The sequence below is a fragment of the Haemaphysalis longicornis genome, unplaced genomic scaffold (assembly GCF_048455015.1).
Source record: "Haemaphysalis longicornis isolate Haplotype H1 unplaced genomic scaffold, Haemaphysalis longicornis Haplotype H1 scaffold_12, whole genome shotgun sequence".
Lineage (NCBI taxonomy): Eukaryota > Metazoa > Arthropoda > Arachnida > Ixodida > Ixodidae > Haemaphysalis > Haemaphysalis longicornis.
Window position 1 is genome coordinate 85,040,138 of NW_027526225.1, and position 143,623 is coordinate 85,183,760.

Genomic DNA, 143,623 nt, shown 5'->3' on the forward strand with positions numbered 1-143,623 from the left:
ATCCTGTTGAATGCCCTACCCGATCCAAGCGAGATACCCCCCACGACACTCAGCGACCCCGATTTCCTTGCTGCCCTTGGGCGCTTCGTTCTCGAGAGTGGCCTCGCAAAAGTAGTTTAGCCAGGGTCTACCACCCCTATCTGTGCATTCAGGAACTGACTATTCCTCTCAGGACCTTCAAATGAACATCACCTCGTGACCACCTCTCCCTTCCCAACGTTGCCCCCTTCCTGTCTCCTCCTCTCCCCTTCCGGCCCCCGGGCCCTCCTCGAGGTAATAAAAGACTTTCACTCACTCACTTTTTATCATTTTTTCCTTACGCTGAAGGTGTGGCACAGAGTTTTTCGATCAGACGGATTTGAGTGGGCGCCGCAATATAGCACTACGCTCGCGTGCTATCCTTGTCTACACTACAGAGCTCTGCTGTCGGACACTGTCTGCAGAATCCTAGCGATAGACAGCTTCGCTGTAAAAACGAGTTTGACAGGCGGGGTAAGGGCCTTGTCAGCAGTTCCCACAGGGCGCTGAATGAGGTAAGCTCGGCCCTGCGAGAGTTACACAAGTTTCACAACCACCCCAACGGAATATAGAGCAAAAACCCTCACGCGTTATATATGCAGTCATTTTATGTCTGAAGTGAAATGAAGACAGAAGGACCATCCACAGCAGACATATTTCATTTAAATAAGTAAAGATGAAGCCTTAACTCGCAGAACTATTCTCTTTCCAAACAATGAAGGCTAACTATTTAGGTCAGTCTATGATTATTCACTAGTAGTAGCTGCGCCGTTTACATCTGTAAAATGGCTTCGATACTGAGACTTATTACGACAAATGGTTATAGTAATTGCATCGTGCAGCCATCATTATATTTATTTTCAGCAATTCGAATGCTCAAAAGTTTTCTGAATAACTTAGTTACTCTAACAATGGGAAATCCACGAGCCTATTTTTTTTTTGTTTTTTTTCCCCGAGACACCTCTGCATTTGCACGAAACAGGCTTGATGACATTGCCCGTTTTTAGCTGTACACCTCGCCCTGATAGCGGAATGGCTTGGCAATAGTTCGGGAATCCATCCACCTCAGCCCATGTCGTGGCCTGTAAGATAATCTGAAATTACTGCAAACAAGCAGGGAAATGCAAACCAACCCTTTTCATTCAGCAGAGTATAGTTTCCCATGAATGCCTAAAATGATGTCAACTTTGAAGTGTCAGTCCTGGGACAGCAGAAACAACTGTCAAGTGTAGAAACGGAATTTTCTTGCATGTTATTCTAAATCAACACAACCAATGAGCTTATTACAGACTGGCAATTAATCGGGTCCTTATATTTCATTTCCACCCATCCTGTAATACAAGATGGAGCGATTAAAAGAAGCAAGAAATGACCGACAGTCGGTGCGATCAACAGAATGGGATCTACGCTACCAGTGCGATTTCGGTAGTGTGACAGATCTAAGATGATGAACTTGAGTTCACATCCACTCCCTGTCCAGCTCCATGCAACTGTGAGACCCTGTTGACTTTCAGCGAGGCTTCAAAATGCAGATGGACAACGAATTCTCACATAAACACATCCGCAAATTCCATCTTATGAGCATCGCTCGCAATGTACTTTGAGCTGGTGTGACTGCTGCCAAAAACGCGACAAATGCTTCCCCGCAATACACTTACGCTATCAGGGCAAAACTAACTGCAGCTTACGCGGAAGAAATAAAAGGACTAACTTTTTTTTTTAAGGAAAATGAGAGGAAGGGAGAGGAAGGCAGGCAGAAAGAATTGCAGTACTGCACACCAGCAACGTAGTGTTGGCCCTCCTGAATGTTTCCCTTGACACAAAACCATGTCACCAAATGACCATGCAATATAGACCCCACATACACAGCACAGACCCCACACTGCGCGAGCGATGGTGTTTCTGCATCCTTGATGGCCATCACAACAAAACCAAGTCCAGCAAGCAAAAATGCTGTCAAACAAAACTGCTCTGTCTCTCGCAGAAAACGGCCATGTGATTTCACCGTCACCAGTTTTAATAAACGAAAAAGAGAAAAATATGGTAAAGCTAAACAATTAAATCTTTATTGGAAGACTTCATACACAAACGTTTGAAATCAAAAACCTGTTTGGTTTATGTGGAACGTGTACGAGAATTAAGTATGCACCTGGATGCTGGGAATGTTGTTCCCCTAAAAAAAAAACTAGCAAGTACAAAATACCGCAAATGCATGTGCTGCAGATAAAAAGGTCCCCCCCTGCTTAGGAAAGAGTACCTACCACAACAGGTAAAGCCTCTTGTCAAAAAGGAATGCTGGGAAAGTAAAAATGCGACAATAGGTATCATGATATTACCCTTCTTGCCCTGTTCTCAAACTCACTTCCTTTTGCTCTACCCTGTGAAGCTTTTGCATTGGAATGGTCTCAAAAATATATACATAAATGCACAAGTTTCCTCTATAGGAGAGCAAGACCCAGTTTCTGTTGACACGCCGACAATACAAACAGGAAGTTGAAGTAAAAGTTAACCGGGAAGAAGAGCCTGCCCTGAAAGAGTGCGGCCTTTGAATGTGTTTCCCTCTGCCCGTTTGAGGACTGGCATGATTGTCAACACGCGCCTTCACATATCGCTTTTACTTCAGCTCGTATTGTTCGGCCCTTTTATCCCTTGACATGTGTCCAACACTGGATTCGCTGACTTTGATGATGATTTCACTCAACAGTGTCATGAAGAGAGAGAGAAAAAAAAACCGATGACGAGTCTTGTCCCTTGACAGCTCAGAAATCACAGCAGTAGGGAATAGCAGGGAATGAAAAACAAATGACTAAGATATTGTCTCCTCACAACTAGAAACTTGTCAGGGCAAATTATGACATTATAAGACTAGTCAGTGTTACGAGAGAGGAACAATGAGCTGGGTACAGTAAGCAAGCTCCTGGTTCTCATACATTCACTCTAATTGGACTGTGTGTGGGCAATGGTTTTTGTACGTGACGAAATTCCGCAGCGTCCTTGTGACTTTTGCTAGTAGGTACAACACGAAGCTTCTGTTGACCGCTCGCATTCATCCCATTCAGGCTGGCTGCCAAGATGTATGAAGGCCCAGACGCAAAGCAGATTTGCGAGCCAAAGGCACCCCAGATAGGAAACCAATGCAATGACCAGCCTTCGGAGCAGTTCGTGCGAGCAACTAAAAGAACGAAGATGACGACAGGTTGCAGCTCATTGCAGTACACAGAACGCCAGCGGACTAGAGAACTAATAAATCAAATCACCCATATTCGCATGAGTGTACGCCCTTTAGCTTACTTCCAATCAAGAGTGTTTCCATTTTTTTTTACTAAGACCGAAAATGGCCAACTTTTTTCCTCATTTTTCTATACGAATCAACTTTCTGGTTTCATCAGTTGGCAGACACCTAGTTGTGTAGTTAGATAAGACAGCGAAACATTTCGCCTATGCAGTTGGCCCATTTCACACCTCAAGACGATCTTACACTACAAGATGTGCTGTGGTCGAGAGCTACACATTTGCCTCGAATGTTTAAACATGCACCAAAATTCCACGCCCCCGTGCAGTCAAATCTGCCGCTTTCATTGGAAAAAGATACCCTTTGTTCCCAAATCAAGCTCGCAGTTTCACGCCATGTCCGGCACCAAAACATCTCAGCCCCTGAATCAAAGTAGAAAGTCAGCAAAGACACTTCTGCATTGTTTTGTTGTTGCTGTTGTTGTTGTTGTGTGTGGAAGTGAGTAGCACTGTAAAATATGGAATCAAACTTAAACTATTTTAGGAAATTGTGCAAGAAAACTTCTTCCCCATTGTTTCTGCAACATTGCACACAAAAACAGGCAAGCCATAAGAAATGAACTCTCTATACATTCTCTACATCAATTTCAATGAGTAAAAAAAGCCTGCTTGGCTTGAACAACGCAACAATAGATAAATTAACTATGATTCTTGGCAGTATGAACATTGCTTCGGTGATAAAACTGATTAACAGTGTATCAAACGCCTGAACATAGGCGTCAACATGAGAAAGGCCCACGAAGCCGACAAAACTTTGGCCCTTTCGTTACACCACTTCAGTTTAGTGGCTTTGAGCTTCCATTAAAAACAAGTCGCCAACACCAACTTCAATTTTTTTGTGTTGTCCCCTCAAGCCACCCAAAAGTGCCACAAGTCGGAACAGCAGCCAATGCCTCGGCTTTCACGAACTCAAGTTGTTGTCCAAGTAAAAGCAGCCGAGGCCAGTGGCGCATCTACAGTGACGCATTGCCGAAATCAAATGCTTCTCACAAATCACCCGTTGAATCATCACCTTCATCATCATCACCAAAAGTGACACTTCCGTCGCACAAATTTGTCCCTGCTCAACGCATTTGCATCACCACAGAGTAAATGACGCATTGCTGAAATCAAATTCTGATCACAAATCATCCGTCAAATCATCACCTTCATCACCTTCATCACCTTCACCAAAAGTGACACTTCTGTCCCACAATTCGTCTCCACTCAAAGCATTCGCATCACCACAGAGTAAATGACGCATTGCTGAAATCAAATGCCGATCACAAATCATCCGTCAAATCATCACCTTCATCACCTTCACCAAAAGTGACACTTCTGTCCCACAATTCGTCTCCACTCAAAGCATTCGCATCACCACAGAGTAAATGACGCATTGCTGAAATCAAATGCCGATCACAAATCATCCGTCGAACCATCACCTTCATCATCTTCACCAAAAGTGACACTTCCGTCCCACAATTCGTCTCCACTCAACGCATTCGCATCACCACACAGTAAATCATCTCCGCTGGATTCATCTGGGTCGCCTGACGGATCACCGTCGAAGTCATCGTCGAAGGAAATCTCAAAGTCCTCTTCCGGGTACATCGTATTCAACAGTGTATCGTATGACCCATCTCCGCTGGAATCATCCGGCGAATCTAACGGATCATCGTCGAAGTCATAGTCGAAGAGAACCTCGGATTCCTCCGTCGGCTCTTTTTCCGGAGGCGGACCGGGGACGCTGCCGGGCTTCTCGGTGATGATGGCGTTCTCCAGCCACGGCTGCGAGACGAGTTCCTCGAAGGCGCAAAGCTGCCAGAGGCGGCCCACGGCTGACACCACCAGGTAGTGGTACTTCTTGGAGCGGTAACTGTGGCACCGGATGTTCACCTCCTGAACACCGGTCCAGCGGCACAGCAGGCCCCGCACCGTGTCTGGCTGGCCCCGAACCTTTTCCAGGAAGCGGGTGTTGTGACTCTGGGGGAAACGGCAACAAAAAGTTGCGAGATTAGGACAGCGCGTGTCTTCAGAGGCCATGAAAAAAAAAATGCAATTTTGTTCAATTTGAACGAACTGGTCTCTGATAAATGAGTCAGTTCCATTCCAGCCGCAAACACCGTTTTTTCAACTGATAAAATGGAACTAATATTGAAAAACTTGCACGTTTCGCGCTGCTGTGACATAATATGGGAGGGAATGACGTACAGTCTTGTCTCATTAATATGGGCACCCCGCAATGTGGACGGAATTTTCGGCGACCGGTCTCTCGCCATGCAATTCTGCCTTGTTGATATAGAAACTTGCAGTTCGGACTATGGATGGCAATTCTGGGGACGAAATCGGCAAATACAGACATTATTGCCTCGTTATTACGGAGACAGGTCCACAAAGCAAAAAATAAAAAAAGTGTATGGTGATACTAAGAGGCCCTAGCGCGTGTAGCAAGTCGACAGACCACCACAGTATGTATATGATATGCGGATTTGTCACATAAGTAGTCTTGATTCTGTGCTATAAAAAAGAAACGTATGAGCGGGCTACCTGCTTATAGGACACCACATTACTCTTCACAATGGGTGCATTTTAAATTAAAATTACAGTTGAATCTCGCTACAACGAAATTGACGGGACGTGCAAAAAATTTCGCTAGAATTCGTTGAGGCAAAATCTGCCCCGACAAAGCACGGAAGGGGAAGAAAAATAGCCCCGGATATTTCCGCATCATTGGCAGCGTAACTGAATGTTTAGAAAAAGGAGTGACGCGCAGTAACGTCGGGTTTATTCAGACAACAAACATACCAATGATTACCTGTTTTTTTACCAGCACGCAAAGAGCGTGATACTGAGGAGGAGGGGAGAGGTGAAGAAATGCAGGCACAAAGACTATTGCTGTACAACAAGGCGTGTCCACCGAGCTGATTACTTGCAGATAGCTGATAGGCGGTTGGAAGAACCCCTCTCGCTTGTGGCAGGAACTGCGCCATTATCTTATCCTCTGACTAGGCACGACAGCAACTGACCTTGGCGGGCAAGCCACGTGCGGTGTCATTTAAAGCGACCGCGCGCTTTCGACTAAGATAGGATGATGCGGGATAAAGACTAAACACGAAAACATTATTTTTGCTTTTAACTTTGCTGAATTGTAGAAGGAAAACTGCAAGGACAGCTGCTCACAGCAGCAGAGCACATTTGCGCAATTTCAACTGGATACGGATTGGCTATAGCTCTGGCTTGGCGAACCGGTGCTGTGCCTCGTGCAGATATAGCCAGCCACATCGTTATCACCAGCAAACAATGGCGTCCACCTATGAGTTTGTTCATGGAGGAAAGAAAAGGTTCTTTCCTCCATGGTTTTTGCTTTGGGTGGCAGTGTGGGCGCACCACGCATGTTTTCGGTGAAACGAAGCATCCTGAATGTATAAGAAGTTACAGATAGCTGGCGCTATGCTTTTTTATTGTAAAATAATTGTTCAAACGCAGCCAAAATCGTCAAAAATTTCGCTGAAGCGAAAGCAAGCCAGACAAATGGTTCGTTGTGGCAAGCACTTTGTTGCATTGACTTCTATGGCTGGCTGACGGGGAATTGGAAATATTTCGTTGAGGCGAAAATTTCGTTGAAGCGGACTTCGTTGTAGCGGGATGAGACTGTACTCGGTTGTGCTCTCTATTGATAATTACTTCATGGGTGTTTGGAAGAGTCAAAATTGTTTTGACTCTTCCGTTCCTGGCATAGCACGAGGCATAGCACGTCCCTCGTTCCTGCTGCTGTACGAGGGTTCCTCTCACTGCCGGCAAGCCAGCGCAAGCCTCTGCCCCGTGGCAGAGAGGAATCCTTAGAGTTGTGTCGCTCGTATGCACGCCCCCTTCTGTCAAGTGCCCCCTAGTCTCCTCCACGCCCCGCCATGTACTATAAGTCTATATTATTCTCCGTGTGTCCTTGCGTGTTCTCTTCCTGCGTTTCGTGTATGTTCCTACAATCTCTCTGCTGTCATTTTTTTGTCTCTGTTGTCGTCTTTTCGTTTGTTTGTTTTCTTTCCAATCCCTGTCTATTTATTCAACGCGTTTTCGCTCCCTCCACCCACTCAGTGGCGGGCTAGCAGGCGCACCTGCGTAAGGGTCTCTACCTTTCTGCCTAGCCGTGCACGCCCCTGGGTGGGCACACTGACTTTGCAAATAAAATTATTATTATTATTATTATTATTATTATTGTTTGTTCAGTTACCCTATTTTCAGATGCACAAAACACAGATTGCAATGTTTGGTTCAGTTTTCTGCCAGGAAAGGAAATGCGGAGGTAATGACGCCCCGTTTGTACAGAAGCACCATCAAAAAGGCGTTTCAGATTGGCAAGACCATTCAAAAATGGTCTTTCATCCTATAGCTGTGGAGCCGGAACATCTGAAAACTCGAATGCATCCGCCAACGATGTGCAGAACAACTAAATGACAATAAAAACTGGCACCGACCAAGGATGTTTAAATTCCAAAAAAAAGCCGTTTCGGCTCCCGTATGGGTGCCTTGTTCACAATAAAAAGTGGCGCCGAAAGTGATCCGGTTACGTTTGCTTCGAGATGTGACGTAGGCACCGTGCGTACACGTGGGGGAAGTTGCTGTCATTGCGATTAAGTGTGTGCTCCGTGGTCGGGATGGTCAGGGATTCAAGATAAAGCCGAGAGGTGCAATTCTTCTCTTTTCCGATTATTTTTGCATTGGCCCAATCTATTTCATGGTGAGTTGCTTCTGCGTGCTCGGCTAGAGCGTAAGAAGACACGTTCTTCTTTCTTACGTCGTACATGTGCTGCTTGAGCCTTTGTTGAAAATTTCCTGTCTCGCCGACATAGCTTCGGTCGCAATCTGCACAGGGAATGCTGTAGACAACGCCTGGGAACTTTTCCTCTGTGAGCTTGTCCTTCACGTTCACCAGGGAGTGCTGTAACTTTTGAGTTGGCACATGCGCTACCTGTACACTGTAGGACAGTAGGAGCGCAGAACACGCACCAAGTGCTCGCTAATGCCAGGAACATACGGTATCGGAGCACGACGATTGGGACGCATGTTGCCGGACAGCGCAGGACGTTCTAGCTGACGTTCCACGGAGCACACAAATGACTCAGGGTAGCCACTTGCAAAGAGGTCCCGATGCACGTGCTGTATGTCGGTGGCGACATCTTCTGGTTTCTTGCAAACCCTGTTCGCACGGCTTACAAGCGAGGTGATTACAGACCGTTTGTGGGAGGCAGGGTTCACAGACTTAAAAAGCAGGTAGCGACCCGTATGGGTGCTCTTTCTGTACACGCTGAACGTCAAGGATTTTTCTTCGCGCTTTACCAGGACGTCCAGAAACGGAAGCTCGCCGTGCTGCTCCTCCTCTACGGTAAACCTGATTGCGTCATCCATGCTGTTCAGGTGCGCTGTGAATGCAGTCAGTGCCTCCTCTTTGATCACGCTGAAGCAATCGTCTACGTAACGTAGAAAGGTTTTAGGCGCAGGACGGAACGAATTCAGTGCACGTTGCTCAAGCGCCTCCATCATAAAATTTGCGGCTGTGACTGACACGGCTGCACCCATCGCTGTCCCGTGTATCTGCTTGTAGAACGTGCGCTCAAAAGTGAAGTACGTGTTCTCGAGGCAGAAACTCAGGAGCCGCCGCAAATCCGGGACTTCAATAGGCGTGCGCTCTGGCAGAGCTGCGTCTCTTTCGAGGGCTGCGACGCATGCGTCAACTGCCAAGTCCGTTGGTATACTCGTGAACAGGGACTGGATGTCAAAAGACACCAGAATGTCGCCATCTTCCAGGGCGATGTCCCGTACCTTGTCTATGAAGTCTCCAGAGTGAAGAACGTGCGTTGCGCTGTTCCCTACAAGTGGTCGCAGACCGCGATGCAGGTACCCGGACAGCTTGTGGAGGTGGGATAGAGTGTAATCCACGATGGGGCACATTGGTACTTCTGGCTTATGGATCTTGGGTAATCCGTAAAGGGCCGCCGCAGAACCGTTATGACACAGCAGGCGGTAGTAGAGAGACTTGTGGTGTGGCGGTACGCAACGAAATACGTCAGAGAGGAGCTTTTGGAAGTCCCGTTGCAGCAACTCACCATGAAATAGATTGGGCCAATGCAAAAATAATCGGAAAAGGGAAGAATTGCACCTCTCGGCTTTATCTTGAATCCCTGACAATCCAGACCACGGAGCACACACTTAATCGCAATGACGGCAACTTCCCCCACGTGTACGCACGTTGCCTACGTCACATCTTGAAGCAAACATCACCGGATCACTTTCACCCTACTTTTCATTGTGAACAAGGCACCCGTACGGGAGCCGAAACGTCTTTTTTGGATTTTAGACATTCTTGGTCGGTGCCAGTTTTTATTGTAATGTGTTTTCCTGACCAGACGGGTTTCCGTCCAACCCTCGATTTCAGAACAACTAAATGCTTTTGAGAGCAGTGCACATTGGATCTGTTGTATGGAAAACAACTGATGCATGTCGTTGGTTGCAACTGATTTGCTTGCTTTATGCAATACAAGGCTGCGACTTGAAAACACTCACACAAAGGTATTTATGCCTGGAGCGGTTAAATTCTCTCTCTCTCTCTTTCACATTCACTTCTTATCCACCTCGAACAACGATGACATCCGCGCCTTAAGCAATAAATGCTAAGCCTGCAGCAAAAAACTGGGCACTTTTAAAAAAGCTATCAAACAATCCCAGCAGTACTCACATTGATGCGGATGGGATCAGACTCCTGGACCTCCTGAGCCCAGTCATGATCAGCATCGCACGGCAGGCCAAAGCAGCAGACGTCCCGGGAGATGACCAGTTGGGAGTAGCAGTGCAGGGCAGCCAGTGTAAGTGTGTGCGCCTGACGGGAGTCCGAGCTGCACCCAGTGCACACTGAGAGCTCTGTGGGGGCAGCAGCGAGGTGGCGCAGAAACCCCGCCACATGGCAGCCCGCCGTCTTTTCAGCCAACTCGACACCGGAAGACGTCTCGTCTCTCGAAGACGCAGGCTCCTCTTCCAAACTTTTCCCGCCCAATGCGAATTCCTCAAATGTGCGTTTCAGACAAGATTTGCACACCCGAGAATCCCCCTTAGCGCCGTCTTGTAGCAGCTCTTCGCTCTGTGCCCATTTGCACAGCATGTCGAAAGCAACGTCCCCTGCCGAACCATCAGAGCAGTGGGTGTCGATCTTGGCAACCAACAGGCTGTGCGCGGGCGGCCTTTGCACCAACGAACCGTCACCCCGCTCCCTCAGGAGAAGCAACAGGTTCTCCGGGATGCACCACGGGAGACCCAAGCTGTTTTCCTCTCTCCACACGCTTGTAGAAGTCACAACATACCAGGCCGATGCCATCTCAAGCAGCGTGCTTTTTTTATCGCCCGAGCCCTGGTCAACTTGGCAAGCGGCCTCAACGTCGGCGAGGAACTGCTGCCGCATCGTTGCGACGAGCGCGCGGTATTGCTTTGCGACGAGCGTCTCCACGCTACTTTTGTCTTGCTTGCTCTTGTTGTACCGAGACACGCTGTTGATGACGCCCGTGACGACCTCCGCTTCGCTCTCGATGCCGTGCTGGTTCAAGATCTGCGACATCAGCCAGGTGTACGTGGACTTGGCCTTCTCCGCGGCTTCCTGGTGCTTCTGCCAGCCCGGGTACTCGAACAGTGCGCTGTGGAAGTCAGAGTTGGTGTACGTTACCGTACCGCTGCCGATGAGGGTCTTGTTCAGGCGGTACAGCTCGCCCAGGACCCTCGAAGACCGGTACATCGGTTTCACTCCCCGCTTGTTCATGAAGTCGGGGTACCAGTGCACCCTCTCAGACCGGCAGAGCGCTTCGGAGATGCCGGTCTTGGCGAAGTCTAGGCAGACCGAGATCTTCCGCGCGAGGGTGAGGCAGAAGGGGTCAAAGATGCCTCGAGCAAGCTGGTCGGCCCAGGCCAGGTGCGCATTTGACATGACACCGACGCTGTCGTTGAGGATGTACTTGCACAGAAACTGGATGATGTCCTCGTTCTGCGTAGATTCAGTGGCCAGAACAGCTCCGTGTTAGAAATTAACGCCGTTCAGAGGCTGACATCAAGCTGAGTGCAAGCAAGTGCGCCTTGACTTCTGAAGCTTAAAGGGGCCATGCAGACAAAGCACAAGTTTGGTTCGTTCGATAGATTGCCTCGTTAGAATCACACTGACACCACTTTTAATGCACACTTTGCTCAGATAAGCTGCATAATTAGGAAAAAAGGAGCCACTAGCTCACTTCCCGCAACATAATCTATGATGTCATATGCTTAGCTGTGCGATTGGCTGAGGCTGGCAAAAGAAAACGCAAATTAGGCAGGGCTTATAAGCTTGCCGAAGGAGCTATCTGCGCTTAAATGTGATGCATATTCATTTTAGAGCCATAAGAATGGCGGGGTAAACAATGAAGGTTACGAAAACACACGTAAACGTAAAAGCACCGATGCGCACTGCTGTTGGTACTGGGCGCACTATGCTTGCTTTAGCTGCACAGCAGCCTGCCGCTTTGGAGTTGTCTTACACGACACTGGCCAATTGGCGTAAGCGACGTTGTCTGTTTGTCGACCCTGTTTGTCGAGCCAACGCCGCCTGTATAAACATTGCCTGACGCGGTGCCCGCTTTCCAATGGGAAGGGTAGGGACACTTAGTTCAGCCACTCCACCGCTATGTGCCGCACGCCGGCGGACGCGCGGCACATAAAACCACATAGAACCACACTTCACTGCTCGCGAGTCACGAACACTGCACCCACTTCTACAGTGTGTATCTGTCAGCTTGCCTCGAAGGCGTCGGAGCGCCGCCTGGGGAACGCTAGACAAACTAAACTATTTTGCATAGTTTCCGAGAAGCGGCGCTGGCTGGCGCACATGAAAGCACGCAGGAAGGCTATGGAGCGGGAAAGGGTGGGAGAGAGCAACAGGAGAGTGGCTGTTTGGCCATTTTTTGCTCACGCGTTAGGCAATGTTTATACAGGCGGCGTTGGTCGAGCATACCCTATGTTTCACAAGGCGATCACTTTCTACCGTAACAAAAACAAGCCAGAAGCAAATACGGTCAAGAACAAAGCAACAGCGGACAACGGTCTGCGGCTGACTATCGTAGCGCCATCTGGGAGGACTGACAGTAAGCAAGGATGCAGAGCCTAATGATACACTGGAAGTTCGTTTGAATACCCGCCCTCATGACTTCATGGCAGATGTCACGAAAACACATGATTTGGGAGGAGAATTAAAATTTTAACGTAAGACTGAATAATTTCTCAGCAAAATGCGGCATCGTTTGCTGCCGGACAAGCGCTGGGGGCACTATAAAGCACGAAATCTTTCGAATAAAACAAACGTGTATTTTGTCTGCATGGCCTTAAGAAACCGAAAATGGTCAAGTCTGTTGCCATTTCTCAGCACCCTTATCACCAAGCTATTAAGGCAAAGCGTAAAGCGAATAGCACTACGCATTTTCACATTTCATAAAGTTTCGTGTTTCCAACACAGCAATGTGCCCTGATTTGTTGGCAGCACAGAAGACGAAAAGAAGCCATACTCAAAACCTTTCTAAAGTATGTGCGTGCTACAGCATGAAGAACACGACCGATATGTTACATATTCCAGCAGGATAGATTATGCCACTCCTTTCAAAGCTGCATGGTGTCGCCAGAAGAAGATGCTTCTTGGAAAATTAATTTGCTTCATAATATAAGTAGCTGAATGAAACGTTGGCCACTTGTAGGGTCTAACCTCTTCCTCCTAGATCTGTTTCTAGTTTTGCGGATGCTTCTTGGAAAATTAATTTGCTTCATAATATAAGTAGCTGAATGAAACGTTGGCCACTTGTAGGGTCTAACCTCTTCCTCCTAGATCTGTTCCTAGTTTTGCGGTATCTTGCCCGGGTACTGTACTGCAAGCCATACAAATGGAAAAATACACTCGCCCGTGCAAGCCCCTTCAAGGGCATTCAGCCAAGAACAGTGTGTCCCAACAAATTAGCCCTCTTGTGCCCTGTTACGAGTCGACTGTGTTCATTCCTGTCTTTTTTTATTTCCTGTCTTTTATTTCCGAAGTGTTCTGCAGAAAAAGCACTGACCAGGTCTCCGGTTGAAGGAGCCCCCACTGAAGTGTCGCTGAACGTCATGGGCTCCCTGTTTTCTCCCGGGAAGAAGAGGTCTTTCTCCCAGATCACAATGTACTCGTCTCCGTCGAGGTCCGACCCTGGACACCAGTGTTTGAAAGATGGACCAATTAAAAGCCATCGTTGCATGACTGCAGATTCTGAACAGAAGTGATTGCATAGGCACCGTGTTTTAAAGCTAGTTTCAAGAGAAATATTACAAAGAGAAACGGCGTTGACGCTTAAGAATAATGTGCATTAAGCAAAAGTGTCCAACCAATGTAAATGTTGTATAAAAGGGGCAGTGATGATAAAATACAACTTTGTTCAGTTTGAAAAAACTAGGCTTCGGTAGCTCACTCAGCTGCAGTCCAGCCATGTAAATAGTTTTTTAACCGAAAAAAAAAAAAAAAAAAAAACGCAATGAGTACCCTATTTTCGCACGTATAACCCACCCCTGCATATAATCCGCACCCCCACTTTTAGGCTGCCGGGAAAGAAAAAAAATTATCCTCGTGTATTGCCCGCACATTGATGCAGTAAAGGCTGCACCAAAGCTACTGCTCAAGCAACACATCGCATACTATGTAGACAGAAAAAGCGCATATTTAGCCAGTAGAATACCGTATTTATTCAAATCTAGGCCGGTAGTTTTTTTTTAAATAATGATATATCAAACTCCAGGGTCGGCTTGGATTCGAGGATTTTGAAACACGCGCCAATTTCCAAGTGAAATTGAGGGAAGTGGCGCACAGCTAGCACCACCCAGAAAAGAAAGCATTGTAGCCGTTACTAGACGAGCCAGTAGCCACTTAAGGGGCCATAGCTGGGGGCGATGCCGCCATTTTGAACTGTGCGGATAGTGGCCTGCGTGTGGTGTGGCATTTGGTTTTGACAGCGCAATGGCACCAAACAAGCGGTGCCATTATAGTGCCGCTTTTAAAAGAAAAGTTGTTTTAGCCGCGGAGTTGTCGTCGAACATTCAAGCCAGGTGGGACTTCGGCGTGGATGAAAAAAATGCCCGTCGTTGGAGGACGCAACGGGAGAGGATATTTGTGTGCGCCGCAACGAGGATGGCTAGCAGCGATGATGACTCAGAATGAGAACTGCATCTTCATGTTCAACAATAAATGTGTTTTATTTTTGTGAATGCTGACCTCGCCTTTTTGTTCGGCCTACACCGAGGTGAGTTTTTTTTTTTTTTTTTTTTTTGGCTTTGGACACTTGGGGGTCGGCTTAGAAACGGGGTTGGCCTAGATTCGAATAAATACGGTACACTGCTTGCAAGGTGAAAGTCACAATTCACTAATAAAATTCAGATGTTAGAGTGCACTTGTCCTGCTTTTTCTTGTCCATCCATGTATGTTTTGCGCAATCACTGCCATGGAAGGCTTAGTCAGTGTTACTGCGTAGGAGCCTCACGGCACAACGTGCATTGCCATGGCCATGAAGCTGCACAAAAGAAAACACCCCGCGTATTATCCACACTCCTACTTTGCCACTGAAATTTCAGCATTTTTGGTGCGGGTTATACGTGCAAAAATATGGTATTGAAAAACTTTCATATTTCGCGCTACATTGACGCGTTATGGGCTTGAGCGACATCATATGAGGCAACATTAAAAACAATTTTCAGTGTGTAAACTGCCATTAGCATTCAAGTGCTGCAGTCAAACTAATTCGTGACCCACGGGCTTAAAGAGCATTGTGTACCGATAAAGAAGGCTTTACAAATCCACAGAAATGTTCCTAACGGTTTGTTTGCTTGTTTTAGAAATATATTACTTGTTCCTAACGGTTTGTTTGCTTGTTTTAGAAATATATTACTTCTTTACTGAGATAAGAAATCAACCAGTTATGAATTTCGGTTTATCCAGTTTTCACTATAGATGGCGCTAGCCGTCCAGCAAGCAAGCATCAAATTCCTTTATTTCAGTACCGAAGTGACATATCTCCAGAATAAGCAAACTAGGCCATTTGGAACATTGATACGCATTAGTAAAGCTTTTCGTATTGGTGCACGATGATTTTTCGGCCCGTGGGTCCTGAGGTAGTACTTTCCATGGGAACATTAACTGGTGAGTCCCCCTAATCAAAACCACGACAACACTACTGTACAAGGACTACCAAACCACAGCTGTACCCTATGCCAGCAGTTACCTCTACAGCATCCATCCCTATATGAGCGCACTTGAAAAGCTGAACTAATGCTAGCTGTCAGCAAAATTTTTCCAAGTCCGTAATGTGTGGATCAAGGAAACTGGCGTGTCCTGTGCACTGGGCATTGGACTAGAGCAATAGTCAAGGTACTATCAACACATCTTTAGGACACAGTTCAAGCAAACACTGTTAGGTGCTTAGCTAGGTTGTCCCCAACTGTAGAGCACACAAGGCAACACAAGAAGCAATACAAATGGAGAATGCCATTGGCCTATCTGGGACAGGTTTCTGGGGGGGGGGGGACAAAGCAGCACTGAGTAGCACTACTATGTTTTGGCACACCGTTTAACCGTTCTAGCAGCAAGTGCAGGATCAATGCGATCCAAACAAAACAGGCTTTTTTGCCAGTCAGGTCGAATGCACATCTTTAGGATGCAAGGTTCCACTGAACCGGTGTCTTTGACACAAAATTAGTAGTGGCTTAACTCTGCTATGCCAGGATATACGTAGCGTGAGCTAAGGTTCAGCAATCCAGTCCAAGCCAGTCCAATCCAGTCCAGTCCAGTCCTGCATTTTTTTTTAACCTCCTTGGTCCAGTCACTGCTCCTCGCGCATGCTCAGCACAGCTCTTTACGAGCCACGCGAAATGGCTATCAAGCGGCTCCGGCGCAGCATCAGAGTTGGCTACTGCGCAATTGAGGCACACACCTAGGCACGCGCTGGCGCCAGTGTGTCTGCTGCGGCTATGACAGAACACAATCCACTTTAATCCAATCCAATCCAAACCAAGCCAAGCCAATATAATCCAATGCCCCTCGCGCTTGCTCAGAACAGCCCTTCACGGCACATGCGAAACTGCTCAACCTCCGCCAGTGTAGCTTATGCTACAAAAAACAAGAACCCTTTCACTAGTGACAATTAAATTCCCATCGCAGGGAAGAAATCCAGCAGGCATACCGGCCATCTCGTTGGGGTGTGGCCGGGGCCCCTTGGCCGGGAAGGCGATGCAGTCCCGTATGTGGCGCAGGGCTGGCACGTCCACTGCCTCAAACTTGCGCACGTCGCCGGGGTGGAGGCAGGGGCACTTGGTCACCAGCACTGTACCTGCATAACAGGGCGGAGGGGGGCTCTTAAAGGGGCCACGAAAAAAAAAAAAAAAACAATACAATTTTGGCTCATAAAAAGACTGCTTTGCCTTATAACGGGGAAAATGGTTAAATGACTATGCAAGTTCTTAAAGGAGCCATGAAGACAAAATACAAGTTGGGTTTATTAGAAAGAGTGCTTAGTCCCGATAACAATGATACCAATATCATCGCAATCTTCGAACAAATAACGGAGATATTAAAGAAAACGTGTGAAGCAATCGCGACCCTCTAGCCAATTACCCGAAACTTTTCTATGACGTCACGGAACCTTGTTTGTGCGATTGGCGGCCGCCTAACGGACCTGTCACAACGACACATGGCTGGACGTCTGTAATGGGGCCTCCAGTTCCATTTGACCGCATCACTTGAATGCTAACGTGCAGTTAACGCACTGAAAATTATGTTTTATTGTTGGCCCGTATGACGTCATTCTTGCTCATAACACGGCACTGTGGCGCAATATTTGCAAGTTTTTAAATACTTGTTGCTTTTTTTTCGTTAAAAAAACATCTTTTGTGGCTGTAATGGCGCTGAGTGAGATACTGAATCCTAGTTCTTTCAAAGTAAACGAAGTTGTATTTTCTCTTCATGGCTCCTTTAAACTAGTGCCCCACTAAACAATATATATCATTACTTTCATGGGTCTCGTAACTCAGATGGTAAGGAGTACGCGAGAAATTTGATGCCCCGTGGGATATTTTTTTTCTGTTCTATAAAACCAATCAATGAGTACCTCCATGATTTTTTAATGACAGTGTGATCACGTCGTCTCGGAAACTCCCTGACCAACTGTAATGCGGCCAAATAGATGTACAGTTAAACCTCGTTATAACGAGACGGGCTATAACGAAATAATGGATATAACGAGCAAATCGTAATTCCCCTTGAAAGTCCCCATAGAAACCAATGTATTTAAAACCTCGTTTTAACGAGGTAAAATTTGCCCTTTACGGGATATAACGAACAAATTTCGTTGAGAAATCAAATTTTGAGCTAATTTTTAAACAGTGCGCCACGCGGATTTGAGACAGCGCGCGACGCGGCAACTGTATTAGCAGTTCAAAACTCCCGCCACGCGCGCGAAGCTGGATGGCGCGCCATGCGGACGCTGCGCCCGCGAAGCCATTCCCACCCTTCTCTCGCTGCGCACGGCATGCAGACAATGGGGCCCTTCGATTTACAGTCTTGGACTCACCGCGGGCTCCCCGAGAAGCAGTCCGACGTTCGATTTTCACATGCATCCCTATGGCTTCGGGGAATCCTCGGACTACCCGCGGACTATCCGCGGTGAGTCCGAGAAGAGCCCCAATGCGTCGCCTTCCTCTCCCCCCCTGCCCCCTCCTCCCCTGTTCGTATCGCCGACGTCGCTGCGTAGTTGCGTGTGTTTTGGCAGTCTACAGCCTTATCTTTTATCGTACTGCTCGCGTGATTCCAACAACGCGAGTGCGACAGGCGGGAAGCGAAAGCTAAGGGCTATCAGGCTTTAACAGAAGACGGCTATGATAAAAGCCGTCGCCTCGGGCGCGAAGGAAGGTAAGGTGCACTCCGTGGTAAGGTGGCAAGAGACTGACGTGTGGACGAGTACGCTGTCCACCATCATGAGCAACCGAGAGTCCATCGTCAGCGCTGTTGCACGTGGCGTGAAAGGAAGCGCTAAGGACGCTAAGGACGGCGTCGGAGGCACTAGATGCGGTGGACGTGCTGCGCCGCTACTTCGGCGCGCACGAGGGCGGCGAAGATGGCGTGAACATAGCGGCCGCAGCTGAGCGAGCCATCGCTCGCATCAGGAAGGTGCATCAACGTCCAATTACGGACTTCTTCGAGCCAAGTCTGTTTGAAATACGAGTTTTGAACTGCAATAAAGTAGGTTCGTGACTTTTCCTTTTTACCACCGGAATGTGTTTATTTTGCTGACTACCGCCGTGCGGCAAGATGCTATTTCGCCCGCTTTTTGTTTTAGGTAACTACAATGCAAATATTTGCAGTAAATGTCGGCTACGGCTATAACGAAATATTGGCTATAACGAGCAAATCGCGGTGCCCCTTCAATTTCGTTATAACGAGGTTTAACTGTAATAGGCCAATACCCATTGCATCGTAGAAATGATGGAATTCCAGCTAGATATTGCCAGGGTTGCCAGGTCCTCAGGAGAAAAAGTCGCAGAAAATTGCCGAAAGTAGCTGAAAAAGTTTCCGCCTCAAAGTGAATGTTTCAAAAGGAGCCAGGAAAGTCACTTTTTTTCAGCAAGGCAATGCTAGCAAGTACTTTTTGATTACCTTTGCAGAAAAATGAACAAATTACAAGAAGTAGAAAACCGTATTATAACAAACTTAATTCGTTCACTGCGGTGCGAGAAAGCAACAGCGGTTGACTAGTCTACAAAAAAGCTAAAATATGCAAGTTTAGGTAAAGAAATCAAAGAATAAGAAGGACTTAAAATGGGCATTCACTGCACACCATGTTTTACCACTTTTGCTGCCTCTTTACATTCCCGTGCCTAGTATATACATTGTCAAACACACTTCCTACCGCTCTGCATAAAATCTCAAGCTCTCGTAAATAACCGAAGAGCATTTCTTGAACGCATTGACTCTATTCATATGCCATCAAGTGCTGTATATTAAAACAAGCAAGCTAAATTTCGATTTGTGCAAGTAAGTAGCGTTGTACAGTGGTGTGTGTTAGTGACCGATTCGTCTAGACTTTTCTAGATCGCTGTCATATTCCTGAAAGTTTGTTCTGTTCCATTTGTACAGTTTGTCCCAACGGCTGAAGTGCTCTGAAAGTTCATATACTGTATTTTCACATGTATAACCAGCACCAAAAATGTGAAAATTTCAGTGGCAACATGGGGGTGCAGATAATACGCGTGGTTTTTCGTTTAGTGGAGCTTTACGGCAATGCGCGTTGTGCCGTGAAGCTGCACTGTGCGTTGTGCTGTGAAGGTGACCTTGTGTACAACAGTGAGGACTGCGGCTCAAGTGATAGCTCTAGCAAGAGCAGTGACACTGAGTGAATAGTGACTTTCACCTTGCAGTCAGAGTATTATACTTGCCGAATATACGCTTTTTCTGTCTACATAGTATATGATGTGTTGCTTGAGCAGTAGCTTTGGTGCAGCCTTTCCTGTATCAAATGTGCGGGCAATACGCGAGGATTTTCTTTTTCTTAAGTGGGAGTGCGGATTATATGCAGGGGCGGGTTATAGGCGAGAAAATATGGTAAGGAACGTGAAAGTGGGGCGTCGGAAGGGCCTAGAAATATATGAAATCACCAATGCTCAAAGGAGACAGAAAGTAGCCAAGTCGCCACACTTAAATTTTCGTCGCCACAAGGCTCGAAAAGTCGCCAGTTTGGCGACAAATCGCCACCCCTGGCAACCCTGGATATTGCAGTGAATCAAGCTATAAAACCACTTTCCAGCTGAAAAGAATGATGGAAAGTAAAATTTACTAGCATGAAGTTAAAGAATTCCAGCTGGTAATGATGCCTGTTCCGCATGATGCCAGTTCCGCAAAAAAAGACCAGTTTTGTAGCTAGATATGCAGCTGGAAATTTCAGCAATCCAGACTAAGTTGCAAATTGCTCCCGCCAAGAAGTAGCTACTACTACTTCAGCTAAAAAAATTCTAGTTGGAAATACTTTTAGCCCAACCAACTTTCTGGTGCTATAATTGAACTAGAAATAGAATTGTTTTCACCTGGGTGCAGACACATTGATGCTCTATTTACACCAGTAAGGCCTTAAATGCACTTGCTTTATACTTGCTACCTTTAGCAAAAGTAGAAAGCAGCTCAGCCCCAAAACAGTGGCTGGAAGCACTGGTAAGCAGCAGCCTTTTTTCGCATACAAACACGGGCCTGTTGATGCTTTCCTCTTTCTTTCTTTACAGACAGTGACCCGCTGAGCAGCAAGAACCAGTGTTCGTGAAGGACACCGTGCACACCATCTTTACTATTATTAGAAGGAAATGCGCATCTCGCGGGGTGAACTGCGATGTCTGGTGTACCATTTCTTTCTGTTTGTCCTGTTGTTAGTAGTACATTTCCTCCTAATCGTGTCAGACCAACTAGCCCTTCAGATCGCTTTTGATTTCATGTCCCAGAAAATTCAGGACTTACCAGAAAGCGTGACGTGCAAGTTGTAATTTCTGATTGGGTGCCTAAAATAAATCGTGTCAACCTGGAAGCAAAACTGTGATTTTGTTCCCACCGAAGGTCTGCAGTGTGCCACTATCAAGTGGTCCCACTTCCAAAGTGGTCCCACTTCCAAAGTGGTCCCACTTCCAAAGTGGTCCCACTTCCAAAGTGGTCCCACTTCCAAAGTGGTCCCACTTCCAAAGTGGTCCCACTTCCAGAGCGGTTCCACTTTCAAAATGGCCACACTTGTGAAGTGGTGCCTGTTCGATAACCCACTTCAAAGTGGTCCCATTCAAATTTTCGTCTGGGCAGGCACTTATCAAGTCAAACCCTTAGTATCGTTGTGCACCACGCTTTGTATTCAGCACAATACAGCCCAGCATGTGTACCCTGGCCAACAACAAGCGCCCAACACTTACCGTATTTGCAATATTCTAATGCACCCCCTTTGGAACACACAGGTAAGTTTAGTGACGGAAATTTGAAAAAATTGTTTGGTGCCAATTCTACCACGCAGATGCAAAAACCAGGGTACCACATACCTGACGGACGACATTTTATTTGACGCATGCAATTGTGGCAGCAAATATCCCTTAGGCTTGATAACCTTGTTTGTTTAGTTCCTGGTGGCCTCGAAACAACCGGAGTGGGGCACATCGAAAGCATCTGCTAGTCCAAGCGCCTTTATAGTCACGATTTCAAGTGTGATGGGCTGTTGGTTCATTTGCTACTGCCTTATAATTTTGCCAAGAAGCCTTCCGCTTCCCAAATATCCAAAAACGTCTTTACTCGTAGCTGGTGAAGCCTTGAATGAAAATATGGTTCTGCTTTGTTTATGCCTACTACACACACTTGTCTCCTGGACACCCAATGTCCGTGAAGCTGCTTGGTTCCTCTCGCTATTGGCGAGTAAAATTACCTTCAAAGACGCTTCATAACGGTACCGCTTGAAAGCCTCCACGAATGACACGAGGGGCTAACTGCAGCAGCAGAAATACCGTATTTTCACGCTCACAACCCGCACCAAAAATGGCAAAATTTCAGGGGTGAAGTAGAGGTATGGATTATATGCGAGGCATTTCCATTGGTGCAGCTTCACCACAATGCGCATCAGGTTGTGATGCCCCTACAGCAGTAATAGCGACTAAGCCACAGTTATCCCATTGACAGCACTTATTTTGCGCACGCAGGTCAACAATATACCAGCCTGAAAAAATGTATGCGGCAAGTCATCTAGTCAGCTAGGTAAGTTCTTTTGCATAAACAAATGTGTAATTTGCTTGAGTAGTAGCTTTGGTCCATCCTTTTTTGTATCAAATATTCGGGCAATACGCGGGACCGGATATATTTTTTTTTTATTCATCGATGGGAAGGGGGGGGGGGGGGGGGGGTGCAGGTTATATGCAGGGGCGCGTTATACGCATGAAAATACAGCATGTGCAACAGCTGGCTGAGGTACAGCGAACTTCTGGTGCCCCGTAGCACCCACCAGAGAATGGGTATGCCTAAATTTACTCACGCAATGCTGACAGATTGGTTCTGACTGGATTGAGTTGGATTTCGGGACGAGTTAAAGCCCAATTGAAATGCTGTTGGCTGTTTTGAAGCCAATTTCGGTTTTGAGCCCAACTGTAATGCGCACACAAATCTGAAGGCTATTTTTAGCCAAAGAAAAGGTGCGCGTTATAACCGTGCAAATATGGTATTGCTATAAATCACTCCGGTCACCGGCTCAACTCTTCAACACAGTGGTCACACTAACAGCAGCCACAAGAAGGCGTCAAATTTCTTTCGAGGTCTATACAGTGTCACCCACTTATAGCAAACCTGGTTTTAGAGAAATTGAGACTGTAAAAAGCAAAACTTCGTTTCCCATTTCCATTTGTACACCTATGTTTTATGTTCAGATGTAGCGAGAAACGGATATGACGAACTGATTTCCGTTTACCGATGTGTTCGTAATAAGCGGGCGGGACTGTACTGTGACACTAAAAGCATACCTGTGAGGACCTTGGCATTGGATGTGGGGGCGTCACCGCCACCGTTCTGATCAGTGTCGCCATGTCGAACGCCGATCGCCGTGTACTGCACAAACACCTGGCCGTACTCAAGGGTGCCCGTTTCATCCAGGACGCCCAGCATGTTGCGACCTCTTTCTGGGGGAATGGCTATGCGGCCCTTCTCTTGCAGCCCAGCTGGAAGGAGAGGGACAGAGAACACTTTCTGACACTTCCCCATGAGGGAAAGAAAAGACACATCCCTCACAAAAGTTATACAGTGAAAGCTTGTTAATTCGAACTTCAATCACTCAAATTTGTGGATACTTCGAGCTGTACGATTTGGTCCGGGCAATTCTTCACAGAAGCATTTGTATAAAGAAGCGAGTTAATTTGAACCCGAGCAGCTTCCGCCACGGATCGTTGGAAGTACAAGGGCATCAAATCACAAGTCAGAAGCGCAGAACCTGTCACTGCCAATGATGACAAGGAAGACGAGGATGAGGCGTAGCACGGCTGTCTGCTCAGAAGTCACAACCAACTGAAATGCTGCCCGTTTCTTTGGTTTTCAAGAAGGCGGAGATGAGGCTTTCCGCTGCATTCATTTCTAAGAGCAAAGAGTGCTGGATGTCGCCTTTAGGGACAAAAGGCAAGATGCAATCACAGGCTCTCTCAAGCATCGGCGCGGCGGCTCAGTGGCTAAGGCGTTGCGCTGCTGAGCGCGAGGTCGAGGATTCGATTCCCGGCCGCGGCGGCCGCTTTTCTGATGGAGGCGAAAAGCAAAAACGCCCGTGTGTACGAGATTTCGGCGCACATTAAAGATTCCCAGGTGGTCAAAATTAATCCGGAGCCCTCCACTACGGCGCGCCTAATCGCCTGCATTGCGTCGGCGCGTTAAACCCTACAATCAATCAATCTCAAGCATCGGCATGTTGACACACCCTAAGGCTTCCCAATCGCAGTGTACTGTTGTTATTGTTTGCTTTTGGTACTTCAAACTCAGGTGCCGTGCCCTTGGGGTTCGCATTAACAGGCTTTTACTGTATCAGCACGTAATCCAAAGACAACCAATAAATTTCGCCTTTCCAGTGTTCATGCTTCCAACAAACTAAACCGTAATCGTTTACCTCTTTTGTTACCGCACCTGTTCAAATCGATCGCAGGTGATAGATTCTCTATTCTGCCAATTTCGACGTGCTGTAGTTGTTTCTCGTATACCTAATGCGCCCCAGTGGTTAGTCTAGGCACTTCGCTTTTAGAATCAGTTTAAATTTTCCCGCTCTGGTGACACTGAGATTTTTGACGGCGTTCTTTGCCAGCTTAGGTGCACGTGTTTTCACGAAAGGAGGCGTGGCTACTGCACTCGACAAAAAAGCATGCCACTAGTGGTTATGCACCTTTGACCTCAATATTTTTTTATCAAAGGGCTCCTAGCTTGCAAAATGCCAAATTATGTAGTCAGCTTTGTAATCCGACAGCGTTGGGAGGTGATAATTACTTGAAAATGACACCAGCTATTCACTTCTTTGGTTCAGAGAAAGGGTAGCTTTATTCTGCCACAGCTTATTTCTGAAGGTCCCTCGCGTGTCTAACAATTGTATTAGGCATTTTCAGTCAGTTTCCAGCAGTTTCGGTTTTGTTTTTGCATTGCAAAATTTATATTTGGCGCTACTACGCAGTTACCCAACTGCAAGCCGATTTGCCATGGCACCTCCGTCGCCCGCTACTGTTCGTCAAAAAAAGCACGCTGCTCGTGATTCCACTTCCCCTACACCTTACTTCTGTGATATTACCTTCAGCTGAAAGTTGAAAGATAACACCAAGTCGTCGGATATTAGTTCAGACAAGGAGAGTGGTTCAATCGGCCTTGAACACCGTCCGCTGTTCACCGGCCAGTTTCGTTTCGGTACAAGGTTATTTCTGGAGGACTAGTTTTGCTGCTTAGTAGAACTGCCTATTTTCACAAGGTCTCCAAGAGGCTTGATACTCCTTCTTTTCGAAAATGTCAGGTGGTGCTGCAATCAGGAGGCTGATAGTGCTGAACTCTCTTCATAACGTGACAGCTGCTTGGTAGAAGCTTGCTGGGCATGATTCTAGTGCATCGCACCTTATTCTTGCAAGCAGGGATACCATAGTGAGTCAGTAGATGATATTAAACTTCAAATGAAAGTTCTGACAGATAAGCGACGATCAGAACGTCAACAAGCATCCACCACTAATTTTTGTTTTCAACTCCAACTGGATTTTTTCGCATCACTTGCTGGCCTTGAATCTTGTGCTGGCCGTAATCATTGACTAGGTGTTTTTACATCCTGTGTGGACTAATTGGTATCTTTAATAATGTCAAAACACCCAATTTCTTTCAGAAAAGCATCCTAAATTGAAAAATTTGAAATAGAGGTTCGGCTTCACCACAAGGCACGGGCACCACGCGTGCTATCTGGCAAATTGTACCGAGCAAATCAATTTTTTTTTCTAGGATGGGTTTTTGAAATGTTTACCTACAACATGTATATTCTAAATTTTTTCTACTACTCGTGGTTTGCTATATACAACTTCTTTTTTTTCTATTTTCTTCGACGGCTAGACAAAAATTTTGAATTTGATTATTTTTTTCGCAATCATTATTTACGAAAAAATTAAAACTTGTGTCGTTAGAAAGGACATTGAATCATCTGCATTTTATGTCACTGCAATATGTGCCTAACCAATATGTTTAGCGCAGAAAACATGTTATCTCAGATCCCTAAAAATCAGTCAATTTTCAGCGGTAACAAAGGAGTTAAATAAAACCATTCACAAAGCAGGTGAAAGTAAATCAGCTATACAAAATTAAAGACACTACTGTGTCTTACCACAGTCACGTTAACTGATATGTTTAGTGAACTAAAGTTTGAATTGTCCAACTACATTCCAGTCCCACAACTGAGCAGAACTGGAATATTGCAGTGCGCAATCCAAATACCACAGTCGGAAAAAACTCCGTCACTTCACCAAAGAAACACCCAGCCTACAATGCCTCACAGATACAGAACACAGAAATGATGGTTTTCGAATTCAGCGCTTCCGGGAATACCAGAGCTACAAAAAAACTGTGGTTGATTCCTCTGTCATAGGAATCAGTAAAACACGAAAGTGCAGCGAAATCTGCAGCAGAGCCTGATTTGTGGGTCGGCAGCTGTCTTGTGGGTGTGCTTGGCGAGCGACGTCCTACTGGCGGGTCGCTTCGGCAAAGGTGTACTGGCATCATTTCTGTGATGGATATGATGTCAGTGAAATCTTGGTGTATTGCGGCATAAAACACGTCCGTGTTATAATATAAAACCCAAAAACGAACAAACCTGAGTATAACGTACTCTTTAGTACTAAAGGTTGCTTCCCCGCGGTTGCCTGTGTGCAGGGGTGCAACCTTTACAGCCCGCTTGCTTCGTTGTACTGGTGTCACTTCCGTGACGAATATGATGTCAGAGAAATCCTAATGTATCAGGGAATAAAACACTTTCGTGTTAAAATACCAGGGCAAAAGCACACGGGGTAGGGGTTACTTTCCAGAAACATCGAAAATGACGGTGGAAAGTCCCCTGCAATGCCAAGACCCGGACACAGTGCATTCTGGGTGACAGGGCCAGATGTGCCACCTGCTCTGTTGGGGCAGCATTTTACAAAACTCCTAGGGTTTCAGTGGGTTCTCGGTCAGTTCCGCTGCTGACACCGGACTTTCTGCACCATAGGACCCTACCCTTAATGCTCCGCCATAAAAGTGGTTAGGGTCCAGCCAGTGTGTTCTGTAGTGGCCCAAGCAAGGTACCGCTCCACTTACCTATCATGCTCTTGTAGACAACCAGCAGAAGGGACCGGGTAAACGGTTCTCGACTGAGTGCCAGCCCGCGAAGGTGCATCTTGAAGAAGGGAAGGCTGGCGTTGGTGTAGGTGCAGAGGATGTTCAGCGCCGTCTCGTTGCTGACAAAGGCGTCGCACAGCTGAAGCACCATGTTCTGCTGCAGGCCCAGGAACACTCGGCCGGGAACACCCAGCTGCTCCAGGATGGTAATCAGGGGCCGGTTCAGGAACACCGGCGCTGCATCGTTGGGAAGCACGGTCAAGGAACTCTTTGGTCACCCCTCAGAGAATATAACATGAGCAACGAGTAGAGTTTGGTAACTGTTTATACCTCTTAGGCAACTCAGATCTCCCCAAACGGAATGCAGCAAGGGATGTTGTCGCTTGACGTACCTACCGACTGCAAGAAATGCTACCTACAAAGTCTTGGACGGAACACATTTCGGCTGCAATGAACACTCCTTGCCACACGGCTGTGCTTGTTACACTTTATTGCGTCGGACGTAGCGATTAACCAAGTTGAAGAAGAGGACCAATCATGAGTGCAGCCATGATTGATTGTAAGGTTTACCGCACCAACACAATGCAGGCGCGCTGTAGTGAAGGGCTCCGGAGTAATTTTGACCGCCTGGGGTCTTTAACGTGTGCCGAAATCTCAAACCTACGGGTGTGTTTGCTTTTCGCCTCAATCAGAAAAGCGGCCGCCACTGGCGGGAATCGAACACGCATCCCCGTGCTCAGCAGCACAACGCCTTGATCGACAAAGGAAGAGAAGGAAGGCGAGGTCTTTCAGACCTCCACGTTCATTAGTATAGAAGGACTTTACCCCATGTAAATACAGTTATCTTTCTTTTTCTGTAGCTTTGCGCTCATTTCTTGAACAGGGCTAGATGAAAAATTCCTTGCAAACATGCATAGCATAAGTTCGGCACGAATGTGCCTGCCAGTTTATGCCTCCAACTCAAATGCCTCCCCCTGAAGTGCTAAAAATTCAAGGAAAATGCAGACAGCATGCTGCAAGATTGGAATCTTGAACCATTATTATACCCCTGCCCCACGGGCACTTGCAATCCGGATTGAAGCAAAGTGTTATTGACTTTTTGAGCATGCTTGACGCACTGCCGCTGCTACACGGCACGTTTCAATCCCGATCGAGAAGTTGCACCAGTTGCACTCATGTATGTACACCAGATGGCGCTAAAAAAGTACTCCGTGGCCAGCGTCTGGTAACTTCGCGCAGTCGTAGGTATATGTAACTATGTAAATGTTACCACACGCTTATTTGGGTCAAGTTATTTGACACGTGGAGTTAGTTGAAGTTGTCACCTTCTGTGCCGTTACTCAGCGGGGACGAGAGTATCGCCGCTTTCATTCGATCGTACTTGGACGCCTCAATCGCACTTAGGGAACCAGGATTGAGTTCGAGCAGGGTCGGGCTTGATCGCAATTGAAACTGTTATGTAGAAGCACCCGATCTGGACTGAGCTTCGCATTGAACTCAATCCCGATAGACTCAATCGCGATTGAAACTGCTGTGTAGCAGCGCCCGATCCAGATTGAGCTCTGTACTAGCTCAATCCAGATCAACTCAATCGTGATTGAAACTGCCGTGTAGCAGCGCCCGATCCGGATTGAGCTCTGTATTGAGCTCAATCCGGATCGACTCAATCACGATTGAAAGTGCCCGTGTGACAGGGGTATTATTAGTCCCAACGACAGCAACTTAATCCAAGCAGCAAAACATGATATGCTAGTACAGTACTTGGCAGATATTTGCGTCTTCTCAAGCAATGTGCCACAGTTGAGTGCCGTAAGCATCACTGCTGTATGAGTCACACACCTCTGTCAATTCTTTTTTAAAACACAGCATACACAAGTTGCACCTTTATGCGAGAGACAATTTTTTTTAATGGTGGCTGGAACAATGCTCACCACAAATTCTATACGCATGTTTATGCATGTTGCATGCTTTATTTGTGCAATAAATGTGCCCACATGCACACACTTATAAAGTTCCTTATGTTTTGAGAGGGGTATGCATTCAACACAGCTGAGGAGCTCCCCGAATGTCACACGTATCATAACAGCCTTTGCCAGTCGCAGGCAGCAATTAAAGGTGCATCTCTGCTAATGCCAAGCAGCCTCCCACGCAACGTTTGCACGGCACTTGGGCAACAGGGTAGTGCTGGCTAACAGTGGAAAACATCTACAAGAGCTACCAGCACATGTGGTATGCCAACTTCCAGCGGAAAGATGCAAAACAACGGTTGCTTTCCTTTCGACTGCAAGATGTTCGTGAGAGTGTTTACGGGACTCCATGGCTAGAATGTGTTGGCGTAGTTAATTGTGTTCATTCAAAACTCTGGCTCGATTTGTTCTCTGGTTGTGGTAATCGTATACCACTATCCTTCTTCCCCTGTTGACAGTAGCACAAAAGCAGCATTAGACATCACCAATCAATACTTGTCACAGAAGGCGGAGCTTATCGTGACTGCCCAGAAACTGTGTGCTAGTGAGTAGGGTTCGATGTTTGCCGCTCTGTAAGATAGAAAAGGGGGCACTACATGTTCCCAGAACACACGTTGTCCCTGTACTTTGCTTGCATGATGTGTGTCAGTGGCATTTGTCAAGAGCCTTTTAGGGGCCAAGCCGCTTAGAGGCTGGGGCTGTTGGCGTCTCCTGTCGTCGTCGTAATCGTCTCATGTAGTCACGGTACTAAAGCACCGGGAAACTCATTTGCGCCTCGCGCTAGAATGTAACGCGTACTGAAAAAACACCGGGACACTCGTTTATCCCTCGCACTAGAACATAAAGCATGCTGAAAAAACACCGGGACACTTGTTTACGCCCCACGCTAGAGAGCTTCGTGCTTCAAAGACAAGAGACTTTTACAGCAAAGCTGTATACCTCTACCCCTCAACGGTTTCACCTCCATTGGCAAAAATGCCAAGGCGCCAAGAATACACTTATAAACTGCATGCTTTGCCCCTACCCAGGTTTCATGTTAGTGGAGATGGTTTTTTTTTTATTATTTCTCACATTTCCAAAATCAAATAATTAAGTTATGAACATTCTAATAATAAATAAGTTCTGTAGGCTATGAACATTCTAATAATAAATAAGTTCTGTAGGCATCCACTTAAATTCAAAAACTAAATTTCTCTAGTCTCCTACGCCTCTGTGGCATCACATCCCGACGTCTGTCTGCACTTCATACTCACAGGGTGATGAAACCTTGATGACCTCCAGGCTGTCCGATGTGGAGCAGGCAAACTTGTTCATGCTTTTGCGCAGAATAAGCTTGTCGCCCTCGAGGGTGTTGTTCATGCACAGCATGCCCTTGTAGCCCGCATAGCGGATCTGAATCGCGGACGGCACTTCCGTGAGATCCAGCTTTGAACACACCTGAAAGCGGACGACAGCAAGTTAATCTTCTGACCTCTCTCCTTCCCCCCCGTGGTGTGGTGCTGCATGCAAATTCTACGACCATTTTCTTAAACTTATACCCCCGTCAAACGGCAAATCTAATGACACTTAGAGTAAATGTCATTCGCCCTAAATGTCATTAATTCGGCGCTACACCAGAATACCGAATGACATTTGAGGCGAATGGCATTTAGCGGTTAACTGACGTTCGGGAGCTCATTCAGCAGTCAAATGAGTAACCTCGACAGCAGTGGCCTTTCACTAGAGAAGAAAGTTCAGTAATAAACAAAAGAATACTGTTGCTAAAAGCTGTTAGCAATTTTATTTTCCCCTTCATGTTGTTTTTCAAATAAAGAAAGACAAACAAGAAATAGCAAAAAAAATCTCGTCCCCAATGCACACGCTACCCTAATACGGATTTTTTGCGGACTTGTCTCGGCTTGTGATGTCTACTGATGGCACCTAAACCAGTTATTTTCCTTATTTTTTATTTCAAAAAAATAACCTTTCATTATCTTTTAAAAATATTCTGTATGAAAACACTCTAGATGTACTTGAAATGCAATTTTGGGATTTTGCGAGCTCACTAATCGTCACCTCGCTATGTAAATCCACACTGTCAAACCGAATGTCATTAACAGCTAATGCCATTCACTTTGAATGACATTAGATTTGCCGTATGACAAGGATACTATGCACCTTATAAATTATTAGACGTGAAAAGTCAAGGGGAATTTCCTTCGGAAATTATTAAAAACACAGGATGATGGCAGGTGCTCTCACATTTAATAGACATCGTGTATGGCAATTCTGCTTAACTGTTTCCTGCAAGCCGAACAAGTTCCCTCCAAAAAACTGTATGTATTAGCGCATGATATTCCCAAGAAACTCATACATTTGGCAGCAGGACGGCTGCTCAACAGCACGCAAAGCTATTTGGCACTCAGCCGGAGCCCACGTCGAGCAGGATGAAGTTGCAGTAGAGGAACTTCTTGATGTACAGTCGCCCACAAACTTAACAAGAACGACGGAACGCATGGCTGGGACTACTACTGCCAGTGCTACGAAGCAGTAATCATCTGCTGTGAGATAACGCTCTGTGTATGCTCACAGCCCCTGGTGATAGATGGTGCACAAACCACTCCGCCTGCTTTTTCGCTTACACCTAATCGCCTCGGTGACACTGCACGGTTTACAGCAGTGGTTCTACGCTTGTTGGTCTATACTTGCATCGCCTCATGCGCCCCTGTAGACCGTTTAAGGATTCCTTATTGCGGCAACACAAAACTGCTCGCATGCCTCGCGAGGTCGGTAGACTGCCGATTGAACAAAATAAATGGTACGTGCACTGTTCTTTACGTGCAAGCTAACCCATATGTGCCGAAATTTCACGCAATGCTAACAATTCGGATACTTTGAGAAAAAATGTTTAATCCGAGTTAGTTTCGGGTTAAAAATACTGCAAAGCATTGCCAAAGTGCATGCACTCACATCCGCCAGCTAAAATTGCTGAAATGCCCTCGTCGAAAAAGCAGCTAAAACGATCTGTGCACCAGCTATCACTGGCCGTTGTAAACATACTGGAGGCATTACCTTGCGTGTGATGACCATAGCTCTGTTGCACCGACGGCAGTCCACCACGCATTCCATCATTCAGGCACAGTTTGTGGGCTACTGTACGTGCAGTGCCTAATTCTCCCTTGGGCCAGGAGACATCACGTTCTGTAATAACAAACAGCCTGAGCAGCCTGCTTGTTCTTCCTTCTTACCTCAGCGACCATAGTCAGTGGTGGTGGTGGTAAAAAACATTTTTTTTATTGAGCAGCCAAGGGAGCTGGAAAGGGACGTGGTCAGCCTCCTACGTCCATAGTCGAGCATAATTTATTACAGCCAGATGAGTGCTCAACAAATTCTATGATGCATTAGCCCTTTGATGCCCAAAACTTTAAAGGAGCGCTGACACCAATTTTCGGCGCTAATATTATTGCACAGTTCGCTTCCTTCACTCAACAGAATACCCTGGCTGAAATATGAGCGGCCTGCGACTCGAAGAACATAGTTCAATTGGATCTCATTTATCACGCCGACGGAGCAGCGCGCGGAGCGGCACTCAGCAAATGGACATCAGCGTGACATCACTCCATGAGCGGAAAAAGAAGTGACGCGACACCACTCGTCAAAAACTCATGACGTCACTTCATGCGCGCGGCCCCACGAGCGGCGAGCGGGCGCAACACCCTCTCAAGCGGGCGCCGGTGACGTTCGCACAAAGCGGTGAGGTCAAGCCAGGAGTCTGTAATATGCGCCATTCGGGATGAAAGCGCGGGAATTTGAAAAAAAACGATTTTCAGGCCGTTCAATGTAATGAACTATCGCGCGCTGAATTATTGAAGTGCTGTTTCAGGTTCGCCAGACCATTAAGCATCGATTGAAGCAATAAAAGTGTAACATAAAATTTTCGTGTTAGTTCTTTAATTTTCCACTTACAAGTGCGAAAACATTTTTACGGTCTAAAAGAACTTCCGACATCACAAATATGAAATCAGAAAAAAACTTTGGTTCATTAGGACAGACACAATGACCCACTGGTCACTTGGAAACACTGGGCACTTGCTGCCCATAAATCACTTGACCAAGAGAGCTACCTTGATAAGCATGATTTATGGTTCAAGTGAAGACAATAACACAAAGTATGTATCGCTATCATTTGTAATTATAAAGAAATTGCACAATTTCGCTAGCCTGTCACTATCCTATTGAGCCGCTGGGCTCGATGCGAGTTGACATGCCTAAGCAAGACAATTTTTTAGCTCACGAAGGTACACGCTGCCCTCTCGTTTTCTATTTTTGAAGGTTCGGGAACATTTGTCCGTCAACAGATGGTGTTAAATGTTAAAAAAGCCACAAAGTGCAAGAGGAAAAAATATTGTTTGAGTTGTTGCTCCTGAGCAACATTGGGTATCAAAGGGTTAGAATTTAGAACCAGGTGAGTGCAATGGTTACCATGTCGTCTTTCCGCAAACACAAACGCATACCTTTTCCATGAGAGACTCGGAGATCATGCCAATGCCGTCGGAGAAGACGTAGGGCTTCCCCGACTCCGGGTGGGTGCCCCCCTCGATGTCAGCCGCGTCCTCCATGGTCTCGCCGTGCAGGGGGACCGTCACCGACTCCTCGGTCGTGGAGAAGCACTGGCCCATGCGGGCGATCTTCTTGGCCACGTTGGGCAGCGTGCTGAAGTCGCCCATCCACTCCCGAATGGACTCCACCGTGTTGCCCTGGGGATCCTGAAACGGATCATGGAGCATGTGCGCAGAGCTCGAAACACACTACCAAGGTGTCGCAAATAATTGTAATCAATCTCTATTTAATTGCTATGTCTTTGAAATGAGCGCAGACCGAGCCACTGCATCCAGAACTAATCCATTATGAACATATGAAAGCCTACCTCAAGTGCTATTACTAATAGACCTCTCACGGATCAAGTTGCCAAACCATCATGCTGAAATCTCCTACAGCACAAGGGTTTTGCGTAGACAAAATAGCGGAGAAGTAGAGCAAAATACAAAGGCACAGACCTATTAATGCTTATTCACTGATTGATTGTAGGGTTTAACGCGCCGACGCAATGCAGGCGATGAGGCGTGTCGTAGTGGAGGGCTCCGGATTAATTTTGACCACCTGGGGATATTTAATGTGTGCCGAAATCTCGCACACATGGGCGTTTTTGTTTTTCGCCTCCATTAGAAAAGCGGCTTCTGTGGCCGGGAATCAAACTCGCATCCTCGTGCTCAGCAGCAGAACGCCTTAGCCACTGAGCCACTGTGGCGGGTATGCTTCTACACTGAACACACACAAAGCTATCACAGTACTTATATTTCTGTCTCACCACACGCTGTAGACTAGGCGATGTTTGTGACTCCGTGAGGCATGTCAGATCGCATGCTGCGTGCAATCATGCTTACGACGCAACACGCTGCCCTGAAAACAGACAGGAAGCTCAACTTACATCCGCATACAACCAAACTCCGTGGTCTCGTAGCTGGCTGACCGAGCTGGCCAGTAGCTTGAAATGTCGGTCTCCAATCTTCACGCCCTCTCTCAAGAAGCTTCCGACAACCTTGTCCATCATCTCCTGCTTCTGCGGGTGGTACCCCAGGCTGTACGACAGGAACTCAAAGTGGTCGTCGCGGAACGACACCCGGAGCGCATAGCCGGCGTCAAACTTGCGAAGCACCCTGTTCTCAGAGTGGACGGCCGGAGGCAAGTAGAAAATGCGTGACGGAGTCACAAACAGTCGCCGGATGAGACACGAGCCACGCGGCACTTGGCAGGGAACGTGCGTCTTACAAGACTGCGCAAACAAAGCCGGCAGAGCTGTGGCGAAAGTTACGATGCTGTGGTTTTCGAGGGCTGTTCCGACACCAAACAGCGCTTCCTCAAGGGCACCCTCGTTGCGGGCAGCAAACAACTCGAGGTTTCTCAATACTGAGTTGAACTCCTCGCTAGACAGAAGCATCAGTTGCACAGCAATGTCGTCGCTCCGCTGGAGGAGAGCGTTGAGGGCATAGCAGCAGGGGAACTTGAGCTTGGGCATGAGTCTCGAACACAGCTGCTCCTTCAAAGTGTCCACTTTCGTGCCAACGCGATCGGTCGTTACTTGCGCAAACTGAAACCAGGCCCTCCGGCATTTACGGCTCAGACGGCCCACAGTGCGTCGCGCGTTGTGGCTGTCAGAGAAGCCCAGCTTCATGACAAAGCAGCCGCCAATGTTTCTGCTCTCCAGGACGGAAGAGCACGGGCAGCCGATCGTAAGCGTCCGCTGGAAGTTCATTTGGTCCATTGTTGCCTGCCTGTTGCCACGAACAGAAGGGTGGACGTTTCCCGTCGCTTTGTGAAACAGGGGAAGCGTGTATACGTGGAGGAAAATATCCGTGGGCCCGCCGACGGGGTCGCACACGACCACTCGGAAGATGTTGCTGTAATGCATGCTGAGCTGATAGAGGCCCTCGGCGGCCGAACAACGGCCGCACTCCAGGAAAACCTGGAGGACCCTTTCATCGTGCTTGAAGGTGCAGTCAACGGTGTAGCCGTCCCCGTCGAACTTGCTCTCGATGGTGTGGCGTTCGGCAAAGAAAGTGAGGTCTCCGGGGAGCGTGCCAAAGGAAACACAGCGCATCTTAACGTTTGCTTCCATGGCCAACCAGCCGTGCCAGAACCCATGCCTGCGGTCAGGCTGCAACCACTTCAGCGGCCCAGACGACCCGTGGAGCGTTCTGACGCCGCCCGCACACCACTGCCGAGCAATGTCCGTGCTCAGTGACTCAAGCTGATTCGGATTCAGCGATGAGTGCAGACTGAGCCTGCAGTGAAGCTGCCACAGGGGGTCTTCGCAGCTGTGTCGGGGGAGCTTCTGTTGGACGCGCTCGATGCTGACAGTTGCTCGTCCCTTGAGGGCTTCTTCAAAGAACCGCTTGTGCGCGGCCACAAATGATTCCCGGTCGTCACGAGGCTTCTGTGTCCACAGACACACGAAGGAGAGGCTGTTCCTTGATGCGGTCCCCATCTACAGGCCGTGCTTGACACGATCCCTGCGAATGAAAATGAACAATCATCATCACCGTCGTCACTCGAGGCAGCAGCTTGTCAATGTCTGCTGTTGGGCGCAGCCCCCCCCCCCCCATAGATGTCTACTCACTCCCCCATCTTGCACTATCTGAACACAAGCTCAAGCTCCAAATTTTTGCACCTCATCGCTCCATTGCGTCCTTTTTTCTCCCATCCTGTCCTTCTCATCATGTTTTTCGGTAGCCATTCTGTTACTGATGGGTTCTAAAATGCCATGAAGTTTCATGTTAAAAAAACGGTGTGACCTCTGAAGGTACAAATGTGTGAACTGGCAAGACAAGTTTCTTACGTGGATCCTTTTCTAGCAATGTTCTATTGTTTCATTCATGCCGCATTTTTGCTCTCAAATAAGCAAGATAAGCAAGACAAATTTCTTAATATTGCGATGCTTAAAGTGAGTACCATGAAAGCTCTTCCACTTCAGTTTTCAGTCGCCCTTTTGGTACGGCGTCACTGTACACAGCACTCTTTCATGTCATTTAATTTCAAATAAAAAGTTAGCTCATGCTGAAAATTCTTATTGCAAATGCATGCAGCAAGCTGGCTGCATTCACATCCTGGCGGCTTTCAAAATCCCACTTCTAGGCCATAAGGCATTTCAGAGAGGGTGAATAAGATACGGTCAAACCCGGATATATCGAACTCCAAGGGGATCGGGAAAGAATTCGATATATCGATAATTTGATATATAAAATACGCCCATTTGAAGATTATCTGACAACTCCGCACATCACTGAGAGTTTTCTGAAGTCGTGGAAAATGGTAGTTTACCGTTTTGACCCTCAAAGCACGGAAAATCCGAACCGCAGCATGATGACCACCGCACTTTATTTATCATTAAAGTGTCTTTCAGCTTCGCTTGTTTTTTCTTCTGCGTCGTAAAGTTCGCCAAATTGTCTTCAAGTTTACAAACACGCACAAATGAGAAAATCAACGCTGTACACTGTGCCACAACAGAGGCGAATAACGCTGACGTAACCTCTGCTGCAGAAGGCGATTGGGAACGTTGTCAGGCAACGAGTGCCGTTATCTTCAGTATCCGAACCGAACACCTTCCCCATCTGGAGGCGTGCAACGAAGTCGCTTTGCACGTGACACGCTCCGGAATAGCCGGGGCGGATTGTGCTGCATTCGCCTTTACGTCAACGTTTATGCGTGCATGCCCTCAAAACTACTGCGAGGAATTCCGAACGCCTTTTCAACCAACATCTTTTCAGCTGCCTGCACCCGACGAATTCCCGCCTTCGTTGCTCCGAAATGAATGCCTTGGACAAAACAAACCTACAACGCCACATCGGTCCCCCTGCACGAGCCACCAAACAGCTTAATCACAGAAAAAGAGTGCCTCTGGTCAATTTCTTTTGCTCCTTTATGTCCTTTTGCCCCAACCACTATCCGCGTTCTAACTATCATGGAGCTGCCCCTAGTGCTAGCGTGAAAACAGCTGTTGAAGGTCATCGAAGTGACATAATGCCGCGGACGCCGCCTCTGTCTCACCAAGCCAGGCAGCTCGTGCGATGAGTCAACATTATCATCAACTCCACCCCATCAGATTGAGCAAACTTTCAGGGGCACGTGACAGCGCGGAATTCGATATATCGAATTTCCCCGTGATCAGGAGTTCGATACACGCGCACAACAGCCCTATACTTTTGCATGGGATTTTCAAGGGGATGTTTGCACTGTTCGATATAGACAATAATTCGATATATCCGTGTTCGATATATCCGTGTTCAACTGTATCTCTTTACGACTGCATGAATACTTTCCCAGTCTGTCACGGATATTTATAAGCTTTCTTTTGTCACAAAAAACTGTGATAGAAGAACCCTTTAATTTTTTGTGCTACATAGGCAGCGCCATTAAAGTAACTTAAAAATAGCATGGCCTTCAGATAAATAAAACTACATATAGTTGATACAATGAAAATTCTGTTGGCAAAGCTAGCCCACCAAATTCGCTTAGAGCTTCAGCAGGGCACTGAACCAGAGACAGCATACCGATCGAAGGACACATGATACAGATAATACACCCCAAACGGTCTGGGCCAAAATTTTTTTGTCCTATTGAGGTTTCAAGCAAAGCACAAGAGTGCGAACATAAAAGGGTCACATGTTCCATTCCAGCTGCAAGCACACCTTCAGGTACGTACCTAGCGGTGGTGAATAAAGCAGCATAAAACAAGTCATCAGGAAATACTCCTTTGTTCAGCAGTTCAGCGGAAACCTCAATTACTGTTTAGTGCGTTGACATGACGAGACTATAAATTACAGCAACAATCACAAGTTTCTAAGCACAGAAGGCAAGCAAAGAAACGACTGAGACCACTGGCAACAGGAACTAATGCAGGTACAGCTAGCTGTTCCTCTTCAACTGCTTGCGAATGTATTCAACAGAACGACTATCACGCTCAACGGCTTCACAGGCCAGGCCACATTTTCACCTGAAGGTTGTTTTACTCATCCGAAATAGACGTATTTTCACGGGAATAAAATGCCACAACGCTCATTGCCGCAGAACTATACTCACACTGCTCAATGCTGAGTTCCTACTCAACGCAACGTCCAATATTATTAGGTAATGAAGTCGTGCTGCTTCTGTATACATTTCTAGCATCGGAAATATTTTGTTTGCAGCCAAAATGTCCCACCTTTCTCTCTCTCAAATCCGAAAACAACTTATGTGTGCCGGGGTGTCACTGTTTTGTGACATCCGACAACTTTGCTTCGATGAACCAGCTAAAGAAGGTTTTGACAGCGGTCTGCTCAGCTCATATACACTTCGTGAAAATGCAGTATTCATCCGCATGCGTGCTGGAACCGCACTTCTCGCTTTATTAGGCATCTCTGTACGTATACATATCGCTGTGACAACACTGAATTAATGGACACAAAATATACTGCCTCACTCTTGAGTAACACGAAATCAGAGGCGACGACGCCGGCTTCATTACCAATGAAAACCATGCGCGTAGCACACATGATCAACTTCCTAGTGTCCTGATTTAGCAAACTAAGCTCGATCAAAGATACTAAAGTTACTTTCAATTTTCGCGCGTTACGTCGTGCGAAAACTCGAACCGCGAATGACCGCTGCGGCGGGATGTCGAGGCGAGTAGTGCTGCAGTCATGGATGCTGATAACGTCGGTAAAAGCTTAAAAGTGATACGATATCCACACGTTATCAGCTCGCGGCGGCATAGTTCCGCTTTCACATTTCAGCTGTCAAGACATCACGTGCGCCAGCAGCACTCAGCAGCGCGATTCGCACCGCTCGAAGCCCAACGAAGCACACTGCGAACACGCTTGTCACTTACCGTGTCGTGAAGATGCGCATGAGTGAACGAAAACCCGAACACTGCAAACGGGGGCGATAAAAATTCCGGATAAACCAGCGGTGCCAGAAACACGAGTGCCAACAACTTGCCGGCATTCCGGAGGAGGCTTTGTTGATGTTAGGGCGACGGCGAATCAGCGTGCGCCAAGCTAGCCAATGCGAGCGCGTGGTTATCGGGCTACCAAGCCGTTTCGGATTGCTTGCGCTTTCGGCCCGCGAATTTTAAAGGGGTCTAAACAAAGTTCTAACAGTTTGCACTAGTTGTGCAAGGCTGGAGAAACGGTGGAGCTGGAGGTGACCCAGCTTATTCCGGTTTTGCGAAGTTTTGCTAGGTTTTGCCAGGCTTTGCAGAGTTTTGTTAGCTTTCGCGATATTCTTGCTAGGCAAGGGTGAGGGCAAGTTTAGACGGATTTTACAAGGCCGTTCCGCTCGGTCCCCCAAATAATGATCCCAGGGGTGAAGAAATCGGCTCCGCTGTTTCTCCAGCCTTGCACCAACCACCAGTGCAAACTGATCGAATTTTCTTGAGCGCACGGGCGACCGCTGGCTGAGCCCCGCGATATCTCTCCTTGCGCGAGTCTACTTTCTCTAAAGACGAAAGTCTTTCTTGGGCTACTCAAACGCGGAAATTTTGATCTGTCTGTATGTCTGCCTGTCTGTCTGTCACTCGATTCAGCCGCTCGGCTAAAGTGAAACATAATATGCACAATAGTTATATTTACCCTAGCTCCGCCAAATTTAAAAGTCCAAGTCCGGTGGCAATGTTATACTTGTCAACATTGGGGCTCTTCGATTTACATTCTCGGGCTCACCGCGGATAGCCCGCGGGTAGTCCGAGGATTCCCCGAATCCATACGGATACATTGGAAAATCGAATGCCTGACTGCTTCTCGGGGAGTCCGCGGTGAGCCCGAGACTGTAAATCGAAGAGCCCCATTGTTGAACAAGAACAAAATAGTACGCCAACATGAGGTAGAAAATCAATGCATAAGTTAATTTGCACGCGTTTCTAACTCAAATGCCACAACGCAGTCACTATGTGTGAGGCCGTTAGTCAGCTAAATGCTCTCAGGTATAGTGGTTTTGGAGATGCGGGGCATTCTCGCATTCCGGGGTCTGTGGTTCGAATCTCGCGCATACTGAAATTAATTCGTCTTTCTTTACAACTCAATATTTTATTATTATTCGAGCTGTGGGCCGTTTCGTGTGTCAAGGACGTTGGATTCTTCACCTACGGCATTAAACAAGTTTTGGCATTCCCGTTCCCGATAACGGGCCAACCCGTTCCCGATAAGTGCCTAGGGTTAGAAATTCGCGCTGTACATACGCGACCGAAAATTCTGCTGCTCGATCAGGTCAATTCAAAAATGCCGTCACGCGTTCACCCTCAGCGGCAGCATTTGATCTTTCTGCCGAACAAGAGCGCTTACCCGGGCAAGCCAGCACTAAATGTATTCCCCCCCCCTCTCTCTCTCTCTCTCTCTCTCTCTCTCTCTCTCTCTCTCTCTCTCTCTCTCTCTCTCTCTCTCTCTCTCTCTCTCTGTGTATATATATATATATATATATATATATATATATATATATATATATATATATATATATATATATATATATATATATATATATATATATATATATATTAAATTAGAGTCACCACGAAAAACATAACAATATTTAATACGACGCTTCGGCTGGAAACCAGCCTTTTTCAAGTGAAGAACATAGGTCGAATAGAGGGTATATGTAGGCTCGCAAGGAGCGCTGTGAGCACGTGGGCACATTATTTCAAAAGTGTACAAGAAGGAAATACAGCAAGAAACAAGTGGAAAAAAAAAAAAAACGTACTGCACGACTGGGCGCGCAGGTAATACATCTCAATATACAACGCGGCGAAAAGCAAAAGCGAGGCACTTAGGAAGCGTGTTTCCGTCAGCCACCGCCCACCCACGCACAGCAATATTAAGAAAAGTAAACAAATAAGGAAGGGGTACTGGGCATCTTACTCCAAAGGAGCGGAAACAACCTGCCGCATAAGGCGGAAGCGTAGAATCGACAATTAGTCATCCAGACACTGGGGAACGCAAAATGGCAGAAGGCGACGTTCAATTTCAAGAATGCAGGTGGGAGGATTAGCGAGGGGGCCGCGTCCTCAAAGGAAAGTGCCGCCGCTTTGGGAGGAGACCAGATAATAGCCACAAATGGCTTATCCGCGGCCCGCGTCCGGGGCACAAGGCGGACAATGACGACTCCTCGAAGGGCGCCGACGCGCACAGAGCTGTGCGTGAGCCACCCAAGAAGAGCGCAGGCTGTGCGAGGATTTTGAGAAATGACACACAAGGCAGGAAATATACAAAGAAAACAGCACACAGAAAAAAGCAGTTGAACGAGCCCCCGGCTCATGACATGAAGTGGATAGATACAACAAATTGTCAGCTTACATTTGATATTTTTGCAAGTAACATGGGTTTGCACATTATGAAAAAAGTAAAAGAAAGATGTGGCGCACGTACGAGAACAAATCGCCAATGATCTAAGGAAAAAAGAAAGAAAAAAAAAAGAGACACTTTGTAGCTAGTCATCAATGACAGTATAAATTCGCACACAGCATTCTTTAAACAAACTGACAAACGAAAGAATACAAAGAATACACGTGTACAAATCGTAGAACATGGGGAACCATAGCAGTGAACAAAAATAGCTTACAAAGTGACATTTCGGGCAAAAGAGCAATGAAGCATACGGATAAAATAAGTTATTTACAACACTAGACCGAATAGTGCTTGGAAAGTGTAATGATGGGATACAGCAAGATTTCGTGCAGGAGAAGCATTAAAGCATACGGAAAAGTAACCTGCTGACAACGATGAATCATCCAACGGTTGAGAACTTTGGTAACGTGCGATACGTGCCGCTACAAGGTCTAGGTTTGAAGGCACGACAGCCTTCCCTGAGACTCATTGATACCTTTTGTGAGAGTGTTATATTTGTGGATCAGATAAGATTCGCAGGCTTCCCTGTCGAAATGGGTTTTAAATCCTGATTGGAGCACTGTGGCCTTAAATTGATCGAACGGGTGTTTCAAAGAGTTGATATGTTTTGAAAGGGGGAGATAAGGTTTTGTTTTTGCATCGGATCTGTGATTATTGATGCGAGTTCTAAAAGAATTTTCAGTCTGTCCGATATATTGCGCACCACAATCACCACATTCTAGGAGGTAAACTATATTTGCAGTGTCACAATTAAAATTGCCCCTGATCTGCATGGAAAAGTCAGATTCCCTGCTCTGAGCGCTTGTTGTTGGTGTCATCATTAGACACAATTTGCACCGGGGTTTTCCACATGGTGTGGAACCTGTGAAACTAGTTTCTCTTGATCGAGATGATGTTACAATGTCTCTGATGTTTCTTGCCCGGCGATACACCACGCGTGGTGGGTCTGGAATGACGTGCTTCATTTTTTCACTCTGGAGCAAGATGTTGTGGTGTCTTCTTAAAATTTCATTCACGTTTGGGCCAGATGCCGAATATGTCAGAATCAGATTGGTTTGTGACCTCGAAGCGGAGGTTTTATTGCCACTAATAAGGCTAGAACGCTCCTGTTCTGATGCCTTCCTGATTGAATCGTCAATGAGTGGTAGTGGGTATTTTTGTCGTGCGAGGTCAATGCGGAGCTGATCACAATTAGAAGCGAAGTCATTTTGGTTAGAGCAAATTCTGCGGAAGCGTAGGGCTTGGCTGTATGGAATGGCCGTTTTGCAGTGTCTCACATGGCTGCTATGAAAATTCAAATATTGGTGTCGGTCGGTGGGTTTTCTGTACACAGAAGTATCCAGTCTGTGTCCGTTAGTTGTTATCTGCACGTCAAGGAAATTTATTGTAGAGGTTGAATACTCATGTGAGAATGAGATATCACTGTGAGCACTGTTGAAATCGGATATGAATTGTTTCAGGGCTTCCTCACCATGAGACCAAACCAAGAAAATGTCGTTGATGTACCGCTTGTAAAACAGTGGTTTTAAAGGGAAGTTCTCCAAGAACTGTGTCTCAAGGGTTCCCATGAATATGTTTGCATAATTTGGGCCTATTTTTGTCCCCATAGATGTGCCACTTATTTGGACGTAGTGCTGGTTATTGAATTCAAAATTGTTTAATTCAAGTATTAAAGTTAACAGTTGGGCCAAAGTGTTGCTGTCAATAGGTTTGTCCTCTTGTGAAGTTTCGTAGGCTCTTATGACGGATTCTATTCCACCGGCGTGAGGTATGTTTGTATACAAAGAGGCGACATCTAATGTTACAAGGAAGGAGCCATCCGGTACCGTGAGGTCTTTTATTTCACTTAGAAAATGAGTAGTATCCTTTATGTACGAATTGAATGTGGGCGGAATTTCCCTTATAATGTTGTCGACATAGCTAGAAATGTTCTCGGTCACGGTTCCTATGCCAGAGACTATGGGCCTGCCCGGATTGTTGAATTTGTGAATTTTGGGAAGAAGGTAAAAACGTCCTTCTTGTACACTTTCGAAATAATGTGCCCACGTGCTCACAGCGCTCCTTGCGAGCCTACATATACCCTGTATTCGACCTATGTTCTTCACTTGAAAAAGGCTGGTTTCCAGCCGAAACGTCGTATTAAATATTGTTATGTTTTTCGTGGTGACTCTAATTTAATATACTATTCAGCTGCCAAGCCCTGCACTGTTCTATATATATATATATATATATATATATATATATATATATATATATATATATATATATATATATATATATATATATATATATATATATATATATATATATATATATATATATATATATATATATATATATATATATATATATATATATATATATATATATAGATCTATCTCACTCACTCTCTCTCTCTTCCGCTCTCAGTGTGCTAACCCTGGTTGACGTTTTACTCGTTTGCATAGTAATGAAACCCTTCCTGCGAAAGTTGGCTTGGTTTATTTCCCTCCTTATTTTCCGTTACGTCGCCCCAACCTCGGAAACCATCACTAGTTGATTCGTCCACAGGCGACCATGTGCTGGTCCAGAGTCCGGCAACCGTCGCTTGCTTCGCGTGTAGACACCTCCACCCCTGTTTACCCGTCGCTGGGAGGGGCGCAGTCTGGTTCCTGCGACGGCGACGGCGACGGCTCGGGGGCGGCGTGCATGGCCTTCTCGTGTTGGCGGAGGCTGGTCGCGTAGCTGAACCTCTTAAAGCACGTGGCGCACTCGAAACGGCGCTCGCCCGTGTGGATCACCTGGTGGCGGGCCAGGCTGTCGGCGCGGGAGAAGTGCTTGCCGCAGACTCCGCACTCGTTCCCCTTGGCCTCGTCGTCGTAGCCGGCGGTGACGCCGTGCTGAGACTTCAGGTGGCGGTTCAGGTTGGAGCGCTTGCTGAAGCTGAGCCCGCAGTCCGAGCACAGCAGGGGCTGCTCCTCGCTGCTGTGGGTCTTCAGGTGGTTGTCCAGGTACTCTCGGCGCCGGAACGACCTCTGGCACTCTTCGCACGAGTACGACTTTCGAGTGGTGTGGCCGACCACGTGACGCAGGTAGGTGGGCCTGGAGCGAGTGTGGAGAAGAAGATAAACAGGTGCAGTCTTTGGCAAAAGTTTCTGGGCCACAAAGATGACAAATCAAAAGCCTGAGGTTTCATTGAGACGGCATTATTTAATGGTAGTACGAAAGCAACATGCTGGTGCCAGGTTGCAGGCAATAAAAATTATTCGTGCCAAACTTTTGGCGTAGACTAGAAACGCTTGGTGAAGACTGCAGGACAAGTTTTGCATCCAATATATAAATTAGGTTACGGGTTTGACTAAATAACGTCATCAGCAAAGGAGGACAAATAAGGGACAGGAATAATGCTGTTATTTCGTTTATGTCAGCCAGGACAGGAAGTAGAAATATGGGTGCAAAAAATGCGCTTCAGTTCGGCATGAACTTACAGCGTCTGAACTTCCCTCCAATGGAAAAGAAGGGCTCAACTCTGCCATGTTTCGGCATTTCGTGAGCGTTTGTGCGTGTGTAACTGCCATAGCCTTTAGGGCAATAACCGACACTGCTCTCGTCAGTGATTTAATATTTATATTCATTTTACCAATAACAATCAAATTAATATTAAAAATCGCATGTTTCCTTTCGGGTGTTGCATCTGTATTCTGTAGCCACGCTTTCCAGTTCTTTACTTCATTTTGGTTCTTTGACTTTCTTTCCTTCATTTCCTTCAGGGGGACTTCAGGCGTCTGTACTGCGCCCTATCCTCCTCCAGGGCATCTATCCAACCCAATATCAAGACACCTGTAACTACCCATCACCCTCCACCCTGTGTATCATCAGATATGGCAGTGACAGCAAACACTGGACCGGTAACCCATCCACAGCCCCTCCTTGCAACACTGGACGGTAACGTTAACCAGCAAGAACCCTATATATGATCCAACTTGACCCGGTAAAGAGGGTCACGCACCCAGCCACAGCCTGGGGATCCCGGACAAGGGATCCTCTCCGCGGGGCGGATGCCCTAACAGCAACACCTGTTGTTCATTAAGAATTTCGTTAAATATTTTGTACCTTTGTATGTATGCTCTGTGCGTGTGACAGATGTACAGTCTTTGTCAAAATTTTGTGGGATACGGCGACCCACGGCGACCACGCGGAGCAGCCGCCTGGTCGAGCACGGGCGCTGCGCTTGCCGCTGTCGGCTGGTTGCGCGGCTAAAGAGAGCGAGGGGAACTTTTTCTTTTGCTTTTGTAGTGTATCCGGCGCGACAAGTGCTGCGCAAAGTACCTGCGTTGAAGCGAAGTGCGCCTGCTCTGAGAAACCGGCCCCGCTGCTACAGTACCGCTGCACTTATCACGCCAGCCATATATGGCTGGCGTGATATATGGAAGCGCGAAAGTTCCCCTCCATGGAGGAAAGAAAAGGTTTCTTTCCTCCATGTTCCCCTCACTCTCGTCGGCCGCGTAGCCAGCGGACAGCGGCAAGCGCAGCGCCCCTGCTCGCCGCGCGCCTGATCTGGCCACGGTCGCCGTGACTCACAAAATTTTGACAAAGACTGTACGTGTTAAAGACTGGTAGTATAAATAATAATTTAGTAAGCGGCCAGGGCGGGCACAATGTTTGTTCTCATGCTCCAGCGCTCAACCCCAGCATGACAAAAGAAATAACCGTACGAACCACTTAAATGTGACGAAGTCGCAATGTAGGCACCAGTAGACTTTCTGCGGCTTCTCCTGGCGAATTTCTCGCAGATGCCGCCGCAAAAGCTTCGGCGGCATCTTGGAGGTGCCCGCGCATATGTCCCAGGACACTTCTACGGACTGACTGGCAGCGTCCATCGCCACCTCTTTAGGGAAAAGAATGCACAGAAGAAGGAGATGTTAAAAAAAGTCTGACCGCACTCCTCGTCCCACCCATCATTTCTTCACCATGCCACTGCATTCCAAGCATTCCGCTGTGCACGAGCAGGGGGCGGCTTTGTAGCAGCGCCGGAAGGGGAGGGCTGTACTCCTGCTTACCACATTCGCACACCGCCAACCTCATCTTTTTTCGAACGAATGGACCTCAAAATAGGACAAAGTACCTGTTTGTGGCCGCACAAAATGAGCACCAGATCGTGGCATGTGTCTTTAAATGCTAGTAAACGCCCAGATCGCGGTTTGACTCAATCAGAACACCTCCGGAGCAAAGAGATGTTTTCGAGCCACTAAAGGGGTCACAATTCGCGTTCACTTTCATGGGATGAACTTGGGCGGGCAAACGCGCCTATGCCCTCCGTACATATGGTTAACCAGAGAAGCTGTCACTTGCGGAAGGTGTTTTATACGTAAGACTCACAGCACGCCCATTTCGGATTGACGTGCGGCCGGTGCTTGCCATTGCTATGTCACTAGATAATATACAGAGACCCGTCACTGAGGCACGCAAATGAGCAGCGGCGGCCATTTTGTTTTTTATCAGTGTTGCAAGACTGCCGCGTCTGCGGCCTCGCCGCTAACTTGGACGAGGTCATTTGTAAACAACACTGCCGAAGACGCAGCGACAAGGCATCTTCGGACACACTTCTGCAGCCGAAATGCTGCGAAATGCGTTATTTTTGATTCGCACTCGGAACGACGTCAGTCGCGCGCAGCCGCAAGGCAGGGAGGACAAGCTGGGGACACCACAGTTCACCGACAGAAACGCATAAACAACAAAATGGCGGCGCCCATGAACCGTCACAGATGTGAATGATCTGTCACGTGACGTGAACTGACCAATGATCGCGACGGCGGCACGGAACAAAAGGAGAAAATAGTGACGATACTCTAAGCCTATGTAGTGACCATAACCATTGCCACGTTGAGATGACGTTGAGGACACGCTGCCTCGCCCGTACCACCCGCCGTTTCGCTTGAACGCTTGAATTGTCATTTGTGCAGCAGCTCGCTGCTCGCGCGCTCCGCTACGATAGCATCTCTTTCCTCACTTCCAACTCTTCTCCGACTTTTTTTTTTTTTTTGCGCATGCTTATCGGGTGTCGCCGGACGAGTTTTCTGCGCACACAGGACCGCCGAATTGTCCTTTCGCCTAGCCATACAGAGCTTCGCTTTAAAAAGTCTCTTTGGAGCAGTAACTTCAATCCAGGGCCAATTAATACGGCTCAGGAGATCCTAACTGTGGATATTTGAGGACCGTGAACCACGTGTGGTGGCCTAGTTTAGTTTTTAAAAAACAACGGAGGACACCGTGGGGACCCCACGGGTCGACTCAACAAGAAGGCCCTATGAAAAATGTAATTTCGGTGAGGTGCTCGTTTTTTTTGTTTTTTTTTTTGTTTGTTTTCTTGGAAGGGCGGGGGGGGGGGGTACCGCGAAATGGTGCCCTGGAAGCTACACGTCATGGCAACGATCGAAGACAAGGAAAATGACAACAGCGAAAGGCATACAAGAGGGATGCCGAACGGAAGCCCGTCTTCCCAATATGCAGTCAGGCGCTGTACAGTGCCGTATTTATTCGATTATAAGGGGGGGGGGGGGCAGCATTATGAAGCCGTCGCCATGGCTATAAAGACATCGTCAGCCCCAAGCATGGTGTGAGCGTTAGCCTGGAGTAACAGTCTTAATTCCCAGCTTCACGTCTAGAACATGGGGTTCTGGGCGTAACATCGACATCGTAACGTAACCCGCACTACACGCATATATACTTACTGATGGCATCCTGTTCTTCGACAGACATGACTGCGCTCGTCATATCCTCCATGGATGGTGAGTCAACACAGGCGCCGTTGACGCTGAGGAACACTGCATCAAAATGGGTGACGCAGGAAGCATATAAGATCATAGTTATTTTTCCAAGTTAGTTCTTCAAACGCGTCATTATTTTTCCGCCACTATTGTAAGCCATCCCCTGTCCGATCCTCCCCTCCCCAACAACATCTCGGCTTCTTCGGAAAGCGAGTTTGGGCCTTTGAAGAGAATGAATGCGGATGTATGCCATCCGAAGATGGGATTTGATGCACCAGCAATCATGCCCACCGTGGCATCAGCGGCCGTCCGCACGCCCTCACTGGCAGGAACCAGACGACGTGTTTCGAAACTATTGTATTGTGCATTGTTCTCAACGGCTGGCACCAGCGCTGACTGCCGTTAGTAAAACGCAGTTCGACTCTACGGTACATGGGGCAAATGCAGTTCTTGAAGAACCCCTAATTCCTGCTCCGCAATGCGCGCAGGCGCTGAGCACGACCATTAAGATTCTGCGGCAATATGTGGGGCAACTGCGGCCGATTCATTCGTCAGGTTAGCATATTAAGTTTGGTTCTAAACGCAGTTCCCCGAAGGCGTAGGGTTCGTCAAGCCCTTCTAGCCCGTGCATGAATGCGACGGAGGGCCGGTAAAGACTGCTTAAACAAAAACAACAGCATGCAGCGGGTCGTTTGCGTGCACTTACAGGTCAAGGTGGGTGGACTTCGCTCTGCAGTGCCTCGTCTCCTCCTCGACAAGAGCCTTCGTTTTCTTCCTTTTCGCATCCAGCAGCGACTGGCACGTGTGTGCGAGGGATTGGCCGGTGCTGGATACACGAATCACTTGTTCGCACATGTGCATATCATCATCAACAACGACTGTATTGTGAAAATACAGGTGCCGTCAGGAGTAATTGGAGCACGGGAGCTGTGGCCGAACCGCATGGGAATGCCGTGTAGCTGCACCGGCGGTAAACTAAAGGAACAAAACGCGCATGCGCGCATGCCGACGGTGATAACCCATTTGTTCTTCTCTTTCGGCTTCCAGCATTTTTCGCAGCATACTGGTCTCGGCGATGGCGCTGATAGCAGACACTCGTAAAATATTCGAAAATAAAAATTGTCATTTTAGATCCCTGCGATTGCGACACTTCTCCAGCAGCTCGCGTGCGCTGAATGTGGGAGCAACGCTGCCAGATACCGCCTTTGCTATCTGCGCCATCGATTTTTGAGAGAGAGAGAGAGAGAGAGAATCCACTTTATTGAAACTCTGGTTTTAGGGTGGGGGAGTGGCGGTGGCCCATAGGGCCGCCGCGACGTCGAGGGCACGACCGGTGACCAGTTCTTGGAGGTCGCGGTCCGAGCACCCCAGAGCCTGTTCCCAGAGGGTGGGGGAGGGTAGAGGTGGGAAAGGATCGCGCGGACATTCGCAGAGCGAGTGATAGAGCGTGTCCGGTGCGTCACACAAGGGGCAGTTGGGAGAGGAAAAGAGGTGAGGGTGCGTATGCATTAATAGAGTGCGGTGAGGAAACGAGTGAGTCTGAAGAAGGCGCCACATGTGGGCAGCCTCGGCGGTGAGGGAGGGGTGGGGAGGGGGAAGTTGTCTGCGAAGGAGGCGGTAATGTTGGGTGATGTCCCGGTATGTGAGCAGTACCGAATGGGACATCTCGGGAACGCCGGGTGTAGGTGTAAAAGAAGCGCCTGCCCGGTGTGTCAAAGCTCGGGCTTGGTGGTGGGCAGCCTCATTACCACCTATGCCGGTGTGGGCCGGGGTCCACAGCAGCGTCACGGGTTCGGAAGGGGGTCGAGTGCGAAGAATTTGGAGGGCCAGTGATGAAATGGTGCCCTTGAGGTAATTTCGGATGGCGGGTTGCGAATCTGATAATATAATGAGAGGATCGATTTTTGAAGATCGCCTTTCTCAGCCGAGCAGCGCGACGCCGCAGCGAGCCGACCGCGGCTGACGTAACGCCGGTCGCGGCTGACGCAACGGTGAGCCGCCCCCCTGATTCGCCCAATCGCCGGTGAGGTCGGCTGCCGGCAACGTCACTTTCGGCTGCTCTTCCTCCTTCCTGCGCGGTCCCGAGGCAAAGGCGGGTCTGCAGCGATTGACGCGTGCCTAGGCGGAGGACTAGGCGGAGGAATGCAGCTGGTAAAGAACGGAAGTCGAGCGTCGCGATGTCACATGGCTATCCCCAGTGTTTCCAGCTGCTTTGAAAGAAGCAGAGAGGGAGGAGGAATCGATCGGCAAGGGGGGAGAGGTGCACTTAATTGCTTCTCGCGCAGCCAATACTGAATGTAGATCAATAATTCCAACGGCATTGTATCGCTATATTGGTGCTGCGCGACAATGCAGGCCTTTTGTAACGTTTACAAAAGGCTTTTCTAGGTCCCTTTAATATGCTTATAAACTACTGCAGAGACGAAAAACAAACTACGTTAGAAAGGGCAGCCGATATCACGCATTCATAGCATAGCTAGAGTGAACTAGAATAATATATCTCTAGCATAGCTAATGTCACGGCTGATGTTTCAGAGAGTTTATTCTGTGAGGGCCGTCGGGGGAAGGGTAAGTGGGTGGGGAAGGGCAGGCCGAGTGACTGCCCAGGACGCCATGAGGCACTCGATTTTTAAATGTATTATACCAATGAAACAGCAGCCCCAGAACTTCCAAGTCCCAGCGGACTATCTGCAGGAACTCTAGACTCGGGAAATTAGTGAACTGGCAAAAGATTTGCTGGATTTAATTTATAAATAGGGCTCATTTTAGTACGTTTCCACTGGTTCTCGAAGGTTAACTTTTCGCTACTTTCTTCAGTTACATGAGATAATGTTGGTGTCAGTTCTGGTAAAAGGGGCACTCGCGACAATCATGCTGTCCCCTACAAACTTACCCGTAAAATAGTTCTGCTAAGTTATTCCATTGTCCTTCTGTAACAATAAAAGCAACACTTGATTAAAATAATAAGAAGTGCCGCGAATATTTTTAGAAAAAAGATTGTGTGAAAGCCATAAATTGCTTCTAAAATGATTTCATTAGAGTAAGTGTCGGTGAAGCCACCGGCGCACCCGTCTGGGCTTCAGCTGGTGGCGCCAAAATGGCGAAGGAGTAATGGCATACTTACCTGGTGTCGGAGTTGCGCTGATCCGGACGGGCGCGCTCCCAGGGCGAGGCACGTGCATTGCACTCCGCCCGTGTTGACCCCTGCCACTTCCCCAAACTGGGGTAGATGGGGCATGCAATTTTTGGTAGTGGGGGCACTGCGTGCGCGCTCTCCCCCCTTCCCTGTGCAAATCCAAAATCAGAAGTGATGGTAGCGTTTTGCATAACATTAGGTACAGACAGACGTTGCTTTGAGCGGAGAACTGTACCTCATTTTAGAAGCTCCGTGCAGCACGGTAGAGTCACTGTTAACAGTCAGTGCATTGAAGGTGTTGAAGGCGCCTATTTCACCGCGAGGGAAAGTGCCGACACAGGGCGCACAAAACCTTACAAGGGGCGTGGGATAGCAATGCAGGCATGCGAAGAGGCAAGCGACGTTCGCCCGGTCACTGATGCCTATCCGAAACATGGGATTTCTTGCGACGGCGGTCGTCACCACCATCGATAGACTGGTCACCAGCGCGTCGATCAGGGCGACGAAGCCGAAGAACTGGCCGTGGCCCATGCCCTCGCAAAGCCGGAAAGACCGTGGTCACGAGCTCCAAGATGGCCCACGCAACTACCGCAAGGGAAGGGTCTCCCCCGCGGCACTAGCGCTAGGGTTACCAACCGTCCCGGATTTCGCGGGACTGTCCAGACTTTTCATACTGTGTCCCGAGTCCCGCGCTGTCCCTGTCGAGACAGCTATGCCCCGGATTTGTTCCGGACTGTCAAGTTAGAAATTTTAGAATGAAGTTCCCTGAGGTTCCTGTAGTGTAACAGTTGACCCCTCACAGTTATTTCCATGACACAAAACTGTGCCAAAAAATAACCATGAAATACTCGCACATAGCACAGACCACACACTGTGCGAGTGATAGCCCTTCTGTGTCCTTGACGGCCATCGCAACAAAAATGAGTCCCACTAGGAAAAAAAAAAAAAAAAAAGTGGTACAGAGCTGGCAGCCCCTCTCCCTTCGTCAGAGACACGGCTGTTTAAAGCCAATGCCACGAATAACCCAAAGGAAAAAATTAAGGAACCCTACACTAACACACAAGACTTGAAGGTAGCGAAAGCTGTATGCAACCGTCACGACCATCACGAAGGTTCAAGTCCAAGATTGCAGCCAATTTGCTGTTTCTTCACTGCCACAATGACCTTTACTCCATCGTTGTTGCTATAAGTGTGAGCTTATTTAATTTTTTTTTTGGAAGGGTTAATCATTGGACATCACATTGGGGGGGCGTATGCTGCGACGGGTCTTTCGCGTTCTGAGCAAGTCTTGCCAGGAATACGGTGAGCGCTGGAGCTTTCTTTTTGGTAGTGCCTATTATCCCGGCAATCATAAGAATTATCGTCAGAAATTTTCTCATTGCAGTCGCCTCTCATTGGCTAAGCACGCTGCGCGGACATTCTATGGGATAAATATTCCCTACAAAGCCGTGTTTGCTTGTCCCTGTACTTGGTTCTAAATGAGAATGCGCAGGTTCGAACTCGACGAGCAGGTCTTTTTTTAGCTTTCATTTATTTTTCGGTCACCGTAATTTTGTTAATACTTTCTTTACTCTGGTTTTTACTATACCGAGAGATCGATGATGCACAGGACTTCTAGAATGGGTTGAATTACGTTTAATATAGGTTGTGTTAAGTGTCGTTCAGCTGGACTTGGATTAGGTTTGTTGCAGTTGGGCTGGATTTGGGTATAGGTTATGACGCGTTCGGTTAGGTTAGGCTAGGTTTGGTGAGGTTATGTTACGTTAGGTAACGTTGGGACGTAATATTATTCAGCAAATTTTAGGCCAGCCAGCCTTTATGGAAACTGCCGTGAGAATTTCCTGGGGGTAATTCTCACGGCAGCATTAGACGCAGCCCTTTTTTTTTTTTTTTTTTTTTGCCATACTCGGCCAATCTCTCGAAGTGGGTATGCTTGGCACGAAAAATGTGTGCCGAGGATGCTGGGAGCTCACCACAAGGCATGCACCTTCGAGCACTGGGCATTTTCTTTCTTTTTAACTGCCGCGCGGTCGCTGCAACCTTGGCCAACCTTCCGAAGTAAATATGCTTGTCTTGAAAAACGTGTGCAGGGGACGCTGGGCGGTCGTCGCAAGGCGTTTTCTTTGTCTTGTTAACTGCCGGGCGGCCGCCGCGAGCCTGCGCTCACGTGTGTGCATTCATAAATTTCTTGATCTTTTTAACTGCGGAGATGAAAACTTGCGATTAGCTAAGCAGCTGCTCAATCGTATACACGCCATTTTCATAACGCGAGGAATCCAGGTTCAATTCCCACCCCGGGAAGTGTTTTTTTTTTCTTTACAATTAGAGGCGGTTTTTCCGTTTGCATTGGACAACTCAAGCCAAGTCAAACAGACAGCTCCACTGTTAAAATGCTGAAAATGAAAATTACTCTTCACCTCTTGTGCCAGACGACCGTGAGGTTTCACCGCCACCCATTAAAAAAACGGTAAAGCAGAACAATCAACACTTTATTAGCAAAATTTATACATAAACGTTCACGAAGTACAAAAACCTCTTTGGTTTACGCTGTACGTGTATAAGGGAATTATTAAGTAAAGTGTGCAGCTGGACACTGGGAATGTTGTTTCGGTAGAAAAAGGAAAACAGCATGTACACAGTGCAACGCACGCATGTGTAGAAGATAAAAAAACCTCAGCGCAGGAAAATATATATCAAAATAGAATTCTCAGAAGGTAAAAATGCTATAAAAAGTGTGTAACATCACTCTTTTTTTAATCCTCCTCCTACACCCTTCCTTTTGATCTATGCTCTAGTAATTGGCCATTGTTCCAAAGTGTTCAAAAAAGAAAGCAACACTGACGACAGAGTTCACAAGTTTCCTGTCTCGGACAGCAAGACCCTGTTTGTGTTTACACGCAAAAACAGCTAGTTGAAGAAAATGATAATCGAAGGGGCATGCCCAAAAATTGTGCAGACAATGAACGTATTTCAATCTGCCGATCTTAAGGTTGGCCTTACTGATGACATCTGCCTTTACATATTACTTTCACATCAGCCCCTATCGCTTGGGCTTATCCTTGACGAGTCTCTATCACTGGGTTCATTTCACTTTTCCAACAATCATACAAAGCTACCCAACAGCAGTTTCAAGAGTTTCTAACGGTTCTGCCCATATATACTTCCTCTTTATGAATTGTTTCAACTGTTAGTTGAAGGCTGAATTGAGAAACAGACAGACACACCAAAATTTTTGCGTTTTAAACGCCCAAGATTATTTTCCTTAACAAAAAAAAATGTGATGACAAGTGTTTTGTCTCTAGATAACTTTGAACTCACAGCAGGAGGTTACGGCAGTGACTGTCAAAAGAAAAACAAAAATGTGTCTCGTCCCTTGAGATCTCAGAATTCCCACCAGAAAATTATGGTGATGAGTATCATGTCACAACGATAAAAAATGACAAGTGTCTTGTCTTTTCGAAACTCAGGATTCATATTAGGAGGCTATGGTAGTGACTGTCACAAGAAAAACAAAAATGTGTCTGCTCCTTTGAAATCTCAGAATTCCCACCAGAAAATTATGGCTATGAGTATCGTGTCACAACTATAAAAAAATGACAAGTGTCTTGTCTTTTCGAAACTCAGGATTCATATTAGGAGGCTATGGTAGTGACTGTCACAAGAAAAACAAAAATGTGTCTGGTCCCTTGAGATCTCAGAATTCCGACCAGGAAATTATGGCGATGAGTATCATGTCACAACGATAAAAAATGACAAGTGTCTTGTCTTTTCGAAACTCAGGATTCATATTAGGAGGCTATGGTAGTGATTGTCACGAGAAAAACAAAAATGTGTCTGCTCCTTTGAAATCTCAGAATTCCCACCAGAAAATTATGGCTATGAGTATCGTGTCACAACTATAAAAAAATGACAAGTGTCTTGTCTTTTTGAAACTCAGGATTCATATTAGGAGGCTATGGTAGTGACTGTCACAAGAAAAACAAAAATGTGTCTGGTCCCTTGAGATCTCAGAATTCCGACCAGGAAATTATGGCGATGAGTATCATGTCACAACGATAAAAAATGACAAGTGTCTTGTCTTTTCGAAACTCAGGATTCATATTAGGAGGCTATGGTAGTGATTGTCACGAGAAAAACAAAAATGTGTCTGGTCCCTTGAAATCTCAGAATTCCCACCAGGAAATCGCCTCAATGAGTGCCATGACACAAGGATAAAAAATGACAAGCGTCTCGTCTTTTCAAACCTCAGAATTCACACCAGATGGTTACGGCAGTGTCTGTCATGTCTTGCAGGTTAAAAAAAATAAGTCTCTGGTCCACTGACAACAGAAAATTCACACCAGGGTGTTATAACAGTGTGTGTCTTGTCATAAGGGAAAAAAAAGAAACACAATAATGATTGTTTTGTCTTTTGACACATCAAAATTCACACCAGAAGATTGCGGCAGTGAGTGCCACAAGAAAAAAAGAAATGACAAGCGCCGCGTTTGCTGTCAATCTGTCTTTTTTGACGCAATAGTCGTGGCAGTGTTACAAGGAAATTAAATTACAAATATGTCATCCTGCGACGAAGCAGAATCTTGGCAGTCACAGTTTGCAGGAACAGGTCACGGCAGTTAAGGCAACTTGAGAACAATATCTGACTAGTGCACTGTCCCCTGACAACTCAGATTCTGACAGTCAATGCTGGCTACATCGGCTAACAAACATCATTGAAAACTTACGACAACTCAGATTCTGGCATTCAATGATGGTTACATCGGTTAACAAACCCCATTGAAAACGTATGACAACTCAGATTCTGGCAGTCAATGCTGGTTACATCGTTTAACAAACCTCATTGAAAATCTACGTAAACAGATAATGAAAATGATGCACTTTGCATACAGCGAGAGACTCAGCCTATCACAGCCAGAGTCCTACGCATCTGGAAGCCGTTCCGTTGGAAGAGGAGTGCGATCCATCTTCCCTCCTTCCCCTCCTCCTCAGCAGAGACTCTTCCTCACAATGGCGTTCTCCAGCCCTGATTGAGTGACGAGTTCCTCGAAACAGCAGAGCTGCCAGAGGCGACCCACGGCAGACAGGAGAAGGTACCGGTGCCTTCGAGACCGGTAGCTGTACACACGGATGTTGACCTCCTGGACTCCAGTCCACCGGCACAACAGTTCTTGCACCAAGTCCGGCTGCTTCTGTACCATGTCCAGAAAGGTGCCAGTCTGAGTCTGCGTGCAAGAAAGACAGAAAGGGGACACTTACAGTGACACCAAAATGCCAGTCTCCCCGGCGCTGAGAAAAACAGTACAATTATTACGTAAGGCAAGTCCATCTCATTTGCACAGGTCATTGGAGTTCACACTCAGCGAATGCCTTTCCAGGGTCCACAACACGTGCATTTTCCGACGAAACGCTACACGAGGGGCGCATCTTTTAATGCTTTCTTTTTTGTGTGTGTGTCAATTCTGTTGCCCGAAGTGCCAAGCTGTCATTACAGCACATCGGGAAGCAGGTAATTTACTTCCAATTTAAGGGGCGATGTGGGGATCGGAGCAAACTTTCTTACTTCCTGGCGTAGTGCAACAAAATTTGGTAGGCACCTTGGAAAGCACTCCAGATGGTGATAGTAAAAGTTTAATAATGATACCTTCACCAGTTTTTGCACTATGGAGATTTACATGTTGCCTGTCCGTGGAAAACCTGGTGAAGTGATGAAACGGTAGGAAGTTCTGAATACATTTAAATTGTAGTCAAAAGAATGACAAAAGAACAGGGTATGACATTAGAATTTTTTTAACCTGCGTTTTTTTACATACGGCATTATTTTCACCTGTAACCACTTGGACACAACAGGCATTGGCAGAAGTACTAAATAAAAAAATAACAAGGCCCTAAATTGAAAATCAGGAAATGTCATAACCCTGCAACACTCTTCATTAAAAAAAAAAAAAACTAACAGAAAAATTAACAGGAACAAAGTCTGTCCAGTGGTTGGGGTGGCAGGGTGTCTAGCAAATTGCCTAATTCAATTTCCCCGACTTTTCCAGGTTTTCATGACCACTTTAGTCGAAATTCCCTAACCTATACAACAGGTGCCATTCTATGAAAATGGTCCATGAAGAATATAAACAGCGTGGAGAAAACACATTCTATCGAAGGGAAAAACATTTGTTGCAACTGCCCTCATTCTCAAAATGCACTTTGATTAACTTCAGTTTGTTTGCTCAGTTCCAGGTTTCCTTGCCTTCAGTTACGGCTTGAAAGAGTTTATTTCATCTTGCAGGATAGAAGCTTCAAGTTGCGCTTCAGCGAGCACCTTCTGCTTTTTTTCTTGCTTTTTATCTTGATTGTCCTGGCTCGACAAGCAATGTGACCCTAAGGTATGTCTGACATGGTGACGTCTAAACTATGTCATGTTCCTTTTTGATTACGTAATACTGGCTCCTGATGTCATAAGAAAGAAGTGCTTTCGAAATTAGCCCCCAAAAAGCACTGCCTTTTAAAATTTGATAGAAAAAAAAAAAAAAAAAGGCGTGTTGTGCGTGCGATTTGGGCACCATCTACCCCGTCCCTCTGCGCAAGTGCACCCAGCAACCTAATCCAGCGTGAACCACATGGCGAGTTTTTGCACGCGATTTGTGCGCGGTATTTTCACGGCTGCGGCAACGATTTCGTGCCTGCTGTGGCTCCTTTCCTGCACAAGCAAGTGCGTTTGTGCCTTGAGTAGCATTTTAAAGAGCGGTCAGAAGCGGCCATTGGAGCTACCGCACTAGTCCGCGGCCGGTCCCGCGGCCATGTGCTGGTGCCTGCCGCTCAGCACGCACCCTGCGGGTGGTTTCCGCGGCAGCGTCAGTGCGCCTCTGGCGTGCGCGGCGCGTTTTCGCTTGCAGAAAAACCAGAAAACATTTCATGTGGTTCACGCTTTCATCGCAGGCGAACATGTTGCATTCGGTAACTTCTTGGGGGGCCTCCAACACTGGTTTCCCCTATTCTAAAACTGTGTGGGCAGGCCCCGAAGTGGTTTTCCCTGACTGGTACAAGTTGATTGAAAAATGTCCTGACAATTCCCTGACTTTTCCCTGATTTCTCGGTCGCTAGACACCCAGAGCAACAGGGAATGCCTAAAACGCACTTTTGAGAAAACGGCTCTCAAAGTTTAGGAGCACTTGATGTCCCTCAAAGGCACGAGATGCGCATAGTCCTTGCCGTTCTTGCTAGAGAATGACCTCTTGGGCTTTTGTCCCGTAATCTGATGTGGCGTCGCGAAAATGGGTGTTTTTAGGTCATCGCGATCGGTTTCACTTCCGCCTCCGCTGACAAAATAATTTTTTTAGCCCATTTACAAGCCGCCTTTTTTTCCGGCACAATATTTTTATACAGCATAGAATAAGAGTTCTGCAAGCAAAAGCAGACAGTTTCCAAAAATTGATTTTTTGGCGATTTTCGCTACCCAATCCTTGCGTCCCACCTTAAAGGAGCCATGAAGAGAAAACAAAAGTTTGTTTTATTCGAAAGATTAGGTGTTTCATAGTACCCCAAGCGCTTTCCCGGAAGCAAATGATGCTTTATTCACTGAGAAATAAGGCAATTTAAGCCAAAATTTTAAATCTCCCGCTAAAATTGCACATTTGGTGACGTGAGCAATGGTGTCACACGGGCCGGTCCATGAAACAGATACTTAGTATGTCGACTCCATATAGCACCCACACGCGGGAGTCGACCGAGATGGCGGCCATTTTAAAAATGCTAGTAAAACCTTGCACCCGCAGCCCTAGTCATGGAATCGCCTGATCCGGAGAACAAAACTCTCGCCGAGGAGCTCCGGCTTGCATTTAACAACCTCACACCACTTGAACGCTCAACGCTTCTAAGTGCACGAGCGGCAAGAGTTGTGGGATACGCGGTGGACGGGAAAGCGACCATTCCGCGATAGCCACAACAGACGAACGCCCTGCCGTCGGCACCGCTGCCTCGTCAGCGCCGTCACCACGGACGAATACAGACTGGTACGTATGTGCCGTATTTTTATTACGGTTAATAATAGTTCAACTTCAGTAGCAGTATCGCTTATGCCAGTTGGCCGGTGTAGTGTATGGAAAGCCGTTCGCGCGAGCTCTCTGCTTCGACCAGAAAGATACGAGCGTCAATGCGCGGTGTTTACGGCATTTTTCCTCCAAGGTCAGAGCGCCTCGAACCCGAAAATTCGTCTGCGCGACGGCGAGATGTCGAGCTCGGCCAGGCGGTTGTTTCGTACGCATTGGCGCACACGCTTGCAAGTTCGTTCGGAACTTCAACCGTTTACTCCACCGTTCTTTGTCATAAAAAGAATGTGCAGTATGTTTCACGGGCATTTAGCTCGCTATGCAAACTGTAAGCCCTGCCTAACATGCGTTTGCTTTTGCCGGCCTCCGCCAATCGCAGAGCTTAGCCCATGTGACGGCATAGGTTCTGTTGCGGGAAATGAGCTGGTGGGTCGCATGACCATTCCCGTTTTTCCTAATTATGTAGCTTATTTGAGCGAAGTTTGCGTTATAAGTGGTGTCGTTATGGTTCTAACGAGGCAATCTTTCGAATGAACCAAACTTGTGTTTTCTCTTCATGGCTCCTTTAAACGTCAAGCAGAATAACATACCTGCCAGGTTTGCCGGGATGGCATTAGGGAGATCTTACTCGGGGAAGGAGGGGGGGGGGGGGGGTAGTAGCTACAACAGAATTAGCTACAACAGTAGCTACAACAGAAAGTAGCTACAACTTTACACACATTTTTTTTATTTGCTTAACACATAGCAGGAAATGAACTGTTTCTTCGTACAAACTACCAAGAAGCTAGACCACTCAAATGTTCGACGTGGCTGACAATGCCCTTTTCAGAAAGTCCTGGAAATAGTACTGCAAGTGCAAACAAAACAGCAGGAACTGAACGGTTTTGTTGTTTCATCTAAGCTAACAACAAGCTACACCACTGGAGACTTGCTAAATCTTCAGAACCGCCATCCAGAACAACCGTGCTCGTGTGTAAATGGAAGCGGCGGCAGCGGCGCTGCGTTTCTATAAACAGTAAACTAACAATGGGTCGAACAGGTTCACCATCTACACATGGCCGACTACGCTTTTTAAGCACTTCACTGATAACGATGCCAATTGGTGTCGCGTTGTATTGTCAGGTATACCTCCCTCACATTGTGGCCACACTGGGAAAAAGATTTGGCCAAAGATGGGTGCGTTTTCGGGAGATTTTTGTGTCGGTCGTACAATCGTACAAAACCATGAAAATTCGGGAGTCTTCCGGAAAATTCGGGAAACCTGGCAGGTATGGAATAATATGAGAATGCTCCAGTGCACAAACAATACATTCATACTGACCCTGCTGAGAATCCCTTTTGTTTTCGGCCCGCATTCCAAAGCTTAGGCGCTGGTCAAAAAAGGCTTCAGTGGCACTGAATCAAGTAACCCAAGACGAGTATCAAAAAGGAAACCCTTTCATCTTTGGCGGCCTCTGTTGTTCATGTACAGCGATCGAGTGTCAGAGCATCCAGCTACTTGTGTGCCACACACGGAGAGGCATGGGCGCACGACGTGTGTTTGTGTGTGCGTGCATGTGCAGACGAACTGCCACCAACTATCGTATTTTCGCGCGTATAACCTACCCATGCATATAATCCGCACCCCCACTTTCAGCCCGCCGGAAAAAAAAAAAAAAAGATATCGTGTATAGCCCGCACATTTGATACAGGAAAGGCTGCACCAAAGCCACTGCTCAAACAAGACATCACATACTATGCAGACAGAAAAAGCGTATAGCATTTAGCAAGTAGAATACACTGACTGCAAGGCGGAAATCACAATTCACTCATAAAATGCAGTTGTTAGAGTTCGCTCGTCCTTGTTTTTTGTTCCTTGCCCTTGTATGTTTGTGCAAACGCTGCCATGGAAGGCTTAGTCAGTGTTACAGTAAAACCTCGTTACAAGAGACAGTGTTACAAGAGACACTTGGTTATAAGAGACATTTGAATGAAGACGATTTGGTTGATTTTGCTATGTTTGCCATGTTAGCAACATTGCATACAAGAGACACGATTCTTGGGTCCCTTGAGTGTCTCTGTAATGAGGTTTTACTGTACTGTGCAAGAGCTCCACAGCACAACGCGCATTGCCGTGAAGCTGCACCGCAACTTTACCATTGAAACTTTCGCATTTTTGGTGTGGGTTGTATGCGCGAAAATACGGTATCACCCTTTGAGGCACCAAGACTCCCTTTTCTGGATGTTTGTGCCCTTACCCACTTGCTGCACTCTATACCTATGCGTGCAATAAATCAGTCTTCAATTGAACCCCTCGATGTTCAGATCGTTCATTGCAGAGCTCCTCCGTGCGTGGCTTTGCCGCCCCCTTAGAGATTCGCGCAGTCAAGTGGGAACTTGTTAACATCTAAAAGCAAGTTAACGCACACAGTTTTTTTTGCCATGTTCAACTAAGAAAATACTACAGCCTCTGCAAGTGCCTCATTCACAAGAAGTACTTCTCAATATCTACCAACCAACCAATCAGTGCATCGTATTGAATCGAGGTAATGTGATACGTAGGGGCCACACTTTAGGCAAATGTCTATTTTTTCCTATGTGTCAAAGCCGTAACATCCTTTATATATGAGCATAAATTAGAAGTTGACAGTACATTTAATAGTGTTCTTATAGGGCCTATATACGCCAACTGTTAATATTACTGCGTAAGAATGTTATAGAGCAAAACCTCGTAACAAAAGGCATTTGGTTATAAAAGACATTTGAGTGAAAACAGTTTGGTTGGGTTTCATATGTTCGCTATGTCAGCAGCATCGCTACAAGAGACGCTGGTTACAACAGACATGTTTCTAGGGTCCTTGTAATGAGGTTTTACTGTATTTTGCATTGTGTATTTCTGAAAATACAGCACCATTTTGCTTTTGGATCAATTTCAGTTTTGAGCGCCCAATACATAGCAGCATTTGATGATATGCCGAGGTGCGTAACCATTGGCAGCTTTTGAATACACAGTCGAACCTCATTATAACGAACATCAATATAGCGAATTATAGGCTATAGAGAACTAAATACAAACTTTGGTTGGCCACGCTTCATTTCAATGACACTTATTCTTTTATAACGAAACTGAAACCGTGATAGCCACACGCGATGTCGGATATAACGAAGAAATATTTAACCAGGAGTGTTAGAAGCTACATGAAAAAAAAAAAAAAAAAACCCGTCATCCAAAACTGCAGAAGTATAAAGGCCCTTTTGTTCGTGGACACTGTGGAAAACTTCATCCTACTCAAGTGCTGTCAGGAGCCACCAGACGAAGATCACATCCTTCATCAAATAAATACAGACGCAGGCTTGTTTTGTCAAGTGAACTCTGTTCTGTTGTGATTTCACGTACTCATGTCCCGGTTCATTGAGGTTGAAATGCAACAAGGAGAAAGGTAAGGGTTGCAATGTTTATAGTGGATTCAAGGCTTAAACAAAAATGCATTTTTGTATGAATTATTTTTGTGCGAGCCAGATCTTCAATACGTTCGAGCCGATTTTTACCTCTACTGTTAGAACGAATAACGGATATAACGAACTAATTTGCTGTCGCGATACTACTTCATTAAAACGGGGTTCGGCTGTAGCTCCTGATCCAAAAAACGCGTGAACACAAAGCTCGGTGCACTTTCACAAACCACGGTCACAGCACAGCCAACTATGGTCACCCAAAAAAACACGCAAAGCGTCACCACCAACTTACATTGATGCGGATTGGCTCGGACTCCTGGATCTCCTGCGCCCAGTCGTGGTCCACGTCGCACGGCAGGCCGAAGCAGCAGACATCCCGGGAGATGACCAGCCGCGAGTAGCAGTGCAGGGCGGCCAGCGTCAGCACGTGCACCTGGCGGGACGCCGAGCTGCACCCAGGGCACACTGGGAGCGCCGTCGGGACGGTGGTGAGGTACCTCAGGAAGCCCGACACATACCCTCCCGCTGACTCTGCACACTCGTTGGAGACGTACTGCTCGAAAGCACGCCTGAAGCACGACTCGCACACCTGGGACTCCCTCAAGACGCTCGCCCGCAGCAACTCTTCATTCTGAGCCCACTGGCACAGAAGGTCGAAGGCAACGTCCTGCGACGAACCGTTGGCGCAGTGCGAGTCTATCTTCTCGACCAACAGACTCTGCGTTGGCGGCCTCTCCAACAGCAAGCCACCACTCCGCTCCCTCAGGAGGAGCAGCAGGTTGTCCGGGATGCACCAGGGCAGACCCAGGCTGTTCTCCTCGCGCCACACGTCGTTGCAGGTCACCATGTACCAGGCCGATGCCATCTCGAGGAGTGTCCTCTTTGTGTCCCCCTGGGATGCAGCGTTGACATCGGCGAGGAACTGATCCTGCATCGTGGCAACCAGTGCGCGGTACTGCTTGGCGACGAGCGTTTCAACGCTGGTCTTGTCCTGCTTGCTCTTGTTGTACCGGGAGACGCTGTTGATGATGCCCGTGACGACCTCCGCTTCGCTCTCGATGCCATGCTGGTTTAGGATCTGCGACATCAGCCAGGCATACATATCCTTTGCCTTCTCCGCGACGCCCTCATGCCTCTGCCAGCCGGGGTACTCGAACAGCGCCTGGTGGAAATCGCCCGCGGTGTACACAACAGAACCGCTGCCGAAGAGAGTCTTGTTGAGCCGGTACAACTCCCCCAGAACTTTCAAGGACCGGTAGTTGACCTTGACCCCCCGCTTGTTCATGAAGTCGGGGTACTGCTGCGGCCTTTCCGTTTTGGACAGAGCCTCGGAGATGCCGGTCTTTGCGAAGTCGAGGCAGACTGAGATCTTGCGGGCGAGGCTGAGGCAGACGTCGCTGAAGATGCCCCAACTGTGCTGGTCGGCCCAGGCCAGGTGTGCGTTAGACATGATACCTACGCTGTCGTTGAGTATGTACTTGCAGAGGAACTGGATAATGTCCTCGTTCTTAAAAAAAAAAAAAAAAAAGCACAACGGCTTAGTGTTGACATTTCATCCTTGCCACAAGATGGAGTCAAATTCATTTCCGGGTAGCGCATTAAACACCAAATTCAGGCTTTTAAGCAATTCTACGCAGGAATCGGTTGGATATTTCAAACTTACACTTGAGACAGATTGCTGTCAAAACCTAGCATCTTCTGGGACAATGTCAGAGTGAATAAACCCAGACATTGCTAGGAACTAAGCCATTGTAAACCACCTTGGCACTAGTCATGGTCACACTACCAAGAAAAGTCTCTGAGCTACAGTTGCAAGTACTAACACTGTTTCTTTGCCTTCCTTCAAAAAATTGTGATCAATATTAAAGCTAAATGATAGAACAGTTTGATTAAATGTTAGAAAGGCATGCTGGCACTTAAATAATCAAATTCAAAGAGCACGCACGTTTGCTCCATCACCCTTGTTTAGCATATTGCTAACATGTGTGCTAACCTGCAGAAATTTAAACCTGTAGTTATCTTTCCATGCCTTCACTACTTAATAATCACATGCCTGCAATGGGAAGTACCGTTAGCTAGCAATTGTTATGCGCCATCATGTATACTCCCAAAATGTGGGGTTTGTTCCGTTTTATATCCGACAGCTTCTCCAGAGAACTTGTCGGCACATTCACTTACCGTACTCACCCGATTCTAACACGCACTTTTTTTCCGGAAAAAATAGGCGGAAAAGTCGCATGCACGTTATAATCGGATACGAAACCGAAACTGCCGAAACAGCGGAAATTTTGTGCCACCCATCGTCATCGCCATCTCAAGATGGCGCCAACTTTCGGACCATCCATGTTTCAAACGCAGGAAACCTAGGCTTTTCTATCGGCGTTCACACAAATCGTCAAATTGTTCCACTTGCGCGCTTAATACAGCAATGACAGCAGCAGTAACGAAGGTGCACCGCTTCCCCGAGTGGCTTACGAGCGGCTTCCATGTGTTCAAAACGAGCGGTCGGCTGAAGCGTGCCCCTCCGGAGAAGCTCACGGGATGGGCGTGCGAGGTGTGGGCCACGATCCCATTGACCATGGTTGATTGTTCGTTCAGTAGTGTGGCATCGCTAACGTGCTTGGCGGCACCGAGGATGAGATGTTGCAGTCAGCAGAAAGCGACAAGGAGTAATACGAGAGATTACATCGGGAAATAAATCGCATTCGTTTTTCTGGGTCACAAAGTTCCGTGCGCGTTAGAATCGGAGGTGCAAGTTGTTTAGATTTTTTTGCCAGGAAAATCGGGTGCGCGTTAGAATCGGGTAAGTATGGTACAGAGGCCACAAATGGCTGGCAAAGGTAGCAAGGACCCTTAGCAGCGAGTGGCCAGCCACACGCAGCTGGCGACCTGCTAAGCCTATTACCACACGAGCTGGCAGGCACTGGTTACACTTTTGTGCCTGTAAAAGTCCACAAGTGAACCAATATGGGGAGCTAACTAATACCCTTGCCACACGTACACGAAAAATGACATTAAGTGCTTAATGCCTTACGTTTTAATGCCATTAATTTGCTGCTACAAGCAAAATCTCTAATGCCATTCGCTCTAATGTCATTTTTGGTTTAAGGAGTTCCATACAACTCATTCGCCTTCACGAACGCCATAAATCTGCCTACTCTCGAACGCGATGTGCACTAAATGTAAATGAGGGAGGGGGAGGGGGGGGGGGGGGGGGAACGAAACTCTCAGTACCAGTGTTGACGCGGAAATGTAGCTGAACCTTGAAATAAGACAATTTTTTGTGCACTCTTGGTGGCGAAGTTCTGAAGAAGACGAAGATCACTAAAACAGCGGCAAAGCAAAACATCGCATATCGAATTTTTCGAATTTGGCTACCGCTGGCAGGAGACGGCAGCTGCTGAAGCCACTTTTAGAAACGGCTCACACCATTAAAAAAAAAAAAAAAAAAAAAAAAACACAACTTACAACTTTTCATAACTTTTAAAATATGAGTGCAGTTCTCTTTTTGGTCATTATCACCATCATGCCTAACACACTCAATGCCTTCACGTTTTCGTGTGTAGCACGGCCCGTCCAAATAATGTCATTCCGTATCTTAAGGCCTTAACCACTCAATGTCATTTTTCATGTACATGTGGCACTGGTATAACAGCACTGCAACCATTTAAATCTGAAATTGCAATCTTTGGTAGCTACACATTGCCTAGAACTCTGCACAAAACTCTATTTGGCACAGTAAACACAGATCTCCAGGATTCCACAACGTTGTTAAAGGGGCCTTAGGACAAAACACAAGTTTGCTTGCTTCGTCAGAAAGATAGTTGTGTCCTGGTAACAATGATACCAATTTTACGGCAAACGCCGAACAAATAATGGAGACATTAAGGGCACCTGGGTCTTCGGGACCAAAAAATTGCTCAAAAAAGCATTTTTTTAGGTATCACTTTTTCTTGAGACAATAAACTTTACTCAAAAAAAAAAAAGTGAGTAGTCGATGGAAAGTGTTGCAGGGTCCCTCCCTTTAAAGGAGCACTGACAGCAATTTTCGGCGTTAATATTATTGCACAGTTCGCTTCCTTCACTCAACAGAATACCCTGGCTGAAATATGAGCGCCCTGAGACGCGAAGAACATAGTTCAATTGGATCTCATTTATTGCGCCAACGGAGCAGCGCGCGGAGCGGCACTCAGCAAATGGACATCAGCGTGACATCACCCCGTGAAGCCAAAAGAAGTGACGCGACAGCGCTCGTCAAAAACTGGTGACGTCACTTCACGCACGCAGCCCTACGAGCGGCGAGTGGGCGCAACACCCCTTCAAGCGGGTGCCGGTGACATCCGCACAAAGTGGTGAGGTCAGGCCAGGATTCTGTCACATGCGCCATTCGGGATGAAAGCACAGGAATTCGAAACAAATGATTTTCAGGCCGTTCAATGTAATTAACTATCACGCACTGAAGTATTTGAAGTGCTGTTTCAGGTTTGCCAGACCATTAAAGCATCGATAAAAGCAATAAAAGTGAAGCATAAAATTTTCGTGTCAGTGCTCCTTCAAGATTGTGCAGCAAGATACAAGGCATAGAAGATCTTACGAAGCCTGCTGGCAAACAATACTAACACTGACTGTACAAGAAACAAATGTTCGCAGGAAAATGGGGCGGATTGCTTGTGCTCCAGAGTACAGGTCTGTCTACGAGTGAACACTGACCAGGTCTCCGGTTGACTGAGCCCCCACTGAAGTGTCGCTGAACGTCATAGGCGTCCTGTTGCCTCCCGGGAAGTAGAGGTCTTTCTCCCAGATCACAATGTACTCATCTCCATCCAGGTCTGACCCTGTACGCAAGGTTGCACTTTTTTTTTTTTTTTTCCGGAGACAACAAATCGAGGGTGCTAGTACAGTATGTATCGCATTTGCACAATTCTAACGCGCACCTTTTTCTGCTAAAGTAACCTTCAAATTAAATTTGTGTGCACATTACAATCGTGCTCAAAGTCAAAAGTGGTTTTGAAGTGGCCAGCAACACCTCCGTGTACACGTACGCCTTCAAATATACGATTCAATTCCATCAGCAGTCTTTTTTTTTTTTTTTCAAAATGTTTTAAAGTAAACTTTCCTGCGCGTTACAATCGAGGGCACGTTAGAATCGTGTAAATACAGTAATAACTTTTCACAGCTGTTCCACTCGTTCTACAAACTTACATGTATCTTAATTATCTTCCTTCCTTCCTTCCTTCCTTTTACAATGCAATAATGCATGAGCATAACTTCTCATTAAGTCATGAAAGCTTATCTGTGGGCGGGCGCGTTGACGTCGCTGCCAACAGAAATTGGTGAATGAGCCATGACCCACCAATGGCTACAGTCACCACCAACGGCCAATCCCCTCCCAAGTGAGTGTTTTGACATCGTGAGGTGGCTGTGGGCTCCTGAAAGCAACTAAGTGGCATCAATATTGGCCATTCCACCTAAATAGGCACGTTTGCTAAGCTTGTAGTCAGTGTTAGTGACTCCAATGATGAGCCTAACCACGGGCCAAGCAATGTCAACGGTTGATGTCATTAGACCTCGAAACATACCATTAACAGTAGCAGGGGCCATCGTAGTACAGTTAATGGGCATGTTAGGCTGCCACATAGGCTGTTTTCACAACTTCTCACACCCCCTACCAGACTGATATCCTGCTAACATTTGATGATGAAAGCGATAATGGCCTGGATGAGAACAAAATTTTGACACGCTGCTAAAAAATCTTCGTTGGGCTACTGCCAAGGGCATGACCAACCTGGATCTTGAGAATTGCTTTGCTTTTGTCAATGAAGATAATCAGTGTCTTGCAGTGAAAATAAGTGGCCAGTTGAGTTCGCGCTGCCGCGTTCACAGCACCGGCCAGCTACTACTTCCTTTCTTTAATTTTTTGCAGCTATTACAATTATTTGAAGCGAACCCCCATTCACTTTAGAACAAGAAACCATATTCCCAAGACAACGTGCGTTGCGGCCATAGTGATCAAGCATTAAGACAGCACAAACACTTGACAATTAAAAAATGCAGTACAGTCGAACCTGATTAATTCGAACTCGCTTAATTCAAACTTCCAGTTTATTCGAACTGACGCTGCGGTCCCAGCAAAGTTGCGTGTATTTAAATTGGTCTCATTAATGCAAACTTCTTTTACTTCGAACAAATTTTCGGGCCACTTCGAGTTCGAATTAACGAGATTCGACTTTTAAATAAATTGTTTCCAACACAGTGACAGTGGAGCGTGCTATCACCCTCCACTATCTACACATGCGCCCGCTGCCTGTTGTGAAGAGCGACTCGTGGTTCATCCATCCCTCCATCGATGACAAAGTACAGCTGCGGAGAATAAACTGGGCAGGCATACCGGCCATTTCGTTCGGATGTGGGCGGGGCCCCTTGGCTGGGAAGACGATGCAGTCCCGTATGTGGCGCAGGGCCGGCACGTCCACGGCCTCAAACTTGCGCACGTCACCGGGGTGGAGGCAGGGGCACTTGGTCACCAGCACCGTGCCTGCACCCCACCAGAGCGGGGGCACGCAACCACGTATCAAGGTACTAGCTGGGAAAAGGTTCAGTTAATTGGTTCCCCGACAAATTTGTGCCTTTTGCTGTTTTAGGGGTGAAGCCCCTTAGGGGCTGGGGCTGTTGGCGTCTCCTGTCGTCATCGTAATCGTCATTCACCTCATGTAGTCGTGGTACTAAAAGACCGGTAAACTTGTTTACGCCCCGCACTGGAGCGATTCGTAACACATACTATACTCGGTTACAACTCAAGAACGGCACCACCTCGTGCAGTGTATCACTCCGCCAAAGCGCCGGACCCGTGACGTCAGTGCGCGCGCGTTTTGAAAGGGCTTTGCTATGAATGTGTGATATCGTCTGCCTTGTCTCACGCAGTTTGTTTGTCACTGGAGTCGTTTATAAGCATATTAAGTCCAAAAAATCACGGGAACGGCTCACACCATGTTCAAAATATTCCCCCTAACGCCCTACTTGCGCCGCGCGGAGAAACATCTGGCTATGGTGATAAGGCACAGTGGCAACTTCCGGTGCCGTTCTAAAAAGTTGTCACAGAGTATAAAAAAAAAACTCCGGGACACTCGCTTACACCTCGCACTAGAGAGCTTCGTGCTTCAAAGACATGAGACTTTTACAGCAAAGCTGTACACCTCTACCCCCCAACGGCTTCATCTCCGTTGGCAAAAACGCCAAGGTGCCACGAATACATTTATACACTGCATGCTTCGCCCCTACCCAGGTTTCACTTTAGTTGGGATGGCCCCGGATTTTTTGCTGCCACCAAACTGCTGGTGGTCACGATGGGCCCATTTCTGCTTTTGTGAGGGTGTGAAAACATCGCGTCCGGCAGAGAAAAGTTTGCTCATTGGCAGATAAAATTTGGGGGGTATAAAAAAAAAGTGGCCAATTCCCGAAAAGAGTTGCCTCGAAGTGGGTACGCCTCAACTTTTCGGGCATTTCACTGAATTCCAGGTGCAAGCAAGCCTTCATTTTTTTCCTTTAAGCTACCGTGCTTTGTGGGGGCAATTTCAATTTTCAATTACAAATTTCAGTTTTCCAGTTACCCGATGGCACTATTCCAGAAGTTATACGTGCACATGGTTGTGTTGCTATATTATACAGGGCTGTTCCAAGAGCCTTACTTAAAAAAACAAAAATGTTCAAACCTCAACACCAACAAAATCAAAAGCACTGGTTCGGTGTAACCGACCAGACCCTATAATTCATGCTCACCACTGTGAAAAGGCTAATTATTGCCACATGCAGCATAATTCACCCACGACTTACTACAACAAATGGACAATAACCTTCAAGTAGACACTGTCTTTTTAGACTTCTCAAAAGCCTTCGACTGTGTTAGCCATAATCATTTACTCGCAAAACTATCTACCTTAATCATCCCTTGTAACTTACTGTCATGGATCGAACACTTTGTGAAAGGACGCACACAATTTACCTCTGCTAATCATCACGAGTCCGACCTAACCAACGTAACATCCGGCGTCCCGCAGAAGGCAAGTCTATCGCCTCTACTTTTCTTAATTTATATAAATGACTTGCCCTTAAACATCACATCGAAACTCCGACTTCTTGCAGACGATTGCGTTTTGTACACAACCATTGCCGCCACTAACGATCATAATACCCTGCAAACTGATTTAGACAATATCTCCCTCTGGTGTAACACATGGCACATGCCATTAAACTTAACAAAGTGCAAATCACGGTCATTCACACAGAACCATGTCACATCTCAACAAACCTATCATATCAACTCAGTTCCAATCAGCTCAGTCCCTTCTTACAAATACCTCGGCGTGCACTTGACCTCATCGCTAAGTTGGGCAACGCATATCGATACCATTTGCTCCAAAGCCTCTCGCACGCTCGGGTACCTTCAGCGCAATCTAAAACTTGCTTCTCCTGAAATTAAAAAACTAGCTTACCTAACCTTCGTACGACCGAAATTGGAATACGCCTCAGCCATCTGGCATCCATCACAAACATATCTAACCCTTCAGATTGAAGCTATTCAAAACTGTGCCACTCGTTTTATCTCCTCGAAGTATTCCAACCATATCAGTGTCACCGCGCTCAAGCTATCCCTCTCTTTCCCAACTCTTCATTCACGCCGCATCATTGCCCGCTTATGCCTCATCCACAAATTCTTTCACTGGCCACAATCTAGGCACTCTTTACTGAGGCCACCTTACAGAATTTCATCCCGTTTAAATCACAGTCGTCCTATAGCCCCCATTACCGGCAGTACATCAGCATTTAGCTTATCTTTTTTTTCCTAACGCTGTATCACTATGGCACGCGTTGCCCGACGACATCGTCACATGCACTGATAATAAACGTTTTAGAGATAAACTAGAAGAAAATATTATCACCCAAGATAACCTTCAAGTTCTACTGCTGTAACACATATTTTGTGTAATATGTATTGTTGAACCTAATCAGTGTTTGCTTCTTCTACCTATTGTTAACTCTGTAAAATTGTGTCACACTTATTTTGCGATGTTCCTAACTTAGCCAATCGTTTGAACTCTGGTGCTTTTGAACTTTTGTTTTTGTGTGTTTTTGTGTTTTTAACAATATCTTGGTTCATTTGTATTTTTGTAAACAATGTTTCGCGACCCTCCCCTTATGTAATGCCTTCGGGCCTTTAAGGGTATAATAAATGAAATGAAATAAAATGAAAATCAACGCAATGTTAAACACATTTGGATAAAAAGGGAGGTTTAAGTATCTTGCAAAAAGGTAGCTACTACAAGGTACAAGATGCGCAGATGGTGAGATTAAAAAATCAGAACTTTTTAACTCGAAATGAAAATGCGTCCATCTGCTATTTACGTCCAGCTACAGTGGCTCTTCAACTGCAGGAGACTAAACTGTGTCCAAAAAATGTTCGACCCTTACGACATGGACCCAATAACCCCAAGCTAACCCCACACTGCTCCTCAAACTACCGTATTTATTCGAATATAGGACGAGGTTTTTTCCCAAAATCTATAGTCTCAAAGTCATACCCCACCTTATCTTCGAAGCTCAGTATATATATATTATATGGCGATTTTTTTTCCCTCCAAACTGCACCCTCGCGTGATAATCGTGACTGCCTTATAACCGAATGAATATGGTATCCGTCGCCGAGGGCAAAGCCCCAACCCTTCATATGGAACACTCAACTGTACCTTGTATAGGGAAAGCTTGATGTTAGGAACATACCTGTGAGGACCTTGGTGTTGGACACCGAAGTGTCACCGGCACCGTTCTGGCAAGCGCCGACACCATGGCGTGCGCCCATGGCCGTGTACTGAACGAACACCTGGCCGTACTCGAGGGTCCCCGTTTCGTCCAGGACACCCAGCATGTTGCGGCCACTGTCCACAGGAATGGCTATGCGGCTCTTCTCCTGCAGGCCGACTGGAAGAGAGCGGGGGGAAGTTCCAGACCCCATACTTGCTCGCATAACAAGCCAAGATGGGCGAAATTTTGCCGTTTTGCTAAAACATTGCCACGTTGGCAGGACTGACAGTGCTAGTCTGGTTATCCAGGGCACAGCAACTCTGCCCTCAGCGCTCAGCCTCTGAGCGTAGTACTCACACAAAATTTTTGTGTTACCGTAAAGCTCCGAAAGAACGCCCACCCAAATTTCAGAGATATCAAGTGAAAAATATCGCATTTTCGCGCGTATAACCCGCACCAAAAAATTCGGAAATTTCAGTGGCAAAGTAGGGGTGCGATAATACGCGGGGTTTTTCCATTAGTGCAGCACAACAATGCGCGTTGTGCGATGAAGATGACCTTGTGTACAACAGTGAGGACTGCGGCTCAAGTGATAGCTCTAGCGAGAGCAGTGACACTCAGTGAATTGCGACTTTCGCCTTGCTATCAGTGTATTCTACTTGCTAAATATACGCTTTTTCTGTCTACATCGTATGTGCTTGAGGAGTAGCTTTGGTGCAGCCTTTCCTGCATAAAATGTGCAAGCAATACGCGAGGAATTCTTTTTTTGTTTTCCAGCGGGCTAGGGTTGGGTTAACTCGTTAACTCGCCTATCATGCTCTTGTAGACGGCCAGCAGCAAGGAGCGGGTGAAGGGCTCCCTACTGAGGGCCATCCCTCGAAGGTGCAGCTTGAGGAAGGGCAGGCTGGCGTTGGTGTAGGTGCAGAGCACGTTCAGCGCCGTCTCGTTGCTGACGAAGGCGTCGCACAGCTGCAGCACCATGTTCTGCTGCAGGCCCAGGAACACTCGGCCGGGAACACCCAGTTGCTCCAGGATGGTGATGAGGGGGCGGTTCAGAAACACCGGCGCTGCATCGTTGGGAAGCACTCAGCGAAAGAATGCCAGGGCTGCTATGAAAGAACCTTGAAGTGACAAAGAGCGCTGCACAATGGTACATTACTCTCTCAAGCAAGAAAGATCTACTGATTGATTGTTTGTGGGGGTTCAACGTGCCGACGCTTCACAGGCAACGAGGCGCGCCGTAGTGGAGGGTTTTGGATTAATTTTTGACCATGTGGGCATCTTTAACGTGCGCCGAAATCTCGAACACGCAGGCGTTCATGCTTTTCGCTTCCATCAGAAAAGCGGCCCCAGCCGGGAATCGATACCGCGTCCTCGTGCTCAGCAGCACAACGCCTTAGCCACTGAGCCACCATGACCGGTTCTAGAAAGATCTAGATCTTTCCAAGTCTATTCAAGTGCCTACCAAATGTACTGCAGACTTTACTTGGTCTTTGTTAATTAAGAACTATAGGCATACCCAGAACAAACACCAACTAACCTGGCAACTGGGCAGGCTGGTGCATTTACAAAACTGAAAGTCCCAAACAACGAGACAACTGGGGGCTGTGCTGCTGTTTTTATTTTCACTACTGGCTCTCTGTTTTTAACATTTTCAAATTTTTGCAAACACTCCTGCTTGCCTCCTCCCCCAGAGCATTCCACAGCAATCAGGCCAACTATTCACCATCGCAAAGCCTTTCTTTCACACGGCAAGTTCACGCTTAGAGGCACTATCAACTTGCGTTCGCAAAATCTTGGTTCTGAAATAGATGTGACAAGGCCGCTTCAAGGTCATCTGCTAGAAACATGCCTGTTACGGCCAGTACGACAGTATGACAGAGTGTGACGCCGTTGGCGATGTCACTTCCGGTCACGGCATCATTCACGATGCCTGTGTCATGCCCTGCTGCTGCAGCAGCAATTAAGTGGAGAGCTAACAAAAAATGATCGATTCAAATGTGCAGAAAATGCTCGATTGATGTGGAGTTGCAGTGACAGGGTGAACTAATCCCCAGAAAAAGAATCGGTTGAAACCGGTGGGAATCGTCCTTGCCATTCCATTTGAGAATTACCAGTTTAATAAGCCTCAACCTTTTGCTTTGGTTAGTTGCCTACATCATCCTAAAGGAGCACAAAATGTACCTCAAATGTTCATTGCTTTTAGAGCACTTTGTAAGCTTGCAAAGTACTCTGCATCCTACAGCGGGGTAAATGTGAAAGATCATGGCAATTGTTTATTTGATGCATTTCGCAGTTGGCTCGCCAGTCAACGTATCAGTCACCTGGCCTGTCCAGCAGTCCACTGGTCAGTCAAAGAGACTGCACTGTACTTTTCATCGTAATGGACATCTATGTACGAGGTGATGATGTGACTACAGTGAGTGGGGCCCATTGCGCAACTCTGCAGTATGCTGTTTTGGCTAGTAATCACAATGTACCAGCACCTGCCATGGTGGCTCAGTGGCTAAGGTGTTGTGCTGCTGAGTCCAAGGGCGCCGGTTTGGTTCTGACCTAGGTGGCTGCATTTCAGGTGGCGGCGAAAAGCGAAAACACCTGCGTGTCAGTGTCAAGATTCTGGAGCGTGTGAAAGATCCCCAGGTGGTCAAAATTAATCCGGAGCCCTTACTTCCACGCATCTCACCACTCAGGTGTAGCTTCAGCACTTGAAAACCCCACAATCAATCAATCAATCAATCAATCAATCAATCAATCAATCAATCAATCAATCAATCAATCGATCAATCGATCGATCGATCAATCAATCAATCAATCAATCAATCAATCAATCAATCAATCAATATATGTACAAGCCACTGCCGATGGTATCGGGGAACTACTGGTGCCAACTTGTACAGAGGGTGCCTTATACAGAGGGTCTACTGTTGCCAACTTGTACCCTTGTCTATAACACAGGTTTTGTACTTATAGCCTTACCTTGCCTCTGCTGAAGAACATTTGAAGAAAACTATTCTGTCATTCTGAAGTCTTGAAGGGATATTTTTAGATCTATTGAGTAGCTATCTGAAATTCCGTTGACAAAAGGTAATTATAAATGGCCAAATGTCTGACATGGTGAGTATGCAATGTGGTGTACCGCAGGGAAGCATTCTCGGTTCCCTCCTATTTAATATGTATATAAATGACCTAGTCGGAATTGACCATTCTACCAAATATGTAATCTATGCGGATGACACTACATTACTCTTCTGTTCGAACGATGCTACTAGTCTTATTGTTCATGCTAACGATGTATTAAATAAACTAAACAAGTGGAGCACATTCTACTCCCTAAAAATTAACACTAATAAAACCAAGGCGGTACTCTTCAAACCAAAAAACCAGACTGCGAGTGTTAACGTTGGCCTCACGATTGGAACGTCTGAAGTAGAAATCGTCACTGCATTTCGAAGTCTTGGCGTGATCTTTGACGAACACTTATTGTGGAATAAGCACGTCGATTCTCTCGCTAACACATTATCGCGAACTGTCGGTGCACTCACCAAGTTGCGTTTCCTACTACCCACCAATATAAAGCTACTTATCTGCAATTCTCTTTTTCTTTCGCACCTGAACTACTGCTTGCTGGTCTGGGGAAATACTCCTGCGTCAAATATCAATAAAATACACTTATTACAAAAGAAAGCCGTTCGTGCTATCTGCAATTGATGATATGATGCTCACACAAAACCGCTTTTCCAGAAGCTGGGTATTCGCGCTGCTCCGGATTTATATACCTACATACTTACGAAAAGATATAATCTTGGAATAAAATATAACAACACGTTCATCACGAAACTATCTAATCTAACTCGAAACCATCCCTGTTATGAGACATGCCGTAATGAAACTTGGTATATACCGCACGCACGTACTAACTATGGCACCCAGATGTTGAGCTATTCGTTACCATTGTTACTCAATTCGCTATAACTTTGAACGTAAAACTTCAGCGTTGCCTGTATGAACTTCACCTGTATTTCTGATCATACAATTTTTCGATGTGTTAGTGTATTATTTCATTTCTTGCCCTGACTAGCATTATGTACAAAATGTGTTCAAACAATTTTGCAATGCTCCAGTTGTGCATTGCCCCATTCTCTTATTCTAAACATTGTATAATAACCAGATTGACACAATTCTTGTTGCCATTTGCTTTACTTTTATTTGTTTTTTTTCTCTCTCTATGTTCTGTTTTATGTTTCCTCTCTCTCTTTTCCATCACTCTTTTTCTCCCATCTTTCTCTTTCTATCTTGCTACATGATGCAGCAATGTATTACTATTAAGGGGGCGCAGACCTTTGTCAAGCCGCGTATCGCAGGCTTTTTGTCTGCCCCCTGGCACCTGTATGAATTTGCAGTTGTCAAATAAAAATTGATTGATTGATTGATTGATTGATTGACTGATTGATTGATTGATTGATTGACCATATATTTTGGCCTAAACGTTTTTGTGACAAGTGTGAGTACGTAGTTTTGAGAGGCAACTCGTTGACGTTGAAGTCAGTGTTTATAGACAAGGGTGTTGCGCACTGTACACATATTACTCACAGGGTGCGGACACCTTGATGACCTCCAAGCTGTCCGAGGTGGAACAGGCGAACTTGTTCATGCTTTTGCGCAGAATCAGCTTGTCGCCCTCGAGGGTGTTGTTCATGCACAGCATGCCCTTGTAGCCTGCGTAGCGTATCTGGATGGCCGACGGAACTTGCTCCAGATCCAGCTTCGAGCACACCTGAACGCAAAATGGAGGCACGTCAACCTCGCGGTCATAACTCACTGCTGCAGCAGCGCTTCACTATTCAGAACAGTATCAGCATGCCAAGCATGAAATTCAGAGATTGTTAGATGAGTAATTTTTGTAATTAATATCATAAGTGTTCCTTTAATCTTGGGGGCAAAAACAACATACAAAGAAATGGCATATGGTGGTACATAACACCAGCGGCTTAATTGCGTTTAAGGGGTGAAGCTTCTTAGGGGCTGGGGCTGTTGGCGTCTCCTGTCGTCATCGTCGTAATCGGCGTCGTAATCCTCGTTTCATGTAGTCACGGTACTAAAACATTGGGAAACTCGTTTACGCCTCGCGCTACAACATAACGCATAATAAAAAAACACCGGAACACTTGTTTAAGCCTCGCGCTACAGAAACTCCATGCTTCAAAGACAAGAGACTTTTACAGCAAAGCTGCATACCTGTACGCCCCAACGGTTTCATCTCCGTTGGCAAAACGCCAATGTGCCAAGAATACACTTATACACTGCATGCTTTGCCCCACCCCAGGTTTCACGTTAGTGGAGATGGCTTAGTATTTTTAAATTTCCAATCGACACACTTTCACTGGCAAAACACAAGCGACACAATTATTGCAGCCAATCAGAAGCACCTTTCCCTAATTACATATATACGATAAAATTTGAAACAACAATGATTGCGCACTTGCAAGCGATTACCTAAAACTAAAGGAACTCTCTCTCTTTTTTTTTGTATATTTTTACGAGGCCCTTTAGAGAGAGGTGAAAATAATTTCTGGTTGTGCTGCGCTCGGGTAAACGACACAGCGCGCTCGCCCGGGCATACCTTTTCCATGAGCGACTCGGAGATCATGCCAATGCCGTCGGAGAAGACATAGGGCTTCCCCGACTCCGGGTGGGTGCCCCCCTCAATGTCGGCCGCGTCCTCCATGGTCTCGCCGTGCAGGGGGACCGTCACCGACTCCTCGGTTGTGGAGAAGCACTGGCCCATGCGGGCAATCTTCTTGGCCACGTTGGGCAGCGTGCTGAAGTCCCCCATCCATTCCCGGATGGACTCCACCGTGTTGCCATGGTGATCCTGCAGTGGATCGCAGCACGCGTGTGCAGACTTCAGGACGCACAACACATTAATGACACTGGCAGAACCCAACTGACCCTGAAATTTTCGTATGTTTGCATATCTGTGCAGGACATTAACCACAGGCCTCAAAAATAAAATGTTCCAACAACCAGTTTGCACGTTCTACGAGCTGCAACCAGTCTGCCACTATTTTATGCCGAAAGAAATCGTATAAATGTGGGACTTTGCAACCGAGTTTTGTGGTTCGTCGGAAGGACCAGAAAGAAGAAAAGTTCTCGCGGCTGGTAGATTTTGGCATTCTTCGTGAAACTTTCTCCCAAATGAAGCCCTACTGCAGCAGGTGCTTTTAACTAGCCACTGATGCAACCCTAGCCCCTTTCGAATTCATAAACTATCTTTACTTGCACATCAAATGAAGTTGAACCACAGCACAAACAGAAAGACACAGGACGGTAGCAAGAGGTCACACGAAGCGCTGACTCACAATTGGATTTTATTTTCTCCAATGACGGCAAATATAAACGAAATTGAAGAAAACAAAGCACAAAAAAAAACACATGAAAAACCAGCATGAATAAACACAGGGCCGACCCCACAACTAACCATTATCGGCACGTGTCCTGTTAAGATAGTGCAATTCTCACCCAGGCATTCAATCTGATGCTTTCATGCTGTGTTTGTTTCACGCTTGTTTTTTCATGCTTTGTCTTCTTCATTTTTGTTTATATTATGCGTTGTTGGAGAAAATAAAATCCAGTTGTAAGTCAGCGCTTAGTGTGTCCTCTTGCTATCATCCTGCGTTTGTCATTTGCGCTGTGGTTCAACATGCATCACCAACTCGCCCAAGTTTTCACACTAGATAAAATGAGTTTAGTTCTGAATAACCTATGCTTATTGCAAGAATGAAACCCTTGAAATCAACTCCCTGCCCCATGTTACAGTAAAACAAAGCTGTATCGAAAACTTGCTGCGAAGCTGTTTAGCAAATCGTAATTTTTGGTGCCCGCAGTTTAACTCTTTCATTACCGCATCTATTCAAATCGATCACCGGTGATCGATGACTTATACTGCTTATTTCGACGTGTTGTAGTGCTTTCTCGTACACCTAATGCGTCCAGTGGTTATTCTAGACACTGCACTTTGAGAATCAGTTTAAATTTTCCCACTCCGGCGACAATGAGATTTTTGACGGCGTTTTTTTGCGAGCTGAGGTGCGTGCGTTTTTGAGGAAGGAAGCATGGCTGCTGCACTTGACAAAAAAAGCATGCACATTGTGGTTAGGCTGCATTAACCATAATATTTTTTGTCAAAAGGCTCCTGGCAACTCACGTACCGAATAATGTTGCCAGCTTTTTAATCTGACAGCATTGAGAGGTGATAATTACTTGAAAAAGACACCAGCTATTCAGTAGTGACCTTTGCTTCGGAGAAAGGGCAGCTTTATTCTGCCAAAGCTTATTTCTGATGGTCCCCCGCATATCTAGCAAGTGTGCTTGGCATTTTCAGCTAGTTTCCAGCAGTTTCTGTTTCGTTTTTGCGTTGCAAAATTCATATTAGGCGCTACTACGCAGTTACCCAACTACAAGCTCATTTGCCATGGCACCTCCTTGCCTGCTACTGTTACTCGAAACAAGCATGCCGCCCATGCTTCCACTTTATCTACGCCTTACTTTTGCGATAACAGCTTCCGCTGAAAGCCAAAAGATAACACCAAGTCAGCGGGTATCAGTTCAGACGAGGAGAACGCTTCCAATTGGCCTTGAACACCGCCAGCTGTTCACCGGCCAGTTTCGGTTTCATACGAGGGTATTTCCGGAAGTCTAGTGTCGCTGCTTAGTAGAACTGTCTCTTCTGTCAAAGTCTCCAACAGCCCTGTATTTGTTTCTGTTCGAAATTGTTAGGTGGCGCTGCAATGTAGTAGGCTCGTAGTGCTGAACTCGTTTCGTAGCACGACGGCAGCTTGGTGAAAGCTTGCTGGGCACGATTCTAGTGCATCGTACCTTATTCCTGCAAGCAGGGCTACCGTAGCGAGACAGAACATGATAATTGACCACAAATGAAAGTTCTGACTGATAAGTGGTCATCAGAACGTCAACAAGCATCCACCAAAGAGTTTGGTCTTCCAACTCCAAGCGGATTTTTTCGCATCGCTTGCTTATCTTCAATAATGTGCTGGTCATAATCATTGACAAGGTGTTTCTACATCATGTGGAGGCTAACTGGGGCCTTAAATAATGTCAAACCACCAGATTTCTTCTGGAGAACCATCCAAAAAAGCAAAATTTGAAATAGTGGTTGGGCTTCACCACAAGGCACGGGCACCACGCGGGCTAACATTTTTTTTTATATCTGACAAATTGTACCGCGCAACTCAATTTTTTTTTCTAGGATGGGTTTTTGAAATGTTTACCTACAAAATGTATATTCTAAATTTTTTCTACTACTCGTGGTTTATTATACACAACTTACTTTTTTTAATTTTCTTCGACGCCTGGACAAAAATTTCGAATTAAATAATTTTTTTCGCAATCATTATTCATGAAAACATTATTAAAACTCGTGTCCTTTGAAAGCACGTGGAATCATCTGCATTTTATGTCACTGCAATAATGTGTGCCTAACCAATATGTATAGCACAGAAAAAATGTTTTGTTAGACCCCCCCAAAATTGGTCAATTTCCCGCGGTAACGAAAGAGTTAAAATACCACGAAATTGCCGAGCACGCGCGTGAGCACAGGCACGTGAGCATGATTAGGCTTGGCTTAATAAATCTGAGGGTCAAGCCAAGCCAGCCCACTTAGGGGGATCGGTCAGGATTGGCCAAAATAAAACTCCAGCGTTCGCCGTAATAGTGGCAACACTTGCTCGGAACGAGAAAGACGCGTCATCGAATACGCCCTCCAAGGTGAAGTCCAATGATTTTCACTTCCAAAAATAAAAAATTGAAAGAAGCTCACACTAATAGCAACAATGACGAAGTAAATGTCGTTGCGGCAGTGAAGACGACGCAAATCAGCTGCAACCATGGACTTAAACCTTTGTAATTGTCGTGAAGGTTGCGTACAGCTTCGCTACCTTCAAGTCTTACACGTTAGTGTGAGCTTTCTACTTACGTCAGCGTAGAGCCAGACTCCATGGTCCCGCAGCTGGCTCACGGAGCTGGCTAGAAGCCGGAAGTGGCGGTCTCCTATCTTGAGTCCGTCCCTGAGGAAGCGGCCCACCACCTTGTCCATCATCTGCCCCTTCCGCGGGTGGAACCCCAGGGTGTGCGACAGCACCTCGAAGTGGTCGTCGCGGAACGACACCCGGAGCGCGTGGTCGACATCGAACTTGCGAAGCACCCTGTTCTCCGAGTGGATCGCAGGCGGCAGGTAGAAGACGCGCGACGGCGTCACGAACAGCCGTCGGACGAGACACGAGCCACGCGGGACCGTGTAGGGAACGTGCGACTGGCACACCTTCGCAAACAAGGCCGGCAGGGCTGTGGAGAAGGTGACTATGCTGTGGTTCTCGAGAGCCGTCCCGATGCCAAACAGCGTCTCCTCAAGGGCCCCCTCATTGTGAGATGCGAAGGACTCCAGCTGCGACAGCGTCACGTCTAATTCCGCTTTAGTCAGGAGCATTAGCTGCATCGTGACGTCGTCGCTTCTCTGTAGGAGTGCGTTGAGGGCGTAGCAGCAGGGGAACTTGAGCTTGGGCATGAGCCGCGAGCACAGCTGCTGTCGGAGTGCGTCGGCGTCCTTGCCGATACGGCGCGTCTTCACGGGCGCGAATATGAACTGAGCCCTCCGGCACCTCCGGCTTAGGCGACCTACGGTCCGCCGGGCTTCGTGGCTGTCGGCGAATCCCAGCTTCACGACAAAGCAGCCACCAACGTCCCTGCTCTCCAGGACTGAACAGCAGAAACAGCCCATCTCCAACGTCCGCTGGAAGTCCATCTGGTCCGCGGTTTCCTGCCTTGTGATTTGAAGCAAACGCATCGCGGGTAATCCCGGTTGCGCTGCTTTGTAGAACAACGGCAGAGTGTGGAGGTGGAGGAAGACATCCGTCGGCCCTCCCACGGGGTCGTACACGACCACGCGGAAGATGCTGTTGTAGTGCACACTGAGCCGGTAGAGATCCTCCTCCAAGCCACAGTGGTTGAGCTCCAGGAAGACCTGGAGGACTCTTTCGTCGTGCTTGAAGGTGCAGTCTATGGTGTAGCCCTGCTCACCACGGGGCTTGCTCTCTATGCAGTGACGTTCGGCAAACAGGTTGAGGCCGGAGAACGTGCCGAACGAAATGGAGCGCATTCGGATGTCCTTCTCCATAGCATACCAGTGGTGCCAGAAGCCGTAACGACGATCGGGCTGCAGCCACTGCAGGTGACCGGACAGACTGTCGCCACTTCCACCACTTGAGCACCATTGCCGGGCAATGTCAATGCTCAGCGACTCAAGCGCATTCAGCTTCAGCGGTTTGTACAGGTGGAGCTTGCAATGAACTTGCCAGAGGGGGTCCTCACAGCTGTCCCTGGGCAGCCTTTGCTGAACGCGTTCGATGCTCACGCTCGCTTGTCCACGGTGAGCTTCGAAGAACCTCTCGTATGCAGTTAGGAATGATTTGGTATCATCACCAGGCTTCTGTGTCCATACGCACACGAACGAGAGAGATTCCCTTGACGCCATTTAGGAGCTGCGCTCGATACGGCCCCTGCAAAAGGAAGAACAAGCTACAAAATGAGACATTACTTCCTGGAGAACGAACAGGTGAATATATCTTAACACCAGAATGACTCCACGGCATCGTGTGAGTGCGGGAACGTGAGAAGGAATGAGGGAAAGGTGGGTCGTTACAATGCTATGATGGCAGTTAATTAAAATATAAACACAAAAATTCGGGGTTAATTTTCTTTAGGAACCAATCAGTAAGAAGAGAATACGACGAAAGACGATGGCTCTACTGACCAAAAATTACAGTGTTGACCCACTTGGATGCCCCATATGCCATAAGCGCTTTATTGAGGGCAGTATGTTGAAGATTCCAAGGCCTTCTGCCTTCTCCCTTTCTTTTAGGAGACGAGTGACACAGACTCTATTTTTAGGTGAAGATTTCCCTCTCATAGCGGCTGCCTACATCTGGCTATAACGAGAGTTGCTAGGAAACTAATGCTGGCGTGCAGTTTCTATGTACCGAAGTAACTCGTCTTGCTTGCTGTTTGCTTTGACAAGGTCTCAAGAGATTATTGAACACAGAATACTTTCACACAGCACTGTGAGCCCACAACTGAGTGACAGGGTTATCAAAAATTTACTGCGACTGACCATGGTTAAACCAAGTTTGCACAGCAATAGCTCAGTTGTGGTGAAGCGGCTACCAGGAAGCCACATTTGTAGCAGGAACCTTTACATCTACCATCGCTCCGCAGGCTTGAACTTGAAACAGAACTTGACCTAAACTGAGCTTGAAGGCCAGATTGATGGCACAAGGCATTTTCTGTGTTTGTAACTGAAGTAATAGAGCTTTCGCTGTAAAATCTTCAGTTGAAGCCACGGAATTAAAGGAAGACCCGAAGTGACCATATCAAACACTATCAGGCACGCAAATACCTAAATGCTCAATGTTCGATAAATACCGAAGGGCTTACAGAACAACACTGATGACATTGGTCGAACTATTCAAAATGCCGTACCAGCTTTTGTTTACTTCCAAACAGCAATCATTCACAAAATGATGTAACTTACAAAAGTGCAGACTGAGTTGTTTACGTATATACAGTCGACTCCGGTTACAGTCAAACCCGGTTATAACCAACAGGGTGATTCAACGTGATTTGTTCACTATGCGAAGTAGTTCGCTATAACCGCTTACAATGAAACTCAGTATTGAATTCGTTATAACAATGTGAGCAGTTTGTTCAAAATGTGATTACGAAAGAAAGACCATGCCACTCTCCACGAATAGTAATCTACTCCAAAAGAAATTTATTGTGGAGAAATGTACACCTATTTGCCGCAGCCAGCTATTTTATTCTGAACAATGGGTTTAGAGAATCGCATTCTCGAAACTCGACATCACTTCGACGAAATCCAGTCCACTTCCCTGTGTTTCGGCGCAGTATCGCCGCAGCACATCGATAGCAGAAAGGACTTCTTGCAATGTCAAGCGAAGAGTGCCAGAGTCGTGACAGCAGCACAGCGATTCTGGCCCCCCCCCCCCCCCCTTGTTTTTTCTCGTTCCTAAAGCACGATACTCCCGGAGCTGCTCATACGTATTTAATTACGTGGCAGGCAGCTGCCAAATAGGAGTGCTGCAAAGTAAGGCTGGAAAAAGGCATGGATTGCTGCTGCTGCGCTTCTCAGACGCACGGGCGGGCAGTACGGCAACCCGGAGAAGCCCGCTGGCAGGTGTTTTGTGACCAATCGCGCACGCTCAGAGTTCGACATATTCAATGTTTAGTTCATTACAAAAAATACAGTTTACACGCATAATGGCAGAAGAGCTCTGAGTGTCCGCTATAACGCATAATTCGCTCTATCCGAGTTCGTGACTCCATTTTATTTTATTTTTTTTTTCTCAATAAGGAAAGTTTATTCTCTCTATATATATATATATATTTGGGTTCAACTGTAATATACAGTCCACATGAACCACAAAACACATTGAATTAACCAAATTTCCAATTAAACAAAGAGCAGAGTACAGCATTGTTATAAGTCTGCAACACGTCTCCCTTTGTTTAGTCAAGCCAAGTTCAGTGCAGCTAAGTCAAGTGTATGACATGGGTTGCCATGACGGATGACACTTATCGTTAAATTCGAAGACTGAAGTGTCCACCTGCTGCTGGAACTGGAACTGCTCACACGGCACCATGCATAGCAAAGGAGTTTGAGGACCTTGAAACAGAGAGGTGCGTGTGCTGGTGCGAGTATCAACTGTTAGCTGCCTCAGTTGAGATGGCACCGACACAGTGCAAAACACTGCGCTGTTCTCGCGCTTGAAATCCTTTGTTTTATCGAGAAATAATGGTCACCCCGATGCTTCCTATTCAAAATAACTTTCAATTGACCGATTTGTTGGGTTTTAGCTTCGAATTATCAAGCAATTTTTTTGATTGAATTGCATGTCAAATCGCCGGGACCAGCACATGACTTCTAATTAACCAAAAATTCCAATTAAGCAACTTCGGATTATCGAGAGTAGACTGTATATTTCAAAAGTCTGATCAAATTTGCGCAGCCCTCTTAAGGGGGGACACTGGTCCTAAAACAACTTCTTTTAATTTTCAAGTGAACTTTGTAAAACTTGTCAGTCTTGCTCCATTTTTCCCAATGATTTCAAATACACCATTATTTTTTCAGTTGGTCAATTACTTCCCAAGATAACAAGAGGTAATTAGCCATTTTGGGTCAGACAAAACAGTGTTGGTCATAAAACTGTAATCTTGATATGTTCCAGTACTATGAACCCTAATGAATGCAATAATTGAAGCAGTTTTTTATGCGTTGCTTGGAACTAATTTTACAGCTCATTAAACTTTGGTGGCACCAGTGGCAGGGAACCGTTTTGAGTGCCCATTTCAAACACCGAAGTCTGATGAACTGTAAAATTAGTTCCAAGCCATGCATAAAAAACTGCTTCGATTATTGCATTCACCAGGGTTCATAGTATTGAAAAATATAGAGGTTGCATTTTTATGACCAACACTGTTTTGTCTATTGTTTGACCAAAAAATGGCTAATAATCTTTTATTATCTTGGGAAGTAATTGACCAACTGCAAAAATAATGGCGTATTTGAAATCATTGGGAAAAAAGCAGCAACACTTACAAGTTTCACAAAGTTCACTTGAAAATTAAAAGAAGTTGTTTTAAGACAGTGTCCCCACTTAAAAGTGCTTACCTGTGGACAAGACCAGAAACTATCCCCCTGCACTGTCACTTTTGCCTAGGTGGGCTCTTGGCCGTGATAGTTTTTTTGGTGAACACAGTGGGCTGTTCTGGCTGCATCTTAAAGCAAGCTCTACGCTGAAAGTAAACTCTGAGCTCTGGAAGTAACCTGTTGATGCATGTTGCTAAAGTGTGCAAACTCTCGCTGCGCAATGTACCTGATACAGTGGAATCCACGGCAGCGCAACGTAGACTGCTGAAAACTTTTGCTGCCCCAATCACACAAAATCTGCACGTAACGAAAATTAGAACTTAGGCGCAGACTAGTCTTAGAGCTATTTTTTTTATTTACTGGCCAATTTTAACGAAACTGCACAGTATTGTGGATTTTTTGGGGGGCTGATTTCAAATCTGCAATTAGATTTTTCAAGTTGATTATTTCTTGAGATAATGATTAATTGCCAATAGTTACAAAATAACCACGCCATACAGAATGGTGATTACCCCATGAATAGGCAGAAAAATTACTAAAGAATACAACGCTGGAAGAACTTTCTTGACTTAGCTATTTTTGGTCATTTTACAACGCCCTGAACTTCATTCCTCCCGTGCTCTGCCAAAAATGGCTCATAAGTGGTGTCAATTGAACCCAATCATAATTTTCCAGAGCCTCCATTTCAAAAATTTGTTTGCAATATGTATTCTCCCCTCATTTAGGTATCAGAAGCAAAAAAAAAAAATTACAATTGTACCTGCTCCAGGTGCCGAGATATCCAAGTCCGAAATGCTAGCATAATTAGCATTGCAAGAAAAGTGCCGTTTCACCTATTCTGTGCGAACTGAGCTGTAAAGTGCACTTTGAAATTTTATTTACAATAAAATGCGGTGCCTCTGGATGAGGAAATTGGCAGACTAATAGAAAATAGGCCGTGGATGCTGAAAATTTCATTTTTCAGAAAACGATTTTTTTGGCTGTTTTTTGGCTCCAAAGACCCATCTGCCCCCTTAATTAAAGAACTGCCTTTTTTTTTTAAAACTTTGCTGAATCCAGGTTTAACTGCAAAACATTCCTTAATTGTGAAGAACTCCCGTTTGAAAAAATGCGACTGAAAAATTCTCCCTTGTGAAAAGAGTATAGCGTACAAAAAATGTGTGCTGCCGGTGACGACATACGGAGTGGAAAATTGGCACCTTACGAAACTACTGGAAAGCAAACTTGGGGTGACCCAGCAGGCCATGGAGCAAATAATGCTAGGATTAATACTCGAGGACAGGAAACGAGCTTCCTGGATCAGGGACAAATTTCGAGTAGCTGATATCAGTTTCAATAAATAAAAAGAAATGGACACGGGCTGGCCATGTAGTGAGACGAACGAACAACCGGTGGACTGTAAGGGTAACAGAGCGCACATGTTCGTCAAGCCAAGCATACCCACTTAGGAAGATTCGACAGTATTGGCGAAAAAAAAAAAAAACTCCAGCATTCGCCGTAATCGTGGCAACACTTGCTCCGAACGAGAAAGACACGTCGTAGCGTACGTCCCTCCAAGGTGATGTCCAATAATTATCACTCCCCCCAAAAATGAAGGAAGCTCACACTTATATAGCAACAATGACGGAGTAAAGGTCGTCGTGGCAGTGGAGAATCAAATCAGCTGCAATCAGGGACTTAAAACCTTTGTGATGGTTGTGAAGGTTGCGCACAACTTCGCTACCTTCAAGTCTATACAGATTAGTGTGAGCTCCCTTGATTTTTTTAAAAGGCATGTGTTGCAAAACTGAGTCGAGCTGCTTGCCAATTCTTCACACATCAAAAACACGTGACTTTTTGCTCGCAGACCTTTTTCGAAGGCTACGTGGAACCCTAGCAATATAGGCTTCTCTTAAAAAATGTGCATCTTATAAAGCTTCACCTGATGCGAAAATCCTGTTATATTATACCAAGCTTAACGGTCACTGCCATGGAGGTCCCTCGTAGTTTTTAATTTTAATTGAGTTAATTCATAGGGGCCCAAGACACCTTGTTCCATTCTATGGCGCCACCACCTTCGTTCTCTATAAGCAAACATTACCAGCTGCTTTTATCACGCTAGAGCAAAACAATAAGGTATCTGCTGCTGTAATTTTTGCGTTCGCGAATGAACCGCTGGGATTAAGAAACAAACCCCTCTTTGCAGTATTTAATCACAATGACTTATGCCACTTTAGTTAGACTTTTTACATCTGAACTCATATATAGTTAATTGAAATCTGAGGTAATTTCAATCTGAAATAATGCTAGAAGATGCTGCAAATAGGCCGTCTTTCCAACCCACTGCAGGTTAGTTTTGTATTAATTACGAAGATGCATCGCACAAACAACGTGAACGGGTAATGCAGGATTCACGTCCGGTGGGAAACGCCATCAACATCAGGACCTCACCTGCAAACACGGTGGAGGAATATGAGAGGTGGCTCAACTGCGCCCGCCCAAGCATACCGGTTTAGCGTGTGCTTCGAGCAGTTTCCGATGGATGGCGCGCGCGCATGGGGGCCATCGGTCAGCACAACACATAGGGCCCAACGCTGTGAATACTCGCTCTGTTAAGCAATGTAAGCTCATAAAATAATCTTTACATGCATTATTGCACGTCGTTTATAAATTTTAGGAACGTTTTTCTGTGCGCAAGCGTTCTAAGTACTTATCCCGAGTGGCTTTGGCGACTTTGGGAGCCGACGCAACTATTATAGCAGCCGGCCGGCGCGGTTCTAGTGATGTCTACCTCTTCTAGTTACTTTGCAATTTGATAGCGGGAACTCTGTGTGGCATAATGAAAAAGCCTGTAGCGTAATAAACGACACCTAGACACTAGCGGACGGCACCTCTCGCCAGTGTTTACTTCGCTACGTGTATATAAAACAGCCCTTTTCTTCACTGATTGACTTCTGACTTCGGCCGAAAGCAAGTCAGGAGGCTATTTGCTAGTTAATGAAAGTTTCAATTGGTCGCGTCTGCATTCCACCACTCAGTAAAGCAATGTAGGCACGAAATTCGCAGAATGAGTTTCCTCGTCGAGGAGCAATTTTACGGTTTGTCACTTCTTGGGCGGTGCTTTTTCATGACCGTGTGTTATACGATAGCTGCGTCGTAGGTATGGAATGCGCCAGATATAAATAGCTCATTGCACCGTCTTCGTATAGGCAGCCTACAGGCACTCTTTGAGAGCAAGCAAAACTAGGCTCTGCCCCCCCCCCCCCCCCCTCAAAAAAAAAAAATAGATCTGTTTCATCGAACTGTGTAGCAGAATGGTGAAGCGCAAGCGTGATTCTGTGTGTCGCACCACGAAATAGCCGCGCGTCTTTTTCTACACCCCATGATTAAAGCTGCAAATAATTTCTAGGTAACTCGCACTGTCATACAACAAAGAAAATGGTCAAAGTTGAAAGGGGCACCTCACAATTGCAACAAAACTTGCACTTAACAGTTTATTTGAACAAAGTCGCACACTAACATGAAATAGTAACAAAATGAAAACATCTGAACAAAATTAGACGCAGGCAAGAAATAATAACACACACTAACATGAAATAGTAACAAAATGAAAACATCTGAACAAAATTAGACGCAGGCATGAAGTAATAACACACACTAACATGAAATAGTAACAAAATGAAAACATCTGAACAAAATTAGACGCAGGCATGAAATAGTAACACGATGACAACAGCCGCTTACATCGATGCGCGGTTATACAAGCTTTGCAAGCTTCCTGAGCTCCTGCGTTCTGCTTTTCATTTGATTTTTCTTTTGCTTGCAGAGCTGCCTCATGCGCATTGATAAGTAATTGTGCAGGAGGCTGGCCATAACTTCCTCTTTGTGCTCCGGACAAGGAAACTGGAAAGTGTAGTTTTCCAGCATGCTTTCCAATGCAAGCTCGTATGCATTTCTGCACGTTGCGTGCTCCTGAAATGCTGCCTCTGCTGCCCGCAACAGCCTAAATGTGGCCCGTTTAGGGTGCAATAAGCCGCCTTTGCTTTTGCAGTCTACAAGGGCACTTTCTACTTGCTGGTGCACTTGCGTTTCCTCCACGAGGCTCTCTCGACACTTCAAACATGTTGTGTTTTTTAGCAGTTTGCGGCAAACAAACCCACACAAGTAATAAATGATACAGTCGACAGCCTCAGGCATTCCGTGTGCATGGTCGAAAACATCTTCGCATTCAATGTCAGCAGAAACAAGACCATCTAGCTTGTTCTTTAACTGCTGCAGCAATGTTTCTGCCTTGTCACCTTCCGTAAACACGAGCTTCAAGTCACTCAATGTAAGCACAGGTGGGCTTTCGGAGGCTTCAACTTCGCAGTTACCAAACTTCGGAGGCTTTATCAAGCTATACACCGACAACATGTTGTACAACTGTAAAAACGTTGGCATTGAAGGGTGGTCGTTCTGGCCTCCTGCCTGTCGGATGATTCCAAAGAAACGCTCAAGGACATCTTGGTTAAACTTCTCAGACAGAACGTACTTAAAGTTGCACTCCTTCAAGAGGAACCTGCACAGTTCAAGTGTCGACAAAATTGTCACACGAAGGCCCTCTGCAGTTTGGGTCGTCAAAAAGTTGGAGGAATGGCTCCTGTAGTCACCTCCTTTTCCCACTTGTTGAGCCAGTACAACGATGAAGCTAGAACCCTCAAGTCTTTGCTTCCCAGACGGATACCTTCCTTTGGGATTCTCCGATTAAGGGCATCAAACAGCTCATTAAATCTGAGGCTAAACGCCACTGTGCCCTTCACGTTTTCGAGTCCTTTTGTGCCTCTTTTGGAATAGAAGTCGAGCCCTTTGGCAACACTATGGCTGAACAACTGAGTTGCCAGTTTAACACGCATCCTTTCTGTGGGGGAAGGATTGACATGCGCAAATGTTATTTTTGGGCAAACACGCAAGTTCCCAGCTTGTTTTGTGTCTTCAACAAACAACTTGTCAAAGTGTGCCCAGTGGACCCATTCACCGCCCACTCGCAACACTTTCTGTGCATGCAGTCGGTTTCGGACGCACTTTATCAGATGCGGCGCATCAGAAAAAACGAACACGTTTCGCTTATCGTCAGCAGGATGCGTGAAGAAGTGCTTCGTATTCTGCAACGCTCCACTCACACCAAATTCTTTCCACATGAGACGATTGGTGCTAGCCCCATCACACACAATCGCATCAACGAAGGCGCCAGCCTCCTCAAGCAGCAAAATAGCCTTTAAGATAAGCTGCGCGAGGATTATTCCCTTCGTGGGCCCTTTGCTTGCAAAAACAGCAATAGGCTGAGAATAACGGTCGCCGAAGGAGCGGAAAGTGAAAACCAGCCCGTGGTCTGCAAGGTCATCGCTCGCAGCTGCAGTGTCTCCAAAGTCAGTGAACCCACTGTAAGTCATCGACTTGGCATGGACCCTCATTTCTTTTCTCACTTTCATCTCATCAAAAACGAGTATGCCACGTCGCTGGAACTCATCTTTTGTTGCCATCTTTTTCTTGAAGGCTGAGAAGAACCTTGGGTCGAAGCCGCACTTCACGCGCACCATGCTTAGGTACTTCCGCACAGTTGTAGCACAAGGAAGGGGGAGAACGTTGTTGTCCCTAAGGAAGCAGTACGCTGACGGGCTGCGTATATGTAGCAGAAGACACATCAGCAGCCATTCTTCAGTGTACCGCCGGCCTTTTTTGTTTGCCACTTTGGCAGCGGCAATACACTCTTTGACAACAGTCAGCTGTGCGGCAGGGAAGTCAGGCCTGTTCAGAATTGTCTCAATTCCCTCTTCCGACACTTGCTGCAGCTTATCACGTGCTTGTTTCACCTCCTTCGAAAGTTCGCTGAATCGCTTCAGAAGGCGATTTTTCGATCGCTTCAGTGCATAATTTGCACGGCGCAATGCTGCCACATTGGCATTGTTTTTCTGCAAAGAAGGAAGACGCAGACGGCCTGGCTTTGACATACGTTTCTTCTCCTCCATCCTCTTCTTTGTCGTCCGCAAGGTGTTTGCCAGGTTGACGCACTTTTCACATGATGGGGAATCCCCGCTGAGAATCATGCAGCACTTTTTGTGGCGCCATTTCTGGCAAGTATCAATATAAGCACTTTCTGGCTCAACATGTGGGAATTCGAGAGGGCTGGGCCCGCCACTGCAGATGTTGACTTCATCCACGTGCTTGAGAAGAGCTCTGACTTCTTCCTTAGTGGTAAGAGAACTGCTGTACTGCAGCCTTGTCACGGGAATAGACTGGCCCATTAGAACAACATTCGCCTTCATTTTTTCATCAATTTCGACGATCCTTGGGTTGACAAACGTCGTAACGGCACGTGTTCCCGAAGGTTTTTCTGACGAGGAACAATCAAGTTTCTTCACGCGTTTCATTTGAGAAAACACAACGCTCTTCACACCGTCAAGCTCAAGTTTATGGCGACCCCATGAATCAGAAGGCAGAAGTGACTGTGGTATTTCGCCACACAAGCTTTCGAACGGCGAACAACGAGCTTCCTCTGGACCTGACTGCGTTTTTGGAGATTCCATGTCGATGCCTGCCTGGACTGCAGGCGTCTCATCGCAACTCATGTGACAGTTCAGCGGGTCGTCGTTGTTGCTGACGCTAGACGGGGTGCCTTTGCGTTTCGCTGGCGCCAAAAGCTGCCTTTCAGCGGGCCGCTTCCGAGTCGTTGATCTCTTCGAGAGGTAGAGCGGGCAATCGGGAAATACCGTGGGAACAGCGTCACACGCCAGCGATGCTCGTCGTGGCACGCTCATCAGTACATTGCCGTTGTACTGAGCAGTCCATGTCTTTGTCACGAGATGAGGCTCGAAATGTCTCTCGCAAACACTGTCTGTTGCTTGTAGCGGGCGATCTTTCCTCGGTATGGCATGTCGCCAGAGCTTGAGACGCTCGTCGTCTTTCGGGGCAGAAAACAGCGAGTACTTCTCCTGACACGACTTGTAGCCGGTCGTGCAACGCGAGACGAAGCACTTTTTCCCCATTAGAGGTTCACAAAACAATTCATACCACAAGAAACCGTGCAAACGCTACGCATGTATACGTGTTCACCACATGAAACTGCGCGAACGATGATGATGATGATGATCGTTGTGGCCAGAAACCCTTTGTATCGGGCGGACACCGAAATGTCCAAGCCAGGTGAAAAAGTTAACAAAATACATATAAAAAGAAAAAAAACCGGCTGAATGCCTAAAGTCATTGCACCGTCCCCACCAGCGAGAAAGCTAAAGGTAGCAGTTTTCCTGCAGTCTTGTGCATACGGTACACTGCATGCGTATGTACGTCCACTGCACTGTCACCATTCACTGCAGTTCACTCGTGCGTTCACTGCACCGTCACCACAGCCGCACCCAGCCGAACCAATCGCTGCCAGAGTTGCAGTCGCTCTTTCGTCGTGTGTACGTCCATGGCATTGTCGACGCCGTCCTCGAACCCTAGCGCCTGTTGTATAGTGGCGTTGACTCTGGCGGGTGGGCGCAGCCTGTGGCAGTGCAGCACCAGGTGCTCCATGCTTTCCTCGTGGTCGCCGCATGCCCTGCACTTTGCTGCTTGAACCTCTGGTGTGCTGTCGTAGTGCCGGCAGTACAGCAGCGTGCGCAGTGCCCCCGCACGGGCCTCGAAGAGGAGTGTGCTGCCGCTGCTGTTGTCGTAGACACGCATCCGGCCTATATCTTGCCTGTGGTTGCGGTACAGTTCCAGGGTAGACTTTTGGTGCATTGTGGTCTGCCAGTGAGCGCGTTCCTCTTCTTTCACCCTGGAGCGCACCTTCTCCGTGATCTTGTGCGGCGGGCCCACCTCGATCGGGCTTGTAGTGAAGCCGAATTTTCGACGGAGGTGGTAGAGGCGGTTGCACCACTGTGTGCGAACACCCTTGAATGCCATGTAGCGGAAAAGTCGCCGCGCCCAGCGTTCGTCGTTCATGACTCGGAGTCGCTCTTCGAATGCAATTTTGCTGGTGGCCTCGCGAGCCTCAAATGTTGACCATCCCAAGTCACCCTGTATGGCCTCCACAGCCACTCGGCCATGGCAGCCCAAGGCAAGGCGGCCCACCTCTCACTGACCCCGCTCGAGCCACCCCCGTGTTGGCGCCGACACACACACCACAGCGTTCGCAAAGGTGAGACATGGGACGTGCACCGACTTCCACAGGTCACGGACCAACAGGTATCGGTTGCACCCCCATAAGCACCGTCTGCGCAGGATACAGCTGGCGCGTCTCGACCTTTCTTTCAGTAGAGCCTCGTGTGTAGCATACTTGTCGCCAGTGGTGTTGAAAGTGATGCCAAGGTAACAATAGCTGTGCATCGGTGGAACTTCTTCCCCGCCAGGCAGCAGCACAATGCGAGCTTTGTCCTCTGGGTCGGAGAAGCACAGGACCGCTGACTTGCGCGTGTTGAAGGCCAGTCCCAATGTTGACAGATGCTCAGCCGAGGCGGTGACAAGTCCCTGTAGCTCAGCCACACTTCCAGCGAGCAGGACAAGGTCATCGGCGAAGACCAGCCCCGGCAGTGTCCACATTTGCGGGAGTCCATCTTCAGAATAGGGCAGCGTGAAACCAAGTCCCGACGAAATAAGGGCTTTCTCTAGCCCCGCTACATACAGCATGTATAGCAGCGGGGAGAGCGGGCACCCCTGCTTCAGTCCCCGGTGTATTGCCACTGGCTCCGTGTGGACCTCTCCGAAGCATGCCACTGCCTTGTTGCTGGTGTATAAGCGCCGCAGAAGGTCAATCCATTTGGATGGCATAGCCAGGTCGCTCATGTGCTGCAGCATACGGCCGTGTGGGCCCCTGAACATACAGCGCCGCCTCTCGGAGGGAGGGCGAAACGCACGCAAATCGTCGGAGCGCGCTCAGTACGGCGAGGCGCCGCTGTTCACACACCTCTCCTATTCCTCCACCGTGCCTGCAAAACACGCTTTCAAAGCACCGCGGCATGCAGACGTGCACGTATCACGAAGACGACGAAGTGCCGATTCGAATTCTTCGTCCGCGACTGTACCTGATCGAAGGCGAAGTAAATAATCTCGGCGTTTCAGTGAGCGCACAAAAAGAATCACGGTTCATGCATGTTTAAATTCTGGGCGTAACGCGCCAAAACTAAGTTGTGGCTTTACGATGCAACGCCGCCGCAGACAGCGCCGGAATCCGTGCAGACAGCCGCTGCTGCAACCGCACTATCTCCAGACGCAGAAGCGCGGCATGGCTGTCACGTACTGCTTTTGTTTGCGCCATTTTTGCATGTAGATTACGCGTTCCCGCCGGCGCATTGACTTTTCATGCTCCCGCGAGCCTCGCTGCCAACAATCACTAGGCCCCGTGCCGAGAGATGGCGCCACACTCTCCACGACAACGCATGACATGACAACAGCAACAGTGGTAAAGACTACTAGCATACTGAGCGCAGTCGATGCTATTTCCCAACAAGGAAAGTTTTCGAACGCATCAAACCCGCACACAACACGATCACTAAAACGCTCTGACACTGCATGCACACTGCAGGCTTTACTGACTTTATCACGCAGCATGGTTCAACGAAAACGTCTCGCACGATCACTTGTTTCGCAAAGCAGCTCAAACTACAGAACAATTAACAAACTGAAATAAATTAAAGCTGTAAAATGCGTATCCACAGCCTTGCCGGCGGCTAATCAAGAGGATTGATTATGACAACGAATTGGAATCGGCACTGATCGTTATCGTGAACCGACTTGGGTGGTTCACTACAGCGCGGATGACACGTTAAGATGGAACCTGACGGTGCTTACATGCTTGCTTCGAATTGCAGCCTTACAATGCCCGGCGAGAAATAATGCTCACTTACTGCGCTTTGCACGCGAGAGCTTCACCGGCGCAACATTCCAAACAACACAGAAAACAGAAGTGACGTCACCGACGGCTGCCAATGCTGCTGCTCGGATTGGCCGTTGCGCCCTCTCGCGTACGTGCGTTTTTCTTTTCCCGCGTTTTGCAGAAACAACTTTCGACGACGGGTTGACCGACCGAGCCGGCCGAACAGCCGGTATGGCGCAACGAGAGCGGAGCCCGTCTGGCGACAGCGGCGACAGTCAACTAGAAAAGCCTGCCGACGCCGACGCGCTCACTACTTGTCGGCTGCGCCGGATATCTCACGTAATCACGTGCCTCGGTGTACAACATACATATGCGCCGGCTCAATCTGTGCGCGCCCGTGGCGGAGATACAGCCACTGTAGCGGAGAGGGGGCAGGGCGCGCTAATGGCCGTTCTAGTCGATTCGAATGTTGACGCAAAATGTAGTTTCCTCCCGGGACGCGTATTACGGCGGGAATTAAGTCACAAAAATTAATCGCGTGTCCACTCACCCCCTCCCCCCCTCACCCAAACATCCAGCGGCACTTTCTCCTCTCTCTCTATCTCTCTCTCCCCCTTTTTTTTCTTTTCGGGCAAGTCCATTGTTTTTTCTGTGAACACCTGCGAACTTTCTGTGGATTGATTTTGGAGTAGCTTGTTTCACCACCGTACAGACATATTTGTTGTGCAAAGTGTTGACTGCCCGGAGCACTTGGGGACTGCTCGTATTTTTTTGTTTGTTTTTAGGGCAGCGCTGTTACCACTAAACGTTGCGAGCTGACATGTGGTTTTGTAATAAATTCTCTTTTCGCCATTGTTACGGTCGTTTGTTAAAAATCCAACGTATGCGCTTTCATTGCACGATCGATACGGCAGAAAAAACTCCCACCTCCCCTCGCGGGAACCCCTGTGTAGATGCGACGCATAGGCGGAGTGGCGAAGGGGCCGCGTTTTATAGCGTGCATAACGTTGAGGGGACTGCGTAAGCCGGTCCCAGTCGATGACGACGTTGGCGTACTTGTAAAGCGGCGTGGACTCTAGGTGTTTGAGCCAAGCGTGGATGTTGCTTCGCCGGAGAACGGCACACCGGTTATATGCGCAGCGCGCCCGAAGGAGGGGAAACCGCGGAAGAGAGAGTACTGCACACGCGCCGGCCCCAGCGCGTCTGCCGCGGCTATAACGCAACGTGCCGCGGATATGACGCAACACAATCGAACACAATCTACTTTAATCCAATCCAATCCAATGCCCCTCGCGAGAGAGCGTTCGCTATCGAAGAGGAGAGGGGGTGAGCGGCGGAGAGCGCAGCTGGCGCGGCGAGGAGAATGGGGGAGGGGCGGACAACGCCGACGACGACTCCGGAGGGACAAGGCGAGTGAATCAGATGCTCTGCATCTAAAATTAGCGGCGAAAAATGCATTCAGTGAGGGGCCGGCGGCAGTTGGATAAAAATTCCCCGCATTTCCCCGAGGGGAAGAATGTGAAAGTGCGAATGCACGAGTTGAATTTGCGCGGTTCGGTAATGTTCGCGAAAGAGAGATCACACACACACACACAACTACAAAGAAAGAAAGATGCATTTATTCACAGACACCTATTTGTGTTGTCGTTGTACTTGATTGCTAGAGCGGATCTCAGCTTTGAAATTTCGTGTCAGTACTCCTTTAAGCAGGTGCATTAGCCCTTCTCACGCCCGATTCTTGGCCAATCCCCCACGTGGGTATGTGCCATGTCAGCGGCCAGGCAGCGCGCGCCCATCTCCCCCCGTTGCCAAGGAAGACGAGGAGATTCCTTGCCAATCCCCCACGTGGGTATGTGCTATGTCAGCGGCCAGGCTGCGCGCGCCCATCTCCACGTGCGCGGACATCGCCGGTGGACGCAGGTTCAGGGTCGCTTACTTAAAACGTACACTTTAGTGTTGAAACAGCGTTCCGTGACGTCTGATGTTTTCCAAAACCTTCTGAAGTACGGATTGAATTTTTCAGTCACATTGACCGACTTATACAGATCAGATTAACGCGCCGACGCTACACGTGGGCTATGAGGCGCTCGCTCCGTAGTACGTGGAGGCCTATAGGGCTCCCAATCAATTTTGACCACCCGGAGATCCAATTAAGACACGCGGGAGTTTTCGCTTTTCGCCTACATCTGAAAAGCGGCCTAACCCGCGTCAAACTCGCGTACTCGTTGTGCTCAGCAGCACAACCCGTGCAACCACGGCAGGTCCTCAGAGCGTATTTCCCAAGGCGTTTTTTAAAGGGTAGGTGAACAGAAGTGGCAACCCGCCGGCATTAGACAGAATTGAAAGCTTATCTAAACCTCAATAATGTTTCTAAGACGCTCTGTTCGTTTTGGTAAATAGTGATAGCACGCGTATTTAAGCTCTTTTGTACTACCCAGCTAGGCTGCTTCTTAGTCAAGTGCTGTCATCTTAGTCAAGCAGCGCTCTCTGTCAACGAGCTGTTAACGTGCGCTTGCACTTGTCATATTTTAACTTTTCAAAGGTTACCAATAAGTTAGCAGTACTTACACCCTAGCTAGTTGTTGAAATAAAGTCTAATCTCTCTCTCTCTCTCTACGGCGGAGCTCGAGGCCACCTACCCTATGCGCTGGTTTTATCACAAGAAACGGCGGTGCTAAAACGTGGACATATAAGAAATAAGTGCGACATTGTGCGTGCTTCGTTGAGGAGGCGCAGAAGACTTGACTTGTGCGCGCTCCCGTCCTAAAACGTATACTCTTTAGTTTGACTTTTTTCTGCTGGCAACACCGTTCTTTATATGGCAACACACCCTCCCTCGCACTTGGACAAGCTCGGTATACGAAAAAAAGAAGGCCATTTGCAATTTCCGCTTCCCAGAGCTAACGCTAACTGATATCAACAGGGTTTCGCAGACTGCATTGGGCAATGCGCCCGCCAAACCAACGGATGTTAAAATATCGCGTTCTGTGGCCTCCATCCTGTTCACTTATAACTTATAGAGAAAAGTACATCGTATTCTATGATAAACAAGTTTGACAAAACAGAAGTGACGAAGGCGTTCATAGACACGACGACTCGTACAAAAAGAAAAAAGAAACCTTACGCTTGAGCCTCAGCCAAACAAAAACGCCAAACTATTTCGATAACTCTGGAGCTGCGCGAAGAACACTGCAGGGCCTGTCCGACTGCAGGGCACGTCCGAAACGGTTGGTACGTTGGAGCATTTGCCGGTCCGACTAAAGATATACGCCAGCCGTGGCCTTGCATTCAGAGCAAAGCGTCTCGGGACCCACGCCGCAGGATCGTGTTGCTGGTCGAAGGCGCCAGAAGGAAGGCCTATATATGGTGCGTGCTTGCTCGCCAAGAGTGAAGAGAATGTTTGTTATTCGAACATGAGAGCTTGGAGCCGAACTTCGAACGGCGCCGGCCGCGACTGCAGGGATAGCAGCGATCAAGAGCGGATCGGATCGCGTTACGAGAGACGTTGTCGGCTGTGTAGCCTGAGAACCACGGCGTCCTGGCTGAGTCGTGAGTTGGTTCCAAGTGGAGTGGTACGTCGAGCTGAGTGGCGTACGTGCGAGAGATCCCGTCCGGACGGGCCGCGAGGGGATAGGTCATGGTCGCCGCTGCATCAAGGACGGAAGGGACTAGAGGGCGGTTGCGTCATTTTGAGAGTCTTTCTTGAGATCTCGAGGCGCCTCGCGAGCTTCCTCGGGCCCCGAGTGAGCGTCTATTTGCTGTGTTCGGTTAAATAACCGCCCTTTAAGGAATTAACGTGGAAAACTGGCCGTGTTCGTACATAATCTAGGCAAAAAAAAAAAAAAATGCGCAAAACAGCGCAAAAAAAAAAAAAAAAAAACAAGGACAGAGAGAGATACACGACAGGGACTACGCTGAACAATCAACTGGTTTTATTTTGAAGGAGTGACAACGACAGGGACTGCGCTGAACTATCAACTGGTTTCATTTTGAAAGAGAGACAACGACAGGAACTGCGTTGAACTATCAACTGGTTTCATTTCGAAAGAGAGATGACAGGGACTGCGCTGAACTATCAACTGGTTTTATTTCGGTGAGGCACGCTTGGTGAGGCATGCGTCAGCCCTCTATCACCCTGTCTGAGAAAGAACTAAATTTTCTACGCATGCGGACATAAACCTTAGGTTGGACGGCTATATTTACTGTCTTTCTTTCAAAATAAAACCAGCTGATAGTTCAGCGCAGTACCTGCCGTGTATCTCTCTCTGTCCTTGTCATTTTTTTTTTGCGCTGTTTTGCCCTTCAAGGAAGTCTAGTGATACCGTCATCCAATAATGTGGGTGATTGTTTTTGATTCTATTCGCGGATGGTATCTAATCTTTTGCTATTCATCAGTCAGGGAGCAGTAGATTAATTACGGTTGGCGGTACAGTTGCAGGAAGGAACCGATAATTTTTGATAAGCGGTACAAAGGTGCACGATGCGGCAATCCTCTAGGCAACCACGCATTCTGCCGGTTAAAAAAAGGTCAGGGGAGCTGTAACATCGCCGTATGAAAACTTGTTACTCCTAGTCGCTTAGTAACGACGGTCACAATGGCTTTGTTACCGCCATGCTATACAGTGATCGGCGAACTCGGCGCACGTGCAAATCTATGCCCTTGCGCCGAATGGCGGATTTGTGAGTACGCCTTGGGAAGTTTAGAACCAGGCAGCGAGAAGTTTAGCAGTGATGACGATGATTATAATACAGTGGAAGATACTTTTGACAATATTATAATAATGTTAATTATTATCGTTTACCTACACGCCCAAGGACATCATATAGGCATTTATGGGCGTTCAAATACTAAGTGATAATAATAACAGTTACTTTTATGACTGCTTAAATTTAATTATATTTTGGCAGTAATTTAACTACTTCTTTAATTTATTTGCAACAATACCAAGCAGACATCGTGAGCATGTCTACGAAAACTATGCGAGAATGCGCGTATCCACTGTTTCTGTCAGTGTAACTGGTAGGAGCGGGGCAAGAATTACGTAAACGATGCACAAATCCACGCTCGCACGCATAAAAAGCCCCTTCCTCCTGGACGCCGTCTCCCTACTGACCGCTGGACCACCATATTGGACAACAAGGACACGTCATCATGGCTTCTTGGGAGGTTGTTCAGCCACCACCCAAGGCACATGTTTTCTACTTTACGGCCCCGAAGGACGTCACCGTGGATGACCTGGTGAATGCCCTCGAGGAAATCGTAGGTCGTTATGGCCTGGACACCCTGATGCACCAGGGTGGGTTCAAGTTCTGCGCGGTGGCGGCTACGGCTGCTGCTGCTCGCAAGCTCACCGAGAAAGGAGCCGTAGTTGTGAACGGCGTTTCGTGTCCTGTGGCCTGCATGGGCCCGCAGGTCGTCTTCATGACAGTGTACCGCCTGAACCCCGTTGTGAGTAACGCGGAGCTTGCGGCAGCTCTGAGACCGTATGGGAAGGTCCTCAACGTCAGCCAGCCGGCGTGGAGGAGCCTTCAGCATATCAAGACCGGCATTCGACTCGTGAAGATGGAGATGGCCAAGGCAGTCCCTAACTTCATGAAGATTCGAGGGTTCAAGGCCCAGTTTGAGTACAAAGGTGTGCGGAGGGTATGTGCCCGCTGCGGCCAGACCGACCACCAAGTTAGCGCCTGCAAGACCCCCTGGTGCGGCCGCTGCTCGGAGTACGGCCACGATGACGTCCACTGCAATGCGCAGTGTCGCCGCTGCAAGGGCAACCATGCCACCGCCGACTGCCTGCGGCCCCGCTCTTATGCGGACGCTGCGAGCAATTTCGCTGAGATGCCTCCCGCACCTTCCAGTCAGCAGGCTCTCGAGAGTACGAGCGACTTTCCCGAGCTACCCCGGGCCTCCTTGAGCCAGCCTGCCGAGGCTTCAAGCGAAGGTACTGCTCTGGGCGTCAACTCGACGATTGGTGAATCGACAAGCGACAGCCAAGAAATGGAACACGAGAGCTGCCTGTCGCCTTCGGAGGACGAGATTCCACCTGCGGAAGAAGACACTTCATCGTCTTCGACCGATGCCTCCCACTTCACGAGCTCCAGCTCTGCCGAGTGCAGTGACCTCGCGGAGCAGCCTCAGCGCGAGCCAGGGCGTGCAAAGGAAAACAACATCGCTCTCCCTGGTTCCTCAAGCGGCTCGCGCAGCCGCCGGAAGGAACGCAGCAAGCCCGGCACGAGCGGCAAAGCAGCGGTGAGCCGTTCTAACCACACCTCTAAATCGCCTGTAGCTGGCAACAGTACGTCCACTTCCAGTGGCGCGCCTACACCGAAGGTCACGGACCCTCATCTGGTCAACCCTGTCAGCCAGGTCGCCGATCTGCAAGGTTCCCCATCTCTCCTGGAGCGGCTCGCAGCGTCCACCAAGCAAAGTCTGTCTTCCTCGACGGCCACAGGTGATGCGGGCGGCACTGAGGAGCCTCATACTGCTGGCCCATCCCTCGTTGTGACCGACCCTCGCCTCGTCAACCCGATCAACCAGGTGCACGACTTGCTTCCTCCCCGACCCTCTCCACCGGACCGCCTAGATGCGTCCAAGCGGACGTTGCCGTCGTCCTCAGCGGACACCGATGATGCCGACGATAACAAGAAACTGTGCGTCGAAGTCGACGTGCCTTCCGACGACAGTGAGTTTTGAAGATGGGAAGGTTAATGTGGGTTGTGCCCTTATCACCTTTATGCTGGTGCGTTTTCTTACTTTGAATGTTCAGGGCTTTCGGGACTTGGACAAACAGAGGGAGGTGATGCACTATGCTCGGGCGCAACACGTTGACCTTCTCTTTTTGCAGGAGTGCAACTTTCGTACTCCACGCGACGTTCTTTTGTTTCGCGAGCGCTTTTGCGTGCAAGCCTTTTTCACCCTGTCAGACAGGAAGTCTTCGGGCGTAGGCGTCGTCTTTCTGCGCGAGAGCTTGCGCCGCAAGGCTCATTGTACCTTCGGGATAGGAGGGCGCGTTCTTGCCGTTGATTTTTTCTTGCTCGCACGTCGCGTGCGAGCTGTTGTAGTGTATGCACCTGCGCAGCACTCTGACTCGTCCTCTTTTTTTGCATCCCTGGACGCGTTCATGCTCGAACCTTACCCAACATTCTTGGTGGGCGATTTCAATTGTGTGACCGACCCTCGGCGTGATGTGCGGGGACGTGGGCAAGGTCGGCCTTATAGTGGTGCCCGGGCGTTGAAGGACCTGATCGGTCAATTCCATCTTTCCGACGCGTGGGTGCAGCTTCACGGCGACAGGTTTATCGCTACTTGGCAAAGAGGACAATCTGGTAGTCGGCTAGATAAGTTCTATTTTCCGCCCAAGCTGAGCTGCTACGTGGAATGCTGTGACGTCCTCTCCTTCCCGGCTGGAGTTCGTCGCGTTTCCGATCACCGGCCTGTGTTAGCAACGCTTAACCTTGGCAACTGCATGCCCTGCCACCAGATGTGGCGGATGGACGAGCGTCTGCTAACCGACAGGGACAGTTCTGCAGCGCTAACGGCTTCGTTGACTGCTCTGTGCGAGTACAGTTCTCTCCCTTGGGATGAGTTAAAGGACCACTGGCGCGTGCTTTTAGTTAAGGAGGGTCGTGCGCGTAAGGTGCGTATCACGGCCGCGCTTAACGACACGTTGAGGAGACTTCGCATCGTACAGAGAGGGGGCACCTTAACCTTCGCTATGCGGGACTATGTCAACCTGCTGAAAATACGCTACGAGTCCCTCTTACGGCGGTCATCACAAGCGGCGAGCCGTGCGCAGACCTTGGGCAGGCCCGTATCGGACCCCTCCGTACTCCGGCATATTCGAGCTGGCTCGCTTGACGAGGTTGGGTTGGCCGCTGTTCCACAAGTTACACTCGCCGATGGTTCGGTTAGCACGAGGGTTGAAGACATAGCCGAGGTATTCGTGGGACATTTTGCCACCCTTTTTTCGTCCGAGAGCGTGTCTTGGGATGCAGAGGAATTCGAGGACAAGCTTAGCGCATTTTGTGGGGTGCTGCCATGCGTGCCAGATCACCTGGTTGAGTTGTTGTGTGCTCCTGTGGATGCCGACGAGTTGAGTCAGTGTGTTAAAAGATTGAACGGTGCGTCGGCGCCTGGGCCTGACGGTATCCCTGCTGGATTTTACAAGAAGTTTTTTCCGGCAATTCGTGGTGCACTACTCGACATGGTGAATGGCTTTCTTCAGCGCGGAGTGCGACCTGACTCCTTCCGTGAAGGCCGTGTCATCTTGATCGCAAAACCAGGCGGGGATCCTACGCAGCCCCAGGCGTATCGACCAATTACACTACTGAACACTGACTACAAGATTGTAGCGTCCATTTTGGCCAGACGCACCAGTACCGTTTTGCCCGATATCATAAGCCAAGCGCAAACGTGCAGCGTACCAGGTCGCACAATTTTCTCGTCCCTGGCATTGACGCGCGATTTGTTCTGTTACGCGACAAAGATTAGCGCTTCTGGGTGCTTCATCTCTCTCGATCAAGCGAAAGCTTTTGACAGAGTGGAGCACCGATGGGAGTTTTGCGCCAATACGGCTTTCCGCCAGACTTTGTCGCTATGCTCGAGCTGTTGTACTCGGACGTCAGCGTCCGAATCCTTGTCAACGGGCTTTTAAGTAGTCCGTTCTGTGTCACCCGTGGGATAAGGCAGGGCTGCCCTTTGTCACCTTTGCTTTTTGTCATTTGTCTCGACCCACTGCTGCGCCGTGTTGATGCAAGCACTGCCATCCGCGGCTTTCCGTTGCCAGGCATAGGCCAAGTTAAAGTGTCCGCGTATGCGGACGACGTGTCCCTGTTCATTCGGGACGAGGACAGCTACCGAGCGTTTATGCGGCTATTTCAGGCGTACGGTGAGCTGTCTGGAGCTCGACTGAACAGGGGAAAAAGTATGGCGGTGCGCTTCGGCACATTTGCGTCTGGCTTGGCGGGCGACGTAGAATGGGTGACGGGTGTTCGAGTACTAGGTGTGGTTTTTCATGCCTCGGGTGAAGTGGCGCGTAGTACGTGGAAGCTCCTCCTTGAGACTGCGGAGCAACGTCTTGCAGTTGCAGGAAAGTTCAGGCTTTCCCTTGCAGAGCGAAGCTACATAATTAAGTCGTCCGTCTCGGCAGCGCTTCTTTATGTAGCACGCGTAGCAAAACCGCCGCGCCATTTCACCCGACAGTTCGCAACGAAGTTTGGATCGTTCTTCTGGGCGGGCAAGACGGAAACAGTGTCACGAGCGCTGCTGAGGCTGCCCAAGTCAATGGGTGGTTTTAGTCTGCCTTGTTTGCAAACTATGAGCAGCGCGCTGGCGGTACGGGCAGTGATCGACCTTGTGGACTCAGACGAGTACCCAGGAAAGGCGCTGCTCCAGTATTTTCTGGGAACTTCCCGGTCATTATTTTATGACGCGCACATCGCCGGTCCTTCAGCTGAGCAGCCGCCGCCATTTTACGCGTACGTTATAAAAACATTGCGAAATCTCCAGTCTTCCTTGCCAAGCCTAAGTTTTAGGGAAAGTACGGCAAGTGAAGTGTGCGAAAAATTGGCAATAACCCAATTAGACAACCAACAGATAGGAAGGTCACGCGGTGTCCGGTGGCATCAGCTGACTTCGGCGGCACTTCCGGCTGATGTTCGGGATTTTGGATGGCTACGTGGCTGGGAAGTTCTCCCGACGTGTGACCGTCTGGCGAGATTCGGCGTTGTGCGTTCCGCACGGTGTCCACACTGCGGCCACACTGAAACGTTAGAACATGCCTTGTTTCACTGTCGTGTAGCGGCAACGTTTTGGACTGTATTAAGCCGGATGTTCGGACTCACACTTCGAATGAACACTCGTTCAAATGATGTGTTGGTGAATTTTCTGATGTGCGCTGGTGCTTTCGTTTTGTGGAGAAATCGTGGTGCTGCATGTCTTCGAGCCCGGCCGCAACGGGCAATGTACCCTCTGCTGTGGCGTGTCCGGTCGATTCTCATGAGTCATTTGGAGCATGAGTTGGCAGCTCTAGGGGAAGAAGCCTTCCTTTTGCGTTGGTCTACGCGCTTTATAGTGGTCAGGAGCAACATCCTGAGCGTTTCCCTAGTGCCGTACTGAGTTCAGTATAGTTTATGAACTCTTTCTTTGAACTCTGGTGGACTTTATGTGACTTCATTTGCAGTAGCTTGTTGCCCACGCCAAACATTTTTGCGCAGTGTGTAGAATGACCACGTTACATGAAAAATGATTGGATAATTTTCTGTACTTAGGGCAGCGCTGTTATCACTAGTCGCTGCGCCTTGACATGTGGGTTATAATAAATTCTCTTTACCCCCCCCCCCCCCCTCCCCAAACGACTCACATCCAAGACTTTTCAAATGGAACTAAGTTTTATATGTTGCTTTAATGGACACGAATGGGTGGTTAAAAATTAACAGAGCTGTGAAAACAACATAGCTGTTGCATTATTTATTGGTTGAAAAGACGTGAAATAATTATTACTAGCATAGCTGTAACAGGATGGAAAGTTGTGCGAGTTGGTGCTGATTCATCTCGAAAACAGGCGCGGAAAGACGTAGACTAAGAAGAGAAATACACCTAAGAGAAATAGCGCGTCGTCCTGTGCATTTCTCTTCTTAGTAGCGCGTCGTCCTGTGTATTTCTCTTCTTAGTATACGTCTTTCCGCGCCTGTTTTCGAGATGCATAGCTGTAGTTGACTCTAATAGTGCGACAATACCAGTGCACGGGGGATTCAATGTAGGTTACTACCTACAGGTTGGGGCTAGAAGCTGCGAGCATTACAGGTACCTAGAAGTGGAATGACTCGCATATACAGTACGTTGCGGACTACTTTGTAACAGCAGCGCTGTGTAAGCTTTAGTTCCGCCGTCCAGAGTTACCAGGAAAAAATACCAAGAAAAAATAGCGACCGCACGTGAGCGTGCGCCTCGTGAGGAGCATCGGATCGTCGGCCAGCTCGACCTTCGAGAACACTCTGCCCAGCGCTCGTGGCGTGATCTCTCGCGTGCTGTTCTCTTCGACAGTTCACGTGCGTTCGCGCCTCAAGCGGGGAGCACGGACGCCGAGTTGCCGCTACAGACGCAGAAATCGCGAAGTCGGTTGCCGCCGGTTCTAGCGCTTGCTAGCGCGGTCCACTTTGGGAGAGATATGTGAAGGCTTGCCGACAAAACGATCCGGGCCTGCCTGTCATGGGAATCTTTCAGCGGCAAGTTGGGAAATCCATGTGAGGTGTAAGAGAGGGGCTGCCCTGATCAGTTGTAGTTGCGAAACGACACCAGCGAGGATTGCTGTACTAGATGGGAGCAGTCTGTCTTGATTTTTACACAACCGGCCAAACCGCTTCCGCTTACTCACTAGTCAGAGTCATTAAAAAAAAAACAGTGACTCTGGCTAGTCAGTGAGCGGAAGCGGTTCAGCCGGTTGGGTAAAATCAACACAGACTGCTCCCATCGCCGCCATGATGCGACACTAATTTTACCGCTCCCGCCACGCTCTGCTGTTTTTCCTACCTGCCGCAAGCTAAAAAACAAGAGAAACTCATAGACCCAAAAATTCCCTCCGCCTACATGGACCCCAAAATGATGCATCTATGGGAGGCTTACAGTAGCCTGGAGCGGCGGTGGCGCAAACACAAGCACCGCCGAGCCCTCCGCCGCCGACTCGAACTCCTCCGCACTGAGATTACACGACACGCCGATACCTTACGCAAGCCAACTGGCACCAACTCTGCGACGAAATGCGGGGTACCTTCAACATGCGTCGCACCTGGGCTCTATTACCCTTCCAAATCCAAATCCAGCCAATCCTTACATATCACACAGCTTCTCCACAAGCAAGATGGCACCAAGCAAGATATCATACCCGCCCTATGCGTATACCGACCTCTAATTCCTCCGAGCCACCCATTGCACGCTACGCCGGAGCTCCCAACCCCACCTTCGATGCTGAAATTTCTCGCGGGGAAATCATACAGGCCATCCGTTCCCTGCGCCGCCAAACCGCCCCATGCAGGCGCGGACGCCATCACTAACGAGCTACTCCGACATCTTGACGATATTTGTATTGATCATATCACCACTTTGTTTAACTACCACTGGGAGCACGGTATTCTTCACAGCTCGTGGAAACATGCAAACATCTCTCTAATCCCGAAACCCAACAAAAATTTTGCACTTGAACATCTCTGCCCAATTTCTCTCACTTCCTGCCTAGGCAAACTCTTAGAGCATGTCATCAACACCCGCCTTACTGCCTACCTTGAAGAGAACCAGCTACTCCCACCCAATATGATTGGTTTTCGTCCTGGCCTTTCGACCCAAGACACTATCCTCCAAATTCACGCTGACATCCTCGCCCAGACACCTAAATCCGACAACGCCGCCATCCTCGCACTTGATCTACATAAAGCTTTCGATCATGTCTTCCACCGCGCCATCCTTGACTCCGTCAGCCACCACAATCTTAGCAGTTGCACACACCCCTACATAACAATAACAAACTTCCTTTCTAACCGCACTTCTACACTGCGTCTCGGCTCACTCCTATCCACAACTTTCCCTATGCCCTCTCGCGGCACGCCCCAGGGCTCTGTCCTTTCTCCGCTTCTCTTTAAACTAGCTATGACGCCTCTCGCTCGCGCACTTGAACACACCCCCAACCTCCGATCTGTGATCTATGCTGATGACATCACACTATGGGTGCCCAGCGGTAGTGATGCTATGATCGAAGAGACCCTCAATCAAGGAACCTCTATCGTACACCAGCATGCCCAAGCTGCAGGTCTCTCCTGCTCTGTCCCCAAATCAGAATTGCTTATATTACCTCCACGGCAATCCCGGTCCACCTCCCTATACACGGTGCAGCTGAATCCATCCAGGTCTCGCTCGATGGTACCATTATTCCCCATGTGTCACAAGTCCGCATCCTCGGCTTTATCATACACTCAACTCGCAGCAGCACACAGACCATCGCCCAGCTTCGCACTTACACCACGCAGATCATTGGCCTCATTAAATGCATCACAACCCGTAAAAATGGCCTCGTTGAATCTGAGCGCCTTCGCCTCCTTCATAGCTTCCTCATCTCTCACTTCTGCTACCACCTACCGTACGCCACCCTCATCCTCACTCAGGAGTAGTCCTTGGACGCTCTTTTATGACGTGCCTATCGTGCGGCGCTTCTCTTGCCTACCAAGCCTTTACCGAACAATTTCTAGCCCTAGGTCTGCACAACACGGTGACGGAGCTACTCGAAACACACCGCACTGCCCAAATCACTCGCCTATCCCAAACGCCCACCGGCCGCTGCATTCTTGAACGGGCGCATCTCAACCCACCCATTCTACTCGATACTATGGTTACCATACCTCTCTCAATCCGCTCCAGCATCCACGTCATACACCTACCTCGCAATATGAATCCCACCTTCCACATTGGTCGCTGTTCAGCCCGTGCCCGGGATCATCTCAGACACTACTCCCCTTCCCCGAACGTCCTATATGTAGACGCGGCTGAGTATCCGAGCAAACCCGCTTTTGCCATTGCGGTAATAGGAGCACCTGGCGCCGACCCGCAAGCCTCAGCCAAGATGCTCACCTCGACTCAGTCACCGCGTAGGAGATGGTAATTGCCCTCTCTTACCCAAACACCCACCCCTCTCGTTATATTATCAGATTCGCAACCCGCCACCCGAAATTACCCTAAGGGAACAATTTCATCACTGGACCTCCAAATTCTTCGCACTCGACTCCCTTCCGAACCCGTGACGCCGCTGTGGACTTCGGCCCAAACCGGCATTGGTGGTAATGACTGCCCACCACCAAGCCCGAGCTTTGACTCCCCGGGCAGGTGCTTCTTTTACACCTAAACACGGCGTTCCCGAGATGTCCCATTCGGTACTGCTCACATACCAGGACATCACCCAACATTACCGCCTCCTTCGCAGACAACTCACCCTCCTCACCCTTCCCTCGTGGCGCCTTCTTCAGACGCACTCCTTTCCTCACCGCACTCTATTAGAGCATACGTACCCTCACCTGTTTTCCTCACACCCTCACCTGTTTTCCTCTCCCAACTATCCCTTGTGTGACGCGCCGGACACGCTCTATCACTCTCTCGCTCTGCGAATGTCCGCGCGACCCCTTCCCCTCTCTACCATCCCCCATCCCCTGGGAACAAACAGGCTCTGGGGTGCTCGGACCGCGACCGCCAAGAACTGGTCACCGGTCGGGCCCTCTACGTCGCGGCGGCCCTCTGGGCCACCGCCACTCCATCCCCCTAAAACCAGAGTTCCGCATAAAGTGGATTCTCTCTCTCTCTTCCAGCCTTGCACCACGAGTGCAAATTGCGCCAGCTTTTTTAGAAATAAAGACAATTAAAGAGCTGGACGCTGCTGCTTCACACATCCGGCAGTGCAAAACTACAAAGCATTGCTTGCACAGCCGTTAATTCATCGACCTTTAGGAAAGTGCGGCTGAAAGCGAATCAAAATTCGTTTGCTCACACGCAGACATCAACAAGCTTAATGTTTTCGGTTATTAGCACTACGCCATGGTAAGTTTTTGGGCACCCTGCGATGCTTTGAGATTACATTGATCAGCGAACCCATCGCCAACGTATTCCTAAACTTTGCAATCTGTGAATAGCACAGGCGCGAACTTACATGGCATGTTATTACGGAAACTATAAGCCCACAAGCCGCAGACGAAAAAAGAACGCTTGAAAATTAAAATGCAAGAAAACGTTAGTGCAACCGACAAGGTGTCATTTGCCGGGAAGAGATAAAACCGCTGTCTGACATCTCATTACTTCACTTCTGAAGATATCGATGGCGCCAGTGGAGTGACACAAAAATGTCGGCGCCCGTTTTGTTTGCATTGGGAACAGGCCGTTCTGTAGATGTAATGGCTTTCGAAGCAAGCTCAAAAAATTACTGGACACGTACGCATAGTCTGAAGGAAGAAAAACTCGACCGGGCGCATTTTATCACAACGCGATACTGTGCGACAAAATCGACTGCCTCTGAGATCTTAGGATAGACAGCACCTTAGGACAGACATCGCCATTACCTGGTGAGTACAGTGTACTTACGTGGAGACTCTGGGTGGAATGTCGCACTTCTGGGAACGCCGCGCTGGTAGCAGTGCTGCAGACTGCAGTGGCGGAAGTGCCGGAGGTTCAGTCAGCAGCGATCACGGTACACAGGAAAATGACTGTGCTAGCAGGGCTAGCGCGCTGTCACCTGCTGCTGCTTCAGCCTAGGGTGCCTTGATGCTCCCGCGCATCGGGGCACTCTACTTCAGCTTCAGCCGCACACTCAGCGCCCCCTGGCAACCCCAGCGGCAAATGTTGCTTGTTCGGGGCGAGCAAGGTCAGCCACCGCCGGCGGCCCATGTATCGCGGAGCGGCGCCTTTGTGCACTAAAAAAGAAATGCCGTGTACTTTTGTGTTTTCGGATGCCTTAACAGCTACAAAAACGCGGCTGGAATATCGCCTTAGAACAAATTATGGTCACTACCAAGAAAATGTTAATAACGGGAGCGCGGCGGGCTCCGCTACGAGCAGCAATCTGGTCACCTCAACGCTTGGATCCGGAATTTTTTCGTCATCAGCATAGGTCGGGCCATCCGTTGGTTGTACACTTTGGTGGCTGTCCTCTCACGCGAGAACGTCAGTGAAACTGCATCGCACATCTTGAATTTGTGCGTGTACCATTTTCGGGAGCACCGTGTTACTGGTGTTGGCAGGGGCCCCTTTCAATGTTCAATAATTTCGAAAGCGCTGGTCGTGCTAACATTTCAATCAACGTATTATCTGCTCGTGGCTGTTCATGTTAACAGCCTCCGTCACCAGGTGTGTAGCACCAGCCGTGGCAGACAGCCTCAGGCCCTCAGGGCAGCTTGCAAAATGCGCGTTGGGTTCGCCGAACGTACAGAAGAAAAAATAAATATTCTGTACGTGCAATATAAATATAATTACTCAACCTTGAAAATTTTGAAAATTGTATACTTTGTAAGCATTAAGCCGTTGCGGCATATTATGATTATTTTGACTGGTGCTTTTATACGTTTTTTTTGTGCTTCTGTTTCCTTTTTTCGGGTTTATTTTATTGTTGCCTCAATAGCGTGAGGTCGAGTATGGCAAATATTTTGTTAGTTCGTTTCTACCTTTGTTTATGTTCTTAAAATGTCTCGGACAAATATCCTACATTTACGCAATTATACCGATAAATGTGTTAATTTCGTTAATTATTCGTTTTTGTGCAAATGCAATGCTTTCAAGCATTTGTTGCTTTTGGCTGTCTTGTTGTTGGGTTTGTATTTCCAGGTTTTTATAATTCTGTGTGAAATATTCGCGTGGTGGAGGAGAATATTGTATACTTCTAGATATCGCAAGTCCATTTGTATCCTTTCTTAGCTTGTCTTTTTAATTTCTTTCAAAGAATTTACACCAGTGGTTCTCAACAATGAGTGCACCGGGGACCCCTTGCGGGCTTGCAAGAGCGATGGGGGACGCCACGATGAACTGCGTTGATCGTGTCATAATGTTAAATAATTTGCACTTGCAGTGAAAGTCGCCAACATAATTAATCAATGTCGCTTTTTATTTCGGACTATTACGCTTATGCGTGTAAAATTTCCAACAATTTGCTTTGCAACCCATCATCTTGTGTGTCTGGCTTTGCGCATAGCTGGCGTGTCGTGCAAAAAGCCAACGTTAGATTATGTGCTACGCGGAGAAAAACGTACAAGTCATGCAGCGAAACCACCTTTTGTAGCGTGAGCTACACTGGCCGAGGTTGAGCAGTTTCGCGTGGCTCCTGAAAAGATGTGCTGCGCATGCACGAGGAGCAGTGACGTCACACGGCGCACAGAGCGTTGTTCGCTGCCAGGTGTCTTTCACACATCCCGCTCGCCCAGCGTCTTCGCCGACCTCCGTTCCGCATGTGGCGGCCCGGTCCACTTGATGATCATGCGAGGGGTGGCCGGGTGTGGAACCGATGGCTCGTGCGTCGCAGCAACATCGGCTTAGCTCTGGGGCGATTGGTGACGCTGTGCCGGAGCCGCTTGATAAATATACATGTGTCACATAATGCGTATGCCGTGTGTGTGTCATTGAAGCAGCAGTAAGCGTGATAATAAAGCTGATCCTAGACAACCAGGAAAGCTAAGAATAACCAACTGAACCTTGGCTTTTTTTTTTTTTTCATTTCCTGGAAGGTCTAGCAAAAAGGAGAAATGAATGGGGGTGTAAGAAATTCGGGTAGGGTTTCGCGGACCCCTGAAATTCCCTCGCGGACCCCCATATGAGAACCACTGTACACTATTGCAACGATTACAACACTTCGGTCGCCAATTGAGCATTCTTGTGCAAATTCCACGTATTACGCAGTTTGTGCTCTGGGGTACTCGGCAAAAATGCTGATGCGTAAAAATTATATTTAATACCCTTGCTTACTTTCTGCACTTGTAGTACTGATTATTCGTTTGGGGCACACCGTTTGCCATTCATAGTTAAATACATGTGATCGCCGATCAAAGGATTATCTAAAAATGTAAAAAAAAACACCTTTCGGCTTCCATACGGACGACTTGTTTACTTGACCAGACGAGGTTTCGTCAAACCTCAGATTTCACCACTTGCCACAGCCCTGTTTAGGTCTGAATTTCTTCGTTGACGCTGAAGATGTCATTGCTGGCTTTTTTTTTTTTTTTCCGCGGGTAAAGCAATCTTCATTTCTAAATCGAAGCTTTTTTCCACTACCCCCCAAGGGTTCTGTCGCGACCGTTCGTTTGAAAGAAAACTCCCGCGATCAAACAAAAGAAGGTACTGGCCCCACCAGGAATCGAACCTGGAATGAACAGAGAAACGGTGCGAGAGCCGGTTGTCTTACCGAGTGAGCTACGAGCCCACGCAGAGACGGGAGAGACAGACGGTGCACTCACCGAGAACATCTGTGGGTTTACCCCCTGCGTTATCGCTGAATGCCACTGTCCCAAAGGACCGCTCGAATAACAGTGCAGGGCCTCAAATCTGACCTCATCCGTCTGGGCAGCCGTGGCATCCCACAGGGGTCCGTCTTATTACCATTTCTGTTTAATGTGACCATGGTTACATTACCTCCCCCAGTGCGACAAACCCCTGACGTGCATCACAGCTTTTATGCTGATGAAATAACAATCTGGACCGCCGGAGGCAGCGGCGAAGACATTCGAGGGAGACTACAAGAGGCTGCCACAATTGTTGAAAACTACGTCTCGCGGACTCGCGAGACGTAGTTTGCCTGAGAAGTCAAAGATCCTCTTCTTCAGACCCGCCACAGCTGCTCGGACGCCGAGAAATGATCCGCATATACAGGTTCAACCACAGGGAAGAAAGACCCATACCTCGAACAGAGGGTTATACGCTTTCTCGGTCTGCGCATGCATAAAACGGGAACCAATGCGGTCACATTTACAAGCCCTCCAATTAGCAGGCTAATAGCAAGAATAGTAAGCAGACACCGTGGGCTCAAAGAGGGCAACATCCTACGTCTCGTGCATGCTTTCATTATAAGCAGAATTACCTACGTCACTCCGTACCTCAAGCTCACTAGAACAGAGAAAGAAAAAGTTGAGCGCATTATACGCATCAAGTTGGCAGTGGGCATCCCGGTCTCGATCTCTACCGAACAACTGATGAAGATGGCCATTCACAACGCACTAGAATAACTCGTCGAAGATCCGCGCACATCAAAGTACAACAGACTAGCCGGAAACTCTACGGGAAGAGCCATCTTAGATCTTCTTCACATCTCTTACGCAGACCAACATGGAATAGAAGTTTTGCTTGGCGATGAGTTAAGCGCGCACCTAAGTGTGGCTCCTTTACCCCCCCCCCCCCCCCCCAAAAAAAAAAAAAAAAGCATCCGGAGCATCATCAAGACAGACGGCTGGCCCGAGCCATGGCACTCCACAAGCAGTACCACTCCAACTCCGAAGTCGGCTACGTTGACGCGGCGGACTACCCCATATGTCGAGCGGCAGTGGCTGTTGTAGTAAACCAGCAGGGTAATACGGTGGCATCATGCTCCGCCACAGAGACTAATCCCGAAATTGGGGGGAAAATAACCATTGCTCTGGCCGTTGTGGGCATGTCAGCCACGGACACTATCTCTGACTCCAAGACCGGACTACGAAACTATGCACGATGAAGAATATTCAAAACTGCAGCCAAGACAATCCAAAGCAAACCAATCCTACCCTCACGACACATTCGTTTGATATGGACACCAGCGCACTCGCCTTTCCCGGGAAATGAGATGGCACACGAAGCAGCCCGAGGATTCAGCTACCAGGCTTACTTCGAAGACAACGTGCTGTGATCGACGGGTGGGAGGGACAGGCTGGCTATCGTATCAAGAGATTACCCAGCATTAAGAGATTGGGTCGACGCAAACGTACAGCCGCTCATCGTACGCTTAACACAGGGCAATCGGTTGTATGTAGCAGGATGCAATCGAACACCTTCCCACAAGCCGCCCCGCCCTGTGCCACCGCAACTTTCCAATACATACACAGATCAGCAAAAGTGGTGCCGCACAGCGGCCGCCACGCTCCCACACATGGCCGGGCATGTCCCAGTAAACCAGTGACACCCACACCAGGTGTACGCATTACAAGACGCGAGCAATGGGAGGCCACACTGCTTAGCTCCCAACGCGACGTCCAAACATCAGTCGTCCAGCTGGCGGAAGACGCCGCCAGGGCCCATGGGTTGCTGACCGCCGTATCAAGGGACGAGGACACTGCACTGCCAAGCAGTGACTCGGCCTGAAAAGAGGTGACAGCAAAGTTTTACATCATCATCATTATCATCAGAAGCTGCATGCAGCACTGTAGAAGCTACATTGTTGTCGACAGTCCGCCCACTGAGCGCGCCTAACTCACCGTGAAGGGGGGCTTGAAAGGGCCTTTCCGTCTCCCCTCTGGACAGGTGGAACCGCAAGGCCTTGGTGCCTATTGTCGATTTCCTTTACGGTGAGTTCGGCGCCCTCAGTGGGCAGACTTCACAACAATCTAGCCTTCACCGTGCGGCACGCAGCTTGACATGGGGATTTATTAAGAAAGCAGGTAAGAGAATATAACAAGGGAAATTGTTGAACTCAACGGCTAGTTCACCCTCATTCAACCCGGTCCAGGGAAGGGAAGTGGGGGTTTCAAAGGATAGTAAAACAGAAAGAGAGGGAAGAAGGAGGTGAGTGGGGGACAGTCTATGTCGCGTTCGTCTCGTCCAAGGCTCGACGGCTACAAACGCTGCACTCGTCCTGTCACAACCAGGAAGTTGAGGAGGTGCTGGAAGACTTCCCGTCGGAAGGCGTCCGGACCCGTGCGGAACAGGAAGTCTTCCAGCTTGTAGTTTGGTGCACCGAGTCACTGGAGGGCGGGCCGGAGTTCATCCCTCGCAGTGTTATGCTGGCGGCAAGAGCACAGTAAGTGCTCGAGCGTCTCGGGCTCTGGGCAGTCGGCGCAGGTGGGGGACGCCCGGCGGCCCTGGTGGCGCAGGCGGGCTCCCACGTTGCAGCAATTAAGCCGCAGGCGAAGCACGAGCGACCGGGCGTCTCTGTTGATGCATCCGGGCAGGACCCATGGAGCCCGACCACTGACCACTCGGGCATCTGGATGCATGGCCTCCACCACCCGGGCCAGGATTGTCGAATGACACCACATCCCGGGAGGCTGGGACCCCTGCCTGGTGAGCAGCACCCTTGGCCAGGGCGTCTGCTACCTCGTTGCACATGATGTCCACGTGCGATGGCAGCCAGTGAAGTCGCAGTGAAGTCGCCTGGGCCTCCACCACATGAAGCTTGGCCGCCAGCGACCGCTCTGTAGCCGCTGGAGCTGCCTGGTTGGTCGGCAGCTCGCAGATGGAGGAGGGCAGGCCGGCAGTCAGTCAGGATGATGGCCCCCGGACCTGGGTCCCCTGCTGTAGAAGATCCGCGGCCAAGTGGAGTCCATCCAGCTCTTCGTGGGTGGATGAGGCCGGGAAGGGCAGGCTGCACACCTGGCTGGTGCCAAGTTCCAGGGCCGTGCAGGCGGTTCCGGCTCTGCCCGTCGACTGTCGCACGAAGCCATCCGTGTACACCTTCAGAAGTCCGGCCGCGTCGTCCTGCAGCAGGGCGGCCACCTCTCGGGAGATGGCCTGGGGTGGAGTGGACCTTTTGCTACAGATACCCGGCAATGTGGTGGCGATGCGTAGAGCCTGCCCCGTGCCCGCTGGTGGTGGCTCCAGGCGGGGCCGCTGCGGCAACGCGATGTGTCTCTTGTACGTACTGAGCAGCATGCCCTCCGAGGGTTGGGCCGGCTGCGGTAGCGCTGGAGGAGTGCCGCGCCGTCCGGTGTGCTCTGCAGTCGGTGGATGTGGAGGAGCCCCACCTGCAGGGCCCGCATCTGGATAGGCCAGGAGACTGCCTCCGTGTACGTGTGGTGCAGCACCACACATCACGCACAACGCTGCCATTATTTCCGATTTTGGGCTTCCATAGGAAAGGGGGAAGAGCGCGCACGTGACGCGCACGCAGTTCCCCCACTACCAAAAAAAGGCACATACTTGTTTTTTTTTCCTTTTTCTAGTTGACTGTGAACTTCTAGCCCCTTTTCCCGTGATATGTCCTCGTGCATGTTTACGTAGTTCAGCCCCTCCCTTTTTCTTTCGGTTTATTCTTGCCGTTGTCAGATGGAGGGGGGGTCGCACAGGAGTGCTCGCCCCATTTTCCCATGTTTCCGATAAGCATCAGTTAACCGGGGAAACGTGGCTTCCCTCTTCACTCGCCATGAACCTTTCTAAGTTTTTGTGTGCAAACTTCACTTACTCCACGGTGATTTCGGTGCCCTCAGTGGGAAGACTGTTGACTATATTGAATGTAACCTCCACAGTGCTGCACGCAGCTTTATGACAGCAAGTGCAGGTAACAGCGCAAACAGACTGGTGTCGCGCAGTGCTAAACGTTATGCACAACGCTGCCATTGCATCTGACTTTGGATTTGGAGAGGAAAGGGGGGAGAGCGCGCACGCAGTCCCCCCACTACCAAAAATTGCATGCCCCATCTACCCCAGTTTGGGGAAGTGGCAGGGGTCAACACGAGCGGAGTGCAATGCACGTGCCTCGCCCTGGGAGCGCGCCCGTCCGGATCAGCGCAACTCCGACACCAGGTAAGTATGCCCCTTCTTTGGTGGGGTTTTTTGGCGCAAGGGCATCTAAGGCCAAGAGCGCCATTTCTATGATGAAGTAAAAATGTGCTAATGAAATGAGTGCAAATAGTGCATAAAATTACTTCGGTGTAAAGGGCCGGATCCAAAAGATGAGTGAGGAGCGTGATGAGGCATGGAATGAGCTAACGGTGTATAGGGCCATGGTAAATAGAACCCTACGGATGAACAAGGTGGACGAGAATTCTACTTTCTAAAACAAACCTGCTTTAAAAAACCGATAGCATCAAGGTATTCCAAAACTCTGCTGAACTCGAACACAGGACAGTCTGATAAAAACATTGCAATGTGCCGTGGCATATTCTTACGGTACATTTCCGGGAAATAGCGTCTCCTTTCTGGTTCCATGGCCGAGCACTCAACCAAAACATGGAGGACTGAAAGACCCTCACCACATCTGGCACAGTTTGGAGGCTGGTCACCAGTCAGGAGGTAGGAATGCGTGCCATGTGTGTGTCCTATTCGTAGTCTGCATCGCCAGACCTCAAAGGCCCTGTTTTTTTCCCTGGCAGCTGATCGGCCGATTATAGGTTGTACCAAGTGAAGCTTGTTGCTGACTTCTCCGTCCCATTCTTTCTGCCAGAGCTGAAGGAGTATGTGTTTTACTGCAGGTTTCATATCGAGGTAAGGTACTTGCGTGATGTCAATACTGGTTCTTTCAGCTGCTCTGGCAGCAGCCTGGTCGGCTTCCTCGTTGCCAGCTATGCCACAATGGCCAGGAACCCAGCACACTATAATTTCTAAATTTAGCTGGTGTGCTTTGTACAGAGCTTTAAGAAGGGCAGTAAATGTGGGATTCTTGGTTCCCTTTCCTGTGGACAGGGCTGTGACAACGCTGAGTGAGTCTGTGAAGATCACAGACTTTTGTGTTTTGCTTGTGATAATGTGGTCCACAGCCAGATATACTCCGTGTGCTTCTGCTGTAAATATGGTTGTGTTTTTATGCATTGTTTTTGCTACTGAAAGATGCTGTCCAACAACTGCACAGGCCACAGCCGATTTGGTTTTCGATGCATCAGTGAAAAACTGAGCAGCCTTGTACTTGTCTTGGAGGTATGCGAAGTGCTGTTTGACTTCCAATAGTGAGCCTTTCCTGTCTACTTGTCTAAATGAGGTGTCGCATGATATGATGCTTGTATCCCAGGGTGCCACGCATTCATCTGGAGTCATTTTGAGGGTGTCATCAAACGAGATCGATAGTTTTGTAGAGATGGAGTTGATCAGCAGTGGAAACGGTTGAGCTAAGGAAGGTCGATTTGAAAAGAGCAGCATTCTTGAGTTATCTCTAATCAGGGAGTCACACGGGTGCTCGGGCTGTGACGTAACCTTCAGGGCATAAATAATACCAATAAAAGTTCGCTGGTACTCCAGAGACCAACAGTCTGATTCAGCATAGAGGCTCAGTACTGGACTAGTGCGGAAGGCCCCTGTGGCCAGCCTGATGCCCAGATTGTGGATAGGATCAAGCATTTTCAGTGCAGTGCTAGAGGCTGACCCATAAACTACACATCCATAATCTAGGCGGGACAAAACAAGACTTTTGTACAGGTGTAGTAAACACTTCTTGTCAGTGCCCCATTTCATGTGTGCTAGTATCTTAAGCACATTCATTGCCTTCAAACACTTCAGTTTCAGATGCTTCAGGTGGGGGGTGAACGAGAGTCTCGAGTCGAAAATCAATCCGAGAAACTTATGTTCTGTTTTAACAGGAAGCAGCTGTCCATTTAAGTAGATTTCTGGTGGAGGGGCAATGCCCCTTTTTTTCGAGAACAGTACACAGGCACTTTTTGAGGGGTTAAACTTGAAGCCATTCTCATCTGCCCATTTGGAGAGCTTATTCACTGACAGCTGAATTTGGCATTCACAAAAGGAGAGATTGCAAGACTTGAAGCCGATCTGCACATCGTCAACATACACTGAGTAAAACATGGTTGGCGGAAGTACAGTGCGTAGGGAATTCATTTTTACAATGAAAAGTGTGCAGCTCAGCACACCTCCCTGCGGCACCCCTGTCTCTTGTGTGAATGGTTTAGACAGAGTACTGCCTATCCTTACACGAAATGTCCTATCAGAGAGGTAGCTTTCAATTGTTTTTAGCATATTTCCTTGTATCCCAAGGGCACAAAGATCTCTCAATATACCAAACCGCCAAGTAGTATCATAGGCCTTTTCAAGGTCAAAGAATACAGACAGAAAGTACTGTTTATGCGCGAACGCATATCTTATTTGGGACTCCAAGCGCACAAGTTGGTCAAGCGTGGATCTTTGTTCTCGAAAGCCACACTGGAATGGATCCAGGAGCCTGTTTGCTTCTAGAAAATGCATTAATCTTCGGTTGATCATTTTTTCAAATACTTTGCACAAACAGCTAGTCAGAGCTATAGGTCTGTAGCTAGATGCAACTGCTGGGTCCTTCCCTTCCTTCAATACTGGAACAACAATGGCCTCTTTCAGCCTTGGAGGGATATATCCATTGTTCCAGATCCTATTAAAAAGTGATAGTAGTGCAAGTTGAGTTTCTGGGTGCAAGTTCTTGATCATTTCATAGTGAATATTGTCAGGTCCAGGTGCTGCTTTACCAAGTGTGTTTAGGCAAGCTTCGAACTCAGCAATAGAGAACTCAGCATTATATGCCTCACTTGGAGGTGATTTACGATGAAGTTGCAGTTTTTCTTCCTTACGTTTCAATTTAAGAAACTTCGCTGAGTAGTGCGCTGCACTTGAAACCGACTCAAAGTATGCTCCCAGTGCATCCGCCTGATCTTCCAGAGTGCCACCAGCATTATCAACTAGAGGGCGGGGGCAAGTCTGCTGCCCTTGCAACTTGCGTATCCTATTCCATACTTTATTTTGGTCGGTGTAAGAGTTAATACCCTCTATGTACTTCTCCCAACTCTCACTTTTTGCTATCCGTCTCACTCTTCTCGATTGGGATTTGATGCGTTTGAAGTTTATGTAGTTTTCAGTCGTGGGAGAGTTACGGAAGAGGCGCCATGCTGCATTCTGTTTTTTCCTAGCACTTTGGCAGTCCTCATTCCACCAAGGAATCGGCTTTCTTTTTGGGTTACCAGAACTTTGTGGGATACATTCACTAGCGGCTTCAATTATGTGCTTTTCGATAAAGGAAAGTGCGCTGTCGATGTCCAGTGAATCTAGATAGTCACGTGGAAGACAGGTTAGCTGTCGAAACTCTTTCCAGTCAGCAGACCCCATCCTCCATCGTGGTACACTGTACTGCCCATGTGTCGACACTACCTTTTCTTTCAGCACGATTGGAAAGTGGTCGCTTCCATAAGGGTCATCCAGGACGTGCCAGTCCAGTAGTGGGAAGAGAGTAGCAGTGCAGAGAGCTAAGTCAACTGATGAGGATGTTTTGTGTGTGGGACTAAAGTATGTGGGCTTCTTTTTGTTCAATATGCAAGCTCCAGTGGAGACTAGTAATTTTTCTATCATTCGCCCTCTTGAATCGTAGTTTTCACAGCCCCAGAGAGGATGATGGGCATTGTAGTCTCCTGCTATTATGTACGGCTCTGGGAGCTGGTCCATTAGATTTTCAAATTCAGATTTCTGTAGTCGCTTGTCTGGGGGAATGTAAATGGAGCAAATTGTTATTAGTCGCTGCAGCCATATAACTCTCACAGCTACAGCCTCTAGTTCAGTCCTGAGTTTAACTTCCTTAGCTGTGGTTGACCTTTGAAGGATAATAGCCACACCACCCGATGGTTGGTTGGTGTTTTGCCTGTCCTTTCTGTATGTGATGTACTGGGGTAAAAAGTTTGTGTGTTTGCTGCTTAAGTGGGTTTCTTGGAGACACACTGCCAGAGGTGCATGCTCCCAGAGCAGCTCTTTAACATCATCCAAGTTTTTCAGAAGCCCCCTGCAGTTCCACTGCAGTACAGTACAAAAAGCCATTACTAGTATTGAGATGTTTGTTACTAAAGACAGGCTCAGCTTGTTAGCTGCCAGAGCCTTTTCCAGCAGGAGACACCTTAGGGAGCTCTGCTTTTTTGATCAGTTCCTGGGAGTTCGCACGTTCCAGAGGTTTGTGGCGATCCTTCGGCGTGATTGACGCAGAGGATGGCTCACTTGTGTCCATAGCCTCCAAAGAAGGCTTCTTTGTGGACGGTTTGAGACCTGGGGCCTTGGCTGGCCTCCGGTTCTCCTGTGAGGTTACAACTGTTTCAGTGGTGTTAGTCAGCTGTGCAGACCGCGAGGCTGCAGCTGACACATTGGCCGTTTTCGGGCCACCATTTCCTTGAGGTGCAGCAGGTGTCGCTGTTTGCACCTGGGTGGCTGAAGATGTCTCCTCAGGCCCTCTCAACGAGGTCCCTGATTGGACAGTTGCCGCACGTGGCGCCACCCCCTGACGCGCCACGTCGGCGTATGCTATCTTATGCGTGATAGCAAGACGCCTGCGTGCTTCGGGGTAAGAGATGTTTTCTTTTACTTTCAACGCAATGATTTCTTTTTCTTTTTTCCATTGCTGGCATGAGCGTGAGTATGCAGCATGGTCACCGCTGCAGTTGACACAGTGTGGTGGGGCAGTGCAGCTTTCCGACACGTGGTCGGTTTTGCTGCATTTTGCACATGTCTGCTTACCCCTGCAACTCTGTGATCCGTGGCCGAATTTCTGACATGTATAGCACCGGCGCGGGTTGGGGATGTAAGGTCTGACTCGGATTTTCACGTAGCCAGCTTCTACGGTCTCCGGGAGAACCGTTGTGCCAAAGGTGAGAACAATGTGCTTGGTGGGGATTTCTTTGTTGTCGCGGCGGATGACTATCCGCTGAACTTTGATGACATTTTGCTCATGGAAGCCTTCAAGGAGTTCATTTTCGGTAAGGTCTAGGAGGTCTGCTTCACTTATGACACCACGCACGGTGTTCATGGAGCGGTGAGGACTGACAGTAACAGCGGTGTCACCAATTTTGTCAACTTTGAGGAGCTTGTCACATTGAGTCTTATCTTTGACTTCAATCAGCAGGTCGCCATTGGACAGACATTTGGACACAAGAAATGGTGACATCTTTCTCATTGTTGTGTTCTCATTTTCCGAGTGCATCACGTGGAAGCGTGGAAAACACTCTTGCCTCTTTGAAAGAAAAAATTCAAAGGTGGTTGCCTCGGTGCGCCCCCTTTTAAGAGAGCGATTCATGGAAAAGGGGTTTGAAGATGCCATACAGCAAGTATGTGTTCGGTGGCAAGGCCGGTCGCCCACCACCGAGCCCAACAAGGGAACGTGGCTTCTTCATGAAAAGCACACGCTAACCGTACCTTGCCACTATAACCCTATGCTTGAAATCAAGAGTGATGTCTTTGCACAGGGTTAACCCTCGCCGCCTGGAGAAGCATGGAAGCAAAGAAGGAAGGAGATGACAGGACAGGGTTAGGAAAGACGATAGGAAAGCAAAAGAATGAAGAAGAGGACAGGAAAAGGCGACTGGCTGATTCCCCCCAGGTCGGGTCAGACTGGGGGCACCGTCTACGGGAAGCGGGGGCCGAAGTGGTGTGTTGCCTCTGCCAGGGGGCCATGAAGGTCCAAAACAACCCTGGCTTTGGCTCAACCACCAGGATGCCCTTTTCCCCGGACACGGCAAAGCCACGCACAGCCGAGGGCGTGGGTGGGTCCAACCCACATGGGCTCGGGGTCCGCGGTGTCGCCACTACCGTCACCTTGAAATGCAAGGCGCCCCTGCGGGCAGGTAAGTATGCCCCAAATTGTTTGTTATTTTGACGCCACCAGATGGAGCACAAACGGGTGCGCCGGTGCATGGTTTCACTGACACTTATTCTAATTAAATCACTTTAAAGCGATTTATGGGTTTCACACAATCTTTTTTCTAAAAATATTCGCGGCTCTTCTCATTGTTTTAATCAAGTGTTGCTTTTAACAATACAGAAAGAAAATGGAACAACTTAGCAGCATGCTTGAACGGGCAAGTTTGTAGGGGACAGCTGATTGTCGCGAGTGCATCTTTTACCTGAACCGACACCAACATTACTTCATCTAAATAAAGGAAGTAGCGAAAAGTTAACTTTCAAAAATCAGTGGAAATGACCTATTTATAAATTAAACCCAGCAAATGGCGTTTTTTTTTTAGTTATTTACGAATTTCCTGCGTCTTGAGTTCCTGCAGATATCCCGCTGGGACTAGGAAGTTCTAGGGCTGCTGTTTCATTGGAATAATATATGAAAAAGTCGAGCGCCTCATGGCGTCCTGGACAGTCGCTCAGCCTCCCACCCCCCCCCCCCCCCCCACCCTTCCCCCGACCGCCTTCACAGAAAAAACACCCTGAAACATTCCTCAGCAACGCTAAGCCACCATACAAGCTAATCTAAAAAAACTCCCACCTCCCCTCGCGGGAACCCCTGTGTAGATGCGACGCATAGGGGGTTCACGTTGCAGCGTTGGACCAACGTACGTTGCGTTGGACAGCGGAGGAACGGCGCTGGAACGATGGAGCGGAGCGGCGCAGGCACCGCGTTTTATAGCGTGCATAACGGTAAGGGGACGCGCCGGCACCAGTGCGTCTGCCGCGGCTATGACGCAACTCAATCGACTTTAATCCAATCCAAGCCAAGTCAAGCCAATCCAATCGAATCCAATCCAATGCCCCTCGCGAGAGAGTGTTCGCTATCGGAGAGGAGAGGGGGTGAGCGGCGGAGAGCGCAGCTCACGCGGCGAGGAGCATGGGGGAGGTGCGGACGCCGACAAGAACGCCGACGCCGGATGCAGGGACAAGGCGGGTGAATGAGATGCAGTCGCATCTAAAAGCGGCTGCATCAGTGACCTTGCTAGGAAAAGCGGCTGCTGTATGCGCCAATGAAGAGTGCATTGGCTGCACAGGGTGCACAGATGATGACAGTGCAGAAACCAGTTTAGCATATACATGGCTGTGTTCCAGCTAATGTGACCGCATCTGCTTGTGCATGTGCAGCATATCGTCTCTAGCTTCATTTTGATTGATTGCAGGATTAAACGTGCCGACGCAACGCAGGCGATGAGGCGCACCGTAGTGGAGGGCTCCAAATTAATTTTGACCACCCGGGGATCTTTAATCTGCGCCGAAATCTCGAACACACGACTGTGTTTGCTTTTCGCCTCCATCAGAAAAGCGGCCGCCACAGCCGGGAATCGAACCCGCGTTATTGTGCTCAGCAGCACAACGCCATAGCCACTGAGCCACCGCGGCAGGTGTCAAGCTTCTTTTATCGTTTGCAGTAGTTTCAGCGAGTGGACGGGCCTATAAGTATATTGACAGATGTCGATGCTCAGCATCACACTTACCGAGCTAAACGGCATAAACGATGCCAAGATCAACATGCGTTGATTGAACCTAAAGTGGGGGCTAATTAGAATAAAAGAACTAATTAAAAAAAACTAATTATAATAAAAGAAGAAAAACAAGATAACCTGGAATAACAAAGTGGCATGTCCCCTGCTTGAGCACCATGACTTGGATTCGCATGAGTCAAACTATAAATTTTTTTGGTAATGTGAAGCTCTAATAAAATTGATGTTTTCTGGCAAGATTTCACAATTGGTCTCGTACTTCACTCAGCCTAAATTATATATACAGCTAAACCTGGATATAATGAAGTTAAAAAAAATTTGCATTTTTTCGTTACATCCAGGTTTTCGGTACAGGCAGGTTTCGGGTTAAAGCTCGTGTGAATGAAGCAGAAACGAAGCCAATATGCTAGACATCAGTGATGCTGAAGTCACCCTTGTTCAATTATATAATTCACACTGAAAAACTGCGTGATTCGCGCCTGCTGCTCCTACATGGCGCCCGTACTATCAAACGTAACTTAGGAATCACTTTTGCTTTTTGCTAGTTTCCAGTGCGTTAACGCGTTTCAAGAACCAAGCTGAAAGGGCGCCTTTTTGCAAACTTTATGCTCTTTTCCGCACTCAAAGTTGTCGAGGGGATGCTAGCTGGGACACTGTACCGGGCGGTAATGTTCTTCTTTCTCGCCGGCGGACGCAGCCTTTAGACAATCGAGTTTATCTTGAAAAGCCAAAACTCTTCCTTTTCTGGCAGCAGAACCCATCGCCGACAAACCGACACCACAGATATCAGTGGAGACGCGCGACTACACGCCGACATGCAGGCGGAGCGCCTATCCGACACCTCACTCACACGTGGAAACGTATGGGAGATTCGCTAGATTAGTGCATTTCACCAGCCGATTTAAAAAAAAAAAGGCAAAAAACATTGACTCATCAGCGTAGCGAATTCGTTACCTCAAGGTTAACTGTTGCAACTCCTTCGTTACAGAGAGGTCGTGAACACATAGGCTTCAATGGAGGTGGAAATGGGGAATTGAAAAACTTCGTTAAATCTGTATTCTTTGCCGCAAACGATTGGTGGGCTTAGAGACCAAAAGGTTCACCAACGTAGACAAGGTGGTGTTTTGTGTCAATTAAGGCAGCAGCGAATTTGCGTGCCCCATAGTATATAGTAACTGCCAGCAACTTCTTTGTCTTGGTTTTGAAAGACCAGCGCACTTTATGCAACGTATAGATACACTGTTCGTATACATTACCAATTGCTTTAACATGTTTTCAGACCTAATGGGAAAACAACGGGGGACACATATGTACGAGCTGTAGATCCAAAATTGCCTTAAGTTTCCTTCCTGGCTCAATGGCAGTGCACCTCTCATCCAAAAACCATTGTTGCTGGTGCTACAAATTGATAGGAATTCATATCTGTGTTAAATAACTGGGGCTTTTAATGCTCCCTTGCACGGTCCACCGATTATGACATTTTGTGCTTAATAGTGCACACAGTGCAGGATAAACTGTCGCTGCTGTTCTGAAAGTAAAAAAAAAAAAAAAAAAAAAAAAAACTCTAGCCTCTTTTAATATTTCCTTGGTGAGCACACATTTTCTACTTTCTCTGCCAATGGCTATAGCTCAACATTAAAGAACAGCTCTTCATATTTCTGAACATGGTCAGCGCCTGTCTCCTGTTGAGAACTTGATTTCACTTGAATTCATTTTAATGCGTTCATAGATTGTCACTAGTGGTGAACTTGCATCACTACATTGGTAGAGCATGTATACAGGTATTATGGTGCCCGCACCGAAGATCACTAAAAGAGTGCTAAATATACCTCGATTATCGCAGTTTACTTGACCACTTTCACTCACCTTTCATGCAGGCATTCTGGGCAATATATTTATCCATTGCGCTTGCTGCATAAAATAGAAAAAAGACCCCCACGAAACAAGGCCTCAACTGAGGTGCATGGTTGGAGTTTCATCATGGAGTTTCATGAAAGGGTCATTTCGAACTACAATGTGCACAAAAGAGGATGTGACAGCAATGAAAACGCATTAATCTGAATCGCATTCTTCCTCTAAGCAACAGTGTTTCATTCAAATAATGTAACAAGTGAACCTGCTTGTTGAATGTAATAAATAACTCAAGCAAGTAAACTTTGAACAGCTTTACCTTTCCATCAGAACAAGTGCACTCTCTCTGGTCGCCCCAAGAACTTTAAAGAAAACTTTAGGAAAGCAAACACACGAGCATTTGCTAAGCTCGTTGGCTTTGGTGATCGTGCAAACTTCCTGTGCTTATCTCGTGCCCATTACCATAATTGTTCATTTATCCAACGATAAACCCACCTATAAGCTTATGACAAAGCCCATTAATTGTTTCAGTGGCATTTTCACGAGTTACAGACAACCCATTGGTCAGTTCATTTATCAATGTGTTCCTATTATGTCATGTACCTCTATACACAGGCCAGGCTGGTACTCGAAAGAAAACGAATACACATAGCAGGATCTGTTATGAAATATTTAATTAGTAACACAATAAATTATGGCATTGTTTTTTTTCTTCTTGAAAACAAATGCACTTTTTTTATGAGAAACCAGCGGTCCAACAAAAAAAATAAAGAACACTTTTCTTCACACACAAGTCCGCGTTCACCATCGTGACACAAACGCACGCAATATTAACATCCACAGAGTGTCCACACAGGCGCGGTGGGAAAAAAAGAGGCCTCGACAAGCACATTTCTCTTACAACCATCTGAATGCAGAACCATCACAGTGTTGTTCTCTCTTTAATGCAGTGATTGAGACGACTAGGGCGCTTTCGAAACAACACCGAACGATGGTACGTAACACTGAGACAGAATTTACACGAGGAAAGCTCTTGGGAGCAGCGGCTGCGGCGACAACCCCGCTGCTCTGACCGCGTACAAACTTCGCTCCGAGGACGGTGGTGACTGGTGAAAGGTCGCACATAGAATGCCGAGCTCAAAGAAAAAAAAAAAAGGAACAGAACTGAACGGTCAGAACTGGTGGCCATTGAATCAGCCTGGCACAATTGTGAGCAAGACGTGAAAGGAAAGGTCTTTCTTCGGCCTGAGTGTCTTGCTTGGTCAAATCCCTTCAAAAAGAACCTAGGAACTGTCATTGGCGGAAGTGTCACGTCAAAGTCACACTGGCATCAGGGCACGTCTTGTTTCTTCGCTGGCGGAGTAGAAGGGCAGCATTTGCGGTTGTTGTTGAGCATTCACAGAGCTGAAGCGCTGCTTTGTAACGACGAAAACACCTTCGGCGAAACACGTGGGCCTTGTCCGGGGCTTCTCCGGCCACGGATGCCGATCCGGGCACAGGTGGGGGGGAGGAATGAGGATCGGAGCACATTCCACCCGACACGATACAAAAAGTGGCGCATGGTTCCGTCGGCACTGCTCTTGGAAAAAAGCGTCAGCTATGTACACGCTATCACACACAAGCACACATGTTCAGACACGTAGTTGTTGGAATGAGGCAGCATTCCGCGTCGCCTTGCACATATCGGCATGACAGCTGCTCGGTGACCACGGCAGGAATCGCGGGACAACGGAGAATTCCAGTTTGGCTTATTTCTGCGCTTGGCTTCCCACTCCTGCGCGTGTGCGGAGACGGGGCATTGCAAGCAGCTGTCTTCACGCAAGACATCCGTATGGGCAGGGTTGAATGAGTGCGGAGTGATGTCGATAGGCACGCACATGACGACTGCCCTGGTGTTGCACTGGTGCGAGGCAAGCCACGGCGACAGGGCGCAGAACGGACTCAGCGGGTGGGGCAGAGCGCGAAACTCGCCAAACTATGAAGCTCTCCAAAATATTGCTTGTCATGCGCGCGTAGCTCCGACGCGCGTCACACAAGACGTCAGCAGTCCGTGCTGAGGTGCGCCGACGGCTGGCAGGGGTGCTTGGCGGCGGGCGGCGGCCGGCCGTCGGCCACGGTCGGTTGTAGCCGGCACTTGACGCGGTCGCCCTCGAAGACCGCCATTACGAGCGCCGGATCGGCGAGCCTGCAGTCCATGGCTGCCGCTACGGGGTCCACGGCTGCCATCGGCCGCTGGTGGGGTGGGTGGTGAGGGTGGTGGTGGAAGGCGTGCCGGATGAGCGGCCGCCGGTCGCAGCCACCCAGGAGGCTCGAGCCGGACTGGTGGCTGCTGGCGTCGGAGCGGCTCCGCGAGTGGCACTCCTCGTCCGAGCCAGGGCCGAGCATGGCGAAGCCTGGCGTAGCGGCCATCATCGGGGGCTCATCCTGGTCGATGGTCTCGTAAATGTGGTCCAGGTACACGCTGCCGGAGTCTGATCCACGGTAGTGGCCGTAAGGGGGCGGCAGGTGCGGGTCGGCGCCCATCCCGTCGCACTCAGCCACGGAACAGTCGCCGAACTCACCGCCGTGCACGGAGCCGTCGCAGTCGACCGGCACTTGTCGCGGGAGCACCAGGATGGCGTCGCGTGGCCGTGGAGTGGTGCGTGTGCTAAGGACCTGGCACATGGTCGGAACTCTTGTAGATTGGCGATCTGCACAGATGGGGCCAAGAGGGGGGGAATCGTTAGGTGGTGCAAATGATGTGGCTTATTGTGATATTGTGATCACAGGCTAGAGAGGCCTTATCACCAAAAGAGCAGGGGCCGGAGGGCGTGCACACTAAAAAATTAAAGCCGTTCCACTCAATGTGAAAGCTGTCGGAAGTGCAGAGCAGTGATTCGCCATAATGGGCTGTGGCGCCGTTATCCACTCACTGCTACCACCCAATGCAATTCAAATTTCTCGCCTTCGCAGTACTTGCGTGCAACATGCCTGAAACTGCACCAGTGGGAGTTCTGTTCTTTTTGTGCTTGCTTCTCCTCCCGCACGTACTGGCGTTGCACTGCCACTGTTTTTCGTTTCCTATCGTAAAAACCAACCCAACGAGCGTTCCTAACTAAATGAACGCGACCAGTGCCGGTTAATTGCGTATATTTTGCCTGAAATATACCTACAGCTTTCTTTGTGCTAAACAATGAGGATATGTATGACAAGCACCAGCAGTTGACGAGTTTCGAACGCTTATGACCATATAAACCGCTTGGCTTTTGAAGCCTCTGAACTACGCCGCGACAACAGCTGCTATGACAGAATGCCATGGGGCTCTACTTGGGTCCAGCGAGCGAGCTACGACTACAAGGCGAGCCCCTAAAGTGCTCTGCACTTAAAACTATCTTGCTACAGCAACGATGATGAAAATTGCTGTAACGTTTGCAAGTTAGAACCAATGCGTGTTCCTTTTTTGTTACTTCTTCCTGTTGTAGTAGACACCTCAGTAGCCTAGCTTGAAATGCGCTCAGCTGTGCAGGGAAAGCAATTTCATCGACGATCACTCACCTAGTGTAGCAGACCTCATCGAGGATGATTGTGTGACAACAGAGTCCAGGTTCTTCGGCGGGCACCAAAATTGGTTGGCAAGCTGCAAGAACGGAAGGCAAGGCGCGCGGTGAGCTCCGAGCACTCTGTGGGACGTATTAGCGGCAACACTCAATGGCAGTGACACAGCTGCATTGTAGCTGTTTTCAATGCAGAAGTTACTCGCTGAATAGACATCTCTCTCACTACAGCGACAAACTGTACCAATGAAAAGTGTACACTTACAGCACCTGTTTTATTACGAAAGAAAAAGGGCTGCTTTCAAGAGTAAACGCTTGCCCATGGGTGCGAGTGTAACACAACCTCAACAGGCAACAGAGTTACCATACGTGTGTGCACTTTGATCTTAGACAAAAGGCCGAGAAGCGATTTAGTACGCAAAGAGTGTGTCTCGCAGTGTCTCTGGGTCGGCCGCTCTCCGTAGGGCTAGAACTGAGGGACGTATCAGGTCCCTGGAATTCTTCCAAACGTGCCTGTCGTGCCACAAAAGCTTTACTGACCCATCTAAAAGCCACAAGCCTTGATCAGACTTTATAAATATTTCAAATAACGTATGTTCCTCTTCATCATTATAAATCATCATTGTCACAGCATTCATCTGGCGTAGCAAGCCAGGCGGTTTAGCTCAGCTGACATTGCCAGACTCATTAAAAATTGTTCTCTCTCTCTCTCTCTCTCTCTCTCTATGCATGTGCAATATTTTACAGCAAAGTGAAGAAAGAATAAGTTGGTAGGAGTTAATGGCTGGGTAAAAAGGAGGTGAACCAGCCGCTCGCATGCATAAATTGAGGCTTTTAAAGAAAACAGTCGGGCATGAGTGCATGCAAAAGAAAGAAGAAAAAAGAATTCGAGACCATAGCTACCAGCCTTTACTCTTCTTGGATACGTTGAAAATTTGGCTGCGATTTGCTACTAACTGTTAATAAAATTGCAAGAACGATGAACATAAATTTCGCTTGAAACTAACTTTGGCCCTTGATAGGCCAAAACAGCTGCTACGCCTGATTCGCAAGCAAGAAAACGTGTGTGCAAGAATTCCCTGAGTTTTGCGGCCGACAGAAACAAAGTTGCCGCATGCCAATCAGTCGAGCGAAAAACGCTGCGAGATTTGTGGCAGGTTCTCTTATTGCTGTCAGCTCAGATTGATGACAGAATTGCAAGTGGAGATGCGTTCCGTGTTATAACTGCTGCATCATGCATGGCCTTAGCGACAACAGCAGAAACTAAGCTACAGCAAAAAAAGTTGGCTGATGATTACGATGCTCCCTAGTGCGAAATTTGTGCGCAGGACAAACTGCATTCCTCTGGGTGACAGCGCATACGTGCCACATCTCACAAAGTGATCGCCGGATCAGCAAACGAACGAAGGCCCGCAATCTACTGTGGCATTGTCTCATAGCACGTTGCCGCAGGGAACCGTGTCTTGCGCCGTTCGCCATACTTTCATCCTACGATTTCCTGCTTGCTCTGTCATCGGTGGCCTCTTCGTTCTCTTGGTTATTTCTTAACACCTCGCTGCCAGAGAGATTGTCTCGTGCTGTCTCAACGTCCGCCCTCCCCCTCACACTTTCGCCATACTTTCCTCCGCTTTACCGCTCGTTCTGTCTCGTCTGTCTTCAGTGTACCCTTTATTCACTCGGTTACAATGAGGGACGACGGCACCGTGGAACCACAGGAGCGGGCACTTAAGTGCTGCGCCCCAAAATTTCCCACTATCCTGCTGCAGGTGCCAACCCGCCCCTCGGAATAGCCTGTGATGCCAAACTCTCAAGTCAGCGCAGTCTTAAACTCGAATTACCAGTTCTACGCAGTGAAGGTACACCTGGAGGGCGATTTTTGCAGGGCGACAGATTAATTAAGACAACCTGACGATTCTCAACATCGGCATAGAAATCTCGAACTCGCAAGCATTTTTTCGCTTTTCGCCTGAATCGGGAAAGACAGCTACCGCTGCAGAGAATTTAAACTGTAACGTTGTGCTGAGTAATCCGTGCAGTCTTAGGCACTCTGCGCTTTCTCTCCCAGTAACGTTCGGCATACTCGGTAGCAGCCTCTCTGCCGAGGAGTGAAGAAGCGAGATAGTGAGATAGAGATAGTGAGATAGAGAGGAGGAGGCAGTCGACAGTAGGCACGCCCACTACCTGCAGGGGCCCCCCCTCGGAGCAGGGTGCGGTCAGAGTAGCAGCGGAGGGGGGTAGTACTACGCACACTATGTGGTCCGCCGCCGCACGAGGGTGCCGAGTGGGCCGTGCCGTTGGAGTGCGCAAAGGAGGGGCGCTCCGAGGTGGAGGAGGCGCCGCACTTCTTGCCCCTCCGCAGGCACCAGGGCAGCCAGGGGCACTGCCGCGCCAGCTGCTTGTACTCCTTGCGCACCTGCACGGCGGGAGGGATCGAGCGGGCGGTTGAGTGGTGTCGAGTGCAAAGGACGTTTCGACGAGGTTATCCGAGGGCGTTCACACGGAAGGACGTGTGAAGCCACAAGAAGCGAATTCGTGACACTAAATGTGAAAACTTGGAATGAATGCGCAGGAGAACCGAAACGCCAAAAGCAGTGGACTTTGAAGGACACACGAGGCCTAGAGGCACCAACTCTAGTTGTGGCTTGAATTCCATTATGAAAGCTGCATCTCAAAAAGTTAACTCTTTACCGTAAACTACTGTAAAGCTACCGCAAACACTGTACCATACTGTGCTATTCCATATGCTATTGCATATGGGTTCTTGGTATACATTGTATACCAAGAACCCTAACGTACTCTGAACAGCTACTGTAAACACGGAGGTATCATAAACACTGATGTAGGTGCTAATGCTCCGATGCCATTCCAGGTTACACGGGGTGTGTTTCAACAATACGATAGCCTGAAGAAAAAGTGGCTGTACTGGAAACATCTGGCTGCAGCCAAATATTGTTGACCGATTCTAGTTTCCCTTACCCTGATTCGCTTGCAATCAGATCCAATTTCAGATTCGCAACAGTGATAATGTTATGCAATGCCCAAATAACCGACCAGCAGGCCCAATACTTTTTTATGACTGAACCGCTCACTGCTTTTATACACTGCTACAACTCTGCTTTAAAAAAAAAAAGCAAGAAAAACAGTCAAACCTGACTCTATCGAACCAATTCAATCAATCAATCGAATCCTCCCGTTATGTAGAACTATTTTTGGACACGGTATATTTACAATGAGAATATATAGAAAAAAAAAAAAAACACCAGCAACTTCCACTATATCGAACACCAAATGACAAAGAAGTGTCCTCTCAAGTTGCCCCCTCAAGTTGCAGGCAGTGAAGTTGTTCAAGGAAAAGACTATACAGAAGTATTTTGTGCGAAAGTAAGGCAGTTTCATGAATGAAGTGTTTTTATAAATGCACACACAGTAAAACCCCGTTACAAGAGACAGTTACAAGAGACGCTTGGTTATAAGAGACATTCGAATGAAGGCAGTTTGGTTGGTTTCCCTATGTTCGCCATGTTAGCAACATTGCATACAAGAGACCTTGGTTACAAGAGACACGTTTTCTGGCTCCCTTGAGTGTCTCTTGCGACGAGGTTTTAGTGTACGTGCATTTATGACGTCCAGCTCCTTAGCCTGCTTATATTGAATGATCCCCTACAGCGAACAGATAGGTTTTTTTTTTTTTTTTTTTTTTTTTTTTTTTTTTTTTTTTTTGAGAGTTCGATCTAACCCACTTTGACTGTAGATGTGTTTCTCTGTGATAACCGTGCAGAGTGCGTGGTCACCTTGTCGTTCCTGAGGCAGTGGAAGACGAAGATGAACAGGCCCTGCAGGCTGTTGAGGAAGGTGAAGAGGTAGGCCATCACCACGGACTCGGCGTTCAGGTACAGCAGTCCGAAGCCCCACGTCAGGCCCAGCAGGACCACCAGCACCGCTGCACTGCGGATCCAAATCCTACACAGAGGAAGATATAAAAAGACGTTTAAAAAAAAGGAGTTGTAACAGCCCAATTATTTGAACGGCACCATCTAGTTTCACACATCGTGATGGCCAAAATTACCATTTGAATATGTATTAACATACATATCAAGCAGAATCTGCAGAAAAGATTTTTTTTTTTCATTTGCTTAGAGAGGCACATGAACCACATTGCCTCTTCTTTCTATTATCATTTGTAAAGGGCTATAGACCCACCCACTCTCATTACTTGGGGTAACTACCTCCATCCACCCTGGAGTTCCCTACCCTCCCCCAAGCCCACTTTTTGATGATTCACTCAAGCATAAAACGTGCCTAAGTTTCTCTGCAACATTCTCATCCATTGATACCAGAATTACAGCCACAGTGCAATAACCTTTAAAGGGACCATGAAGACAAAATACAAGTTTGGTTCATTAGAAAGCCTGCTTTGTCCTGATAACAATGATACCGATTTCATCACAAACTTCGAAAAAATAACGGAGATATTAAAGAAAACGTGTGGAGCTGTGGCGACTCGCTAGCCAGTTTTCAGCAACTTTTCTATGACGTCACAGAATCTTGTTCGGGTGATTGACGGCGGCCGAACTAATCAATCGCCAGGACACATGATTGGACGATTGTAGTGGGGCCGCTAGTTCCGTTTGATCGAATCACTCAAATGCTAACGTGCGCTTAGCACACTGAAAATTGTGTTTTTAGTGCTGGCCCATATGACGTCACTCGCGCCAATAACACGTCACGGTGGCGCGAAATTTGGGAGTTCTTAAGTATTTCTTGCATTTTTATCGGTTAAAAAACGTCTTTCGTGGCCGGAATGGAGCTGAGTGAGGTACTGAAGCCTAGCTCTCAAAAGTTAAACAAAGTTGTATTTTCTCTTCATGGACCCTTTAACTTAACTCTTTCGGGACCGCCGGAAAAAGTGATGAAAAAGGGAGGTCTCGGTAAAAATTTTTTATTACATGAAGCAAAGATACCATCTTGCTTTAGCATATACCAAAATGCAGCTAATTATATGTTCTTTGACATACAATACCATGTTTTACTTCAACACTGACGATAGCGCCATGAAAAAATCTGAAAGTAAAAACTTCGTAAAAAAACTACAGAAAAAGATAAAAAAAGCGTAAATATAAAAATATTAAAAAAGAATAAAATTATTTTAGGATATACAAAATCTAACAAAATGCTTTGTTTATTCATCGTGAAAGTTTGATGCAGCTAGGTGTAACTGGTTTTTTGTTTTTGTGTGATCTCTTCGGCACTAGGGCCATGGCTACAACGTCGCCCAAGTACACGCCGGGCTCTCGTCTCGGCGAAAACTTGATCCGTTTCTGCGCTGGTGGCAGGAGATCACCACCATAGGTAGTTAACACCCTAGCGAACAAATATAAACCAGCCAGAGCATATTTCGAGCGCACATAGCTACTCTAGGGCCAATTGAAAAACCGAAACCAACACCCACCTTTGAGCGCGATTCATGTTCCGGGCTGATCGACACCCGAGTCCTCACTCGAGCTGAAATCCGATCTCTAAAGTCGCATTCCGACTCTTCACTTTCACTTTCACCATCATTGTCAAAATCCACAGTAGAAGGCGAAGATACGCGAGACGAGATGACGCGGATCTCTTCGCTCGCGCGTGAGTATGTTTACATTCGAAGCCACTGCCCGTCAGAATAAAATATCTGATGCGTTCCCGCCTGGTGATAAAAAAAAGAAACTTCACAAAAGAGAAAACTCCAATTTTCAAACTATCTCCTAGATGTCGCTAGCTGTTCCATCGAGCGAAAATTTTTATTCTGCAGGCTCGCGAAACCATCGATCATTAGTGATCGATGGCCTATAGGAGCGGTCCCGAAAGAGTTAAACAACGTGTGCAGCGGACATATGTAGCGGATGTACATATAAGCCACATATATAGTGGATAGGGCTCAAAGAAATGCTCACGGGCCCAGATTGCTGACACTGCAGACTTGACTAACAGAGTGTAATTGTGGAATTAGAAGTCCTGCAGTGCTTGGTTGTGAACGAGAGAATTTGCCATCTTTGGAACAGCAGAAACAAAACTTGTGTCACGGCACCGAGCACACCGTGCAGTAGGGTAGTGACTTACTCCGCTGTAGTTTGCAACTGACGACATTCATCGATGACAGCAGCGACTGAACTATCTAACCGTCACAAGCTCAGAACTTATGACGACCGTGGTGGTAGGCTGTATCACCCACCTCATGTTTTCCATCTTGGACTGCTCCTTGTTCTTGACTGAGCTGGTGAGGGTGGAATGGTGGCACATCATGTAGATTGCGATGCTGAGGAACACCAGGTTTGCCTGTGAGACGAGGAGGAGGAGGAGGAGGAGGAGACAGTGCGTTGAGACACTGACACTCAAAACAATTGATTGATTGTGGGGGTTTAACGCGCCGACGCAACGCAGGCGATGAGGTGCGCCGTAGTGGAGGGCTCCGGATTAATTTTGACCACCTGGGGATCTTTATCGTGCGCTGAAATCTCGTACACACGGCACTCAAAACAATGCCGCAAAGGGAGACGACATTCAAGCCTCGGTTATTTGTTCACCACATGCGCAAAATTCTGCATGACCCTTTTCAACCTGGTTATTAAACTGAGTGCGTGTCCAGAAAATTTTCGGGGAATCATTCGGAAAAATGCGATGGGGTCCGTACTAGCAGGGCGATTCTAGATGTGTGACAGATTTTTCAGTTTCACTTTATTCATCTCGTAGTTACAGGAATATCCAATACAGTGTTTGAAACCACAGCCGACTGGCCTGCAGCGGGTCCAATGCAAAATACGCTATATTTGCAGCAACAGCAACAAATACATGTTGAAAAATAGAAGGTAAGTGAAGATATCGTAACGTATAACATACCATATCATTTGACAAGCCAGATCACCACATAACATAACACAGTAATAATAAGCATTACATTCAAACAAACAAACAAAAACGCAATTATCATTAGGTATACAAACTTTGAAATACAAAAGTTCCTTTTATTCTCCACGTTATTAGGTATGCAATACCACATATGGGTGCCACTAAACTGAACTAATCTTTGTCCGTAGGTATTACGGCAAACCGGCAAATAAAACTGGTCATTAGTTGCAGCTCTGCTGTTTCCTCTATGGCTAACAAATAAATATACCCAATACAAATTTGGTTCGATGAACTGAGTTCACTTTCCAATTCCTTTTCAAACGGCAGCAATGCCGTAAAAACCAAAAGCCCAAGCCTTAATCATCTCTGGTTCGATGAACTGAGCTCACTTTCCAATTCATTTTCAAACACCAGCAATGCCGTAAAAAAACAAAAGCCTTAATCGTCTTCGTTCAGAACTCAACACTGCAACGTTAGGTTTCGCGACAGCCGCGTTCAAACGGTGCATCAGCCAAAAAACGTGGAGCAGCGTTGCAGCGTTCTCACCAGCAAGATGGCGACGACAGGACCGACGAAGCTAAGGATGAAGTAGTTGTCCGCCCGAAGCCAGCAGTGTCGGGGCGTGCCGTAGCTGGCCGGGTCGATAGCTGCTGCAACGGCCACAACCACAGCGGGTGCACCGTAGGCCAGCGCGTAGTACCAGCCAAGGCGCGACTTCTCCGAGTCAAAGACCTCAATGAGCATGACATAGAGCTGGAATCCCTCGAAGAACATCCACAGGAAGGCAGCCAGGAAGAAGTAGTGCAGCAGGCCCGCGACCACGCCGCAGAGCGCGCGCTGCGCCGTCTGCGAGATGCCCGCCACGAAGACCACCTCGGCCACCAGCAGGCACACACACAGGTTCTTGTGGATCACCGTGCGCTCGCTCTCCAGGCTCCTGCAGGTTGTGAAAGAGAGAGAACAGTCCTCCTTAGCCGGTGAAAAAAGAAGTCCAAGGACACCGAAGTACTGTATCATTGTGCGTATAATCCGCCCCTGCATATAATCTGCACCCCACTTTCAGCCCGCCGGAAAAGAAATAAAAAAAATCCTCGCGTATTGCCTGCACATTTGATACAGGAAAGGCTGCACCAAAGCTACTGCTCAAGCAACACATCACATACCATGTATGTAGACAGAAAAAGTGTATATTTACCGAGTAGAATACACTGACTGCAAGGTGAAAGTCACAATTCACTAATAAAATTCTGTTGTTAGAGTGCGCTCGTCCTTGTATGTTTTGCGCAATTGCTTCCATGGAAGGCTTAGTCAGTGGTGTTACTGCGTAGGAGCTTCACGGTACAATGTGCATTGCCGTGAAGCTGCACTAAAGGAAAAACCCTGCGTTTTATCCACACCCCTACTTTGCCACTGAAATTTCTGCATTTTTTGTGCGGGTTATACGCACAAAAATACGATACTTCTTGTAGCTTGTGAATGCAAAAGCCTTAATGCCTCATTGAATGCCTGGGACGCTTTGTTTTTGCCCCGCAATCTCGAATAACTTCATCCCCCTGCTGCTTGAGATGATTTGCTTCACCGTCCCCTACGTCCTATGCTTTCAAATAACCTCGATCTATGCTCATTCCTGCGGCCACGTATTGGGAGAGTTTACGACGACAGGAGATTTCGCTGCCTGTCCATTCACTCGCTTGGCCGGGTTCCTCCACCCTTTTACTTCATTTGTAGTGTACTGGTGTGGACAGTTCGCTAATGCAGAGTTTAGGTGCATGCTATAGAATGCCTTGCGCTATGGAACGCTTTAAAGGCGCATGGTCTAAGGAGCCCTTTTGCTGTTATGGATTCTGAGGCCGGATGCCAACTTTTCCACTAGGTAAGCTATTTCATGCTTTTACATTAAAAGAATGCGCCAAGCACCTTTTGAGAAAATTAGTAAGCAGGAAACGAGACATGGAGGTACAACACTGCATGTATGTTCTTCGACAAAAGCAAGCCTCTGGTGATCAAGCACGAGAGTTTCAAAACCTCTCGACTCAAACCATCTACGGCTGCGTCGCTCTGTATGAAATTCTCGTTTCATAAGATGGGTGCACGTGCTTTTTGATTGCTGCTAGTGACAAGGGATACGGAGAAAGAGAGTAGAGCCGCACCTGAAGAATTGGAAGGTGATGATGGTGAGGACGAGACAGACGATGGAGACGAAGCAGCCGACGTAGGTGATCACCTGAAGGGCCACTTCGTTGGAGTAGGAGAGCTGCGAGGGGGTGAGGCAAGCACAGCACGTGACGCAAACGAACGCAGTAAAAATAGTTACGGTGAAGTCAAAGGAGAAGCTGAAGTTAGGAGGCTAAAAATTCATTATAACCATTGTCTGCACCTAACACAAACACTGGAAGGCACTGCTACGAATCTTTGTTATATTGATGAGTTCATTACAGCCCATTTTAATTATATGACGTGTAAAAGTAATAAGATAACTTTGCCTGAAGCTGACCGCCACTCAAAAATCACAGCCTTTTGTTGTCAGCACTTTATGGAGAAGGGACCATTAAAGAAAAAAAGGGAGGAGAACACTGAAAAGTACACAAACAGAAGCTGGATTTCAGTGGATATAAGGCTCACAAGCTCTGCATTGCTTTTTAGGTAAAACTGTTCAGAATTAAGATTGCGTTGCAGGGGATTCTACGTGGCAACATGTTTTAAAAGCTCAAAGCGTGCGCATATGTGACGATGATCATTAAGACCCAATTAAGCAACATGTTATATCTAATGACAATTCCTCTACGATGATTAATAAATGTACAGGTTGGCACTACGCTACACTAGAGACCACATGACAAGGTCAAGACGTTGAACAACGTTCTGTAGCTGTCACTTGTGAAATATGAGAGCCCCACTTGTCACAACAACTGAATGAAGTTTACTATTTGGCTTCTGCAGAATTCTGTGCCTGCAACATTCACAACTCACCTGAACAGCTCTGACATCCATGAGGACTGCGAAGTTCGTCAGGTGATCGCACGCACAGACGGTGTGCGTCTGATTGCTGGCTTCCACCCAACAGCCTCGCTCCGACCAGTCCCTGCATAGAGTTAAGGAAGATATCAAACAATGCATGCTTAGACTGACGAGCTAACATCCAGAACTGTAAGTAATCCAGCGGCAAATGCCAAAATTTTCCTGCTGTAACACTTTCCTGCCCATGCCTATTCAAATTGATAGTAATTTATCGACACTTTCAAGTTGAAATTTTGACGTTTTCTCGTTCGAATTTAGTGCTTTCCGCATGTGCTCTGGGAACTGGCGCCATCTACTAACCAGTAGAGACAATTACGCCCTCTTTGCTCTTGTTTTCTACCGCGGCGCCAATATTTTAAAGCGCTGCCGAAGTCGTGTAATGGGCGCTCTGAAGATGCGGAGGCGGTGTGGACATCACACAGACAGCGCCGCAGAAATGACACATTTCTAGTGATTTGAACAAGACTTACACGTGAATTTTTGGATGATGTTCGCAGCATTGACTCCGAGGACAAGTTTTATTCATGGGATTTTTAGTATGGAAAGCAAAAGTGCGTAAAATCAGCTAGGAAACTGATACACCTGTTCGACACAAGCCCCAGAAAATGCAACAATATCGATACTGTAAATTGTGCTATGAACAAAAAAAAGAGTAGAGCAGAAAACCAATGTTTTCTGCCATGCATGTACAGCCTACCTATGTTTTACAAGTTCAAGGAACTGATTTTCAGTGGCACAAAAACCCCCATGGCTAACTGTTTTTTTTTTTTTTTTGTAAGTCAAGAAATTTTAGTCGGGCATTTGATATTTGCAGGAGTTTTGCACTTCTAGCATGTGTACAAAATGCATATCTTCAATATTTCGTGTGTTTTTCTCTGTGCGGAGCAATACCGACATTTTTGCTTATTTTTTGTGTGTGTCACAAAATTTTTCTGTTCAGCTTCCTTTCTTGCTTTTTTTTTTTTTGCCACATAAATATTCTTGTTTGAAACAATTACTATTGCAAAGGAAATTAACCCTTCTACATTTCGATACCATACACTCATATGTTGCACATTTTTTGCGACCGGGAAAAAAAAAATTTGCTAGACTACCCAAAATCGCCGCTTTTCCCATCGGAAGGAAAGTGTTGGAAACATAAGGTATATCTACAGTTCTATAGTACTTATATAGGCCGATGTAAAGTCAGAGCTTGTTCCTCTCCGTTCCTTCCTTGCATGGTTTGCCTTATTCTGCACTGATGTTAGAATTCATTCATGCCATCTAACTAAGCTTACCACACTTTTATAGACTGATGGGCTAGTTAGCACCTCGATATTCACAAAACACATGATCCCTGAAAAATCTTATTAAGTGCTTCATGTTACGAGAATGTGTGCCCACTTGGCTAACTAGCACTTAGCCTTCATGCAGGTGACTTTTAAATAAGAAATCAACACACTACGTTCCAAGGTTTACAGCGTTCATTTCGTATGAAAGACTAGGACCTCTCCATTGACGCTTTTCAACAGTCAGATATGAAAAGGCAGGCCTGTCCAATGCTAAATAAAAGTTGTTTTAGGATGACGCGCTGTTGCTAACCTCTTTGAAAGTTCATAGAGACAGCCTCAGTTATTCCACGAAGCTAATATAATCGATCTCAAACACCGACTTTACAGGACAAGTTAAGCGAGAGGCAGTTTTGTTGGACAACCCACCTTTTGCTGAAGTCCCAGAAGACACACTGCGGATCGCTGACATTTTCCTCCTAAGATATGAACAAAAAAAGGGACACAAAGGCATTAGCAACAGACAGAACACATTAAAAAAAATGTTACTCTGTAAATTTAGTCACAGGTCCCAGTCACAGCTCCCAGAAGTTATGAAAAGTACTTTCGTGATTGAGACAGAGAACAATTTTAAATGTGACTACTGAACATAAACTGATATAGAATCTACAATATATAGAATACACGTTGATCTATATCGGCGATATTTATATCAGCCTATCAAATAGCTGCAAAGTAATGATGTAAGCCAGCCAGGGATTCTGAACAACAATCGAGCATTTGTGAACATGAAAATTTCCGTTGCTCGCCTTCTTGTATACTCGGGAACAAGTTAAGAACGAAAAAAGCTCATGTACAGTATCACTTCGCCTAAGCGACGGACCCGGATGTCAACGGGCGCGCACTATCAATGCGTGACATCGTCTGCCTGTTCTCACGTAGCTTGTTTGCCGTCGCTGAAGTATTTTATAAGCATATTAAGTCTGAGAAATCATGAAAACGGCCCGTGACATGTTCAATATACTCCCAGTAATGCACTAACTGCGCCGCGCGGAGTAACATCCGGCTGCGGTGATGAGGCACAGCGGTAACTTCCGTTGCCGTTCCTAAGTTGTAACCGAGTATAGCAGCGAGATACTTTAGTGCACCGCACCAGTGGCGTGCGCAGCAATAGAAATTATGTGCAGTACCTGATTATGCCTCAGAGTGACAACAACAGGCTGGGAAAGTCCCAGG

At 47.7% G+C, this 143,623-nt stretch overlaps 4 protein-coding genes and 2 non-coding genes across 9 annotated transcripts in view; 1 reads left to right on the forward strand and 5 right to left on the reverse strand.

The window, feature by feature from the left end:
• Window positions 1-2,384: 2,384 nt before the first annotated feature.
• LOC144162910 (uncharacterized) lies at window positions 2,385-39,223 on the reverse strand. Its single transcript, XM_077693630.1, has 10 exons — window positions 39,071-39,223; window positions 34,136-35,717; window positions 33,162-33,413; window positions 29,922-30,105; window positions 26,681-26,938; window positions 22,864-23,058; window positions 16,533-16,679; window positions 13,392-13,516; window positions 10,019-11,308; window positions 2,385-5,271 (listed from the first exon to the last, which is right to left on the reverse strand). The coding sequence occupies exons 2-10, from the start codon at window positions 35,690-35,692 to the stop codon at window positions 4,705-4,707; spliced, it is 4,575 nt and encodes a 1,524-aa protein (XP_077549756.1). The 5' UTR covers window positions 35,693-35,717; window positions 39,071-39,223; the 3' UTR covers window positions 2,385-4,704.
• A 4,812-nt stretch (window positions 39,224-44,035) lies between these two features.
• On the reverse strand, window positions 44,036-49,387 carry LOC144162909 (zinc finger Y-chromosomal protein 1-like). Its single transcript, XM_077693629.1, has 4 exons — window positions 49,032-49,387; window positions 48,290-48,382; window positions 46,278-46,446; window positions 44,036-44,660 (listed from the first exon to the last, which is right to left on the reverse strand). The coding sequence occupies exons 1-4, from the start codon at window positions 49,108-49,110 to the stop codon at window positions 44,198-44,200; spliced, it is 804 nt and encodes a 267-aa protein (XP_077549755.1). The 5' UTR covers window positions 49,111-49,387; the 3' UTR covers window positions 44,036-44,197.
• A 2,054-nt stretch (window positions 49,388-51,441) lies between these two features.
• LOC144163444 (U1 spliceosomal RNA) lies at window positions 51,442-51,606 on the forward strand. The gene has a single exon (XR_013320943.1). It is a non-coding gene; the product is annotated as a U1 spliceosomal RNA (small nuclear RNA).
• Window positions 51,607-53,929: 2,323 nt separating this feature from the next.
• Window positions 53,930-96,533, reverse strand: LOC144162911 (uncharacterized). Its single transcript, XM_077693631.1, has 10 exons — window positions 96,305-96,533; window positions 81,717-83,295; window positions 78,348-78,599; window positions 77,318-77,501; window positions 73,537-73,794; window positions 72,707-72,904; window positions 69,321-69,467; window positions 67,643-67,767; window positions 63,225-64,439; window positions 53,930-56,683 (listed from the first exon to the last, which is right to left on the reverse strand). The coding sequence occupies exons 2-10, from the start codon at window positions 83,268-83,270 to the stop codon at window positions 56,447-56,449; spliced, it is 4,170 nt and encodes a 1,389-aa protein (XP_077549757.1). The 5' UTR covers window positions 83,271-83,295; window positions 96,305-96,533; the 3' UTR covers window positions 53,930-56,446.
• A 21,790-nt stretch (window positions 96,534-118,323) lies between these two features.
• On the reverse strand, window positions 118,324-118,488 carry LOC144163437 (U1 spliceosomal RNA). The gene has a single exon (XR_013320939.1). It is a non-coding gene; the product is annotated as a U1 spliceosomal RNA (small nuclear RNA).
• Window positions 118,489-128,325: 9,837 nt separating this feature from the next.
• The window catches only part of LOC144162912 (latrophilin Cirl-like), a 254,934-nt gene continuing 239,636 nt past the window's right edge, over window positions 128,326-143,623 (reverse strand). For 3 of the 4 annotated variants that reach the window (XM_077693632.1, XM_077693633.1, XM_077693634.1), the window contains 10 exons: window positions 143,578-143,623; window positions 142,817-142,866; window positions 141,072-141,183; window positions 140,252-140,355; window positions 138,648-139,038; window positions 137,428-137,531; window positions 135,008-135,176; window positions 133,465-133,629; window positions 131,218-131,299; window positions 128,326-130,373 (listed from right to left, as the gene is read on the reverse strand). The exon at window positions 143,578-143,623 is cut by the window's right edge and continues 151 nt beyond it. In XM_077693632.1, coding sequence (XP_077549758.1) covers window positions 129,724-130,373; window positions 131,218-131,299; window positions 133,465-133,629; window positions 135,008-135,176; window positions 137,428-137,531; window positions 138,648-139,038; window positions 140,252-140,355; window positions 141,072-141,183; window positions 142,817-142,866; window positions 143,578-143,623 — 1,873 coding nt within the window. In that variant the 3' untranslated portion in view covers window positions 128,326-129,723. Of the gene's footprint in view, window positions 130,374-131,217; window positions 131,300-133,397; window positions 133,630-135,007; window positions 135,177-137,427; window positions 137,532-138,647; window positions 139,039-140,251; window positions 140,356-141,071; window positions 141,184-142,816; window positions 142,867-143,577 lie in introns of all 4 variants that reach the window. The other variant, XM_077693635.1, reaches the window with a different exon arrangement.

What these genes read in the sequence shown, in the direction of transcription:
- LOC144162910 (XM_077693630.1), bottom strand. Translation starts at nt 35,692, where the DNA reads ATGGGGACCGCATCAAGGAACAGCCTCTCCTTCGTGTGTCTGTGGACA. An exon ending in CAATGCCAAGGTCCTCACAG is followed by an intron (nt 16,680 to 22,863) that starts GTATGCTTTTAG and finishes CCTGTTATGCAG; the next exon opens with GTACAGTGCTGGTGACCAAG. An exon ending in CTGATCCCATCCGCATCAAT is followed by an intron (nt 5,272 to 10,018) that starts GTGAGTACTGCT and finishes CGTTTCCCCCAG; the next exon opens with AGTCACAACACCCGCTTCCT.
- LOC144162911 (XM_077693631.1), bottom strand. Translation starts at nt 83,270, where the DNA reads ATGGCGTCAAGGGAATCTCTCTCGTTCGTGTGCGTATGGACACAGAAG. An exon ending in CCGAGTCGCTCATGGAAAAG is followed by an intron (nt 77,502 to 78,347) that starts GTATGCCCGGGC and finishes TTTTGCGTTCAG; the next exon opens with GTGTGCTCGAAGCTGGATCT. An exon ending in ACATCCGAACGAAATGGCCG is followed by an intron (nt 67,768 to 69,320) that starts GTATGCCTGCCC and finishes CCTTGCGTACAG; the next exon opens with GGTCAGACCTGGATGGAGAT.
- LOC144162909 (XM_077693629.1), bottom strand. Translation starts at nt 49,110, where the DNA reads ATGCGAAAAGGAAGAAAACGAAGGCTCTTGTCGAGGAGGAGACGAGGC. An exon ending in AAGTCCACCCACCTTGACCT is followed by an intron (nt 48,383 to 49,031) that starts GTAAGTGCACGC and finishes ATTTTGATGCAG; the next exon opens with TGTTCCTCAGCGTCAACGGC. An exon ending in CGAAGAACAGGATGCCATCA is followed by an intron (nt 46,447 to 48,289) that starts GTAAGTATATAT and finishes TTTTCCCTAAAG; the next exon opens with AGGTGGCGATGGACGCTGCC.